Raw genomic sequence first — 133,973 nt, 5'->3', positions numbered from 1 at the left:
GTACAGGACTAGTAAACACCCTCGCCTTAGTAGAAAAATATTGAATATATTCCAACAGTCAAATTTTTTCTGACATGCAAATCATATGATCTTCTTCTGTCAGGGCAATAAATTACAGGATGTGCAACTCTTTCCAGCATAGACCTGCCATGGCTCCTCTCCTCTTACCTCCCCACCAATGTAAACATTGTTATCAGCTTCAGAACTAGATCTCCTCATTTTTCATCTGTTTCTATTCCGCTTGCTTACACAGTCCCTTAATCCACAAAGCAAACATGGAAGGCACGCTAGCTTCTTTGCGTGTAACAAATCAAACAATCTAAAGCCCAATTACTACTGCTTAAGTGGCTAACCTGACCCAGACTGCAGCATCTGCAGCTAATGTATAATCATCCCTGCCATAATGGGCGACTGAGGCTGCTGTTTACCCTCAGTGCTAACCACTCAAAATGCCCTTTGATCAGAGGGCTGTCTTGAGAGTCAACACTAGAGCTAGACACACAGGCTTCCATCTGCCTCACAAATCCCAATAAACATAACCAAACAACTAACATTTTCCCTTTCTGACTTCAGTCAAAACAGCTGTGGTTCAGTTGTGGTTTCCCTAACAAATAATCAACCTATTTTATTACACTCACATAAGTTGTCTGTGTGTGTGTTAGTTGTGCGGTGGTGTGGGTTTTTGAGCTGCAGCTTTTGTTAATGACCTTCGAAATCTTCTATCGATAATGGTCACACTGTCTTAACACTGCTTCAGATATAGTCATGCTCAATCTCTTATACACTGACCATGCTAATTTCAAGATGTTGTATTTGGGACCTCAGCCAAAACCACATCCCTCACATTCAGACTGATTGACTTTGAAACACATTTCTTGTAAGAATGTCCCAGAGTGCCCTGCATGTCAGGGATTTCTTCGTCGGAGGACGATATAACGAAATCATCGTCGGAAAAAGATGACCAATACGCAGCAGAGTTGATATAGTTCATTCGGAACATTTAATAAACTCAAAATGGATATACAAAATAACAAAAACAAACTCACGATAAACTGACAGTCCTGTTAGGCTTACTTACGCTAAACACGAAACAAATCACCCACAAAAGACAAACACAAACACACACACATATATGGGACTCTCAATCAAAGGCAAATAGACAACACCTGCCTTCAACTGAGAGTCCCAACCCCAATTTACCAAAACATAGAAACAGACACACTAGACTAAACATAGAATACATGAAAACCAAACAGTGCCCAAAAACCCCGGAATACTTAAATGAAATGCCCCTTCAACAAACACACCACCCCGAACCACATAAAACGAATACCCTCTGCCACGTCCTGACCAAACTACAATACTAATTAACCTTTATACTGGCCAGGACGTGACAGTACCCCCCCCTTAAAGGTGCTAACCCCGGAAGCACCTTAAAAACAAAAAAAAAAAACTAAAAAAACAACCCCAAACAACAAAACCAAAATTCCCCTCTACTAAAGGGAGGGAAGGGAGGGTGGCTGCCGTCAACGACGGCACTGTGCTACACCCCCCCTCCCCAACCCACCTATATCTGGAGGTGGCTCTGGTTCCGGCCGTTCCAGGCTGTCGGGCCACTCTGGCATCGCCGGGGGGCAGTCGGGCCAGTCTGGCAGTTCTGGACAGTCGGGCCACTCTGGCATCACCGGGGGACAGTCGGGCCAGTCTGGCAGTTCTGGACAGTCGGGCCACTCTGGCATCGCCGGGGGGCAGTCGGGCCAGTCTGGCAGTTCTGGACAGTCTGGGCAGTCTGGCAGTTCGGGACAGTCTGGGCAGTCCGGGACAGTCTGGGCAGTCTGGCCACTCCGGAAGTTCAGGGCAGTCTGGCCACTCCGGAAGTTCAGGGCAGTCTGGCCACTCCGGAAGTTCAGGGCAGTCTGGCCACTCCGGCGACTGTTGACTGGCGGGCAACTCCGACGACTGTTGACTGGCGGGCAACTCCGACGACTGTTGACTGGCGGGCAACTCCGACGACTGTTGACTGGCGGGCAGCTCTGATGACGACTGTTGACTGGCGGGCAGCTCTGTTGACGACTGTTGACTGGCGGGCAGCTCTGTTGACGACTGTTGACTGGCGGGCAGCTCTGTTGACGACTGTTGACTGGCGGGCAGCTCTGTTGACTGTTGACTGGTGAGGCTGGATTTACGCACTTGAAGCCTGGTGCATGGTGCTGGTACTGGGCTTACCAGATTTTGAACACGCACCTCCAGGCTAGTGCGGGGAGCGGGAACAGGACGAGTCGGACTGGGTTGACGCACTTCCGGGTTCGCACGAGAGACAGGAGCTGGAAACCCAGGGCTATGGAGGCGCACAGTCGGTCTAGATCTTACCTCCTGCACAACCCGCCTTGGCTGGATGGAACTAGTAGCCCTGTACGAGCGGGGTGCTGGTACAGGGCAGACTGGGCTGTGCAGGGGCCTGATGGTAGCCGTGCGTAGAGCGGGAGTTGGGTAGCCTGGTCCTCGGAGGTGTACCGGCGACCAGATGCGCTGCGCAGGCATCCTCCTACCAGGCTGGATGCCCGCTCTAGCACGGCACCTGCGAGGGGCTGGAATAGCGCGCACCGGACTGTGCGTGCGTATGGGTGAAACAGTGCGCTCCTCAGCGAAACATGGCGCTCTCCACCCCATACGCTCCTCCATATAACCACGGGTAGCTGGCTTCCGGCTCTTCCTATGCCTAGCCAAACTACCCGTGTGCCCCCCCAAAAAAAATTCTTGGGGGTGCCTCTCGTGCTTCAACGCCAGTCTTGATCCTCGGAAACGTTCCCGGTCCTTACCAGCCATACTCCATGGGCCTTCTCCGGCCATAACCTGCTCCCATGTCCATCTCTCCACATAGTCCGTATCCTGAGCGTGCTGCTCCTCTCTCCGCTGCTTGGTCTTGGTTTGGTGGGTGATTCTGTCAGGGATTTCTTCGTCGGAGGACGATATAACGAAATCATCGTCGGAAAAAGATGACCAATACGCAGCAGAGTTGATATAGTTCATTCTGAACATTTAATAAACTGAAAATGGATATACAAAATAACAAAAACAAACTCACGATAAACTGACAGTCCTGTTAGGCTTACTTACGCTAAACACGAAACAATCACCCACAAAAGACAAACACAAACACACCCACATATATGGGACTCTCAATCAAAGGCAAATAGACAACACCTGCCTTCAACTGAGAGTCCCAACCCCAATTAACCAAAACATAGAAACAGACACACTAGACTAAACATAGAATACATGAAAACCAAACAGTGCCCAAAAACCCCGGAATACTTAAATGAAATGCCCCTTCAACAAACACACCACCCCGAACCACATAAAACGAATACCCTCTGCCACGTCCTGACCAAACTACAATACTAATTAACCTTTATACTGGCCAGGACGTGACACTGCAACGCCAAACATGACAACACTCATGGACAGCAGCAGGACACGTGGTGTGGAGAAGGCCTTTCTCAATATCATTCACACTGCGTCTTTATCTGCCCTCGTCATCGTCCTATGATGAAGTGCAGGAGATGGAGATAGGGATAGAGTTGGAGAATAAGGAGGATGTGAGGTATGGTTTCAGTTATGAATGTTATATGGGTGTTATTTCATACATTCACATTATACGTAAGCATCTGACCATCTGCAGTGTTATTATGGGTGGTTCCTCAGATAATATATTTCCCGTCATAGCTGTGCTTTTGCCCTCCTTACAGAAATAACAGCCCTGAAATAGATCTCATTAGTGATGTCGCTGAGTGGGTGGGAAGACAAAAAAGCTTTTGATAGAAACATGCAGGGAACACCACATGAACAAGTTTGCCCATAGGCCCTCAGCAGGAATTCATGAGAATGTGTCATATCTCCCATGGTATCTTGTGTAGAAATACGATAACCACTGATCAAATTACAGCAGAGGAACACATATGGTGAGACGTTTCGCAGTACATGTTAACTTAGTGAGGCCAAACTAAACATTTGTCATCCATTTACATTCTAATCATCATCTGTTTACCACAGGCCTAGAGTAAAAAACAACAGCCTACAAGACACCACAGACATCATCAGAATGCTGACCACCTCAAAAGAGTTAACTACGCAGAACACTATTAACAACAATAGTCTACAACTGGATCATACTGAAACCGTCCAAATTCAGGGGGCCCCTACATTAAACCCCAGTCTACAGGGCCCGTCAGAGGACATCATCAGGCCACAGGTCCCTACAGAAGACATCAGCTGTATGGATCCCACTGACAACTCAGGAGAAGATAATATATTGCAGAACAGCTGGCGTTGTGGTCCCAAAGCAGAGGGCACTTGGACAAGACATGGAACAGGAACAGGAATGCATCCCTCTCCAAATAATGCCTGCAGCTGTTCATAAAGAGAGGGGCCCTACGTCTGTTAGGCAGCATGTGGTCAGACTCCCCAAAATATAAACCACCAAGACCTTTTGTATGGTGCATCTCTGGACCCCTGGAGATTAAGAGTGTATCTGTTCTGCAGAGCCACTTTGGCAGATACACAACAAATCAGACATGATAACAACATTCACATCAAATCCCTTGTCAATCCATATCTTATGTTGGAATATCTTACCTGCCAGTGAGACCAAACAGATTCATTCCAACCATAAGAATTAGTCAGCTGAAAGGTTAGACCTTACATACAGAGGGAGCTGTGATTGCATAAAAACACAATCTCACATAACCTGACCAACGGGAATGCCAGAGGCAAAAAAGATATTATGATCTTACTTCCAGTTCAAGAAAAGGCAAATATTTGTGTTGGTCTCTTTTTTGAGTGGAAGAGGGTGTAGGTTTCCTGATGATAAAGCATGTAAACATACAGTGGATTCGGAAAGAATTCAGGCCCAATTACTTTTTCCAGATTTTTTTCCATTACAGTCTTATTCTAAAATTGATCAAAATAAAAAACAATCCCTCATCAATCTACTCACAATACCACATAATGACAAAGTTAAACTTATAAACATGTTTTACATAAGTATTCAGACCATCTGCTATGAGACTAGAAAATGAACTCTGGTGCATCCTGTTGCTATTGATCATCCTTGAGATGTTTCTACAACTTGATTGGAGTCCACTGGTGGTAAATTCAATTTATTGGACATGATTTGGAAAGGCACACACCTGTCTATATAAGGTCCCACAGTTGACAGTGCATGTCAGAGCAAAAGCCAAGCCATGAGGTCGAAGGAATTGTCCATAGAGTTCTGAGACAGGATTGTGTCAAGGCACAGATCTGGGAAAGGGTACCAAAACATTTCTGCAGCATTGAAGGTCCCCAAGAACACAGTGGCCTCCATCATTCTTAAATGGAAGAAGTTTGGAACCACCAAGACTCTTCCCAGAGCTTGCCCCCCGGCCAAACTGAAAAATCGGGTGAGAAGGGCTTTGGTCAGGGAGGTGATCAAGAACCAGATGGTCACTCTGACAGAGTTCCAGAGTTTCTCTGTGGAGATGGGAGAACATTCCAGAAGGACAATCATCTCTGCAGCACTCCACCAATCAGGCCTTTATGGTAAAGTGGCCAGACAGAAGCCACTCCTCGGTAAAAGGCACATGACAGCCCACTTGGAGTTTGCCAATAGGCACCTAAAGGACTCTCCGACCATGAGAAACAAGATTCTCTGGTCTGATGAAACAAAGATTGAACTCTTTGACCTGAATTCCACGCGTCACATCTGTAGGAAACCTGCCACTATCCCTACGGTGAAGCATGGGGGTGGCAGCATCATGCTGTGGGGATGTTTTTCAGTAGCAGGGACTGGGTGACTAGTCAGGATCGAGAGAAAGATGAACGGAGCAAAGTATAGAGAGACCCTTGATGAAAACCTGTTCCAGAGCACTCAGGACCTCAGATTGGGGCAAAGGTTCACCTTCCATCAGGACAATGATCCTAAGCACACAGGCAAGACAACGCTGGAGTGGCTTTAGGACAAGTCTCTGAATGTCCTTGAGTGGCCCAGCCAGAACCCGGACTTGAACCTGATCGAACATCTCTGGAGGGACCTGAAAATAGCTGTGCAGCGACGCTCCCCATCCAACCTGATAGAGCTTGAGAGGATCTGCAGAGAAGAATGGGAGAAACTCCCCAAATACAGGTGTGCCAAGCTTGTAGCGTCATACCCAAGACGACTTATGTAAATGTGATATTTCAGTTCTTTTTTTTTTTTACACTTATAAAAATTTCAAAAAAATAATGTTTGCTTTGTCATTACGGGGTATTGTGTGTATATTGATTGGGGGGGGGGGGGACTATTTAATACATTTTAAAATAAGGCTGTAATGTAACAAAATGTGGAAAAAGGGGTCTGAAAACTTTTCGAATGCACTGTACATATATATTACACACTTAGCTCTGGGCTAACAGAGACCTGGCTCATGTTATCATATGAGATATCATGAAAGTATGCAAATAGATCACAAACAAAAGGGCATTGTGTCATGACTGGGTTCTTAAATTGTCCAGATCCCTTTAGACATAATATAAATTACATTAAAATAATGGTATAGCGAATACAGAACTGAAACAAGAGACGTAGGAAAATACAAATGTATTCCATGGAAAACAGCAAATGGATGGGAATTACATAATATTGTGTTCAATCTCACTGTTTCTGTGTGCCATGGCCAGCAGCTGAGACTTTTCCCATCACTGTATCAGCAGAGCAGTGGAAAATTCGGGCAAATCAAATTCCTTAAGCTACTGATTTAGTAATCCCTATTCCCAGAGGCCCTTATTTCAGCTTTCCTTATCCAAATGTCACACTGGCACAAATAACATTACTTACTACCTTACTTTGGTTGATACCTTACAGTAGAGTAGGCCCTATCGCCTAGTTACATCAAACTATGTGTGGATACATTTTGCCCCCTTGTGGTGGACTATGTACATGCAACCTAGAGTAAATCTTGGTGGGAAAAAAAACAAAATGTGGGATGCATGCCAGAAAAGCCACTACACAGCACAACACTAAACAATACATTAATTGCACTATAACGGTGACAAACGGTTCCCACAAACTGTTAGGGCCTACATAAAGCTGTCCCAACACCTTTCCCCTGCTACACCTGGCTATCAGCGGAGCCTTGTCTGGCAGCGAAACAGTTCATTGAGCTTCATTTTAAAAAACATAGCTGATATGGTTGACTTGTAGACTTGCTTATGTACAGCGACAGAATTCAGAACATTGGCCATTCTTACAATGTGCTCCCTGTACACCAAGTCAGAACTGTAGGATAAATAAAGGGGGCATATAAGCAGACAATGAAAGCTCTTAAGCAGGTTATAGGCTAAATGTGCACCACCAAGTTAGAACAGTAGACGGAACTAAGAGGTGAAAATAGACCAAATTACTATGGTGAGGGACGTTGAATGCCGTTTGGATCTTTGCGTGTCAAAAAAGATACATGTCAAAAAACACTATTTGACGCGTTAAATAGCTTTTGATTTGACACGTCAAATAACACAATTCTATTATAAAATGTTGTGTGTGCTGAATTTGCACGTGTAAGCCAAGCACCAGTCTTGCCAACTTAGGGACTTTGTCGCTATATTTAGCGAGTATTCAGACCCCTCTAGCGACACATTTTCAAAAAAGCAACTAGCGACAAATCTAGCAACTTTTTCTGGTGTTATTGGAGACTTTTGGAGACTCTGACGTGAAAGCACGTATCGTTCTTACTCTTCTCAATGAGCAGTGGGTGCTGCCCTGGGCCCTACCCCCGTCCCAAAGCACTCACAGGCGGCCCAGTCCTCGCGCAGCAGTCCCTCCCAGCTGCAGTCAGAGCAGGAGATGTTCACCCCTCCCCGTCCAGACTGCAAATGGCTGGACGGGCTGCGCACTGGCTGATCCCGCCCTGGCTTACATTCAGGGCAGGATGTAAATGTAAAAAAAAACAAAAAATATATATACAAAAAATAAAAGACTAAGTAACTCCACCAGAGTGTCTCTTTTGGGTCACTTTTGCCGGTCCCAAGCCTGGATAAAGGAGGAGGGTTGGAATTGTGACATAAAAAAAAAAAAATCAACAGAAGAAAGTTCATTTGTAGTTCAATACATATTTAGGGTGTTTTTTACTCACTTTTTGTCTCTCCCACGACGTTATTCCTCTCTCCTACAGCGTCCATCACAATTACATGCACATGGCCAATTATGCAAATTAGGTTATGACGTCATTTATCGACTTCTAGCAACTTTTAGGACAGCCAATAGCTACTTTCCTTACTGAGGAGTTGGCAACACTGCCAAGCACCACCACTGTCAAAGCTGTACAAAAAAAGTCTGCAAACAAGCACACACCGGCCACAAATGATGTGTTTACAATACCGCATTGGTGAAAATAGACCAAATTATTAGGGTGAGGCACATGGACATTTTTGGACTCACCTTGTGCTGTGCTCACTTAAACAGGAAGGTGGCGCGGCGGTCCTTTGTGGGCAAATTGTTTCATCAAAGTCTGGCATTCTCTGGATTTATGGTGGGAACTTAGAAAAAAACCACACAGGCACTCCACTGAATAGCAGGCTAGTGGTTTCTTTGCAATGCTTGCAGTTAGCCACTGATTCCTTCCAAACCACTCATTGTTGAATTTGCGATTTCCAACTTGTTGTGTAATGTTAATATCCAATAGCCGATGAGCACTGATACATTGATTGTATCTATAATTTCTCTTCATATGACAAGGATTAAAAAGGATTTGCCAGTAGATTGTCAGCTTGATTCATGATGATGACTGCTAGCTAAGATTTTGAAAGTAAGATGTTGACACGATCAGTCCAATCAAAGCTACTGTACATATAACATGATTTGACGTAATTGTATCTGTGGCCAATGACCTTGAGCCTTCTTGGAAGGGCTCTTCTAATGTAACTCTATGGCAGGACTCAAAGTGCTTAAGTGTTCGATGTCTACTCTTACTAAGGACTTACACTTGGCCTGTGAAGTAGTGTCCCCATGAGTAACAGAACACTGAGCCAATCACGGCACAATGCTCCTATTTTCTGCTGGCTTGTTTGCAAACTGATATGTGACTCATATTAATGCCAAAATAACATGCAAAATGTCAAAGTGGAATTATGTTTTCCACATTTTTCCTAATTAATGAAAAGCTGAAATGTCTTGTGTTAATAATAATCCAACCCCTTTGTTATGGCAAGCCTAAATAAGTTCAGGAGGGGAAAATAGCCTAAATAGTCACATAATAGGTTGCATGGACTAACTCTGTTTGCCATAATCGTGTTTAACATGATTTTGGAATGAATACCTAATCTCTGTACCCCACACACACAATTATCTGTAAGGTCCCTCTGTCGAGCAGTGAATTTTAAACACAGATTCCACCACAAAGTCAAGGGAGGTTTTCCAATGCATCACAAAGAAGGGCACCTATTGGAAGATGGGTAAAACATTAAATAAAGCAGACGTTGAATATCCCTTTAATTATGGTGAAGTTATTAAGTACACTTTGGATGGTGTATCAATAGACCCATTCACTACAAAGATACAGGTGTCTTTCCTTACTCAGTTGCCGGAGAGGAAGGGATTTCACCATGAGGACAATGGTGAGTTTAAAGGCTGTGATTGGAGAAAACTATGGATGGATCAACAACATTGTAGTTACTACACAATACTAATCTAATTGACAGAGTGAAAAGACAGAAGCTTGTACAGAATAAAAATATTCCAAAACATGAATTCTGTTTGCAACATGGCACTAAAGTAATACTGTAAAATGTGTCAAAGCAATTAACTTTTTGTCCCGAATAAAAAGTGTTATGTTTGGTGCAAATCCAATACAACACTTCACTGAGTACCACCCTGCATATTTTCAAGCATAGTGGTGGCTGTATCATGTTATGGGTATGCTTGTAATTGTTAAGGACTGGGGTGTTTTTCAGAATTAAATAGAAACTAAATGGAGCTAAGCACAGGCAAAATCCTAGAAGAAAACCTGGTTCAGTCTGCTTTCCACCAGACACTGGGAGATAAATTCACATTTTAGCAGGACAGTGGTAGGCCTGGCCGTGTGGTGCCAGAACAACAACCTATCCCTCAACGTGATCAAGACAAAGAAGATGATTGTGGACTACAGGAAAAAGAGGACCGAGCACACCCCATTCTCATCGACAGGGCTGCAGTGGAGCAGGTTTAGAGCTTCAAGTTCCTTGGTGTCCACATCACCAACAAACTAACATGGTCCAAGCACAACAAAACCTATTACCCCTCAGGAGACTGAAAAGATTTGGCATGGGTCCTCAGATCCTCAAAAGGTTCTACAGCTGCACCATCGAGAGCATCCTGACTGGTTGCATCACTGCCTGGTATGGCAACTGCTCGGGCTCCGACCGCAAGGCCATATCTACAATGGAGTTGCTTACCAAGAAGACAGTGAATGTTCCTGAGTGGCTGAGTTACAGTTGACTTACATCTGCTTCAAAATATATGGCAAGACCTGAAAATGCTTGTCTAGCAATGATCAACAACCAATTTGCCAAAGCTTGAAGAATTTTTCAAAGAATAATGGGCAAATGTTGCACATGTAACAGTGTAGGGTCTGTCCCTCTCTTTGCACCAACCTGGGCTCGAACCAGGGACCCTTGCACACATCAACAACTGACACCCACGAAGCATCGTTACCCATCGCGCCACAAAAGCTGCGGCCCTTGCAATGCAAGGGGAAACCCTACTTCAAGTCTCAGAGCGAGTGACGTCACTGATTGAAACGCTATTAGCGCGCACCACCGCTAACTAACTAGCCATTTCACATCGGTTACACTCACCCCCCCTTTGACCTCCTCCTTTTCCCGCAGCAACCAATGATCCGGGTCAACAGCATCAATGTAACAGTGTAGGTTCCGTCCCTCTCTTCGCCCCAACCTGGGCTCGAACCAGGGACCCTTGCACACATCAACAACTGACACCCACGAAGTATCGTTACCCATCGCGCCACAAAAGCCGCGGCCCTTGCAACGCAAGGGGAAACCCTACTTCAAGTCTCAGAGCGAGTGACGTCACTAATTGAAACGCTATTAGTGCGCACCACCGCTAACTAACTAGCCATTTCACATTACATTTACATTTAAGTCATTTAGCAGACGCTCTTATCCAGAGCGACTTACAAAATGGTGCATTCACCTTATGATATCCAGTGGAACAACCACTTTACAATAGTGCATCTAAATCTTTTAAGGGGGGTTAGAAGGATTACTTTATCCTATCCTAGGTATTCCTTAAAGAGGTGGGGTTTCAGGTGTCTCCGGAAGGTGGTGATTGACTCCGCTGTCCTGGCGTCGTGAGGGAGCTTGTTCCACCATTGGGGTGCCAGAGCAGCGAACAGTTTTGACTGGGCTGAGCGGGAACTGTGCTTCCTCAGAGGTAGGGGGGCCAGCAGGCCAGTGGTGGATGAACGCAGTGCCCTTGTTTGGGTGTAGGGCCTGATCAGAGCCTGAAGGTATGGAGGTGCCGTTCCCTTCACAGCTCCGTAGGCCGTAGCGGATGCGAGCTTCAACTGGAAGCCAGTGGAGAGAGCGGAGGAGCGGGGTGACGTGAGAGAACTTGGGAAGGTTGAACACCAGACGGGCTGCGGCGTTCTGGATGAGTTGTAGGGGTTTAATGGCACAGGCAGGGAGCCCAGCCAACAGCGAGTTGCAGTAATCCAGACGGGAGATGACAAGTGCCTGGATTAGGACCTGCGCCGCTTCCTGTGTGAGGCAGGGTCGTACTCTGTGAATGTTGTAGAGCATGAACCTACAGGATCGGGTCACCGCCTTGATGTTAGTGGAGAACGACAGGGTGTTGTCCAGGATCACGCCAAGGTTCTTAGCACTCTGGGAGGAGGACACAAGGGAGTTGTCAACCGTGATGGCGAGATCATGGAAGGGGCAGTCCTTCCCCGGGAGGAAGAGCAGCTCCGTCTTGCCGAGGTTCAGCTTGAGCTGGTGATCCGTCATCCACACTGATATGTCTGACAGACATGCAGAGATGCGATTCGCCGCCTGGTTATCAGAAGGGGGAAAGGAGAAGATTAATTGTGTGTCGTCTGCATAGCAATGATAGGAGAGACCATGTGAGGATATGACAGAGCCAAGTGACTTGGTGTATAGCGAGAATAGGAGAGGGCCTAGAACAGAGCCCTGGGGGACACCAGTGGTGAGAGCGCATGGTGCGGAGACAGATTCTCGCCACGCCACCTGGTAGGAGCGACCTGTCAGGTAGGATGCAATCCAAGCGTGGGCCGCGCCGGAGATGCCCAACTCGGAGAGGGTGGAGAGGAGGATCTGATGGTTCACAGTATCAAAGGCAGCAGATAGGTCTAGAAGGATGAGAGCAGAGGAGAGAGAGTTAGCTTTAGCAGTGCGGAGAGCCTCCGTGACACAGAGAAGAGCAGTCTCAGTTGAATGCCCAGTCTTGAAACCTGACTGATTAGGATCAAGAAGGTCATTCTGAGAGAGATAGCAGGAGAGCTGGCCAAGGACGGCACGTTCAAGAGTTTTGGAGAGAAAAGAAAGAAGGGATACTGGTCTGTAGTTGTTGACATCGGAGGGATCGAGTGTAGGTTTTTTTCAGAAGGGGTGCAACTCTCGCTCTCTTGAAGACGGAAGGGACGTAGCCAGCGGTCAAGGATGAGTTGATGAGCGAGGTGAGGAAGGGGAGAAGGTCTCCGGAAATGGTCTGGAGAAGAGAGGAGGGATAGGGTCAAGTGGGCAGGTTGTTGGGCGGCCGGCCGTCACAAGACGCAAGATTTCATCTGGAGAGAGAGGGGAGAAAGAGGTCAAAGCACAGGGTAGGGCAGTGTGAGCAGGACCAGCGGTGTCGTTTGACTTAGCAAACGAGGATCGGATATCGTCAACCTTCTTTTCAAAATGGTTGACGAAGTCATCCGCAGAGAGGGAGGAGGGGGGGAGGGGGAGGAGGATTCAGGAGGGAGGAGAAGGTAGCAAAGAGCTTCCTAGGGTTAGAGGCAGATGCTTGGAATTTAGAGTGGTAGAAAGTGGCTTTAGCAGCAGAGACAGAAGAGGAGAATGTAGAGAGGAGTGAGTGAAAGGATGCCAGGTCCGCAGGGAGGCGAGTTTTCCTCCATTTCCGCTCGGCTGCCCGGAGCCTTGTTCTGTGAGCTCGTAGTGAGTCGTCGAGCCACGGAGCAGGAGGGGAGGACCGAGCCGGCCTGGAGGATAGGGGACAGAGAAAATCAAAGGATGCAGAAAGGGAGGAGAGGAGGGTTGAGGAGGCAGAATCAGGAGATAGGTTGGAGAAGGTTTGAGCAGAGGGAAGAGATGATAGGATGGAAGAGGAGAGAGTAGCGGGAGAGAGAGAGCGAAGGTTGGGACGGCGCAATACCATCCGAGTAGGGGCAGAGTGAGAAGTGTTGGATGAGAGCAAGAGGGAAAAGGATACAAGGTAGTGGTCGGAGATTTGGAGGGGAGTTGCAATGAGATTAGTGGAAGAACAGCATCTAGTAAAGATGAGGTCAAGCGTATTGCCTGCCTTGTGAGTAGGGGGGGAAGGTGAGAGGGTGAGGTCAAAAGAGGAGAGGAGTGGAAAGAAGGAGGCAGAGAGGAATGAGTCAAAGGTAGACGTGGGGAGGTTAAAGTCACCCAGAACTGTGAGAGGTGAGCCATCCTCAGGAAAGGAACTTATCAAGGCGTCAAGCTCATTGATGAACTCTCCAAGGGAACCTGGAGGGCGATAAATGATAAGGATGTTAAGCTTGAAAGGGCTGGTAACTGTGACAGCATGGAATTCAAATGAGGAGATAGACAGATGGGTCAGGGGAGAAAGCGAGAATGTCCACTTGGGAGAGATGAGGATTCCAGTGCCACCACCCCGCTGGCTCGATGCTCTAGGGGTATGCGAGAACACGTGGGCAGACGAAGAGAGAGCAGTAGGAGTAGCAGTGTTATCTGTGGTAATCCATGTTTCCGTCAGCGCCAGGAAGTCTAGGGACTGGAGGGTAGCATAGGCTGAGATGAACTCAGCCTTGTTGGCTGCAGACCGGCAGTTCCAGAGGCTGCCGGAGACCTGGAACTCCACGTGGGTCGTGCGCGCTGGGACCACCAGGTTAGAGTGGCAACGGCCACGCGGTGTGAAGCGTTTGTATGGCCTGTGCAGAGAGGAGAGAACATCGGTTACACACAATCCAGGTGTGGAAAGCTCTTAGAGACTTACCCAGCAAGACTCACAGCTGTAATCGCTGCCAAAGGTGATTCTAACATGTATTGACTAAGGGGGTTGAATACTTATATAATCAAGATATATTCGTGTTTGTTTTTCATACATTGTGTACAAATGTTAGAATATTTCTTCCACTTCGACATTACAGAGTATTTTGTGTAAGTGGTTGTCCAAACATGACAATTAAATCCATTTTAATCGCACTTTGCAACAGAACAAAATGTGGATAAAGTCAAGGGATGTGAATACTTTCTGAAGGCACTGTATGTGTGTGGAGCTGTGCTATGTCCCTCATAACCAATGTTTCAGGTAGCCTAGTGGTTAGAGCGTTGGGCCAGTAACTGAAAGATTGCTGGATCAAATCTCTGAGCTGACAAGGTAAACATCTGTAGTTCTGCCCTGAGCAAGGCAGTTAACCCACTGTTCCCCGGGCACTGTGGATGTTGATTAAGGCAGCCCCCTGCACCTCTCTGGTTGGGTTAAATGCAGAAGACACATTTCAGTTGAAGGCATTCAGTTGTACAACTGACTAGATATCCCCCTTTCCCCATAGTCTATGACCTACACTCTAAGTAACCTGAGGTCACTCTCCTGCTGGGACTGCGCTAGACTGTAATCACAATCCACTGTAAATATTGGCCAAATAATCATCCTACCTGACTTCCAAAGGACTATGTAGCAGGTGATCTGCAGGACTTTTTTCCACATTCAAAATAAACAATTATGGGTTGGAAAGATCTAAGGGCAAGTCTGTTTGTAACAGCACTTTCACACTCTCCCCTTCACAACCAGAAAACCAACCATTCCACTACTTGAGTATCCCCAGCATCATTCAGGCTGAGATAACGTTCCAGTTCGTTGGCATGCAAGCTGCATCTGCTAAGTGCCTGCACCCAACTGTTGTTGAAATAGAAACTGATCACCACACTGCCCTGAATATCCTGCCAGTCATACAGGAAGGATACTGCCCTTGTCAATGCAGCTTGCCCAGAATGACCAGTTAGCTGTGCGACCTGTTCAGGCCCCAGAACTACAACCACTACTGGCTACTGGTCAGGCCCCAGAACTACAACCACTACTGGCTACTGGTCAGGCCCCAGAACTACAACCACTACTGGCTACTGATCAGGCCCCAGAACTACAACCACTACTGGCTACTGATCAGGCCCCAGAACTACAACCACTACTGGCTACTGATCAGGCCCCAGAACTACAACCACTACTGTCTACTGGTCAGGCCCCAGAACTACAACCACTACTGGCTACTGATCAGGCCCCAGAACTACAACCACTACTGGCTACTGATCAGGCCCCAGAACTACAACCCCTACTGGTTACTGGTCAGGCCCCACAACTACAACCCCTACTGGCTACTGGTCAGGCCCCAGAACTACAACCCCTACTGGCTACTGGTCAGGCCCCACAACTACAACCCCTACTGGCTACTGGTCAGGCCCCACAACTACAACCCCTACTGGCTACTGGTCAGGCCCCACAACTACAACCCCTACTGGCTACTGGTCAGGCCCCACAACTACAACCATTACTGGCTACTGGTCAGGCCCCACAACTACAACCATTACTGGCTACTGGTCAGGCCCCAGAACTACAACCACTACTGTCTACTGATCAGGCCCCACAACTACAACCATTACTGGCTACTGATCAGGCCCCAGAACTACAACCCCTACTGGCTACTGGTCAGGCCCCACAACTACAACCCCTACTGGCTACTGGTCAGGCCCCAGAACTACAACCCCTACTGGCTACTGGTCAGGCCCCACAACTACAACCATTACTGGCTACTGGTCAGGCCCCAGAACTACAACCCCTACTGGCTACTGGTCAGGCCCCACAACTACAACCATTACTGGCTACTGGTCAGGCCCCAGAACTACAACCACTACTGTCTACTGGTCAGGCCCCACAACTACAACCATTACTGGCTACTGATCAGGCCCTAGAACTACAACCCCTACTGGCTACTGGTCAGGCCCCACAACTACAACCCCTACTGGCTACTGGTCAGGCCCCACAACTACAACCCCTACTGGCTACTGATCAGGCCCCAGAACTACAACCACTACTGGCTACTGGTCAGGCCCCACAACTACAACCATTACTGGCTACTAGTCAGGCCCCAGAACTACAACCCCTACTGGCTACTGGTCAGGCCCCAGAACTACAACCACTACTGGCTACTGGTCAGGCCCCACAACTACAACCATTACTGGCTACTGATCAGGCCCTAGAACTACAACCCCTACTGGCTACTGGTCAGGCCCCACAACTACAACCCCTACTGGCTACTGGTCAGGCCCCACAACTACAACCCCTACTGGCTACTGGTCAGGCCCCACAACTACAACCCCTACTGGCTACTGGTCAGGCCCCACAACTACAACCCCTACTGGCTACTGGTCAGGCCCCACAACTACAACCATTACTGGCTACTAGTCAGGCCCCACAACTACAACCCCTACTGGCTACTGGTCAGGCCCCACAACTACAACCCCTACTGGCTACTGGTCAGGCCCCACAACTACAACCCCTACTGGCTACTGGTCAGGCCCCACAACTACAACCCCTACTGGCTACTGGTCAGGCCCCACAACTACAACCCCTACTGGCTACTGGTCAGGCCCCAGAACTACAACCCCTACTGGCTACTGGTCAGGCCCCACAACTACAACCCCTACTGGCTACTGGTCAGGCCCCAGAACTACAACCCCTACTGGCTACTGGTCAGGCCCCACAACTACAACCCCTACTGGCTACTGGTCAGGCCCCACAACTACAACCATTACTGGCTACTAGTCAGGCCCCAGAACTACAACCCCTACTGTGATTAACCGTTAAGCACAGTTGGATTAAGTGATGGTCAAATGTATTTAAACAAATGAGAAGAGAATCATATATGATTCTCTTCTCATTTGTTTAAATCTATTTGACCATCACTTAATCCAACTGTGCTTAACGGTTAATCACTTAACTGTTTGGTAAACCTATAGATTTTAAACTGGTTTGTCTACTATATATGGATTTTGAGAACTATAGAAATAATATGTTTGTAAAGTATAAACATCTAAATGACATGTATGATATATAACCATACATAATGACTACTTGTTATTGCTAATTGATTTAACATAGTGGTAACCACAATTGGTCCCCATATAAAAGGGTGTGTGTGAACATGGAGCAGGATAGACAGCAATGGGGAGGAAGAAATCAAAGAGCTCGTGGACAAGGGCCCCGTCAAAGAGGTGGGCATAGGCCCCGTCAAAGAGGTCAAAGAGGTGGGCATGGGCCCCGTCAAAGAGGTCAAAGATGTGGGCATGGGCCCCGTCAAAAAAGTGGACATCAGAGAGAGACAGGCAGACGGCAGGGAACTGTTGTCTAATGAAGTCCAGGCCATCGTCGTTGACCAATTTACAATGGCAGAGGCTGCCAGATTAGTTCACCCCAATCTGAAAAGATCACTGTCAATTCGATCATGAGAACATTTCACCAAGAAAACTGGTAAGTCTGCAGGATATGCACTTTGCTTTACCATTACATTTATAGTAAATGACACATTGTAATGCATCTAAATTCACAAAACATGTTAGTATTGTTACAGTATGATCTATTGACAGTATACTCTGTTCTACCCTCAGAATTGACAGAAGACCCCATGGTGGTTCCCGTGGCTGTGTGCTGACCGACCAGCAGGAGTGGGCAGTGGTGGAAATGGTGAGGGCCAGGAATGATGTACCACTGTCTGAAATAAAGCAGGACATTGAAGAGAAGGATGACACCTTTGCCAATGTGGCATCCATCAGTCTACCAACAATCACCTGCCTTTTGAAGAGGCAGCAGATATCTATGAAACACATTTACCTAGTGACTTTTGAGAGAAACAACGACCGGGTGAAGCATATTCGGGCTGACTATGTTCAGGTACAGCACTATATGCTTTAATACTGTTACTATTTGATGCACAAGCTCCTTCACAATATCATATTGGAACTATACTGTAAAAATAACTAACCAGGTGGAACTATACTGTAAAAAATAACTATCCAGAGGGTGGTGCTTGATGCTGCTGTGAACCATCACAAGTATATCTTCGTTGATGAAGCGGCCTTCAATCTGGCCAAAACTCGACGCTGTGGGCAGAGCCTCATCGGCCAACGGGTGACCCTCTAAGTGCCTGGGCAACGTGGGGAAACATCTCCATGTGCGCAGCTATCTCTGAAGATGGAGCGATAGGACGTCGGCCATTACTTGGATCCTACAACGCTGCACACCTCATTGTGTTTCTCAATGAAATTGAGCAGGCCTGTCAAGGTGAAGGGGTCACCTATGTCATTGTGTGGGACAATGTCAGGTTTCAGGCCCATACCTGGTTCGTGATCCTATACCTGCCCCCATCCTCTCCTTTCCTCAACACTATTGAGAATTGTTTATCAGCATGGAGGTGGAAGGTGTACGATCGCCATCCCCACGAGCGTGCCACCCTCCTTCTGGCCATGGATGATGCATGCGACGACATCAATGCAGACCAATGTCAAGCTTGAATTTGCCATGCCAAAACATTTTTCCCACGGTGCATGAACAATGAGGACATTCACTGTGATGTGGATGAGAATTTATGGCCAAATGCATTTAATTTCTTACATTTGATTACAGACAGTACACCTAAGTTGCAATTATATCTGAATTTTTTTTTTTTGCATGAATGATTGTAGAGGATGTCTTCATTGATCATACCTTTGATTACATATTGGAAAGATATGGAAATTGTAGTTTTTCTGTCAATTTTGTTGGGTAATGTAAGTGCATTGCCTGTGAAAACTGTAATCTACTGTACTGTAGCATATTACTTTCAGCACTTCTAAGGGCGATTTTAAACACATATCTTGCATTGTTTGCTATTGAATTAACTGGTAGTTAAAACAACTAAATTGCAAAGATTTGTGTTTTGGTGAATAAATCAATGTTCTCATTACATTTCACAATACTTACATTCATCATAAATATTCATAGTTTATATTTCCGCCTATAGTATCTCTGCATTTAGGGGTCTATATTTCCAATATGCACTAAGATATCTTGTTTATTTTGTGTAGTGCAGACAACTGACTACTTCAAATCAGAGCTTGCAATGAACTTACATGGCACATCCTCTCGCCAGCTATTATTCTGCACTTTTTGAGTTTATGGGGTCTCACAATATCTATCAATTTAACCACTTTTGTAATAACATGAGAAATATTTTACATTTCATAAATGGAAGACATTAAAGATTTAAAAAAACATTGTTTTACCTCAGGTAAGGGCATCTTAGAAGTGTGAGGGCCTTGCCACTAGCCTAATATTCCCGTGTTAACCAGTCTCCCATTACAAACCAGTGCAATGAGGGTCAAGTACTGGTATGTCCCAAGTGAATTTGGCAATGTGCTTAATAAGAGATTTAAAATGTGCGGATCTGCAAACAAATGTTTTCTCCTGAACAGTTCCGTGTTCCCAGATGTTACATGAAATTTTATGGCCAACTGTAATATCTGCTGTGTGGTCTTCATTGGACGACCGACAGGACACATTGCTCAACAGACTTACCAAAGTCAAAATGGAAAACAGTGCACTATACAAAAGACAGGTGTGGGATGCATGTTGTCCTTGCAAATGTCTGACGTTTCCCCAACAAACTGCCAAGTTTCCTGGCCCCCCCCCAAAAAAAATGTCTCCCTACTTCCAACAAGAGTATAGAGATATTGCACATACGATAGATGTATAAGACAGGAAGTATGGTACCATGCTTGTTCATATAACCCTAGGATTCCGTTCATCATCACTTCGTACCTCAAGTACACAAACCAACTGTAACTGAAGACCCCCCCACCCATTTTATAATTGGAATGTGATACAGAAATAGGCAATAGTGTGCTTTAGGACAATGCGGACACCTCCGAGTGGTCGGGTAGGCTGTTTGGAGTGTTTATCCGACTGGATATTTAATTTTTAATGTCCCCCCACTTCTAAAACCAAAGTTGCGCCCCTGTAAATGAGTACATGCCACAGGTCTTTACAGTCCTCTTACGAAATACAACATTCTTCAAATCAGTATTTTAGCAAAGGCATTGCTGCTGTCCCAATTCCAACTCAGAGGATCCTCGAGTTGGAATTGGATCCTCGTCAGCATACATAACATCCATTATCAGTGCATATTAACATTGCAACGCGGATATAAGATGTCTCACCAAATAATTACTCTAAATGTTTGCAATCAATATTCCACCTGCTCACTGAGGCAGATATATTACCACACTAATGATTCACAATTTTGAGTGCCATCCCTTTACAGAAGACAACATACTTCTTTTTAGTCAATTTATTTGTACAAGAGAAACAGCCTTAAGCCTTGACAGCAAATTTGCGAATGGAATACAGGCGGTCCTTCCTCTGCATCTTCTTGGTTCTGAGAGATTCCTCATGCTTGTTAAGTCTCCTGCGGATGGCACGGGTCTTCCTGGGTCTCAGATCCAGGGGCTTGTACTTCTTACCCTGAAATGACATTCACAATCAAAGTAAAATAAACAGTACATGGGCATTCAAACTAATACTACAAATAAAAAAAAATCAGAACTGTTGCTGCTATTGCATTTTGTTCAATTATGGTCTTCAGCACTTAGATGGGCTGAATAGTCAGGGTTGGCACTCATCCTAGTTCTCAAATATTGAGGTTACATGGGTCACTTTACAAACTAATCTGCAGAATGTTTAACATGTGGTCAAGGTTGACAAGACACCATAACCCGCACCATCCGCAGCAGATCACCTTTTGGGTATTGATGAACAGTGGCGAGTCAACATGTAGAATCATTGGGAAATTAACAGAATACGACAGCCGATGTTCTGTGGTCAGACGCCTGCCCATTGCTTTTGACTGTTCATCAGCAGGTTCTGTTTTGCTTAATGGATTTCTTAAATACGTGTGTCTGGATGGCATTGCTCTTACCTTGTAGAACTTCCTCAGGTTCTCCTTCTGCGTCTGGTTGATGACAGTCAGAACGCGGGCGATGGACTTGCGGACGACACAGCTAGAGGAAACAGAAGCAAAAAGAAGGGTTAATTAAAATGCAAGGATAAGAAGCCTCAACTTAAAGGGCGTTTGAGATTTGAGCAAAAAGAGAAGCACATTTTATTGCCCTACTATACCTAAAAACCTTGACTAATAAATACAAATTGAATACCAATTATTGGAATACTGTCAAACAAAACACTGCAAAATCGTGGAGATTTTAATTTCAAGCTTGAATATTGAATCCAATTACTGTGTGCGGTGGTACTTTAGTTGCTCGAAATTTGAGACAATATCCAATCGCCTGACATGCACAAAACCATGGTAGTATGCATGTACTTCAGTCTTGTGCACGTGTCTTCGGTCATGAGCAAACATCTCGATTGTCACACAGATCCGTGTCTGAATTCTGTTCAATAATACTTTGCTGGGGATATTTAACCTCACATTTTGACCACTTGAATGACCAAAACCACAGACAATCGGCAGAGTAAGTTCAAATATAATTATATTCAACATTCATGACACACGGGATGTGTCGTGCTTTTTATCTCCAATGTAAATGTGCGTGGCGTTGCCTACACAATTGAAGGCATGCCATCTTCGGTGACTAAAATCTCTGCATACCAATTCAATAATATACCCATCGCCTTACTCTGATTACAACTGAGAAACCACTCAATTCTCCACCATGATGTAGCCATAGATTGTGTGACAGTGATAACTACAGCCCACTCAGAACCCAGGCTAAACTCTAACTACGACTTCTGCAGTCCAAATAATACTCACATCTTGGAGAGCTTGGAGGCAGCTCCACCAGTAACCTTGGCTACGCGGAGTTGGGACAGCTCTACCTTCAGGTCATCTAGCTGCTTGAGCAGCTCCTCCTTCTTCTTGCCCCGCAGATCTCTAGCCTTGATCTTGCCCTGTGAAGATTGACAAACGGGGACACATCTAAATATATTAAGTTATCTTTGAAAATGTAACGTTACTTAACTAGCGAACTACCCATTTTGTCCACAAAACGTCAACGTGGGCTGAAAATGAATATAACTATTCTGAGTGGCAACATACAACGTTAACTGCATCGAAAGCATTGTTCTGAAGTGTTTGAAAGTTAACCGACGTAACTAGTTAGTTGGCGAACAACCATTTCATTTGCAAGTAGTATGCCTAGACACGTTTGATAGTTAGCCGACGTAGCTAACTAGACATCCATGCATTTGCTAGTAGCGGTAGCTTTTATCTTGCTCGCGTTTGGTTATTATGGTGGCAAGTGACAGATGAAGGACCTCTATCGAGCATTCACAAACAACTGGCAAGACAAGATATTTATGCTCATGGATGTTATCAACTGTGGTCGTTTTATGTGGACTAGACAGCGCAATTTTACTGAATTGAACGACAGACGCGAGCCTCTCACCATGTTCCTCGTTGCTGCCACAGGAAAAGAAAGACCGATAACGTGTTAGCTCAGAAGCTATCTTCCGGTCCGAGGCGTTCCGTTTGTTGCGTATCGGTGAAAATGCCCACAGCGCCACTCAGTGGATTCAGTTGGGAATTATTGTTGCTTACTTTGTTCTGCTGCATCTCTGCTTAGAATCACGTGGAGTGCCCAAAAAACATGTCCCCAAGAAAAAGAAATGAAAACAAACTTTTATGCTTAAGATTTATTTATTAACAAGAAATGAAGACAAAACAAAATAACTTGTAGTGGTAGCACTTGTTAAAATGAGAATTAATAGCATCTGTTGTGATTTATTAGATTGTTTGTTAAAAAACAGAGTTGAACACAGCAGAATCAAACAGAAGTGAAGAAAAAAAAGTGCATAAGGTTTTTTTATGGTGACCTTGCAGTAGAGTCATAGCCACCTGTGCTGTGATATTATTGTAGTTCTATGGAAATATACTAAATTTGTGGTACCAGATACTATTCAATAACAGGTCACTTAACGCAGTGTGGTGTTTTGACATTGAATGTAGACCGTGTCCATTTTATGACAAAAGTTTAAAGAAGGGGAGGACCTTGTTCACACAATAGATCATTGTCTCCTTCCTCTTCGACCTCCCAGCCCCAGAGTTGACTGACCGCACAAACCCAATGAATGTGACATCAAATGCTACAGTACTGTAACATAACCAGACACATGGATATTTCTCACATGATATGGGAGTAGAATTCAGAGTGCAGACTGGTGTGTTGCTGCCTCACACCTTAGCCATTAATATGGTTCACATTCTATTCAGAATGTAAGGAGACAGGTTTTCCCTCTCTGCAGAGATCCAATGCATTCTGCTATAAGGCATGCATACTTGTATTAAAGGGTCTTTCCTCCAGTACATTGTTAATGCCCTCACATTGTAAGCACACACAAATGGTCACTTAGTTCTGACAGGATGCCAATGAACAGTGAGACAGAGCATCAAGCCAAGACTGGCTACATAGACAGGTAAAACATGGTGTAAAATACTGCAAGAAGTCAAACAAAATTATTTACACCCAGTGATTTATAAAGTTCTCAATGCATATGTACAATTATCATATATAAATAGACATGGAATGTACTGTCATTTACACAAACACAAGGCAGGTAAAGGTAGAGCACATCCTTCGATAATTCTGATTTAGATAGCTTTCAATAATTATTTAACATATTTAAAAAGTACTCTTCTGTCTACATGACATAGATTTTCTCCATTGATATCAAAGACATTGATGTATGACTCTCACCTCCCCTTCAGAGACATCACAAGTTCTGATTTTAACATGGATTTTTCCTACATAAGCCATCTGAAGTTATATTTTTAATGGAAAGAACCAAATTAAAGACTGTTGTGAAGGGTCCATCAGAAATCTTGGGGCGTTCCATTGAAGAGGGGTTGATTGGGGTGGTAGCATTTTCAAGATTCTTATCATGCACTCACAATTCAACAATATCCCTTTCCCAACCATAGAGAAGGGATCATCAACTGGATCCAGCCGCAGGCAGTATTTTTTGGATGGTCAGGGGGCTGGAACATAATTACAAATATTTGTAGACTGCAAATTGACCGCAAGAATCCCAAACAGAAATAATATTAGACTAAAACAATAATTTCAGGAGGATATTTGTGAAGAGATGTCCAAAATTAAAATAACTTGGAGCTGATTTTCTGGTGTTTTTACAGTCTTATGTCCAACAATATAAAAAAATATAAAAAAAATAAGTGTTTTTGCTCAGAAAACATTGGGGGCCAAATAAAACCACAAGCGGGCCAAATTCGGACCATGGGCCGCTAGTTGGGGAACCCTGCCATAGGTAGTCATCGGCAGTAAATACCGTTTTCTATGTCTAAATTAAAGAAAAAAAACATTGGAGCAGAGACATAAATAATCTTCTCTGTCAAAAAGAGTTGTGACAATCTGGTAGGCCTGACCCATCCCACCTGGAGAATAAGACATACACCATATATACACAAAAGTATGTGGACACCCCTACAAATGAGTGGATTCGGCTATTTCAGCCACACCCGTTGCTGACACACAAACTCACAGAATAGGACCACTGAGTGCTGAAGCGCATGGCGTGTAAAAATCGCCTGTCCTTGGTTGCATCACTCACTACCAAGTTCCAAACTGCTTCTGGAATCAACATCAGCACAATAACTGTTCGTTGGAAGCGTCATGAAATTGGTTCCCATGACCGAGCAGCTGCACACAAGCCTAAGATCACTATGCGCAATGCCAAGCTTTGGCTGGAGTGGTGTAAAGCTCGCCGCCATTGGACTCTGGACTAGTAGAAACGCGTTCTCTGGAGTGATGAATCACGCTACACCATCTGGCAGTCCGACGGACAAATCTGGGTTTGGTGGATGTCAGGAGTACGCTACCTGCCCGAATGGATAGTGGCAACTGTAAGTTTGGTGAAGGAGGAATAATGGTCTGGGGCTGTTTTTCATGGTTCGGGTTAGGCCCCTTAGTTCCAGTGAAGAGAAATCTTAATGCTACAGCATACAATTACATTCTAGACGATTCTGTGCTTCCAACTTTGTGGCAACAATTTGGAAAAGGCCCTTTCCTGTTTCAGCATGACAATGCCCACGATGAGGTCCATACAGAACTGGTTTGTTGAGATCGGTGTGGAAGAACATGACTGGCCTGCACAGAGCCATGACCTCAACCCCATCAAAAACCTTTGGTATGAATTGGAACGCCGACTGCGAGCCATGCCTAATCGCCCAACATCAGTGCCCCACCTCACTAATGCTCTTTTAGCTGAATGTAAGCAAGTCCCCGGCGTCAATGTTCCAACATCTAGTGGAAAGCCTTCCCAGAAGAGTAGAGGCTGTTATAGCAGCAAAGGGGAGGACCAACTCCATATTAATGCCCATGAATTTGGAATGAGATGTTCGACAAGCAGATGTCCACATACCTATTGGTAATGTAGTGTACTTGTACTGTGTCCATGACAGAGCTAGATCTAATGTTAACCTCATTCCAAGGGGAGGGAGGAGGGTTTCTCTTAAGGTTAACATTTATCAATTGGGTCAACACCATGTCTGCTTTAACCATTTTACTTGTAAATAGAAATCAGACCATATTAACAAGACTTTGCCCCTCTTAGTCACTGTAGAGCCATTCTCTTTTCTCTTGAAGATGAAGAAAAAAACATTTTCTCAGGAAAGATTGAGGAGCTACAGTACATAGGAATCTGTGTCATGTCAGAAACCATTTTAAAGCTTGGGTTGTGTCCTCTTTACAATGTTCATTTGGTTGCCACAGTGGTGGGAGAAGTCATGCAAACACATGATAAAAGTTATGTGTGTCTGTCCCCTCTTCCTCTCTCGGGCCCCTCAGCTCCAGTGAGCAGGTGCCCCTGAAACTGATGGCCGGACAATACCTTTCGGAGAAGGCTTGGATCCAAACCAGGACATCTGAAAAACACAGCGATAGTTACAATTATATCAAATGAAATATCATTGGACTATTAAAACTAGTATTACAACTGGTGAAGGGTCTATAGGTAGCAAAACATGGGTTTGAATGTTATAGTATCCTCTATAAGAATAACAATTTCCCTCCAGATGCAGCTGAAGTCATTCTAAAAGAAACAACAGATAGCTCGCACATTTAAGAAATGACAACATTTGAGGACAAAATAGGGTCATGGCCTATTTCATGTGATACACACTGGCTGTGGTTCAGGCCATAACATCCATTCATTTGACATGAGTTTCAGGGAAACGAGGTGTGAAAGGAGAAAGCCACCTTGTACTCCAGAGTCTGCTTCAACATGTCCTCTTCCTCACCAGTGAAGTTCAGCAACACAGACACCGCTCTGATCAGCTGATAGGCCTAAGATACAGAGAGAGGGACACACAGAGAGAGAGATTTAGACGTCAGCCATGACCATAGACATCAGATACACTCACCAGACATTTTTATTAGGTACACCCATCAAGCACAGTCACTTGTCAGTTGAATCTGGCGCACCTGGCACCGACGATCATACCATGCTCGAAGTCGCTTAAGTCACTAATTTTGCCCATTCTAACATTCAATCGAACAGTAACTGAATGCCTCGACGCCGGTCTGCCTGCTTTATATAGCAAGCCACAGCAACGTGACTCACTGTCTGTAGGAACGATCCATTTTCGTGAATGGGGTGGTGTACCTAATAAACTGTCCGGTGACTGTATACCAAACATTAGGAGCACCATCCTAATATTGAGTTGCACCCCATTTTGCCCTCAGAAGAGCCGAAATTCATCAGGGCATGGACTCCACAAGGTGTTGAAAGTGTTCCACAGGGATGCTGGCCCATGTTGACTCCAATGCTTCCCACAGTTGTCTCAAATTGGCTGGATGTCCTCTGGGTGGTGGACCATTTTTGAGACACATGGGAAACTGTTGAGTGTGAAAAACCCAGCAGCATTGCAGTTCTTGACACAAACAACTATACCCTGTTCAAAGGCATAAATATTTTGTCTAGCCCATTCACCCTCTGAATGGCACACTTACACAAGCCATGTCTAAATTTATATTTTATTTAACTAGGCAAGTCAGTTAAGAACAAATTCTTATTTAAAATGACGACATACCCCGGCCAAACCCGGACGATGCTGGGCTAATTGTGCGCCGCTCTATGGGACACCCAATCACAGCCGGATGTGATACAGCCTGGATTCGACCCAGGGACTGTAGTGATGCCTCTTGCACCGAGATGCAGTGCCTTAGCCCGTAGCGCCACTCAAGCATTAAAAATACTTATTTAACCTGTCTCCTCCCCTTCATCTACACAGATTGAAGTGGATTTAACAAGTGACATCAATAAGGGATCATAGCTTTCACCTGGTCAGTCTCATGGAAAAAGCAGGTGTTCTTAATGTTTTGTACACTCAGTGTATATGGCCTAGCTGTGTATATGGCCTAGCTGTGTATATGGCCTAGCTGTGTATATGGCCTAGCTGTGTATATGGCCTAGCTGTGTATATGGCCTAGCTGTGTATATGGCCTAGCTGTGTATATGGCCTAGCTGTGTATATGGCCTAGCTGTGTATATGGCCTAGCTGTGTATATGGCCTAGCTGTGTATATGGCCTAGCTGTGTATAAGGCCTAGCTGTGTATAACAGGGACCAGGTGGACTGCTCTCACCTCAGCCTCTCTGGATGACATGAATTTTAGCACCACGTGTTTGAGGTACTCAAAGTTGATCTCTCGTGAGTCATTGAGATCAGATGTGTTGGTGACAGTGGTGTTTGGGCCCGGGGCTGGTCCTGGAGTGGGCTCTGTAAAGTTTCTGTCTGGCCTCTCTTGCCTCTCTCCTCTCCCTTCTTGGGCCCTCTCTTTCCCATCGGACTCTGTTTCAGGTTTCAGCTTCTGCACCAGAAACACAGACACAAACCATCACAAACAGAACAATATTTTAATGAACTGAATCTTTTATTTTTTTATTTAAATATGATACCCATACTAAGTTATCTAAATGTCTCACCAGCTCCTTCTGCAAGGTCCTCTTTAGCTCTGCTAGCCTCTGCTGCAGCTGCTTAATGGTCTGTAAAGCAACAGTCATCCAATCAATAACAGCACAAAAAACACACAGGAATAATGAAATGGTCCTGCTCCAGCTATTTCAGACAAGCATTAATTACCTGACCATGCCTGTGTGGTGATCATGGTTTCTGGTTCGTCCAGTACTGACCTTGTTCTTGTCACTGAGCTGCTGCTCCAGGTCTCGGTTGGCCTTCTGCATGTGGTCCAGGTCATCCACCGTCACAGTCCCATTCTGGTCCAGTTCACACAGCTCTGGAGTCTGCTGCAACGTCAGAGTCTCCACCTCTACCTCCAGCTCCGATACCTGGGAGGGACACACACAGAGGCAGTCAGACAACGCAGGCAAAGTCAATCAACAACAGACATGCAGACCTAACTTGATATGTAATGACAGACTTATGTACAGTATGTGAGTTAAAAGCTTAATGACTGTGCTCCCTGTGTGTGTTCTGACCCGTAACTGGCAGGAGTCCAACTGCTCGTTCTGGGTTAGGAGCTCCTGCCTCAAGCTGACCAGCTGGGTGTCCTTCTCCTCCTGCCTCTCCTGGGCTGCCACCTGCAGCCCCTCCGCCTCCTCTTGCAGCTGGGACAGGGAGCTCTGGGCGCTCTGCAGCTCTGCAACACAAACAGCGTGGAAGGGAACATCAGATAAACACTACAACTTCTGAATTCACATAGCATGGGAGATGGAGGAAAAGGGCACCTGTGGACAGAGAAAGTGTTTACCATTGCGAAGTGTTTGGAGTTCCTCTTCTTTCAGCTTCAGCTGCTCAGTGACGTGGGCCAGTTCCTGCGATGTTGTTTGAAGTGACGCCATCATCTCTCCTACCTGGAAAAGGAGACAGTAACATTATCATCTATTTACGAGCACATAATCAACACAAGCTGAATTCATGGCTTTGTAACAGATAACGCCCATTCTGCCTGAGTATGATTAAGGCAAATGCATCTGCTATTGTTTTAAACCTCGTTCCAACACAGTGTAAAGAATCTTGTTTGTTATTTCAAAGAGTACAGTAAAAATGTATGATGTGAGAGTAAGTATGTATCATGCATCACCAGACCTGTAGTTGGAGCTCCTCCTTCTGTCTCCTGGTGTCCTCCAGAGCCATGGCTATCTCCACACTCACTGTCTGCCTGCTGCTCAGCTCTGACTGGGGACACATATAGGGACATCATTACCCCGTTTGTACAGGCAGCAGGACCATTTTTGGGGAGTTGTAATGTAGGAATGCAGTTCTCATAGAAATGGTGTGGCACAGTACGCAAAACATCTGGAGTGACTGAAGAACGCAATTTAATGAAAAAAATATATTGTTCATCAGGAAATCTGTGACTTCCTGTTTTCAACTGACTGCCTAATATAAAGCAGGAAGTGTGTCTTACCCTGGCCTGCTCCAGCTCCTCTGCCTGCCTCTTCAGAGCCACGTCAGCTTTATCCCTCCCCCTCAGCAGGGACACTCTCTCTTGCTCCAACTCACTCTGGGAAATACAACACAGATGGGTGAGGGAGCGAAAGAAACAGAGCGAGAGATTGGTGAGGGAGAGAGAAGCAGAGACAAAGGGATGTTTGAGAAAGAAAAGCATAAATTAGAATGCATAGGAACACAGTCCAATATCGATAGATAGATATCTGATGGCCTTGTATGACAGTCCAGTTTCATGCCAGCCATGTAGCAGAGATAAATTACATGGCAACCGATAATGGACAATCCACAGAGACCAATGGATAAGCTGATCAAAATCTGCATAGAAATGATCAAATACCAAAGATACAGTTGACCTTAATATTCAGGTTACAAAACTACGCAGCACATTACACTAACAGTTTTGTGAATTAAAATGTACAGAGCAAGTGAGAGCTGAGAACTGTAACTCACAATCCTGGCTTGGGCAGAGGTGTGTTCGGTGTCTCTCTCTGTCTGCAGTGCAGTGAGCTGCTCCTCCAGCCGAGCTGCCCTCTCCTGGCCCTGTTGCCGCTCTGCAGACACCTGCTGCTGCAGACTGTGCCTCTCCACACTCCACTCTGCCTGCTGGGGGAGGGACCACATGGGAAAGGGCCGTCTTAGCATCACACACTCACATTAACTGTCTCTGCCATATGAGAGATGAAAGTCTACTCAGCCTATAGAAAATAAATTCAATTAAACAGCATTTGCTCCAGCCTCATGTTCAACTTAATCCATGAACAGTGGCGGTAGAGCATCTTTCACCGTAATGTGACATTTATTTACCAGTTTGTCTAGATGTGCTTGTTTGTCAGAGATCTGCTGCTCAGTGTTCTTGAGCCTCTCATTGCTCTCCTGCACCTGCTGTTCCAGACCTGCTATCTGAGAGAGACATGGGGCTGTGTGAGAGACTGAAGGTAGAGCGAGAGCACAGGTCTTAAATGCTTACATTGTTCTCTCCCACCAGTGTGCCTGTTCTCTTACCTGTGCGTCCGTTCTCTCTCTGTAGTTCTTGGAAGAGTCGTCTTTGTGTCGTAGCAGGGTCTGTAGTTCAGTCACATTGTTGTTGAGTCTGGATATCTGGGGGAGTTGAGATACAATATGCTTAACAGACAAGTTCATACAGTTTTCCATGTATTACTGTTAACTAATGGAGCATCTAAGCCAGTGGCATGTGATGAAGTATATCATGCTGATGAAGAGGTAGAGAGAGGACTGTTTACCTGAGTCTCCAAAGAGCTAACCGTGTCTGCATGGTTGGTGCGTGCCTCCAGCAGCTCAACTCTCGTGTCCTCCAGCCTCTGCTCCAGAGTGGACTTCTATACATCAGGAAAAAGGAGCTAAGAAATGAATCACTATTCTCTGTGGTATTGTCTTTAAACGAATTCCACTGGAGTCCCTCTGTCTTTAGGATTAGCTGACTGTTTAAGTTACCTCTTTGAGCAGCTCTTGGAGGAGCTCGTCTTCACTCAAGTTACCATGCAGACGTCTCTCCAGAGAGGAGATCTTCTCCTGCAGGTCCAGCAGCACACGCTCCTTGTCCTCATCAGTCACTGCAGCCTGGGGACCACAGCAAGGATAGAGAGGATTGGGTCAATACACAGCATACTGTACCTCCCTCCACAGGAAGGGGTGAGGAGAAAGAATAGGGGGTAGATATAGGTAGTTACATGGTGGTCTGGTCTTACTTTATGTTGCTGCAGCTTCAGGGCATTGTTCTCCATTTGTAATGTATGGAGAGACTTCTCTACAGCTGCTGAGGCACTCTGCGACTAAGAACATACACAATTAGATCACTAAATCTGAAATGTTTTACAAAATATGATCACATTTAGTTTACTGTATTCATATGCTGTCATTACAGATCTGTACCATTTCAATACAGTGAAAGGATTTTGGTAAAGGATTTATCTCTGGGTTAGAGGGCTCACCTTCTGGAAGTCCTCAGATACCTGTTGGATGACCTTCTGCAGGTTCTGGCCTCTGCCCTCCAGCTCACTAATCTTCTTCTCAGCCTCCTCCCTGACCTCCAGCAGCTCCTCTCTAAAGGAGACCACAGACACCCTGTACGGTTAGACAACCACCAAAACCACAGACAACCCAGAAGAAAACAGGCAGACTTCATCAAGAGAATTGGCATACTAACTCTCCCTTATAGAAAAGAGGTGAGGGGAGCAAGCTCTACAATGAGTAAGGTCATTACTTTCAGTCATCAAGACCAGCATCTCTGCAACTAATGAATTCATGGCATTATCAAGGCAATCTCTGTGTCCTGTCCTTACCTCTCCATCTCCAGCTCCATGTTGAGCCTGCAACTTTCCTGATGCTCCTCTCCCAGAGCCCGCAGCTGCTCCTGGGCTTCGGCCATAGACTTCTTGGCCATCTGCAGCTCGGCCTCCTTCTGCTGGAGCGCTCGCTCCCGCTGGACCAGCTGCTCCTCCTTCCTCAGTAACTACCATAACATAACAGAATCAACCACAGAAAGGACTTCACTATAACAAATGTTGAAATACAATTATTATCTAGGGTAATAGGAAAACTTGTGATGGATCATTACTGACACAGCTACAGCTTGAATCAGAATAGACAGATAAAGCACAAACTGACAAGTTTACGTTTGACTTTCCTCATACATGCAATGTGGTGGGTTAGAGTTAGACAATGGGACCTTGTTGTCCGTAGTGTGTACCATGTGTTTGACTTTGGCGAGCTCCTGCTGCTGGAAGCCCTCCAGCTCGTCCAGGTCATCCCTCTTCTGGAACAGAGTAAGGCTCTGCTCCATCATATCATCTAGCCTCACAGACAGAGACGCTTTCTCCTGAGGAACAGACAGGATGACCCCAGTTAGATCTCTCATCTACACATGCCAAGACTGACTGGCTGAATGAGAACCTAGAATTTTTGTTAGATGTTAGAATGCAGTTAAGATGTTAGCGTACCTGCTCCAGCGTAGATATCCTTTCCATCCATTCCTACAGACAAAGACAGGAATTAATCTAAGTATAAACACACACAAATGAATGCCTTGTGGTGCAAAGGATATGATGCTCACCTGATCCTTCTTGTCCAGGGCCAAAGCCATGCCTTCGGCCATTTTGGCTCTATTGGCCTGGTGAGTCTCATTCTGGTCCTGCAGTTTCCTCATGGAGGCTGGATAGTGAAAGAAAGACAGACAGACAGACAAGAAAGAGGATGAACACAACAGGCTAGCCAAAGATGGCTCGGTTCAAACAGCTGGTTGTGGAATTGTCAGTGGTTAGTAGCTGCTAGCTGTGAAAGGGTGGTACAATTGACCATAGAATGTGTCCAGTATGCCAAACTAAGTGTTCCCCAGAAGCAAAGGCAAGCTGTGCATCTAAGCATGGCCAACACAGACATCCCACATGGACTTACACGGAGTATACAAAACATTAAGAACACGTGCTCTTTTCATGACAGACTGACCAGGTGAATCCAGGTGAAAGCTATGACCCCTTACTGATGTCACTTGTTAAATCCACTTCAAAATCAGTAAAGATGAAGGGGAGAAGACAGGTTAAAGACAGATTTTTAAGGCTTGAGATAATTGGAGACATGGATTGTGTATGCTTGTCATTCAGAGGGTGGATGCACAAGACAAAAGATTTAAGTGCCTTTGAACGGGATATGGTAGTAGGTGCCAGGCGCACCGGTTTGTGTCAGGAACTGTAACACTGCTGAGTGCCACAAACATTTATAAACAATTCTATATGAACAAGCATGTAAGTCCTTGGTTTCATCAATTTATTTGTTTATATGGAAATCTATAGAAGTGACAGCATGATTCTCAACCCCTCCGCGAGCGACTGATGGTGCTTCGGGTGACCATTACCCCAGCCAGCAGACAAACAAATGAGACAGAAAGGAAGCAAAACGGGAGGAGAATAAAGGTACGTACAATCCTGATGTTTTTCTAATGCAATTTCAAGCTTGTCCTTGGTCTTCTGCATAAGTCGGAGCTGCTCAGCGTAGTCTATTGGCAGGAGGTGGGGTGATGGGATACCAACATCACAGAAACACACAAGTAAACACACACCCAGGAAAGGGGGATAGGTGGATGAGGGTAAAGGGACGGGGAGGAGGAATAACATAAATAAAGAGAGGCATACAAAAGGAAAGAAAACAATGATTTTCTTGAGAAATCCATCCTGGTTAAGATGCTGCATGAGGACGTGCAACTTTTAACCTCTTCTAAGGGGTCACACACACACCACATCTAAGGGAGGAGTAGCTATCACACTAATCTGGGAGAGAAGACACACAGAACCCCCAAAGGTAGACTAAAAGCCATGGCATTTGCTCTTAACGTTCACCGAATGGGAACGTGGTAAAGAATAAAGAAACATTGTAAGAGTTACCCCCATCATACCTTATGAGGGTCAGTGTTGAGAACAAAAACCTTGGAGGTCTGAAACCAGACATCACCCGTTGGTTATGTGACCTTTGACCTGAGTGAACTGCTCTGGGTAGAAGTTGCCTCTAAGTACATTAGACACAGACCGAGAATCAGCTTATCCACCACCAAACCTAACCTTAACTATTGAATGGGGAAATGCAAAACTAATCTTAGATCAGTGTGTAGGCCACCTCATCCTTCTCTGATTAAACTGGCTCAATACAGACATGTCTTACCTGATAGTTTGGCCTCCAGCTTGCGAATCTGATCATTCCTTCTGAGGATCTGGGAGGAGAGGTCGTCCCTGGAGCTACTACCATCAGAGGCCTAGAGGTCAACACAAACACACAGAACAGAGGGATCCTCATCAGAACAGCAACTCAGCAGGTCACAATGGAGCTTCCATAGTAATGGGTCAGCAGGTACTAGAAACATCTACGTTGTGGGTGTTGTAGAGTCTATGAAATATCACACTGACAAGATCTACACTGACTATACCAAACATTAGGAACACATCCCTAATATTGAGGTGCCCCACCCTCCCTTTCGCCCTCAAAACAGACTCATTTCGTCGGGGCATGGACTCTACAAGGTGTCGAAAGTGTTCGACGGGGATGCTGGCCCTTGTTGAATCCAATGCGTCGCACAGTTGGCTGGATGTCCTTTGGGTGGTGGACTATTCTTGATCCACACGGGAAACTATTGAGCATGAAAAACCCAGCAGCATTGCAGTTTGACACAAACTGGTGTGCCTGGAACCTAAACTCAGCAAAAAAAGAAACGTCCCTTTTTCAAGGCCTGTCTTTCAAAGATAATTCATAAAAATCCAAATAACTTCACAGATCTTCATTGTAAAGGGGTTAAACACTGTTTCCCATGCTTGTTCAATTAACCATAAACAATTAACAAACATGCACCTGTGGAATGGTCGTTAAGACACTAACCGCTTACAGACGGTAGGCAATTAAGGTCACAGTTATGAAAACTTAGGACACTAAAGAAGCCTTTCTACTGACTCTGAAAAACACCCAAAGAAAGATGCCCAGGGTCCCTGCTCATCTGCGTAAACGTGTCTTAGGCATGCTGCAAGGAGGCATGAGGACTGCAGATGTGGCCAGGGCAATAAATTGCTATGTCCGTTCTGTGAGACGCCTAAGACAGCGCTACAGGGAGACAGGACGGACAGCTAATCGTCCTTGCAGTGGTAGACCACGTGTAACAACACCTGCACAGGATCGGTACATCCGAACATCACACCTGCGGGACAGGTACAGGATGGCAACAACAACTGCCCGAGTTACACCAGGAACGCACAATCCCTCCATCAGTGCTCAGACTGTCCGCAATAGGCTGAGAGAGGCTGGACTGAGGGCTTGTAGGCCTGTTGTAAGGCAGGTCCTCACCAGACATCACCGGCAACAACGTCGCCTATGGGCACAAACCCACCGTCGCTAGACCAGACAGGACTGACAAAAGTGCTATTCACTGACAAGTCGCAGTTTTGGCTCACCAGGGGTGATGGTCGGATTCGCGTTTATCATCAAAGGAATGAGCGTTACACCGAGGCCTGTACTCTGGAGCGGGATCGATTTGGAGGTGGAGGGTCCATCATGGCCTGGGGTGGTGTGTCACAGCATCATCGGACTGAGCTTGTTGTCATTGCAGGCAATCTCAACGCTTGTGTTACAGGGAAGACATCCTCCTCCCTCATGTGGTACCCTTCCTGCAGGCTCATCCTGACATGACCCTCCAGCATGACAATGCCACCAGCCGTACTGCTCATTCTGTGCATGATTTCCTGCAATACAGGAATGTCAGTGTTCTGCCATGGCCAGCGAATAGCCCGGATCTAAATCCCATTGAGAACGTCTGGGACCTGTTGGATTGGAGGGTGAGGGCTAGGGCCATTCCCCCCAGAAACGTCCGGGAACTTGCAGGTGCCTTGGTGGAAGAGTGGGGTAACATCTCACAGCAAGAACTGGCAAATCTGGTGCAGTCCATGAGGAGGAGATGCACTGCAGTACTTAATGCAGCTGGTGGCCACACCAGATACTGACCTTTACTTTTGATTTTGACCCCCCCTTTGTTCAGGGACACATTATTCAATTTCTGTTAGTCACATGTCTGTGGAACTTGTTCAGTTTATGTCTCAGTTGTTGAATCTTGTTATGTTCATACACATATTTACACATGTTCTGTTTGCTGAAAATAAACGCAGTTGACAGTGAGAGGACGTTTCTTTTTTGCTGAGTTTACTACCATACCCCATTCAAAGGCACTTACATTTTTTGTCTTGCCCATTCACCCTCTGAATAGCACACATACACAATCCATGTCTCATTTGTCTCAAGGCTTAAAAATCATTCTTTAACATGTCTCCTCCCCTTCATCTACACTGATTGAAGTGGATTTAACAAGTGACATCAATAAGGGATAATAGCTTTCACCTGGTCAGTCTATGACATGGGAAGAGCAGGTGTTCTTAATGTTTAGTATACTCAGTGCATATACAATATGTTGTACTTTATTGTCCAATGGGAAATTTGACATGGACAATTAAAGAGTGCTGCTGCTTCCATATAAATACATCAAATCAATTGACACAACATACATAGAATAACACCCCATCATTCACCCCCTTCTGACCCACACAAAAGTTGTGACTAGGTGACAAAAGGCTGTGACTAGGTGACATGATGTAAGGCCTACAGGCCAGGCTCCAGTCCATTATTGCTATAACAACAACATTTCACATCATCGGTACCTAACTCATGGCTATGAGTGTGTTTACTTTAGCTTGATGTCATCCTGATTTTACTTTACTACAGATTTGACAAGGGATAATCTACCAGGTGATTTGACCTTCTTGCAAGTCAATGACTTAAATACACATCAGCCTCAGAAGACTGGATCTGGGTAATCCTGTAAGATGAGCCACTTTATTCATAATTGTAGCCGTGGGGAAGTGTAAAATTACCACTGAACTGATTAACACTTATGATGCATTTCCAATAACATCGACAACAAATATTTTCCAGTGCCTAATACATGATATTCTGAATATAAATGATATGTTTAACAGTGCAATGTGGTATAACACCATCACAATGATTACTGATTAGCCTAATGAAAATGTAACCTGAATTGTCTCAACATATAGTATGGTAAGCTACCTCCTCCAAAAGAGAAAATAAACATTGTGTGTGTGTGTTATATGTTTCATGTGTGGTCAAGTGAACAGAGCATTGCAGAGCTGACACCCGAGCATGGCTTCAGGTTACACAGGTTCGCGACTACAATTTTAGAATTCATGTCATCATTTACAAAAGAGCGGTCGTATCGTACTAGTATATTTACACTAAACTGTGGCATCCACTGGCTTCTGGATGCCAATCTCCAGACACACCCAACCATATAACAATAAGCTAGCTGACTCACAGACCCAACTCATAATCCAAAAGGCAATGTCATCTAAATATAGGCAGGGCTACTCGTTAATAAAGGACAATTACACCAAACTTAAAAATGCAGCAAATTACTTTACTGCTCTTTCCCTGGCTCTGCATACTGTAAGTCTTGTACATTAGGCCTACAATTGTGCTGAAATTCATAAAGCCATTATTAGATATTGATCTCATAAAATTCAGGGCTATTTACATCACGGTACAGGGGATATCTGATATGCTCCATGTATATGGTAGTGACTTACAGCATCATGACAGTCCCAGGGGCTCCATTACATAGGAGAGAGCCACTGAAATGCTCTTACCAGGCCACAGAGAGAAACACTAATGGAGGGCCTGGGCCATTACTGTCTGGGAGGAGCCTCAGAATATCTCTAAACAATAGCCTATGTTGAATTGAAAGAGTGTACAGGATAAAAATTATCATTGTTTGCGTTTCATAAGTGCAAAGTTTAAGCCTATTAAAATTAGAGGCCAAAAGTAATAATTTAAAAGAAACCTCCCTTCTCTTCCATGATGGCTCCTTTATAGAATAGCTGTGGAAAACTTCTTAAGCGAAAAGAATCGTGTGTGATTGTGTTTCGTGTCATGTGACCAACTACTCTTGGTGGGTTCAAAAGATGACTGGCATGGACAGAGGCCCTCCCTCAGTGAGGTAACAAAACTGGTACTTACAAAATCATCCCCCGAGTCTGCCCCCACTGACGTAATGGACTCTTTGCTGTAGGAGCGAGGCATGCGGACTCCGGTCCGGGGGGCTGTGGCTGCCTCCTCAGCAATCTTCTTTTTCAGTTTGGCAAACATCTCCACCTTGCCTTAGTGTTTCTTTACCCAAGTGTACTGCCTGCTACTCTCCCCAAAAGCTCCACAATGCAAGTCCTCTGTCACACAGGCTGTGGTCCTTCAAGGTCCCTTGTTTTGGTCACAGAACAGCTGTATTCCAGTGTAGCCTCCTCTCACAGGCAAGGGAACTGTCATTGTCATTCCTCTTTCAATCTGTAACATACAACAGAGAGAGTGTCACAGTAATCAGCATGAAGACTATTACTATTAGAGATGTGGAATGAGGATATAATGAGTGATGCATGTTTCATGGTAGTTGGAAAAACTTGCAGTTGCAGATAGTCCTTTTGTGCCTCCCTTATGATTTGTCATAACACCAGATCAGTTGACACACGTGACAGCATGTTTAACGAGTAAGTTTGCTAAGAGAGACATCTAAAAGAGGCTAATGATATTTTAGCTGGATGATAAGATGAGAGACGATGTAGCTAGCTATAGTAGCTAGCTACTCACAGTGTTGGCAATGGCTGCTCGCATCAAGTTAGCTACGGTTAGCAGTTTGCCAACTAGATAGCTAACGTTAGCTGAATAGTTCATTATCATTCTGTAAATATTTCAACATTTCGAGATTTAAGAAATCCGTCAGTTCCAGTTCAGTTAACTGTTCACGACTTGATCCCGAAAAGACAGATGGTTTCAACAATGAAGATGGCTAGCTAGTATAGCTGACGCTGTTATGGTTACTGTTATACTCTAGCTAACAGTAGCTAGCTAATCAATGGAATCTCTTACCGTATGAACTTCGAGAAAGTAAAACAATCCAAGTGAAGTCCATTGTGTTAAACGTATCCTCTGCAACGAATATAAACTCTACCGTTTCCCAATGTAATAACTCTACAAATATACTGCTTTACGACAAATGTCTTTCTATGTCTGGACTGTATTTTACTAGGCTAGCTCGCTAACATCAATACGTAAACTGCTACTACACTCACTGTGCTGACGTTTCATATGGGTCCATGTTCATTTGACATATCCGGTGGGGGGGGGTGGGGGTGGTCGTGGTGGTGGTGGTGGTGGTGTTGTTCTTCTTCTTCTTCGTTTGTGGGATTTTTCGGTGGTTGTTATCCAACTTTATGGAGCATTCCCGCCACCTACTGTACTGGAATGTGGGCCAGAGACAGGGAGAAAGTAAATCCTAACTGCCAGCCCCCTTTCTCTTATTTAGACTGCATCTAAAAGCGAGGTGTGAAAAATATTCACTCTACTTCATGTCAGTCAACTAAAACAGGGCGATGGACACTGGGGTGATTACACCTGTGTGTGCATAAAATGGCACAGACAGATATGGCAGCTCTGCTCCTAAGCAACTTTGCAGGTTTTTTGTTGTGTGTGTGTTATTTATTACATTATTACCCCAGAATGTTTTTTGTGTTATTACATTCAGCCGGAACTTTTGGGGGGATATCAGAGCGGCAGTAACTCACCAGCATTTCGATCAGGAATATGACTTTCCCGAATAATATCCTTTGTTCGTACCCCCCAGGGCAATTGAACTTATTCCAGTGGCTGGTCCAAAACCGCCAGTGGAGAAGAGGTTTTCAGAGTGGACTTATAGTACGGTAGAACTACCATCACACTGACTGTTGTACTCGCTCTGGTCAACTTTTCGAAATGCCTACAAGGCCCTCCCCCGCCCTCCATTTGGCAAATCTGATCACAAATCCATTTTGCTCCTCCCTTCCTATAGGTATAAACTCAAACAAGAAGTATCCGTGCTAAGCTCTATTCAATGCTGGTCTGACCAATCGGAATCCATGCTTTAAGATTGTTTTGATCACGCTGACTGGGATATGTTCCCGGGGAATAACATTGACGAATAACATTGACGAATACACAGATACGGTGACTGAGTTCATCCAGAAGTGTATAGGAGATGTTGTACCCATTGTGACTATTAAAACCTACCCAAACCAGAAACCGTGGATAGATGGCAGCATTCGCGCAAAACTGAAAACGCGAACCACCGCATTTACCAATGACAAGGTGACTGGGAATATGGCCAAATGCAAACAGTGTAGTTATTCCCTTCGTAAGGAAATCAAACAGGCAAAACGTCAGTAGAGAGACAAAGTTGAGTCACAATTCAACGGCTCAGACACGAGATGTATGTGGCAGGGTCTACAGACAATCAAGGACAGCAAAGGGAAAACCAGCCACATCGCGGACACCAACGTCTTGCTCCCGGACAATCTAAACGCCTTTTTCGCCCGCTTTGAGGATAACACATTGCCACCGACGCGGCCCGCTACAAAGGACTGTGGCCTCTCCTTCTCCGTGGCCGACGTGAGTAAGACATTTAAAAGGGTTAACCCTGGCAAGGCTGCCGGCCCAGACGGCATCCCTAGCCGCATCCTCAGAGCATGCCCAGACCAGCTGGCTGGAGTGTTTATGGACATATTCAATCTCTCCCTATCCTAGTCTGCTGTCCCCACTTGCTTCAAGATGTCCACCATTGTTCCTGTATCCAAGAAAGCAAAGGTAACTGAACTGAATGACTGTCGCCCAGTAGTACTCACTTCTGTCATCATGAACTGCTTTAAGAGGCTCTACCTTACCTGACACCCTAGACCCTCTTCAATCTGCTTACCACCCCAATAGATCCACAGACGATGCAATTGCCATCACACTGCACACTGCTCTGTCCCATCTTGAAAAGAGGAATCAATATGTAAGAATGCTGTTCATTGACTATAGCTCAGCATTCAACACCATAGTACCCTCCAAATTCATCATTAAGCTCGGGGGCCCTGGGTGTGAACCCTGCCATGTGCAACTGGGTCCTGGACTTCCTGACGGGCCTCCCACCAGGTGGTGAAGGTAGGAAACAACACCTCCACTTCGCTGATCCTCAACACAGGAGCCCCACAAGGGTGCGTGTTCAGCCCCTCCTGTACTCCCTATTCACCCATGACTGAGTGGCCACACACGCCTCCAACTCAATCATCAAGTTCGCAGACGACACAACAGTAGTAGGCCTGATTACCAACAATGACGAGACAGCCTACAGGGAGGAGGTGAGGGAGAGTGGTTCCAGGAAAATAACCTCTCACTCAACATCAACAAAACAAAGGAGCTGATTGTGGACTTCAGGAAACAGCAGAGGGAGCACGCCCCTATCCACATCGACGGACTGCAGAGGAAAAGGTAGAAAGCTTCATGTTCCTCGGCGTACACATCACTGACGATCTGAAATGGTCCACCAACACAGACAGTGTGGTGAAGAAGGTGCAACAGCGCCTCTTCAAACTCAGGAGGCTGAATAAATTTGGCTTGGCCCCTAAAACTCTCACAAACTTTTACAGATGCACAATTGAGAGCATCCTGTTGGGCTGTATCACCATATGGTACGGCAACTTCACCGCCCGCAACCGCAGGTCTCTCCAGAGGGTGGTGCGCTCTGCCCAATGCATCACCAGGGACAAACTACCTGCCCTCCAGGACACCTACAGCACTGTCACAGGAAGGCCAAAAAGATCATCAAGTACAACAACCCCCCGAGCCATGGCCTGTTCACACCGCTATCATCCAGAAGGCGAGGTCAGTACAGGTGCATCAAAGCTGGGACCGAGAGACTGAAAAACAGCTTCTATCTAAAGGCCATCGGACTGTTAAATAGCCATCACTATCCGGCCTCCACCCAGTATCCTGCACTGAACTTAGTCACTGTCACTAGCCGGCTACCACCCGGTTACGCAATCATGCACCTTAGAGGCTGCTGCCCTATATCCATAGACTTGGAATCACTGGCCACTTTAATAACGGAACACTAGTCGCTTTAATAATGTTTAAATAATGTTTACATGCTGCTTACTCATCTCATATGTATATACTGTATTCTATTCTACTGTATTTTAGTCTATGCCACTCCGACATTTCTGGACCTAATATTTATATATTTCTTAATTCCATTTGTGTGTGTTGTTGTGAATTTTTTTAGATACTACTGCACTGTTTGATACTACTGCTCTGTTGGAGCTTGGAACACAAGCATTTCGCTACACCTGCAATAACATCATTCTGTATCACAGACAGTTCACACAAATAACCACAGCTAGGCTTACTGCTAAATCAGGTTATCTACAGACATATGAACTGTTGTGGGAATTCTTACACAGGGACACTCAAAGTCAATCTTAAATGAATCATTGTTTTTTATCAGCTCACTGGAGAGGTTCCAGCAAACTTGATGCACCATAGTGAACGTCTGTCAGGAGCTCTAACGGGGCAGTCCTATTAGTTCCTTTATATACTGACAAGTCATAGTTGCATGATTTGGCTTATTCATAACTAATTAATCATTAACGTTTACTTCATTCATGTGACTGACCAATACTGGTTCATGCATGTGACAGACTAATACCTCACGAGGCTTCTTCTCTCTAAGCTGAGACCTTGAAACTGAGATGTCCCTTTCTCTAAACAGGGGTCTGGGCGTACTGCCAAATTGCAGACACTAATTGTAAGGATTCGTTCAATCAGTCACTTGCATGAACACAGAAATTGGTTTATAGAAAAGCACAAACACAGAACATAAAAATTGGTAAATAGAAAAGCACCAACATACAATTTTCCATCAAAGAACCTATCTATATGTTTTAGATCAGTGATGTTCATTATAATAATTTCTCACCTCAATTATCAGGCTTATAGCTTTATTATAAGACTACATAAGATAACTAAGTCAAGTGCATGAGTAAATTCTCATTTAAACATATTTCTAATTTGAGTGCTTTATACTGTGATATATATATATATATCTACACGATACATGAAATTCAATAAATATACATTACAAAAATAAAATCAAACATCTGACAAATAACATCTTCTACAGTTTATTCCTAATAGGCTGCAAATAGACCGAAGTCAAACTGAAATGGTGACCTCTCTCTGTAAAGTGGCTAAAATAAGTGTTCCTGTTTCACTTCACGTGTTCTTATTGTAATCTACCATGATTCATTAAATCTAACATGTGTTTGATAAAAACATGAAATATTGACACTGCTATCGCCTAAAACGTTTGAAACAGAGTAGTGGCATTACTTAATAGAGTACTTCTGTGTGAACACACGTGTTGGCACACAGAGCTACAGCAGACACAAAAACACACAGTACTGTATATAAGTTACATACAATAGCCTACAGTAAAATACAGTGGAGGCTGCTGATGGGAGAACGGCTCATAAGAATGGCTGGAATGGAGCCAATGGAATGGTATCAACCACATGTGGTTTCCATGTGGTTGATACCATTCCATTGGCTCCATTCCAGCCATTCTTATGAGCCGTCCTCCCCTCAGCAGCCTCCACTGGTAAAATATGAATGACATAATCAGTGGTGTCACTTCAACGGGAGTTGTTGTTGCTCCACTGTATGTGATGCATTACAAATGTGGTGCTTGATAACAGTGCGGCCAAAGATGATGATAGTTAGTGCAGTGTTTACAGGAAATATGGTGTCGTTGTTCTGGGTGGAATTACTCTCTCTGAGTCGGGCACCGCCCGGAACAGCTTGGGCTCCCTTGTATTGGCGTCTTTGAAGACCATGATGGAGGCAATGTTGCCGCAGCGATAGCAGTAGTTAGGAGCTGACCAGACTGTGACCAGCTTCTCATCAAACATGAACTTGTAACCTTCATGGACTAGTTGATGTGCCCGACAGATCAACGTCAAGTTGTTGATGTGAACAAACTGCACATCGAAGGATATATAAACAAAAAAAGAGAGTGAGATGAATGTGAAAAATAAACATGACTTACCCATTTCATATATATTGCTGTGTGAAATTGACAATGTATGTACAGCAGTGTGCATCTCTAATCAGTGGTGAACAAGACTAATCTTACCTCATTGGTGACCTTTGCACCAAACAGCCACCCAGCTCCCCTAGGGCTGATGGCCCAGGTGTCGACGTCCTCCGGGTCTGACCAGACAAGGTCACAGAATGCTCCCTTGTGGGGGATCTCCTGGTTACGCTCAATGGTTCTGATCTGGTCCAGGGTCTTTATGTCTGGGGAGAGGCCCCCATGAACACACAGAATCTGCTCATCCATCAGCTGGCACAAGAAAACAACCAAAGTACAGCATTAGAATAACTGTGATGATAGAAAATATCTTAAGACTCATGTGTAATCATTTCCATGTTGGCTTGATATGCTAAACTTGTGACATGGGGGATTTGACTGCAGGAAATCAGAACTACAAAGCAATAGAGTTGTACTCACCGCTGCAACTGTTAACATATCAAACACTTTGGTACAGTAGCGCCAGGCATTGGCATTTCCATATTTGGTTTGGCATTCATCTGAAAAGAATAATAGACCGGGGACATCCCATTTACAACCAGTCCACCTGGAGTCAATGGTTTGGATTGAACGATAACTACTAATGTAGCCTATTATTGCAACATTTGGTTGGGCTGGATATGGTGAAGTAATGAAAATCTCACCATAAAAGCCATATACTTGGGTTATTTGTCTGCTTTCGTGGTTTCCTCTTAAAAGCGTGATGCGGTCAGGCCATTTGGCTTTTAACACCAACAGGTATGTGAATGTCTCCAAGCTGTAATATCCCCGGTCAACAAAGTCACCCTGTAGAGACACAGACACCAAATCATGATGGTGTGATTCTTGATGGACGTTGTAAACAACATGAAAAAACAATAACAGTCAAATCAATGAAGATAAATGGGAGTGGACAAGGGGAGAATAGTTGAGTTTTAGCCAACCATGAAAATATAGTTTGTGTCTGGGACCTGTCCTCCAGTTCTGAAGAGTTCACACAGATCATAAAACTGAAAGAAGAAGAAGCAACCAAGTTAACTTCATAACTACTGGAAAGAAATGTATAATCCATCAGCTTCAAACACAAATATCTAGCAATGTTGCTGTAAAGCTGTGATGGTCAATAAAGTAGCCTACCTGTCCATGTATATCTCCACACACAGTCACAGGGGTGGACACAGGCTGGACATTGGATTCCTCCAGCAATAGGTCACATACATAATCACATAACCTCTGAGGAAAAACCCACACTTGGTAAGAATAAGAAGCATAATGTAACAGTTTCAGAGACTTCAATGTGATGTGTCATGCAATCGTTTAATGAATGAATGGCATAGTAGAGAAATTCACCAGTGACAACTAAGCTACTGTAAATGACACTCTCTCATACCAATCATTTCGTCAAGCATGATGATAGCATCCGTTGAATTATAATTCTAGGCTATGGCATCACAGTCTGTGATTTCAGGTCAGGATGCTTCGATATGATTAGAAGTGATACTGATTTTGCTGTTGCTTATGTCTGATAAGTAGGCTTCTATGCGTGCTGCTCATCAGGCTTATTTCTAGAGATGATTGTCATTGCGAAGGCATTGATTCTCACCTTGAGGTCGTTTTCAGGTAAATATTTACACTGCTTGGCAATCTCCGCGTATTTATCCAGGTCCAGTGGCGCCATTGTATCAGCTGTTCGCTAATGTTTCTACTACTGTGCATGTTCGGTTCCGTCAGGCAGATTTACTGAACAGTTTGCGTTGTGCTGCCATCTGCTGTGTAGGATACGCACATACATACTATAGGCCTTAGAATTTGGTTTTATATCCTCCGGACCCGGACAGTGCATATTGTGAGCTCTTTAAGTCTTGTCAAATCATAGTCAAATGAGTAATTATTGGATGTAACAGTTCTGTAGCTCTTGGCTTCATAACTAGCCTCTGGTATCATGTTGTGCAGCTCATGTCACTCCTGATCAATGTAAATACTGCTGACGACAGGTGTTAAGGACTGTAGCCGCACAGCGGCGCTCGCACACTATAGAAACAATGGGTGATTAGGCTACTGAGCGCACATATCCTGCCTAGGCCTAATTAATATCACAATCATATTTGTTTCATTTAACCCTCATAATAGCCTACTACCAACATATTTTACATGAATGTATTACCAATTGGGGTCATGTTGACCCCAATAAGAAATGATTGGGAAAAGCAACTATATAAACTTAACTATTATCAAAACATCATTAGAAATGTAAATAATGTTATCTGAAAAAGTATATATTCAAAACAGACTATTATTTAAGAAAAATTTAAGCAATTTGCATATTCTGTCAAATGAACATATAAATGTTTCCCTTATATAATGTGCAGCGTTTTTCCAAAGTACAATCCAGATTAGTACTAAAACGCTGATTTGCCATCATTTGATTGTAGTATCATTTAGTTCTTCAAATTTATAAGTAAATATTAATTTTGTCATATTTATGTGGCAAAAATGACTTCCATTTAAAGGCGAAGTACACCAAAATGTGACATATACTTAATTTTATTGACAAAAAGTGATTCATCCATTTATTCTGAGAGCCAATGACAAAAAAATATGTCTGCGCTTTCATCATTTACTTACACCACAGCCAGCATTAGCGTCACTGGAAGTGAAACAATGTGGTAGGGCCTATGGCAGGATGCTTCTAAAAGCATGCACAAATCCTCGAAGTCAGTTCAAACATTTTACTTTTTTTTATTTTATTTTTTTACATTTTAGTCATTTAGCAGACGCTCTTATCCAGAGCGACTTACAGTATTGAATGCATACATTTCATACATTTTTTTTTTTCCTCTGTACTGGCCCCCCGTGGGAATCGAACCTACAACCCTGGCATTGCAAACACCATGCTCTACCAACTGAGCCACAGGGGGACATGGTATAGCAACCAAAATATCACAAGTTGCACATATAGAATGTTGGACAATATTGTATGAGCCAGCACTGCTAATACACACCAATACAGCACTATGTACACATTCAGAGGGTAGCTGGTTTCTGTATTACAGTTCTACCTAGTATTCATACCACAGACAGACTTCTATGAGCTGTTTTGACTGTAACTAAGCATATATCTACGGTAATTTTAGATTTTGTACACATTCATACATAGTTATAACCATAGGCAAGTACATTAGGTTCTCTATATCTGCAGGTGATCTGTCTATAAGGCCAAGATCACTGCAACAGGTCCCCCTCCACCCTCTGAGGATATGTATAACTTAATAGTATGTCTCCAGAGAAACCAGAAGGCACAAAAAGGTTGTTTTTGGTTTTGTACACAGCCATACGATGTTGTATAGAAAAGTACAATCGTAGGCAAGTACATGGAGACCTATATCTCTACAGATTATCTGTCTATCTGGTCAAAATAACTGATACAGGTCCCCCTCCACCCTCTGGTGGTATGGATAACTTGTTATTTTGTCTCCAGTGAAACCTAAATTCAAATAAAGGTAATATCTATCAAACTAGTTTTGGGCTGGGGTCAAAATTACCCCAGAGGATTATATTTTTTTTAAAGTACAGAAACATTAAATAATGATTTAGATCAAGTTGGTTGACAAAGTCATTAAAAATCAGAAGAATAAAAAAAAAAGCATTTGGGTTATGATTTAAAAAAAGATCCCCTATGGGGACCCTAGTCGGTAGAATGGGGCTTAAATGTACCTTTTTTTGGCCTACACTCACTTTTTAAACATGTTGTTGCTTATATGTGGAAATCGTTAAAGAGGGGCATATGTTATTTATTGAGTAGCCTGGCCTAGGCCGAATGTCCCAGAATCGAATTGATGTAGGCTCGCAGCCTAGGAACATAAAGTAATGTAATCTTACAATGTAATATTATTATTTGTTTAAATGTATCCAATGATGTGATCTTTGGACTAATAAGGAAAAGTAAAACAGACTTCTCAATGCACTCAACGTGTACTCGCTCAGATGAGGCTACGCATTGAACCAATCAAATGCCTTTACGAAAGGAAAACAAACGCACCTTAACATACCACGTGACCTCCCATCAATGTCCTCATTGGCTGAAGAGTGTAACAATTTAGAGCGTTTCATTGCGCTGTGCTCGGCTGAACGGAAAGTGAAGCCAAGAAACTGCGGGTAGTTCGGTTCACAATCACTGAGAACGTCAATGGTGGAGTACGCGAGCTAGTCCATTCAGGGAAAGGTCTGAGACAGACCCTTACTAGGTAGGGCTTTACATGGAGAGCTGAAATTTAATATGAGGTTAACGACCTTAATGATGTACATATCCCCGGCTTTGCTATTTATTTTGTATATTGGATGTTCTGATGCTGCACCTCGCGTCAACTCCTACGATGCTTCGCCTATCTCCAGGAAGCCTCGCTCAGCCTCCGAGAGCTTGGAACCGCTCTACACAACCTTGCCTAATCGTTTACCTGAGGGCAGGTTTGTGCTCGGCCAACTAACTGGGCTCACGCCGTCCCCTACTATTGGTTTCACCGGAGTGGCCAGCAAAACGATACGGGTCTCCACGACTCCTGTCTCGCCAACTGCAACCACCGTTCAGCCACCAACAACTGACCCTACAACCCCAAGGCCAAGCACAGAAATGCTTTTCAACACTAGAAAAAAAAATACGTTTTTGAGCTCCAGAACATCAAATTCAAGCAAAATATCTACTGATGGGCAAGCATCAGTTTTTCCTCCAGAAAAAACCAACATGGTCTCCATGGTTTCTCAGCGGACGACTAATGATGCATGGTCTTCAGATAACATCGATGCATCGATTCCCTCCTCCGAGAATGGTCAAGGTGAGTAGCCTGTGTTTGCTCTTGGGTGTGATAATAAAATATATAATGTTCTAAGGAGCATGCAATTGTCATTTTATCTTGTGTATTGTACAGAATATCCTTAGACTGCCACACCTGGTTACACGTAATTATAAATAGACTGATATATGAACGGATTGAGTCTCTGGACTTTAATTAATCACCTCACACATTCACCTAGGTTTGCAGAAATTGCCCTTTTGATGCAGAAACTTAATTCATATGTGGCCAAACGCACAGTCAAAACAATGTCGGTATTATGGCTTTTGACGCAGAGCACAGGCGGGCTAAGAAACTGACAGCTTGTAGAAACAATAGATCACGGACCTCAAACCATGGACGGCAGTCTCCTTGTAAAATGATCAAATAACCGAATGATCCATATTAATTACAACATACCGGTTCAATATTTACCAATTGCGCAATATGAATAGGCTATAGGCTACGTTTTGCGCTCACAGAGATGGGGCCCTTATTCTGAGGTAGGCTGTGTGACAAGTGTGTCAGATATTATAGTGATTGGGACGGCATTTAAGCCATGTTTTTAGTTATGCATTCCCAGACTTCTCCATGTCCGCATAAAACCATGAGATTGTATTTTTCATACAAGCAGACAATAACACATGTCCGTTTGATCCCTTTGTGTCTATTCAACATCCTTAGACCACGGAAGAGGGATAGGGGAATGTGCTACTCCGCATCCAATCAAAACGACCAGACCAAGACATGAATGAGCCAGCACTGCTATATGCTCAGCGGCTTGTCTCTCACCTCCGCTGCTCCGCTATTCGTATGCATCGCAGATGATAAAACGTCCCGACAGAGCCTCTGTGGAGGTTGGGGTGGGCAACACTTGTGAAACAGCTATTTGTCTGTCACTGTTTAAAATGGCCTCCCAGGTGAGTATCAGGGGACCATGAAATTATGCGCAGCCACCAGTCCGATTTGGGGGTAGTTAGCTAGTCAGCGATACTACAACCTTGTCGAGGCTCCGTTGTTCTCGGGTAAAGGTCACTCTGATAACAACATCATCATCCTGGGTTAATGCCTCACCTCACTGACACAAATTATCTGCCTGATGGAACACATTTCTGGTGTGTCACTGTGTTAGTGTGTTGACATATAATGTCTTTCTTTTTACCCCTCCCAATCATTCAATGCAAATCATGGTGATAAAATATCACTTCTATGCTTCTGCATGTTCTGGAGTTTAAAGCACAGTAGCCTACAGTTGGAGAGGTGGTACCACCCTCCCGTGTTTTTTGTTAGTAGCATAAACACTGTCATAGGAGGGTGTGTAACTTCAGACAGAGGTCATTTTACAGCAGCAGGTTGTTCACTTGAACCATGCCGCCACATTGCTTCACTTTGCTGGAACTAATTACTATGAGGAAGATGGACATTTCCTCATCTCCTTTTTTCACTGTGCTTACATTTCCCCTCAAACCAATTTTCTGCTGCTTTGAAATTTAACACAGACATCAGTCATGTGCACATTTCCTCTGCACACACAATGCATGGGTTTTTGATCCTCCATTCTTATACTATGTGGTTTGTACCTGTACTTATTATTGCATCATTTGGTTCCAAGGTTAACTTCTCTTCCTCTGTGCTTTGTGCCCAGATAGGAAGTGACGAGTAACTTGATGTGATGGATCCTACAGTAGCTCAGTGCTATTTATTTGTGTGTAACATGGTTATAAGTGTGTGTGTGTGTGTGTGTGTGTGTGTGTGTGAGAGATTGTGAGATCTTGGGCCGTGCAGCTCCCTGAGTCTGGGGGGTGATCTTGGCTGACAGTTGTGCAGGGAAGATGACTTCAGTGATCAAATGGAAAGCTGACAGTGCTCTCCATGCTTGCATAACCGTGCCCTTTTCCTGTTACATAAAGCAGGAACAGTGGCCAGAGATGGAGAGGGCTAATCTGAGGAGGAGGCGACTGTTTCAGAAAATGACATTAAGTCCTCTCGAATGGCCAAGCCGATGTCTGAGAAGATGGCACAACAATAGAGTACAGTGTTCTGAAAGTTGAAAGGTGTTTACAGATGTTCAGCGGTAAACTGTGATTGAACCGCGAGAAAATCCGCCTACCGTGTGTAGAGACCAGCGGTCCCGGTTTTTGTCAGCTCGAATTATGTCATTAAAACATTGTTTGATTGGTTGTCAAGATGAACTCTGCTCATTGGTCAACCATGCGCGGCGGCCGCTCAAGACTTCAGCTAATTTCATCTTTTGGTGCTTCGAGCCAGTGGCACCACCAACCGTGCCGCTTGTAAAACAGTATCCTGTTGGATCATAGGACACACTTTATTTCAAACCCATCGTTCTCAGTTTCAATCTCATACATGGACCTTGCAAGGACAAGCAACCTAGTCAACACACTATCAATGTCCAACTGTTCATTTTCTCTAGTCATGTGTATAATATGACACATTCAACAATTAACATAATTGCACAGTCCTCTGTTTTGTTCTCAGCTTTCAATGTACAGTATTGTATAATGGTTTACAGTGTCAGATTGCAGCAGCCCTGCCTGCTTCACACATCATTCCTGTAAATTAGGCTGTGTGAGTTAACAGCAACCTGTCTCCTCTCCTGTAAGAACAGCCCACATGTGCTCAACACAACACCAATGGCAGCCTGGTATTTCCTCTGCATGTCATGACTGTTGTAATCTCATACACCAACAGCAGCAGTCTGTATCCTACCTCCTCATTCTCTGCATCCTCCTCCTTACCCTCCGTCTCTCTCTTAGAAACAGACGGGAGAGAAACATTCAGACTCCATGCTCATCATGCCTGAGCTCAAATAAATAATACATGCCCACTCAGCAGAGTCTACACGGTCATGCAGATGTCTGGCAGATGTCTGGCACCTCTCATTGTGTGTGTGTATTTACAGAATATCCTAGTGGTGGTGTATTATAACAGTCTCCCCCTCTTTCTTGCTGTCTGTCCCTGCAGAGTCTCTGTGTAACTGCAGCAGTGAGGGGGCTCTAGACGTGGATGACTGTGACAAGAAGACAGGTCAGTGTGTCTGCATGTCAGGGTACACTGGGCTGCTGTGTGAGGACTGTGAGGAAGGACACTTCACCAATGGCACCACTGGCTGCTTACCCTGTGGCTGTGACTCCTACGGAGCTGTCAACCACCTCTGTGACAGGTAAGAGCTTTCGCGTCCCATGGGCACTAATGGCACTGAGAATGAAACACTAGACACCTATTTTTATTTTATTTAACTAGGCAAGTCAGTTAAGAACAAATTCTTATTTACTATGACGGCCTGGCAAAAGGCCTCCTGCGGGGACGGGGGTCTGGGATTAAAAATAAATACATGATAAATATTGGACAAAACACACATCACAAGAGACAACACTACATAGAGACCTAAGACAACATAGCAAGGCAGCAACACAACATGACAACAACATGGTAGCAGCACAAAATATGGTACAAACATTTATTTGGCACAGACAACAGCACAAAGGGCAAGAAGGTAGAGACAACAATACATCATACATAGCAGCCACAAATGTCAATAGGAGTGTCCATGATTGAGTATTTGAATGAAGAGATTGAGATAAAACTGTCCAGTTTGAGTGTTGGTTGCAGCTCGTTCCATTCGCTACCTGCAGCCAACTGAAAAGAGGAGCGACCCAGGGATGTGTGCTTTGGTGACCTTTAACAGAATGTGACTGTCAGAACGGATGTTGTATGTGGAGGATGAGGGCTGCAGTAGATATCTCAGACGGGGGAGTGAGGCCTAAAGAGTTTTATAAATAGGCATCAACCAGTGGGTCTTGCGACAGGTATACTGCTCAAAAAAATAAAGGGAACACTTAAACAACACAATGTAACCTCAAGTCAATCACACTTCTGTGAAATCAAACTGTCCACTTAGGAAGCAACACTGATTGACAATACATTTCACATGCTGTGGTGCAAATGGAATAGACAACAGGTGGAAATTATAGGCAATTAGCAAGACACCCCCAATAAAGGAGTGGTTCTGCAGGTGGTGACCATAGACCACTTCTCAGTTCCTATCCTTCCTGGCTGATGTTTTGGTAACTTTTAAATGCTGGCGGTGCTTTCACTCTAGTGGTAGCATGAGACTGAGTCTACAACCCACACAAGTGGCTCAGGTAGTGCAGCTCATCCAGGATGGCACATCAATGCGAGCTGTGGCAAGAAGGTTTGCTGTGTCTGTCAGCGTAGTGTCCAGAGCATGGAGGCGCTACCAGGAGACGGGCCAGTACATCAGGAGACGTGGAGGAGGCCGTAGGAGGGCAACAACCCAGCAGCAGGACCGCTACCTCTGCCTTTGTGCAAGGAGGAGCAGGAGGAGCACTGCCAGAGCCCTGCAAAATGACCTCCAGCAGGCCACAAATGTGCATGTGTCTGCTCAAACGGTCAGAAACAGACTCCATGAGGGTGGTATGAGGGCCCGACATCCACAGGTGGGGGTTGTGCTTACAGCCCAACACCGTGCAGGACGTTTGGCATTTGCCAGAGAACACCAAGATTGGCAAATTCGCCACTGGCGCCCTGTGCTCTTCACAGATGAAAGCAGGTTCACACTGAGCACATGTGACAGACGTGACAGTCTGGAGACGCCGTGGAGAACGTTCTGCTGCCTGCAACATCATCCAGCATGACTGGTTTGGCGGTGGGTCAGTCATGGTGTGGGGTGGCATTTCTTTGGGGGGCCGCACAGCCCTCCATGTGACTGCCATTAGGTACCGAGATGAGATCCTCAGACCCCTTGTGAGACCATATGCTGGTGCGGTTGGCCCTGGGTTCCTCCTAATGCAAGACAATGCTAGACCTCATGTGGCTGGAGTATGTCAGCAGTTCCTGCAAGAGGAAGGCATTGATGCTATGGACTGGCCCGCCCGTTCCCCAGACCTGAATCCAATTGAGCACATCTGGGACATCATGTCTCGCTCCATCACCAACGCCACGTTGCACCACAGACTGTCCAGGAGTTGGCGGATGCTTTAGTCCAGGTCTGGGAGGAGATCCCTCAGGAGACCATCTGCCACCTCATCAGGAGCATTCCCAGGCATTGTAGGGAGGTCATACAGGCACGTGGAGGCCACACACACTACTGAGCTTCATTTTGACTTGTTTTAAGGACATTACATCAAAGTTGGATCAGCCTGTAGTGTGGTTTTCCACTTTAATTTGAGTGTGACTCCAAATCCAGACCTCCATAGGTTGATAAATTGGATTTCCATTGATTTATTTTTGTGTGATTTTTGTTGTCAGCACATTCAACTATGTAAAGAAAAAAGTATTTAATAAGATTATTTCATTCATTCAGATCTAGGATGTGTTATTTTAGTGTTCCCTTTATTTTTTTGAGCAGTGTATATAGAGATGACCACTTTACAGAGGAGTATAGAGTGCAGTGATGTGCACTATAAGGAGCATTGGTGGCAAATCTGATGGTCGAATGGTAAAGAACATCTATCCGCTCGAGAGCACCCTTACCTGCCGATCTATAAATTATGTCTCCGTAATCTAGCATGGGTAGGATGGTCATCTGAATCAGGGTTAGTTTCGCAGCTGGGGTGAAAGACGAGCGATTACGATAGAAGAAACCAAGTCTAGATGTAACTTTAGCCTGCAGCTTTGATATGTGCTGAGAGAAGGACAGTGCACCGTCTCGCCATACTCCCAAGTACTTGTATGAGGTGACTACCTCAAGCTCTAAACTCGCAGAGGTAGTAATCACACCTTTGGGAAGATGGGCATTCTTCTTACCAAACCACATGACCTTTTGTTTTGGAGGTGTTCAGAACAAAGTTAAGGGTAGAGAAAGCTTGTTGGACACTAATATCTTTGTTGTAGAGCATTTAACACAAAATCCGGGAAGGGGCCAGCTGAGTATAAGACTATCATCTGCATATATATGGATGAGAGAGCTTCCTACTGCCTGAGCTATGTTGTTGATGTAAATTAAGAAGAGTGTGGAGCCTAGGACCGAGCCTTGGGGTACTCACTTGGTGACAGGCAGTGGCTGAGACAGCAGATTTTCTGACTTTATACACTGCACTCTTTGAGAGAGGTAGTTAGCGAACCAGGCCAACGACCCCTCAGAGACACCAATACTCCATAGCCGGCCCACAAGAATGGAATGGTCTACCGTATCAAAAAATCAGCACAATATTGCTTAGAACCAAGGGCAATGGTGACATCATTGAGGACCTTTAAGGTTGCAGTGACACATCCGTAATCTTAGCGGAAACCAGATTGCATAACAGAGAGAATACTATAGACATCAAGAAAGCCAGTTAGTTGATTATTGACAAGTTTTTCCATCACTTTTGATAAACAGGGCAAAATAGAAATTGGCCTATAACAGTTAGGATCAGCTTCATCTCCCCCTTTAAATATTGGATGAACTGTGGCTGGCTTCCAAGCAATGGGAACCTCCCCAGAGAGGAGAGACATGGGCTTAGCGATGATGGGGGCAGCAACCTTAAAGAAGAAAGGGTCTAAACCATTTTTTGGGGTCAAGTTTAAGGAGCTCCTTTAGCACCATGGACTCAGTGACTGCCTGCAGGGGGAAAAGAGGGAGACGCATCGGGGATAGTCACATTAGAAGGGGTGGGAGATGAGGAAATGTTGGACGGGCAAGGAGGCATGGCTGAGTCAAATAGGAATCCTGACTTAATGAAGTGGTGATTTAAAGAGCTCAGCCATGTGCTTCTTGTCAGTAACAACCACATCATCAACATTAAGGAACATGGGCAGCTGTGAGGAGGGTTTATTCTCCAGGTCTTTAACTGTTTTCCAGAACTTCTTGGGGTTAGACCCACAGAGAGAGAACTGCTCCTTAAAGGAACTAACTTTGGCCTTGTGGATAGCCTGAGTGCACTTACTTGCCTGAACGATAGCCAGTCGTCCTGAGTATGCATGTGCCGAGCCTTTCGCCAAATGGAATTCTTGAGGTGAAGAAACTCAAGATCACGGTCGAACCAGGGGCTGAACCTGTTTTTAATTCTCATGTTCTTTATGGGGGCGTGTTTGTTAACAATACCACTGAAAATATCAAAAAAGAAGGTCCAAGTGTCTTCGACAGAGGGGATCAAGCTGATTCTATACCATTTTACAGAGGCGACTTCATAAAGGAAGGCTTGCTCATTCAAGTTTTTTTATCAAGCGTCTATGATAAATCAGGACCGGTTGAGCACCCATTACGAACACAGGCTGTAAAACAGTGATCACTAAGGTCATTACAGAAAACACCAGACTGATACCTATCAGGATTATTTGTGAGGATAACATCGAGGAGAGTAGCCTTTTCCGGGTGTTTTGGAGTCATACCTTGTGGGATTGGTAATAATCTGAGGAAGATTTAGGGAGTCCCATTGCTTTAGGACTTGGTCATGTGGTTTAAGCGCGTCCCAGCAGGACAAATTCAGACTTAGTGTAAGAGGCCAGGAGAGAGCTTAGGGCAGGTAGGGTACAGGCCGGTGCTGATGGAGGACGAAAGCACCAAGCAACAGTCAACAAAGAGCTATTTGAAAGGATATTTCTAGCTACCAAGCCAGAATTAATTTACATTTGAGTCCATATATACTGCATCTTTGGCAAAAACTCAGGGAGATGTAGTTTAGAAGTCAAACCTGTTTGAATAACTGATTTAGCAGACGCTGTTGTGCATAAAGATACTGCTCTGAAATTTACATTTAACTTGTCACACAGGAAGTTGTAAAGTTAGAGCTGCTCCAAATAGCTAGTGTTCATGATATACCGGATCCATCTTGTGGAGTCATTATCCTCCTGGTCTTGTTCAGCAGCCTGGCCGGCCAGGCCACCATTCCCCTGGTCTTTGTAGGGAGAGACAGTGGGGCTGCCGTACCTCGGTTGGTTCTCATATCTTGAGCAAAACAACACACTGCCCCAGAGGCAGCCTTTGTTTGTGGGAAAGAGTGACTTGGAGAGAACCAGTGTGTGTAGCTTAGGAACACGGTAAAAATAGCTGTCGTATTTTTAATTTTAAACCGTTGAAAGGAATGCGTCTGGTCAGAAAGCTGAGTAAACATCCTTGAAATCCTTGTGATGTTTCTAATGCCTAGTGGCAGTGATTCAGCTGTCAGAATATACAGCAGGTTGTTTCTAATGCCTAGTGGCAGTGATTCAGAAAATACAGCAGGTTGGGCCTCCCGAGTGGCGCAGTGGTCTAAGGTGTCACTACAGACCCGGGTATAATCCCAGGCTGTGTCACAATTGGCTGTGACCGGGAGTCCCATATGGTGGCTCACAATTGGCCTAGCGTAATCCGGGTTAAGGGAGGGTTTGGCAGGGGGGCTTTACTTGGCTCATTGTGCTCTAGCGACTCCTTGTGGCGGGCCCGGGTGTCTGCAGACTGACTTCGTTCGTCAGTTGAACGGTGTTTCCTCCGACACATTGGTGCAGCTGGCTTCCAGGTTAAGCGAGCGGGTGTTAAGTACGGTTTGGCATGGCATGTTTTGGAGGACGAATGACTCGACGCCTCTCCCGAGCCCATTGGGGAGTTGCAGCGTTGAGACAAGATTGTAATTGGATATCATGAAATTGGGGAGAAAGAGGGTAAAATACAAAATACAGTTGAAGTCAAAGTTTACATACACCTTAGCCAAATACATTTAAACTTAGTTTAACAATTCCTGACATTTAATCTGAGTAAAAATTCCCTGTCTTAGGTCAGTTAGGATCACCACTTTAGTTTAAAAATGTGAAATGTCAGAAAATTAGTAGAGAGAATGATTGATTTATTTCAGCTTTTATTTATTTCATTACATTCCCAGTGGGTCAGAAGTTTACATACACTCAATTAGTATTTGGTAGCATTGCCTTTAAATTGTTTAACTTGGGTCAAATGTTTCAGGTAGCCTTCCACAAGCTTCCCACAATAAGTTGGGTGAATTTTGGCCCATTCCTCCTGACAGACCTGGTGTAACTGAGTCAGGATTGTCGGCCTCATTGCTCCCACACGCTTTTTCAGTTCTGCCCACAAATTTTCTATAGGATTGAGGTCAGGGCTTTGTGATGGCCACTCCAATACCTTGACTTTGTTGTCCTTAAGCCATTTTGCCACAACTTTGGAAGTATGCTTGGGGTCACTGTTCATTTGGAAGACCAATTTGCGACCAAGCTTTAACTTCCTGACTGATGTCTTGAGATATTGCTTCAATATATCCACATACATTTCCTTCCTCATGATGCCATCTATTTTGTGAAGTGCACCAGTCCCTCCTGCAGCAAAGCACCCCCACAACATGATGCTGCCACCCGTGCTTCATAGTTGGGATGGTGTTCTTCGGCTTGCAAGCATCCCCCTTTTTCCTCCAAACATAACGATGGTCATTATGGCCAAACAGTTCTATTCTTGTTTCATCAGACCAGAGGACATTTCTCCAAAAAGTACGATCTTTGTCCCCATGTGCAGTTGCAAACCTTAGTCTGGCTTTTTTTAATGGAGGTTTTGGAACAGTGGCTTCTTCCTTGTTCAGCGGCCTGTCAGGTTATGTCGATATAGGACTTGTTTAATGTGGATATAGATACTTTTGTACCTGTTTCCTCCAGCATCTTCACAAGGTCCTTTGCTGTTGTTCTGGGATTGATTTGCACTTTTTCGCACCAAAGTATGTTCATCTCTAGGAGACATAATGCGTCTCCTTCCTGAGAGGTATGACGGCTGCGTGGTCCCATGGTGTTTATACTTGCGTACTATTGTTTGTACAGGTGAACGTGGTACCTTCAGGCGTTTGGAAATTGCTCCCAAGGATGAACCAGACTTTGTGGAGGTCTTGGCTGATTTCTTTCGATTTTTCCCATGATGTCAAGCAAAGAGGCACTGAGTTTGAAGGTAGGCCTTGAAATACATCCACAGGTACATCTCCAATTGACTCAAATTATGTCAATTAGCCTATCAGAAGCTTCTAAAGCCATGACATCATTTTCTGGAATTTTCCAAGCTGTTTAAAGGGACAGTCAACTTAGTGTATGTAAACTTCTGACCCACCGCAATTGTGATACAGTGAACAATAAGTGAAATAATCTGTCTGTAAACAATTGTTGGAAAAATGACTTGTGTCATGCACAAAGTAGATATCCTAACAGACTTGCCAAAACTATAGTTTGTTAACAAGAAGTTTGGAGTGGTTGAAAAACAAGTTAATGACTCCAACCTAAGTGTATGTAAACTTCCGACTTCGACTGTATATATTTTTTTTAATATACAGCAGGTCGACAACCTATAGCTTTTATTTTATTGTGCCAAAGTAAGTCTATGACAAACATTCATTTTACATTTTAGTCATTTAGCAGACACTCTTATCCAGAGCGACTTACAGTAGTGAATGCATACATTTCATTTCATGCATTTTTTTTTGTACTGGCCCCCGTGGGAATCGAACCCACAACCCTGGCGTTGGTCACACCATGCTCTACCAACTGAGCCACAGGGAAGGCAACATGTATGTTGCTGTTTTATACATGAATGTAAGGATACACAGTACATAGGACTCACGTTGTAGGATTACAAAGGGAGGGTATATTAGTAGAAACTTTCAAAGTTTACCTGTAAACTACCAGACTTTTGGTAACTTTCAAGTTTTTATTTTATCAGATGACCTCTAGTGGCCTTTTTGATTACCTCAAATTATCACAGGTGTCTGATTTTCTCTGGCCCTCTGTGTGGCCTTATCACATGTAAAATATATAAAATACTAAAATATGATTTGAAAATAATAAATAGAATGACAAAGCTGTGAAACATTATCCTAAGTAAAAACCAACTTAGTGAGTACCAAATGAGGGTTTCAGCATGAAATATCCTTAACATTTTCTTATGTACTTTTTAATTTATTTTACTATGTTTTGGCACAAAACTGGTGGCAGTTGTGAACACAGTCAATAGTTGGAAGAGTTGCAGACTTCATTGAAGATAATTCCATTGTTGATTAGATGCTTTTTTCAATAAGGCTATTTTCTCTTGAACCATATGGTCTATCCGCTAGAAACAATATAGACACAGATATAAAAAAAGAAATACTATGAATAACTTAAGTTATTCAAGTATAAAATACCAAAGTTACCATAGTTATTACCATGGTCTGTTAATTACCAAAATTACAGAAGATTCCAGTAAATTTGGTAAATTACCGGTAGCTTTGCAACCCTATATAGGATAAAAATGTCCACCTTTTGCCTCATTCTCTCATTTACCACAAAAAATGAATCAATAGAGCAGGGATCACCAACTAGATTCAGCCTCTGGACAATTTTTTCCTTGAGCAGATGGTCAGGGGGCTGGAACATAATTACAAATAATTTGTAGACTGCAGATTGACCACAAGAAGCCCAAACATATTGACTAAAACAATCATTTCAAACCATCTCTCTAATATGCATGGGAATACTTTGGAAAATAATACTTTGGAACAGATTTCCATAATTACAAATCACTTAGAGCTGATTTGCTGGTGTTTTTACTGTCTTATGTCCAACAATAAAAAATAAAAACGTTATTTAAAAAATAGTGCCGTAAAAATAAATCACTGCGGGCAGCCAGTTGGGGAACCCTGCAGTATAGATAGATCAAGTGAGAAGTGGGTGAAAGGGCAACTAGGCCAGGGGGTTATTCTGAGGGCAGGGACATATGGGGCTAGTCCTGCCCGCACACAATAATACTACCACACATAATATGATCCTGCTCAGACAGTCTGAGCCAACAGTGCTAACCCAGCTAATGTAGCAGTGGTCTAACCTAGGCCAGGCCAGCTCTCTCCCAGCTGGTAAGCACTGTGATTTACACAGATTAGCTGGCTCCCAGACCCCCCAGCCTCACGCTTTAGGGGATTTCTCTCATATACTGATGGACCGTCCAGCCTTTCTGTATTACAGTTCTAGTCCTACTCATATTTAACTTTGGCATTCTATCACATTTGCTATTGGAACTTTGTCAGTGTGTCTGTGTGTTGTTCTCACTTAGGTCTATTTAATTGCATGGCCAGGAACAGAGGGCTTGGATTACATTTATAACCTATTGGTTCCAGATCACAGCATACTGACCTGATCCAGCCTGGAACCTGGGGGAGGACCAGGATGTAATAGGCTTGCAGACGTCTGGATCAGAGCTGCCTGCCTGGGATTCCTTCACATTTCCTCAAGGACATATGAGCTGATCGGATCTAGGATGAGCATATTTCTGATCTGTAAAGTGTCTCTAGTAGTGCCACAGTTCTCTTCATAAAGACCAAAACGGGGTCAATCAAATGAAAAGATTTGGCATGGGTCCTCAGATCCTTAAAAGGTTCTACAGCTGCACCATCGAGAGCATCCTGACTGGTTGCATCACTGCCTGGTATGGCAACTGCTCGGCCTCCGACCGCATGGCACTACAGAGGGTAGTGTGAACGGCCCAGTACATCACTGGGGCCTAGCTTCCTGCCATTCAGGACCTCTATACCAGGTGGTGTCAGAGGAAGGCCCTAAAAATGGTCAAAGACTCCAGCCACCCTAGTCATAGACTGTTCTCTCTGCTACCACACGGCAAGCGGTCGGTACCGGAGTGCCAAGTCTAGGTCCAAGAGGCTTCTAAACAGCTTCTACCCCCAAGCCATAAGACTCCTGAACATCTAATCAAATGGCTACCCAGACTATTTGTATTGCCTCTCCACATCACTGCCACTCTCTGTCATCTATTCATAGTCACTTTAAATAACTCTACCTACATGTACATACTACCTCAACTAACTGGTGCCCCCGCACATTGACTCTGTACCGGCACCCCCCTGTATATATAATTTTTTACTGCTGCTCTTTAATTACTTGTTACTTTTCTCTTATTCTTATCCATATTTTTTGAAACTGCACTGTTCGTTAGAGGCGCGTGAGTAAGCATTTCACTGTAAGGTCTACACCTGTTGTATTCGGTGCATGTGACTAATAAAATTTGATTTGAAAGTAGTTGAGGATGAGGTACTCTATGTGGATATAGCACGGTATGAGATGTACTGTTTCAGTTGTTGCATAGGAAGGATGAGCTCCTCTTGGTAGCGCCACTATATTGCAATAAGAATCTGCTTGGCTCCCAGACCATGTTGGTAGGAAGTTGCTACTTTTTAATTCACTCGTCTGTAAGAAGCTATATTTTACTGTGTCCCCGCTGTGCTCTTTACCAAAATAAATCCACAGGGGACCAACAACAACAAACGGGGAATATATCCTTGGCCACAGGGCTCATCAGTCAAAACAAAAGCTACTGAGCTGTGAGCTCGTGTTTTCAGGCATGATGATTAGTGATAATGACTTGACCTGTACCCATTAGGCTGACAATATGCTCATTAGCACATACAGTATGTGCACATATACAGACAGCCGAATGCAGGAGGTGAAACATGCATGAACCTGGCCAGTCTTTTCTTTAGCACCTTTCTAAATCATGATGTGCGTTAGCAACTGGTCAATTCCATGCTAACGGAATTATGCTGAAATCTATACCAAACAAAAACCATTGAAATCAAATACTGAGTCTCACCGTAATTGCATTACCATGGAATTGCCCAACCTTAACATGTGAACGTGATTTGATGCCAATCCTCAGCCAAACAGGATGGGTTTTGTACCAGTTCGTACTCCTGACTAGCTCTTGTACTCTGATTCATCTTGGGCCTCAATCGGTGGCGATTTGAGCATGTACATCTTGGTGGGGCAAACTCCCCAAGCAAAGCCACTACACAAGACTAAACAATACATTAATTGCACTATAATGGTGACAAATGGTGCACACAAACTGTTAGGGCCTACATAAAGCTGTCCCAAAAGCAGAGCTTTCTTTTCAGCACCATGGAATGAATCCTTACCACTTCTGCACATGGCTTTCAGCGGAGCCTTGTCTGGCAGCGAAACAGTTTACTGCCTTTCAAAAAAACATAGCTGATATGGCTGTCACACCCTGATCTGTTTCACCTGTCGTTGTGCTTGTCTCCACCCCACCTCCAGGTGCCGCTCATCTTCCCCATTATCACCTGGGTTCTCTGTTTGTCTGTTGCCAGCTCGTCTTGTTTGTCAAGTCAACCAACGTTTTTGTCTCAGCTCCTGTTTTCCCCAGTCTCCCTTTTTCTCGCCCTCCTGGTTTTGACCCTTGCCTGTCCTGACTCTGAGCCTGCCTGCCATCCTGTGCCTTTGCCCCTACTCTGGATTACTAACCTCTGCCTGACCTGACCCTGGGCCTGCCTGCCGTGCTGTACCTTGGTCCCACTACTATGGATTATTGACCCCTGCCTGCCTTGACCTGTCATTTGCCTGCCCCTACTGTTGCAATACACATTGTTACTTCAACACAGTCTGCACTTGGGTCTTACCTGATAGTACGACTGACCCAGCAGACTTGGACCAGCTCCGCAACGCCATCTCCTCCCAAGGAGCCACCATTGGTAGGCACGAGGAGTTGCTTCGCGGTCTGATGGAAGAGTTCCATGCCATGGCCGAATGTCACAACCTAGCATTGGATGAATTGCGGGAGAAATTCCATGGGTTGCCTACTAGGCAGCCTACCACGACGGTAACCTTCCAGCCCCTCAGTAACCCGGCGGGTAGCCGTTCCCCTCGGACCGCTCGAGGATAGCGTACATCATCATGCCGATGTCCGGGAGGGCACTCACCTGGGCCACGGCGGTGTGGGAGAAACAATCCACCATCTGCCTCACTCTGGAGGAATTTGTGGCGGAGGTGAAAAAAGTTTGAGGTTCCGGTGTCCGGGGGAGAGGCTGCCCGGAAGTTACTCCAGCTTCGGCAGGACCCCCTCAGTGTGGCAGACTATGCAGTCGATTTCCACACGCTAGCAGCAGAGAACCCGGAAGCGCCGTTCGACACCTTCCTGCACGGATTATCGGAGGAAGTAAAGGACGAGCTTCCAGCCCAGGAACTACCAACGGATCTCACTCACTCATCGCTTTAACCATCCGGATTGATGGTCGCTATGGGAATGTAGGAAGGAGAAGAGGTCTGATAGCGGTCCCAATTGCTCACTCAAGGATCCCACCTTGCATCTGATGAACTCCGGAAGTCCCCAGTGTCTATGTCCCCGAGAGGATCTGAGCTACCCCGAGTTTTTCCAAGAGCCTCCGAAGACAGCCGATTTGCCTCTTCCCGAGCCGATGCAGCTCGGCAGGGCTAGGCTGTCTCTAGCCGAACGCGGACGCAGACTTAACACCCAGAGTTGTCTGTATTGCAGTACTGCCAGTCATTATGTGTCTACCTGTCCCTTCAAGAGACCTAGCTCATTGGTAGGAATGAGTGCTCTGGTGGGTCTTAAGGATAATTTTGCTTCTCCCCTTACTCGCCCCCTTCTCCATACCACCCTGCTGTGGGGGCGACCAGTCCAAGTCTCTCCAAATACTCATCGACTCGTGGGCCGCTAAGAGTCTTATGGATGTTATCCTGGCGTCCGAGCTGGGCATCCCCACTCAAACCCTCTCCATTCCCATAGATGTTAGAGTGCTGGACGGGCACTCTATAGGCCGGGTCACCCACTATACCACCCCCATCAACCTACGAGTGTCAGGGAACCACAGCTAGACGATCCAATTCCTGCTAATTGAGTCTCTGCAGGTCCCGTGGTAGTGGGATTCTCTTGGCTTCAGCGACACAATCCCTCAATTGACTTGTCTACTGGTGCCATCGTGGGCTGGAGCCCGTTCTGCCACACTCATTGCCTGAAGTCAGCTCTGCCTGCCCGGGACGTCTTCCTGGGGGCTTTGAAATTTTCCCGGACCTCTCCGCCATTCCCGCGGAGTACCAGGACATCTGGGAGGGGTTCAGTAAGACCCGGGCCACTTCGCTTCCGCAGCACCGACCGGTATCCAACAAGGTCAAGCCAGATGCGCCGGCACCTTTCCTGTGTCTAGAATTAAAACCATGTCTCACAGCCCTGTGTCTCCTGTTTCCACGTGATAGACTTGCTTAACCTCACTAGGGTAGGGGGCAGCATTCGGAATTTTGGATGAAAAGCGTGCCCACAGTAAACTGCCTGCTACTCAGGCCCAGAAGCTAGGATATGCATATAATTGGTAGATTTGGATAGAAAACACAAGTTTCAAACTGTTAAAATAATGTTGAGTATAACAGAACTGATATGGCAAAAAAAAATCTGTCCAAGTGCTATTATTTTGAAATGTCTGTTTTTCCATTGAAAGCCTATCCACCATACAAAGACTTATGACCCAGTTCACGATCCCTATGGCTTCCACTACATGTGGCCAGTCTTTAGGCATTGTTTCAGGCGTTTACTCTGAAAAATGAGGGAGAAACACCACTTTCAATGAGAGGACAGTGGAAATTTCCAGACATGAGTCCTGCGCATGACCGGGAGCGCACCTTTGTTGTTTTGCCTTTTCTATTGATGAAGCTATTGTCCGGTTGAAATATGATCGATTACTTATGCCGAAATCAACCTGAGGATTGATTATAAACATCGTTTGACATGTTTCTACAAACTTTTATGGTACTTTTTTGATTTTTCGTCTGCCTGCTGTGACTATGCTTTGTTCCAATGGATTACTGAACAAAACACACCAACGTATAAAGAGGGACTTTATCGAACAAAACAAACATTTGTGTAACATGGAGTCTTGGGAGTGCAACCATATGAACATCATCAAAGGTAAGTGATCAATTTTATCGTTATTTCTGACTTTTGTTACTCCTCTACTTGGCTGGTTACTGTTTGTAATGATTTGTCTGCTGGGCGCTGTTCTCAGATAATCGCATGGTTTGCTTTCGCCGTAAAGTCTTTTGAAATCTGACACGGCGGCTGGATTAACAACAAGATAAGCTTTATTTTGATGTATTGCACTTGGGATTTTATGAAAGTTAAATATTTATAGTAATTTAATTTGAATTTGGCGCTCTGCAATTTCACTGGATGTTGGCCAGGTGGGACTGTAGCGTCCCACACCCCCTAGAGAGGTTAAAGAAATGTGGTTTCTACTTACAATTGAGATGTACAAACTAGGCTATCCCTAATTAGGGATAGGGATAGCCTAATTAGGGATAGCCTAGTAACCCCTAGAGAGTTTAAGAAATGAGGTTTCTACTGACAATTGAGATGTACAAATTAGGCTATCCCTAATTTTGATTAAGGCATTAATGACCGAGCTAGGACAGACGTAGTCAATATAATTAGTTGTTCAGCACTTTTGAAATGTACAGCGACAGAATTCAGAACATGGGCCGTTCTTACAGTATTCTCCCTGTTCACCAAGTCAGAACCGTAGAATAAATAAAGGGGGAATATAAGCACACAAAGAAAGCTCTTACAATACTCAATGATGACATTTCTCTAAAACAGGCTACAGGCTACATGTGTACCACCAAGTCAGAACAGTAGGCTAAGTTATGAGGGGGAAAGGGACCAAATTATTTGGGTGAGGCACAGCTTACTACACAACATACACTTAGTATTACTTTCTTAGCTACAGCTACGTATCTCCCTGGCATATTACATAATTTATGTAGCAGCATAACACATTTTTTGACTCGCCTTGTTGTGCTTTGCTCACTGGAACAGGAAGATGACGCGGCAGTCCTTGTGGGCAAATTCTGGCAAAAAAGTCTGTCATTCTCTGGATTTATGGTGCTTTCAAGACAACTGGGAACTCCAAAAAAAAAAAAAGGTTAACATGACGTTAGTGATCTTTCAGGTTTCAGGAAACACCCAAGTGCAAAATGTGTGAAGTAACAATGTTTATTGTAACAACAGGGGCAGGCAAATGACAGGTCAAGGCAGGCAGGGGTCGATAATCCAGAGTAGTGGGGCCAAGGTACAGGACGGCAGTCTCAGGGTCAGGTCAGGCAGAGGTTGGTAATCCAGAGTAGGGGCACAGGACGGCAGGCAGGCTCAGTCGGGATAGGCCAGGGTCAAAACCAGGAGGACGAGAAAAAGAGTGGGTAAAAGCAGGAGCTGAGACAAAACGCTGGTTGACTTGAACAAAGAAGACGAACTGACCCAGACAGACAGAAAACACAGGTATAAATACCCAGGGGATAAGTGGGGAAGATGAGCGACACCTGGAGGTGAGGTGGAGACAAGCACAAGGACAGCTGAAACAGATCAGGCCATGACAGAACTTCAGGTCGGAGCTCTAGAAAGAGGCTCGAGTTGGATGACCGTTCAAAACGTATTTTCCCAGTCGGAGCTAGTTTTTTTTCCTGAGTTACGAGTTGTCTTGAACTCACTGAAGTCTGAGATTTCCCAGTTCTGAGTTTCCAGTTGTTTTGAACATGACATACAGTTGGAAGTCAGAAGTTTACATACACCTTAGCCAAATACATTTTAAACTCAGTCTCACAATTCCTGACATTTAATCCTAGTAGAAATTCCCTGTCTTAGGTCAGTTAGGATCACCACTTTATTTTAAGAATGTGAAATATCAGAATAATAGTAGAGAGAATGATTTATTTCAGCTTTTATTTCTTTCATCAGATTACCAGTGGGTCAGAAGTTTACATATACTCAATTAGTATTTGGTAGCATTGCCTTTAAATTGTTTAACTTGGGTCAAATGTTTTGGCTAGCCTTCCACAAGCTTCCCACAATAAGTTGGGTGAATTTTGAACCATTTCTCCTGACAGAGCTGGTGTAACTAAGTCAGGTTTGTAGGCCTCCTTGCTCGCACACGCTTTTTCAGTTCTGCCCACAAATGTTCTATAGGATTGAGGTCAGGGCTTTGTGATGGCCACTCCAATACCTTGACTCTGCCATTTTGCCACAACTTTGGAAGTATGCTTGGGGTCATTGTTCATTTGGAAGACGCATTTGCGACCAAGCTTTAACTACCTGACTGTCTTGAGCTGTTCCATCTATTTTGTGAAGTGCACACGTCCCTCCAGCAGCAAAGCACCCCCACAACATGATGCTGCCACCCCCGTCCTTCACAGTTGGGATGGTGTTCTTCGGCTTCCCCCTTTTTCCTCCAAACATAACGATGGTCATTTTGGCCAAACAGTTCTATTTGTGTTTCATCAGACCAGAGGACATTTCTCCAAAAAGTATGATCTTTGTCCCCATGTGCAGTTGCATACCGTAGACTGGCTTTTTTTATGGCGGTTCTGGAACAGTGGCTTTTTCCTTGCTGAGCAGTCTTTCAGGTTATGTCGATATAGGACTCGTTTTACTGTGGATATAGATACTTTTGTACCTGTTTCCTCCAGCATCTTCACAAGGTCCTTTGCTGTTGTTCTGGGATTGATTTGCACTTTTTGCACCAAAGTACGTTCATCTCTAGGAGACAGAACGCGTCTCCTTCCTGAGCGGTATGACGGCTGCGTGGTCCCATGGTGTTTATACTTGCGTACTATTGTTTGTACAGATGAACGTGGTACCTTCAGGCGTTTGGAAATTGCTCCCAAGGATGAACCAGACTTGTGGAGGTCTACAACTTCTTTTCTGAGGTCTTGGCTGATTTCTTTTGATTTTCACATGATGTCAAGTAAAGAGGCACCGAGTTTGAAGGTAGGCCTTGAAATACATCCACAGGTACACCTCCAATTGACTCAATTGATGTCAATTAGCCTATTAGAAGCTTCTATAGTCATGACATCATTTTCTGGAATTTTCCAAGCTGTTTAAAGGCAGTCAACTAGGTATGTAAACTTCTGACCCACTGGATTGTGATACAGTTAATTCTAAGTGAAATAATCTGTCTGTAAACAATTGTTGGAAAAATGACTTGTGTCATGCACAAAGTAGATATCCTAACCGACTTGCCAAAACTATAGTTTGTTAACAAGAAATTTGTGGAGTGGTTGAAAAACGAGTTTTAATGACTCCAACCTAAGTGTATATAAACTTCTGACTTCAACTGTAAGTCATGCTCGATTGACTGCATGGCCAATGTATTCAACCTTTTCTGGCTCATGGTGTTAAAAGTTTATCCTTTTAACCTTGGAAAAGAGACCCTTAAACCCAGACTTGGATCACACACCCACTCCACTGAATAGCAGGCTAGTGATTGCTTTGCAATGCTTGCAGTTAGCCACTGATTCCTTCCAAATCACTCATTGTTGAATTTGCGATTTCCAACTTGTTGTGTAATGTTTATATCCAATGGCCAATGACTACCGATACGTTTTATCTATAGTTTATCTTCATATGACAAGGATCGAAACGATTTTCCAGTCGATTGTCGATGTGATTCAAATCAAATTGTATTTGTCACATGCGCCGAATACAACCTGTGTAGACCTTATTGTGAAATGCTTACTTACAAGCCCTTAACCTGTTGGGGCTCGGGGGCAGTATTGAGACATTTTGAAAAAAATATGTGCCCATTTTTAACTGCCTCCTACACCAACTCAGAAGCTAGGATATGCATATTATTAACACATTCGGATAGAAAACACTCTGAATTTTCTAAAACAGTTTGAATGGTGTCTGTAAGTATAACAAAACTCATATTGCAGGCAAAAACCTGTGAAAAATAGATCCAAAAAAATGTGAATTTTGTGACTGTACTATTTAGTGTCATTGTTTTATAGATGCCATAGTGAGAAAGGATTCATTTCGCAACACCTACGGCTTCCACTAGATGTCAACGATCTTTATAAAGTTGTTTGAAGCGTCTATGATAAACAGAGAGCAAATTAGAATGCAAGGAAGTTGACATGTCATCACTTCATTTTTTTGCGCCTGCGCATAAATCTGAGAAGCGTGAGTTTGTCATCATTGTTTATCTAGACATAGGATAGGTTGTGTGAAAATATTACTGATGTTTAACGTTAAAAATGGACCAAAAGATTAATGCTAAACAACATTTGACATGTTTGAACAAACGTAAATAGATTATTTACTAGGTTTTTTTAGCTTTTCGGCGTGATTTTACACCCCCCCCACCACGTTTTGTGGGAGCATAATGAACGCTAAGTACTTGGTGTTATTTGGACATAAATTATGAACTTTGTCAAAAGAAACCACATTTGTTCCGGACCTGGGATGCCTTCCGGACCTGGGATGCCTGCCTTCTGATGGAGATAATCAAAGGTAAGGGGATATTTACAATGTTATTATCGATATTAGATGATGCTAACTGTATAGCATAGCTTATTGTTCTTAGCATAGCACCCCGTTTATTGCAAAATGTGATTTCCCAGTAAAGTTATTTTGAGATCTGGCCATTCGGTAGCAATTACGAGATGATAATATATTATTCTTTGAATGACAATATTATAATTTACCAATGTTTTCGAATAGTAATTTTGTTATGTTCACGGAAGCATTTCAGAGAAGAAAAAATCTGAATTTCACGCTACTGTAAAATGCTGTTTTTGGATATAAATATGAACTTGATGGAACAAAAAATGCATGTATTGTATAACATAATGTCCTAGGAGTGTCATCTGATGGAGATTGACAAAGGTTAGTGCATAATTCTAGCTGGTTTCTGCTTTTGGTGACGCCTGACCTTGAATTGAAAATGGATGTTTGTACTTTTGTGGCTATGTACTGTCCTAACATAATCTAACTTTATGCTTTTGCCGTAAAGCCTCTTTGAAAATCGAACAATGTGGTTAGATTAAGGAGATGTTTATCTTTTAAATTGTGTAAAATAGTTGATTGTTTGAGAAATTGAAATTATTAGATTTTTGATGTTTTGAATTTCCAGCCTTGTTAGCAATCCCGACTCGGGGTTCATTGCTAACCTGTAGCCCCGACAATGCAGTTCGAGAAAGAGTTAAGAAAATATTTACAAAATAAACTAAAATAAAAAATGTGCAATAAAATAACGATACTATATACAGGGAGTACCGGTACCGAGTCAATGTGCGGAGGTACAGGTTAGTCAAGGTAATTTGTACATGTAGGTAGGGGTAAAGTGACTATGCATAGATAATGAACAGTGAGTAGCAGCAGTGTAAAAACAAAGGGGTTGGTGTCAATGTAAATAGTCCGGCTGGCCATTTGATTAATTGTTCAGCAGTTTTATGGCTTGGGGGATGAAGCTGTTAACCTCTAGAGGATAAAATCCCGTTAACGGGATTGGTTGGACAACAACCAATGAGATAGCACGGTGCGAAATTTAAAAAGAAAATCGAAAAATAAAAATTCAAGTATTATACGGCATTTTAAAGATACTCTACTCGTTAATACAATCACATTGTCCGATTACAAAAAAGCTTTACGGTGAAATCAAAACTGATTATTTTAGCATAGCACATTAGCAACAAAAAAACAAAAACATTTTCCAAGCACGGATAGCTGTCACAAAACCAGATATACAGCTAAAATTAAGCACTAACCTTTGACAATCTTCATCAGATGACACTCCTAGGACATCATGTTAGACAATACATGCATTTTTTGTTCGATCAAACCCAATTTTTACATTGGCGCGTGACGTTCAGAAAATGTTTTCTCCCCTTAACCTCTACGCAAGCGTCCCACCCGTGGTGCACTCCATCAACAGCAGGTGCATTTCAAGAGCGGCAAATTTGAATCCAAATAAATGTCAAAATTCAAATTTTTCAAACATACAACTATTTTACACCCTTTGAAAGATAAACATCTCCTTAATCTAACCACGTTTTACGATTTCAAAAAGGTTTTACGGCGAAAGCATAAATTTAGAGTATGTTAGGACAGTACATTTACAAGAGTTGTGTGTAATGTTTTGTCAATTCAAAGACAGGGTCACCAAAACCATAAAACCAGCTAAAATGATGCACTAACCTTTTACAATCTCCATCAGATGACACTCCTAGGACATTATGTTAGACAATGCATGCATTTTTAGTTCTATCAAGTTCATATTTATATCCAAAAACAGCGTTTTACTATGGCATTGATGTTGAGGAAATGGTTTCCCTCCAATAACCGGCAGTCAAGTCAGCACCACAAATTAAATAATTAAAATTAGAAAACATTGGTAAAATATTATATTGTCATTTAAAGAATTATAGATTTACATCTCTTGAACGCAATCAACTTGCCAGATTTAAAAATAACCTTACTGGGAAATCACACTTTGCAATAATCTGAGCACTGCGCCCAGAAAAATACGCGTTGCGATACAGACTAGCCGTCATGTTGGGGAGATCTAAAATCGAAAATACTATGTAAATAATCCATTACCTTTGATTCTCTTCATCAGATGTCACTTCCAGGTATCACAGGTCCATAACGAATGTAGTTTTGTTCAAAAAAGCTCATCATTTATATGTCCAAAAATCTCCGTCTTGTTAGCACATGATCTAAGCCAGCCGGACTTCTCGTCATGAACGAGGGGAAAAAATATATTTACGTTCGTTCAAACATGTCAAACGTTGTATAGCATAAATCATTAGGGCCTTTTTTAACCAGAACATGAATAATATTCAAGGTGGACGAATGCATTCTCTTTTATAACGTATTGGAACGAGGGTACCCAACATGAACTCGCGCGCCAGGTGTCTAATGGGCCATCATCGTTCCATGGCTCTTGGTCGGTCAGATCTCCCTCCAGAAGACTCAAAACACTTTATAAAGGCTGGTGACATCTAGTGGAAGCAATAGGAAGTGCCAAAATATTCCTCAGCCCCTGTGTTTTTCAATGGCATAGGTTTAAAGGTAATACAACACATCAGGTATCCACTTCCTGTCAGAAGAATGTCTCAGGGTTTTGACCTGCCAATTGAGTTCTGTTATACTCACAGACACCATTCAAACAGTTTTAGAAACTTTAGAGTGTTTTCTATCCATATATAATAAGTATATGCATATTCTAGTTACTGGGTAGGATTAGTAACCAGATTAAATCGGGTAAATTTTTTTATCCAGCCGTGCAAATACTGCCCCCTAGCCCTAACAGGTTAACTTCCGGTGAATAGGCACATAAATTTTGTCAACGTTTATGAGTTCTGTAAATGTATAACAATTATTTAAAGAATTAGAGATCATCTACACCTTTATGCAACCACTTTGTCAGATTTCAAAATAACTTTACGGAAAAAGCACATTGTTCAATATTCTGAGTATAGAACTTAGCCTTCAATGCTAAGCTATACAGTTAGCCTACAACCACAGCGTCGACAAATCTCTAAAAATATGTTCGAAATATTTTCTTACCTTTGCTGATCTTCGGCGGAATGCACTCGGAAGGGCACCCACTTCCACAAGAAATGTTCATTTGTTCTGCAAAGTCCATCATTTATGTCCAAATACGTCCATTTTGTTGACCCATCCAGAACAGAAGACGAAATGGTCAAAAGTTAATTTACCGTTTGTAGAAACACGTCAAACGATGTTTACAATCAATCCTTTAGGGTATTTAACGTAAAATTGCGATAATTTTACAACCGGGCAATAGGTATTCATCCCAGAAGAAAAATAAAAAACGACGAAGTCACGTGCATGCGCGTCATAAGACACCTGTCCTCAGACTGGCCAGTGATTGACTGAGCCACAATTTTCTGCCCAGAAACCAGTTCCTAAAGATTGTTGACAGCCAATGGAAGAGTTTCTCCCACTTCCTGATTCAATTTTTCTCAGTTTTTTTGCCTGCCATATGAGTTCTGTTATACTCACAGACACCATTCAAACAGTTTTAGAAACTTCAGAGTGTTTCCTATCAAAATATACTAATCATATGCATATTCTATTTTCTGGGCCAGAGTAGTAACCTGTTTAAATTGGGTACGTTTTTCATCCGGCCGTGAAAATACTGCCCCCTAGCCCCAACAGGTTAAGGAGCCTTTTGGCGCTCCGGTACTGCTTGTCGTGCGGTTGGAGAGAAAACAGTCTTTGACAAGTGACTGGAGTCTTTGACCATTTTTTGGGCCTTCCTCTGACACCGCCTATTATATAGGTCCTGGATAGCAGGAAGCTTGGCCCCAGTGATGTACTGGTCCATATGCACTACCCTCTGTAGCGCCTTGTGGTCAGATGTCATGCAATTGCCATACCAGGCGGTGATGCAACCAGTCAGGATGCTCTCAATGGTGCAGCTGTAGAACGTTTTGAGGACCTGGGGACCCATGTCAAATCTTTTCAGTCTCCTGAGAGGGAAAAGATGTTGTTGTGCCCTCTTCACGACTGTCTTGGTGTGTTTGGACCATAATAGTTTGTTGGTGATTTGGACACCAAGGAACTTGAAACTCTCCACCCGCTCCACTACAGCCTTGTCAATGTTAATTACAGCCCCGTTGATGTTAATGGGGGCCTGTTCGGCCCTCCTTTTCCTGTAGTCCACGATCAGCTCCTTTGTCTTGCTCACATTGAGGGAGAGGTTGTTTTCCTGACACCAGACTGCTAGGTCTCTGACCTCCTCCCTATAGGCTGTCTCATCGTTGTCTGTGATCAGGCTTACCACTGTTGTGTCGTCAGCAAACTTAATGATGGTGTTAGAGTAGTGCTTGGCCATGCAGTCGTGGGTGAACAGGGAGTACAGGAGGGGACTAAGCACGCACCCCTGAGGGGTCCCAGTGTTGAGGATCAGCATGACAGATGTGTTGTTGCCTACCCTTAACACCTGGGGGCGGCCCGTCAGGAAGTCCAGGATCCAGTTGCAGAGAGAGGTTTTTAGTCCCAGGGTCCTTAGCTTAGTGATGAGCTTTGTGGGCACTATGGTGTTGAACGCTGAGCTATAGTCAATGGAGAGCATTCTCACAGGTGTTCCTTTTGTCCAGGTGGTTAACTTCTTTCGGATTAGTGGGACGCTAGCTGTGAAATTGCACAGCACCAAATTCAAATTAAATTACTATAAATATTACACTTTCATGAAATCACAACTGCAATACATCAAAATAAAGCTTAACTTGTTGTTAATCCAGCCGCCATGTCAGATTTCAAAAAGGCTTTACGGCGAAAGCAAACCATGAGATTATCTGAGAACAGCGCCCAGCACACAAATGCATAACAAATCATTTTCAACCAGGGAGTTGCGACACGAAAGTCAGAAATAGCTATATAATATATGCCTTACCTTTGAAGATCTTCTGTTGGCACTCCAAAAGGTCCCAGTTACATTACAAATGGTCCTTTTTGTTCGATAAAGTCCTTCTTTATATCCATAAAAACTCAGTTTAGCTGGTGCGCTTCAGTCAATAATCCACTCGGTTTCCCTCCTTCAAAATGCATACAAAATGAATCCCAAACGTTACCAATAAACTTATCCAAACAAGTCAATCAACATTTATAATCAAACAATAGGTACCCTAATACGCAAATAAACTATAAAATTTAAGACGGAGAATCGTTATTGTCTTTACCGGAGAAAAATACCAAAGAACACGCTCTCATTCACGCGCTTGGAAACACTACAGCCAAAATGGGAGCCACCTAGAAAAATTACAATGTCTGGCTCATTTTTCCAAAAACCAGCCTGAAACGCTTTCTAAAGACTGTTGACATCTAGTGGAAGCCCTAGGAACTGCAATCGGGCACGATTTCGCCCTATTATAACAGTGGTAGGATGATTTGTGTTTTGGTGTTGGATGGTTTGTCTTCGGGGTTTCGCCTGCCATTTGAGTTCTGTTATACTCAGACATTATTTTAACAGTTTTAGAAACTTTAGAGTTTTCTATCCATATCTACCAATTATATGCATATCCTAGCTTCTGGGCCTGAGTAGCAGGCAGTTTACTTTGGGCACGCTTTTCATCCGGATGTCAAAATACCGTTTTCTATCCCAAAGAAGTTAAGGGCAGTGTGGAGTGCGATTGCGTCATCTGTGGATTTTTTGGGGGCGGTATGCGAATTGGAGTGGGTCTAGGGTTTCCGGGATGATGGTGTTAATGTGAGTCAAAGCACTTCATGGCTACCGACGTTTAGGCATGTTACCTTCGCTTTCTTGGGCACAGGGACTATTGTGGTCTGCTTGAAACGTGGTATTACTAAGGTTGCAAAGGGTCGAAAACTTTAGGTAAACCTTTTTACGGGATACACATAAGGCAATTCTTGGTCTTGTGGCATATTTTGGTTAAACTATCCACAATTCAATGGAATTGGAACCCTCTGCATGCACAGTCCATTCTTCCATCACATGTGCAGTGCACTCTTCCATCACATGTCCAGCTGATTCTCAAGATCTTGCACACTAATGAGATGCTATTGAGCCCACACTACTACACTGTCTGAGCCAAGGACTACATGCTTTCTGGTAAGTTTTGATTACAATACTGGGTGGGGTGAATATATTTTACATGACGTACATGCTGTTTTGTTAACTAGTAAATAGTAGCCTACAGCAAAGTGTGTTTAAATCATTTCTAACTTGTTAACAATTTCTGCTAGTTAGTTTTTGTTACCATGTGGGTTTTAGCTTGCTTGAGCCTGCTAACTGAGTGTTAATTCACCTGTTTCTATACATGTTTCATTTTAAAACATTTATCTTACAAAGGAGTTGTTTAATCTAACTACTTACCTATTTATCTGTACATGGAATTGTATTTGTTTTTTTAACATTTTTTTTCTAATCTTTACAGGAAAATGCCACGGGCACTATCTGATGTGTGGAAACATTTCACTGCAGCTAATGTAGAAGGAAAAGCTGTGTACATTTGCAAAAACTGTGCCAAATCATATGTGAAGAATGCAACAAAGAGGCAGAATCATCTGGCCAAGTACATAAAGTTCCCTCAGTGCTCACAAGCAACCTCTGACAAAGGTCCCTCTACTTCTATTCGAGGTGAAAATTATGAATCAGACACCTTATCGATAGCAACAGCTCATGGTCCTCCTGGAATCAGAATCAGAAGTTGTTTTGACTGGAGGAACGTAGTCAGAGAAATGTTGTTGAATGTCTTGCTCGAGCTGTGTATGCAACTGGTTCACCTCTGATGCTCACAGGCAATGTGTATTGGAAGATATTTCTGAATGTTCTTCGCCCAGCATACACCCCTCCAACCAGACATGCTTTATCTACTCATTTGCTGGATGCAGAGTTCAACAGAGTACAAGTGAAGGTCAAGCAAATCATAGAGAAAGCAGACTGTATTGCGATCATCTCTGATGGGTGGTCAAATGTTTGTGGGCAAGGAATAATTAACTACATCTCCACACCTCAACCAGTATTCTACAAGAGCACAGACACAAGGGACAGCAGACACACCGGTCTCTACATTGCAGATGAGCTGAAGGCAGTCATCAATGACCTTGGACCACAGAGGGTATTTGCACAGGTGACAGACAATGCTGCGAACATGAAGGCTGCTGGGTTAAAGTGAAGGAGTCCTTCCCTCACATCACACCCATTGGCTGTGCTGCTCATGCATTGAATCTGCTCCTCAAGGACATCATGGCACTGAAAACAATGGATACACTCTACAAGAGAGCCAAGGAAATGGTTAGGTATGTGAAGGGTCATCAAGTTACAGCAGCAATCTACCTCACCAAGGAAAGTGAAAAGAATAAGAGCACCACATTGAAGCTGCCCAGCAACACCCGTTGGGGTTGAGTTGTCATCATGTTTGACAGTCTCCTGGAGGGGAAGGAGTCTCTCGAAGAAATGGCCATATCACAGTCTGCCGATATGAACAGCCCCATCAAGAGGATCCTCCTGGATGATGTATTTTGGGAGAGAGTGGTAAGCAGCCTGAAACCTATAGCAGTAGCTATTGCATGGATTGAGGGAGACAATGCCATCCTGTCTGATGTTCAGACTCTGCTTGCAGATGTAAGAGAAGAAATCCGTACTGCCCTCCCCACTTCACTGTTGCTCCAAGCAGATGAAACTGCAGTTCTGAAATACATCAAAAAGCATGAAGACTTCTGCCTGAAGCCCATCCACGCCGCAGCGTACATGTTGGACCCCAAGTATGCTGGCAAGAGTATCCTGTCTGGTGCAGAGATCAACAAGGCCTATGGTGTCATCACTACCGTGTCTCGCCACCTTGGCCTGGATGAGGGCAAGGTTCTTGGCAGTCTGGCAAAGTACACTTCCAAGCAAGGGCTTTGGGATGGAGATGCAATATGGCAGTCGTGCCAACATATCTCATCAGCCCCTGGTGGAAGGGACTTTGTGGATCTGAGGCTCTTTCCCCTGTTGCCTCCATCATCCTCCAAATCCTACCAACATCAGCCGCCTCAGAGCGCAACTGGTCCTTGTTTGGGAGCACACACACCAAAGCACACAACAGGCTGACCAATACAAGGGTTGAAAAATTGGTGGCCATCCGGGCAAATTTGAGGCTTTTTGAGCCTGACAACGAGCCATCCTCAACAAGGTTGGAAAATGACAGTGAAGATGAGGCCTCAGAGTCTGATGTTCAAGAGTTGGACATTGAGGAAGTCCTGAGAGAAAGACAACCAAAGCTTTAGTTTCTAGACTATCATTTTACAGATGTATGTTGAAAACGTTTTTGGGAGATGCGATGGATCATTGGGGAATCATTCAATATTCCCTTTTGTTGTTCAGTGAAATCATCCCATGTGAAGAGTCAACTCATTTAATTAAAGTTCAATTCGTAACTAAATAGTTTTTTTGATTTCTATTGCAAGGTTTAATCATTTGCAATTATGTCTACTTATGATAAGGTAAAATGTTTGTTTCTGTCTCCATATGATATGGTAAATATAACCAATGCAAAAACATCTACTTTTAAATGTATTAATATTGCATGTATTTCAGTTCATTCCCATTAATTCCCACTGAAAGTTTCCACCTCTGAATATTCCCCAAGATGTGCAACCCCAGGTATTACAGACTCGGTCAGGGAGAGGTTGAAAATGTCAGTGAAGACACTTGCCAGTTGGTCCGTGCATGCTTTGAGTACACGTCGTGGTAATCCGCCTGGCCCCGCGGCCTTGTGAATGTTGACCTGTTTAAAGCTCTTGCTCACATCGGCTACGGAGAGACGTGATCACCCCGTCGTCTGGAAAAGCTGGTGCTCTCATGCATGCGAGCATAAAAGGCATTTAGCTCATCTGGTAGGCTCACGTCACTGGGTAGCTCGGGCCTGGGTTTCCCTTTAGTAGTCCGTAATAGTTTGCAAGCCCTTTAGTAGGATTAAATCTTAGTCCTGTATTGACGCTTTGCCTGTTTAATGGTTCGTCTGAGGGCATAGCGGGATTTCCTATAAGAGTCCGGATTAGTGTCCCACTCCTTGAAAGTGGCAGCTCTAGCCTTTAACTCGGTGTGGATGTTGCCTGTTTTCCATGGCTTCTGGTTGGGATATGCACGGTCACTGTGGGGATGATGTCGTCGATGCACTTATTGATGAAGCCGGTGACAGGTGGTATACTCCTCAATGTCATTGGATGAATCCCGGAACTTATTCCAGTCTGTGCTAACAAAACAGTCCTGTAGCGTAGCATCCGCATCATCTGACCACTTCTGTATTGAGCGAGTCACTGGTACTTCCTGCTTTAGTTTTTGCTTATAAACAGCAATCAGGAGGATAGCATTATGGTCAGATTTGCCAAATGGAGGACGAGGGAGAGCTTTGTATGCGTCTCTGTGTGTGGAGGAAAGGTGGTCCAGAGTTGTTTTTCCTCTGGTTGCACATGTGACATGCTGGGAGAAATGACATAAAACGGATTTAAGTTTGCCTGCATTAAAGTCCCCACTTGGAGCACTGCTTCTGGATGAGCATTTTCTTGTTTGATTATGACCATACACAGCTCATTGAGTGCAGTCTTAGTGCCAGCATACAGCTTATCATGAGGTACTCTACCTCAGGTGAGCATAACCTCGAGACTTATTTAATATTAGACATCGTGCACCAGCTGTTATTGACAAATAGACACACACCCCCACCCCTCATCTTACCAGACGTAGCTGTTCTGTCCTGCCGATGCACGGAAAACCCAGCCAGCTTTATATTATCCATGTCGTTGTTCAGCCATGCCTCGGTGAAACATAAGATATTACAGTTTTCAATGTCCCGTTGGTCGGATAGTCTCGAAAGTAGAATCATCCAGTTTATTTTCCAGTGATTGCACGTTGGCCAATAGAACGGATGCTAGAGGCGAGTTACCCACTCATCGACAAATTCTCTTAAGGCACCCCGATCACCGCCCCCTGTATTTCCATATTTTCTTCACGCGAATGACAGAGATTTGGGCCTGGTCTCGGAGAAGCAGTACATCCTTCGCGTCGGAATCATTAAAGAAACAATCTTCATCCAGTTCGAGGTGAGTAATCGCTGTTCTGATATCCAGAAGCTATTTTCGATCATAAGAGACGGTAGCAGCAACATTATGTACAAAATAAGTTATAACAATGCGAAAAAACGAACAAAATAGCACAATTGGTTAGGAGTCTGTAAAACGTCAGCCATTCCCTCCAGCGCCATTATCTTCTTGATCATTCATGATGATGACTGCTTGTCTAGCATGCTAGCTAACATTTTGAAAGTATGTGGTTGACATGATCAGCCCAATCAAAGCTACGGTAGATATGACGTGATTTGACATAATTTTATCTGTGGCCAATGACCTAGTGCTTTCTTGTATGGGCACTTCCAAGGTAACTCTATGGCAACACCCAAGGGGCTTGAATTTTCGAGCTCTCCCCATAGATTTTGCGGTGACGTAGTGTCCCTATGAATGACAGAACACTGAGTCAATCACGGCGCAACTAGGGAACATTACCAACCCCTACGTTCCGTATTTTCCGCTGGCTGCCCCACCACCACAGAAAGCACTAAGCTAGGCTGAAACACCTGCATTTTGGAGCTGCCTTACTCAAGAAAGCAAAAAAGAGACCATGTTTGAATGCAGATATTTTTTTTACATTGTTTGCAAACTGATATGTGACATGTATTAATGCCAAAATGTCTTGCTAAACAGGTGGGGCTATCACGGATCAGGCTAAGACCCAGAAGCAGATACAGGAGGCGGATAGTACAAGTCTCAGAGTTTATTATAGTACAAGAGGCAGGCAAAGAGTCGTAATCCAAATCAGAGTCAGGCAGGTACAGAACGGCAGGCAAGATCAGGGCAGGCAGAAAGGTCAAAACTGGGAAGACTAGGAAAAACTAGAGCACAGGAACATGCTGGTAGGACTTGACCGGGACGAACTAGCAATAGACAAGCAAAAAACGCAGGTATAAATACACAGGGGAAAATGGGAGACAACCGAGTGGCGCAACGGTCTAAGGCACTGCATCTCAATAGGCCGTCATTGTAAATAAGAATTTGTTCTTAACTGACTCGCCTAGTTAAAAACTTTTTTTTTTTTTCTAAACACCTGGTGGTGGGTGGAGACAAGCACAAGACAGGTGAAACAGATCAGGGTGTGACAGGGGCTCTAAACAGCTGGTCCACCTGCCCTAAATTAATACTAAATAATAAGGAGTGTAGCATTGGAAACAGTGCCGACTGCACTTTCTTTCTCCGTTTGTATAGGCTGGGGGCTTGATGAACAGGTAAACTGTACAAGGACAGTAGGATGTCTGATAAATGTGTTTTTATTACCATTTTCATTATTTTATTTCACCTAGTCCTGCATGTTTTCACTGTACCCTGCAATCACACCTGCAACCCTGTACATGTGACTATTAAGCACTCCGAATCTGAATCTAAAAATGAGACTAATCTCAAGCCTGTGGAAAACTAGCTGTTGCTAAGAGACAGTAGTATTGCGCCCCAGAAGATATTATAGGGGGCTTCATAATGCTGTATCTTAGCAACTTAGTTAATGATTGTATTCTGATATGAAATGGTGCAGCTCTGTAATCGCACTACCATTATTTAGCTCCACAGTTAAGTCAATATACTACCAAAAACAATAATGTTCTACCTCAGATTAATTCCTTTTGCCATAAATATCAATAGTTTATTTGGGTGAATTCTTAGGGGCACTGTTTTCAAAGTTGCACATTTATTTTTCACCCTCGTCCTCTATGGAATGGGAACAGTCTAATTAAATATTGATTTGGGTGCAGCTGTTTCCGTCTATTCCTTTAGTCTCACGCTCTCATACAGTGGATTAAGCAAATTACAATAACAATTTGTTTGCATATTTCTTGTCAGGAAGGAATTGAGAGATTGTGAGCCATTTTGAAAGAATGCAAAAACACGCCTTGGTGTAAATGTGTTTCAGGTGCTTGAATTTCTTTATTTTGGGATATTCCGTTGAAAAAGCTCTCTGTTTTCAAGGATCACAAAGCAAATATCTCCCTTTTCCTGTAGGTTTGATTGAACAAGTTAGAATTACTGGGGCAATCAATGGAAACCTGGGGAGGTCACTCTCAATATCCTCCCTTCCCTGTGATGGGGTCATGTCATCATGAACCAGCTTAGCAGAGCACAGTGGGGGGAGCCGAGGTGGTTGGCACCAAAGTGATGCATCAGTTCACGCAGTGACGACCTGAAATAAACTGTTATTCTTTCCACCAGAGTGACAAGCTAGTCTCTTGATCTAGTTCGCTCTGGAGTGCAGGTTGTAGGTAGGTGCATGGTATCCAAACCTGACAGGACTCATCTGGTATATGCTAGACCGGCCCAGCTGTGTGCTTTCTTTGACAGGGAGGAAGAAAGGAGAGAGTGCTGTGTAGTAAGAAGCCTAGTGACAGGGCATTGCAGACGACCCCACACTCACATTAGCAAGTGGCAGGCCGCATCACAGGCTGTATTAGTGTAAGGGACTCAGTGGGGAGGCTTTGTTGCTCTAATGGCTAGAGTGCAGTGCAGTGGCCATGACTGCCAGCACATTCTGTCTGGCTTTACTCTGAGCTCAGTTACATAACTGGCCCAGTGTGTGATCCTGAGCCAGGGGCTCTGCGGAATGGATCACAACTCTTGACCCTTGTTGTTGAACATTCTCTCTCTGAAGATCTGACAGAATCTAAAACCTGCTTGGTATAAAACGGTGTGTGTTTGTCCTGACTTACGACCCTGCTCCCACCCTGCATGGTCATATACACCCAGTGGCTAAAGAGTATGCAGTCAGTGCTGCTGCATCACAGATATGTGCTCAGTCTATTGTGATTCCCCAGGCATACACGAGCAACATATTGGAGGCATCGCCACAGCAGCAGCAGAACGGGGTTAAGCTAAGCCTGGTTGCAGTGTAATACTGACCTAGTTAGTATGCGGCTGTAACGCGGAACTTAGCGGCTGGGCTACCCTACCACAGCACAGCCTGCAGCCCAGTGAAACCACTCCAAAAACAATAATAAGCCCCCCCCCCCCCCCCTTCCCCTTTCCCCCTAGCCACACTGTCTCACTGGAGAAAACACAGCCTGGTCTATGGGACCATGAGCTGTAACCTGGGCCTGGAGTAAAACTGCTCATTGACAAACTAGGTAGGTGGTCATTGTGAGTGTGACTAGCTGTTCAGCCATACCCTGGTCGTAGGAGGCATTTCCATAGAGGCCCCAGCCTTGCTCCCAAGGTCTGTTTTGCCCTAAATGTCTGTTTGAATGGATCCTGTGGTTTTTATTTCCTCGAGTCATAACTACTCACAGAATGCCTTTCCCAGCTACATATAAAATATTTGCCATATCATCATCTATATATTAGATTCAATTTGAAAGAGTTTCATTGTGATCAATAGATGACATCACAGATGGTGGCTTCTAGGGTGTGTAATCGCAGGTTGGTTTGGGGGTGATATCAGTCAGGGAGAATTGGGCCACCAAGGATGAGATCAGTGCTGTAGTATAACACTGATTACGTCCTGTCAAACATATAAAACTCAGAGATCTTTTCACCATCTGCTCTCTTTGGCGAGAAAAGAAAAGCCTCTTACATCAGAGAGACTGAATCACTGACAGTGACGCTGGGAACCTGCCTCCATATTTCCTATGTGATTTCTACCAAATAAGAGGGCTGTCAGGAATCGAAGCAGCGCCCCAACATGTTATATTTTATAGCGAAGGCTGCAGCAGAAGTCAACTCCTTTGTCTGTGAATCTTACGTCCGCCCGTGTGTGCACAATTGGCTGGGGAACAACGTGTGTGTGCGCTGGTGGCTCCATGGCACTGTGGGGAAACTCGTTTAAACCTGTCTGAAGGCTCTCATATATTGGTTCACTTATGTCCTAAAATAAATGTGTTCATATGTGCAGAATATTGTATATACATTTGTTCATATGAGCAGAATATTGTGTAAAATGAATAGATAAAAATGCGCTGCAATCGTTGCCTTCCTTTTAGACAGAATAAATAAAACAAGGTTGGGCGAATAACTTGACAAATGTAATCTATAGATCTAATAATACATTCATTAATCAATAAAAAAATCCTCATCAAAAAAATCTATTTCAACCTTGTAATAATTCATTTTCTTTGAATTTGCTTGATATCTAATTATCAATATTAAATAAGAGTAATAAAATAATACTTTTCAGAACATTGAGGTTTTTAGGATAGGCTAATTATTAGAGATTCTGCACTGCTGTTTGGGGCTCCCGAGTGGCGCACCGGTCTAAGGCACTCCATCTCAGTGCAAGAGGTGTCACTACAGTCCCTGGTTCGAATCCAGGCTGTTTCACATCCAAACGTGATTGGGAGTGCCATAGGGTGGCGCAAAATTGGCCCAGTGTCGTCTGGGGGTAGGCCATCATTGTAAATAAGATTTTGTTTTTAACTGACTTGCCTGGTTAAATAAATAAACTTGTTTTTGTTTGTCAGCAGCACACTAAAGCTTGGAAGAGTATTCTATATGAAAAGGAGTGGGAATTATGAATGACCTGCACTGCACATAGGAAAGTGTCCAGACTAGATGGTGCAATTAACAGCAGCACCACTATTTGAGGCTACACCATGAAAATTGTTTTTATGGGCACACAAACCCAAAATGATGTATGCAATTACAAAATGTAAATCTTCTAACCAAAAGAGTCACCCAACTTGTGTGGTTCTTCAATAGGCTTTGTGTAGGCTAATATACATATTTGTTGGGTGCGCATTTTGTATCCAGCTGTTTAGTTAGGGTTAGTGATATTGTCGACCATCATCAGCTGATCCTGGAAATTATTTTCTGAATGACAGTCAAGTGACAGCTGTTGTGATAGGCCTATAGAACGGTGAGGAATCAGCCCAGAACTACACGGGAGGATCTTGTCAATGATCTCAAGGCAGCTGGGACCATAGTCACGAAGAAAACAATTGGTAACACACTGAGCCGTGAAGGACTGAAATCCTGCAGCGCCCGCAATGTACCCCTGCTCAAAAAAGCACATATAAATGCCCGTCTGAAGTTTGCCAATGAACATCTGAATGATTCAGAGGACAACTGGGTGAAAGTGTTGTGGTCAGATGAGACCAAAATGGAGCTCTTTGGCATCAACTCAACTCGCCGTGTTTAGAGGAGGAGGAATGCTGCCTATGACCCCAAGAACACCATCCCCACCGTCAAACATGGAGGTGGAAACATTATGCTTTGGGGGTGTTTTTCTGCTAAGGGGACAGGACAACTTCACCGCATCAAAGGGACAATGGACGGGGCCATGTACCGTCAAATCTTGGGTGAGAACCTCAGCCAGGGCATTGAAAATGGGTTGTGGATGGGTATTCCAGCATGACAATGACCCAAAATACACGGCCAAGGCAACAAAGGAGTGGCTCAAGAAAAAGCACATTAAGGTCCTGGAGTGGCCTAGCCAGTCTCCAGACCTTAATCCCATAGAAAATCTGTGGCGGGAGCTGAAGGTTCGAGTTGCCAAACGTCAGCCTCGAAACCTTAATGACTTGGAGAAGATCTGCAAAGAGGAGTGGGACAAAATCACTCCTGAGATGTGTGCAAACCTGGTGGCCAACTACAAGAAACGTCTCTGTGATTGCCAACAAGGGTTTTGCCACTAAGTACTAAGTCATGTTTTGCAGAGGGGTCTAATACTTATTTCCCTCATTAAAATGCAATATAACATTTTTGACATGCGTTTTTCTGGATTTTTTGTTGTTGTTATTCTGTCTCTCACTGTTCAAATAAACCTACCATTACAATTATAGACTGATCATTTCTTTGTCAGTGGGCAAACATACAAAATCAGCAGGGGATCAAATACTTTTTTCCCCTCACTGTATATGCAAGTAAAGTCATACCGTATTTTTAAAAAAAAATCACGTCAGCTGTGATGGAAAAAGGACGTTTCGATACAATTTTATAAATGCCGACAGATTATTTTTCATTTGACATGGTGGGATCTAAAATGTATTATGCAAGAAATGGCAACGACACGTCTTTATGAAATATTGATATTGAAAAACATAAAGTATATTTATCGAGTCACGCGATGATATGTTGCGTGGTCCTCCCACTACGACTCAGGAAACCATGCCATCGATTAGGTTACAGATTAAATAAATGATAAACTTCACAGGGCATTGAAAGTGCACACTGATGAGCTTGATGCTCAGTTCCAATAAATATTTAGGGTCTTATTCTGGTGACATGTTGATCAATGCTTGACTGCTGTTTGACAAATTCAAATATTCTCGCTCTTATCCATAATAATCTCATAATGTAGACTAGCCTATCCACACAGCCTACCCGCACTGTATCTGAGAGCTGTTGGCTAGAGCACACGTACTTTAAAACACACAGTCCCCAAATCCAGAATAAATTGAAGAAAGCGTACAGTATAATATAGAGCCATTATTGCATGGAACTCCCTTCCATCTCATATTGCTCAAATTAACAGCAAACCTGGTTTAAAAAAATAGATAAAGCAACACCTCACAGCACAATGCCTCTCCCCTATTTCACCTAGATAGTTTGTGTATGTACTGATATGTAGACTGTGTGTGCTGTTTTTAAATGTTTATAGTTCTGTCCTTGAGCTCTTCTTGTCTATTAATGTTCTGTGTTATGTCATGTTTTATGTTCTGTGTGGACCCCAGGAAAAGTAGCTGCGGCTTTTGCAGCAATTAATGGGGATCCTCATAAAATACCTAAAATACCAAATGCCAAGACCAGAGTCTTTTTGGTTTTTGTGACAACTATTGGTAGAGTTGAAAATGCAATGGAAACACATTGTCTCCACCAAGATGTTACCCATCTTCCCCATTATCCCCTGTGTATTTATACCTGTGTTTTCTGTATGTATGTTGCCAGTTTGTCTTGTTTGTTCAAGCCTACCAGCGTTTTGTGTCTCAGATCCGGCTTTTTCCAGTTTCTGTTTTTCTCGTCCTCCTGGTTTTTGACTCTTGCCTGTCCTGACCCTGTACCCGCCCGCCTGACCACTCTACCTGTCCCTGTCCCTGAGCCTGCCTGCCATCCTGTACCTTGGCCACTACTCTGGATTATCGACCCCTGCCTGCCTTAACCTGTCGTTTGCCTGCCCCTGTTGTTGCAATAAACATTGTTACTTCACACATTTTGCACTTGGGTCTTACCTTGGTACCTGATACACATTGAACTTTAGATTTTTGTATTCGGTACATTAAAACTTACGCGAAAACGTACATTTTGTGTGCACTGTCATCATACACTGATTTTTATCTGCAACAAGTCTGTTTGGTGGAAACACCACTGGTGGTAAAATGTGCATATTTTCTTTATGCAGATTTTAGATTTTTGCATTAAACTGCCGCCAAGTGGATGACAACCTAGCTTGTGATGAGAACCTGGCAGAAGGAGACTCTGCTAGGCTGAGTATAATCATACCTGGCCTGTAGGCTGTGTAATCCAGGCAGCTACTGTCTCCAGCCTTGGACCAGATGTCCCTGGAGTGCTCCAGTTTGTGGTCCAGACTCTACCGTGCTGCTCTGCCCCCAGAACATGCCAAACATGTTAGTAGAATTATATATGAAAGGCCTAGACAGCTTAGAACTGTGGAGGATGAGGGGCTAGGCTATCCCATGTTATTGAATCTGACTGGAGTAGCTGTGTTCTGTTCACCACAGACAGAGTGAAGGATCTGGTTAACCAGGGCAGGGATTGTGATGGGAGTTATGGGTAGCAGATGGATTGATGGAAGAAACCACTCAGGGGGAACTTGTAGGATGTCATGCGTGAAACCACAGAATGTCATGGCTAGTACAATCCTGCCATCAGAAGAGTCTCTAACCGAATAGAGCAGTTCCACCATTACAGCAGTACAGTTTAGCTGTTACAGAACCTAAAGGCTGGATAATCAAATAGAAAAGAGTCAAAGTATTTGACCGTGTGCTGGCTGTGTGCTCCTGTTCTTTCAGCTCAGGAATGTGTGTGTGTAAGACGGGAGTGTACGGGCCCAAGTGTGACGAGTGCCACCCAGGCTTCTTCCGTTTCAGCAGCACGGGGTGCCAACCCTGCCAGTGCAATAACCTTACTAACTACTGCCACCCACAATCTGGTGAGTAATCCACTACACCACACCTTTGATCTACAAACCACAACAATCACACTTTCTTGTTTCTGCTACACATGAATCCTGTTCGTTTCCGTCCCCGTCTCCACAGCTGTGTATTGTTGTGTGAGTATACACTAAAAGATATTGAGAGGCTTGAAGGGGTTGAAGTTGGATGGAATTGTAGAAATCATCTGTTTTCTATTGTGATACATAGCCAGATGGCGCAGTAGTCTTTCCTGGGATCAATGGAGGAATGCCGTATATTTACTTCCTTAGCTCAGGTCTGATATCAACTAGAATGACCCTCTCAGTCAGCCAGGAAGCGTTGCATAAGAACCCTGAGGACATGTTAAAAAACAAACAGACTCTCTGTCTCTTCCAGATTAACATGGCAGTAACCTGTTCCATTTCAATCAGAAAACTGGAAAATCAAGATGATTGTTCCTACCTCTGTAGGGTCATTGTTTTTAGACAGAGAACACCACTATCACTCCTATCGAGAAGAACAGAGAAAACAACAGTGTTTAGTGTATTCCTTCATTTTAGAGAACGTCTGCAATGTCCCGCTATACAGATTAATTTCTATTCCACAAAAAAACACTCCACAACTCCATTACTATGTAATTACCAATGAAATATCCCATTTGAATGTAAGCATATAAACAGTATATTAATACAATAGTGTTAGAGTAATTACAGCGTTATTAAACAGGTATAGAGTAACAGAAGAAGTTTACCATCCAGCCCAGGCAGAGTAAAGACCCAAGAACAGGTAACTCAACAACCTGAGGCTCAAATTCAAATCAACAGGATAGCAGTATTTGCTGCTCTAACATGTACAAACAAAACCACCATATGGTTTAGGTGTGGTTAACAAATGGCATGTACCATATTTCTGACAGTTTTCAAAACATGTATTGGCATAACCTTTAACCATAATATTCTCTCCTTTTCCACACAGGCGTCTGTCTGAACTGCCAGGGCAACACTCAAGGACCCAACTGTGAGGAATGCATGCCCAGATTCTACCGCAGCTCTGGTGCTGCCACCACCGATGCCTGTGTCGCCTGCCCCTGCTCCAACACCACCTCCACTGGCACCTGTCACACCGGTGAGTAGCCACTACCCCCTGCCTCAGTAGTGCCCTTCTTAGTTAGGTCGCCTTATTAGAACCCTTGCCAGTCTGGTTGCTACTACTATTTTTTATTTATTTAACCTTTATTTAACTAGGCATGTCAGTTAAGAACAAATTCTTATTTACAATGACAGCCTACCGAAAGGCCTCCTGCGTTGATAGGGTCTGGGAATAAAAAATGAATAAAAAAATATATAAATATAGGACAAAACACACATCACGACAAGAGAGACACCAAAACACTACATGAAGAGAGACCTAAGACAAGAACATAGCAAGGCAGCAACACATGACAACACAGCATGTTAGCAACACAACTTTGTAGCAACAAAACATGGTAGCAGCACAAAACATGGTACAAACATTATTGGGTATAGTCAACAGCACAAAGGGCAAGACGGTAGAGACAATACCTCACGCGAAGGAGCCACAACAGTCAGTAAGAGTGTCCATGATTGAGTCTTTGAATGAAGAGATGGAGATAAAACTATCCAATTTGAGTGTTTTTTGCAGCTCGTTCCAGTCGCTAGGTGCAGTGAACCTTTAACAGAATGTGACTGGCAGAACGGGTGTTGTATGTGGAGGATGAGGGCTGCAGTAGATATCTCAGACAGGAGGGAGTGAGGCCTAAAGAGTTTTATAAATAGGCATCAACCAGTGGGTCTTGCGACAGGTATATAGAGATGACCAGTTTACAGAGGAGTATAGAGTGCAGTAATGTGTCCTATATGGAGCATTGGTGTCAAATCTGAGGACCCAATGGTAAAGAACATCTATCCGCTCGAGAGCACCCTTACCTGCCGATCTATAAATTATGTCTCCGTAATCTAGCATGGGTAGGATGGTCATCTGAATCAGGGTTAGTTTGGCAGCTGGGGTGAAAGAGGAGCGATTACAATAGAGGACACCAAGTCTAGATGTAACTTTAGCCTGCAGCTTTGATATGTGCTGAGAGAAGGACAGTGCACCGTCTCGCCATACTCCCAAGTACTTGTATGAGGTGACCACCTCAAGCTCTAAACCCTGAGGTAGTAATCACACCTGTGGGGAGAGGGGCATTCTTCTTACCAAACCACATGACCTTTGTTTTGGAGGTGTTCAGAACAAGGTTAAGGGCAGAGAAAGCTTGTTGGACACTAAGATATCTTTGTTGTAGAGCGTTTAACACAAAATCCGGGGAGGGGCCAGCTGAGTATAAGACTATCATCTGCATATAAATGGATGAGAGCGCTTCCTACTGCCTGAGCTATGTTGTTGATGTACATTGAGAAGAGCGTGGGGCCTAGGATCGAGCCTTGGGTACTCCCTTGGTGACAGACAGTGGCTGAGACAGCAGATGTTCTGACTTTATACACTGCACCCTTTGAGGTAGTTAGCAAACCAGGTCAAAGACCCCTCAGAGGCACAACAAGAATGGAATGGTCTACCGTATCAAAAGCTTTGGCCATGTCAATAAAAATAGCAGCACAACATTGCTTAGAATCAAAGACAATGGTGACATCATTTAGGACCTTTAAGGTTGCAGTGACACATCCATAACCTGAGCGGAAACCAGATTGCATACCAGAGAGAATACTATAGACATCAAGAAAGCCATTTAGTTGTTTATTGATAAGTTTTTCCAACACTTTTGATAAACAGGGCAAAATAGAAATAGGCCTATAACAATTAGGATCAGCTTGATCTCCCCCTTTAATTATAACAATTAGGATCAGCTTGATCTCCCCTTTAAATAAAGGATGCACCATGGCTGCCTTCCTGGAGACAGGTTAAAAAGGTCAGAGACAGGCTTGGCGATGATAGGGGCAGCAACCTTAAAAAAAGAATGCCGCTCGCTCATCCGTAAACTTACATGTACATATTCTCATTCACCCCTTTAGATTTGTGTGTGTTAAGTAGTTGTTGGGGAATTGTTAGATTACTTGTTAAATATTAATGCACTGTTGGAACTAGAAGCACAAGCATTTTGCTACACTCGCATTAACACCTGCTAACCATGTGTAGGGGATAAATAACATTAGATTTGAATTGAGTAAGGGTATAAACCGTCTGACCCAGATGGTTTTTTGGGGTCAAGTTTAAGGAGCTCCTTTAGCACCTCATACTCAGTGACCGCCTGTAGGGAGAAACTTTGCAGCAGGACAGGGGAAAAAGAGGGAGGTGCATCGGAGCTAGTCGCATTAGAAGGGGTGGGAGATGAGGAAAGGTGGCATGGCTGAGTCAAATAGGAATCCTGACTTAATGAAGTGGTGATTAAAGAGCTCAGCCATGTGCTTCTTGTCAGTAACAACCACATCATCAACATTAAGGAACATGGGCATCTGTGAGGAGGAGGCTTTATTCTCCAGGTCTTTAACCGTTTTCCAGAATTTCTTGGGGTTAGACCCACAGAGATAGAACTGCTCCTTAAAGTAACTAACTTTGGCCTTCCGGATAGCCTGAGTGCACTTATTTGTCATTTACCTGAACGAGAGCCAGTCATCCTGAGTATGCGTGTGCCGAGCCTTTCGCCAAATGGAATTCTTGAGGTGGAGTAACGCTGCCAGATCACAGTCGAACCAGGGGCTGAACCTGTTTTTAATTGTCATTTTCTTTATGGGGGCATGTTTGTTAACAATACCACTGAAAATATCAAAAAAGAAGGTCCAAGCATCTTCGACAGAGCTGATTCTATACCAATTTACAGAGGCCTGGTCATGAAGGAAGGCTTGCTCATAAAAGTTTTTTAGCAAGCGTCTATGACAAGTCAGGTCATTACAGAAAACACCAGACTGATACCTATCAGGATTATTTGTGAGGATAACATCAAGGAGAGTAGCATTTTCTGGGTGTTTGGAGTCATACCTTGTGGGATTGGTAATAATCTGAGGAAGATTTAGGGAGTCTCATTGCTTTAGGACTTGGTCATGTGGTTTAAGCATGTCCCAGTTTAGGTCACGTAGCAGGACAAATTCAGACTTCGTGTAAGGGGCCAGGAGAGAGCTCAGGGCAGGTACGGTTCAGGCCGGTGCTGATGGAGGACGATAACACCCATCAACAGTCAACAAAGAGCTATTTGAAAGTTTAATGCTTAAAACCAGCAAATCAAATTGTTTCGGGACAGAGAGAGCACTGGAGGTGTTCCTTGGTAAAGATTGCCACTCCACCAACTTTGGAAAATCTGTCTTGCCGAAAAAGGTTATAACCAGAAAGGTTAACATCAGTGTTCAAAACACTCTCTTAACCACGTCTCAGTAATGACCAACATATCTGGATTGGAGCTGTGAACCCACACTTTCAATGTATACATTTTAGGTAATAAGCTTCTATTGTTAACATGCAGGAAACCCAGGCTTTTACGAGAGCAGAAATAAGTGAAGCAGATATCAGAGCACAAGTCAGAATTGGGGCTAGCAACAGTAGATGGGCCAGGCTGTACATGCACATTTCCAGATATCATCTACAGTAGTACAATCAGGGCACGGCAGAGGACAGTGAGAGCTCTGCAGTGTTGATGTATGACATTTGAATGTGCATTAGATGGCAACAAGATAATATTGTACAGCAATTTCATCAGGTAACATGAATACAAAGCCAGCAAGAGGTGGTTAGAATAGGATGGGAGGCCAAGAGTCCGTGTAACCAATAGAGAGTCAGAGTCCCGAGTGTGGGAACAAACATAGTCTGTCCTACGGTTGGGTTAACAAGCAGGTTTATAGTCAACAAAGCACGCAGGAGTCATGAGGCAAGTAGCATAAAGCACAATAAAAAACATTATGACTTGGGGCTAGCCATTGTAAGTTCAGAGTCACTCGCCCCAACAGTGCGTGTGTGCTGGAGGCGAGCGAAAGCTTGGGAGAGAGGGAAAGAGGGAGAGAGGGGGAGTGTGGCGGGGTTACCTGTACCAGACGGGGAGACAGGCCATGGCAGAGTGATCAGATTGCCAAGTGGAATCCAAGCAGCAGTGCAGCAGGCAACAGGAGTAGGTGTCACACCCACTTGGGAGAAGCTTTCTTCGTGTGGCAGATTCCTTGTAGAAAATCCCAACTAGTTAGCTAACATAGATAGCAAGTCTCTGTCCACCATATTTTTTCCACGTGGAAAAGGAGGTCGTTAGCTAGCTATATCTATTCCGTTTCAGTTTCGGCGAATGGTCCTTTACGACTTCCAAAAAAAGTTGTCCTGTTGTGGCTGTTATGTTTTGGAGATTGCAAGGAAGATATCTTTACAGTTCCAGGTTGGATGGTGTTTTCTTGTGGTTCTTTTACTAGGCTGGTGTATCTGTCATTATGTCTTGGTGTGCCCTGCCTGGCAGAGAGAGTGTGACCACAGAAGGTAGTGGCCCAGGAGTGCTCTTAATGTTCCAACAGCAAAACACCATCAACAGTCACTGCCAGGGATGAAGGCTCTGGTCCCCATTACCAGGGGTGCAACTTTGGTTTTAGAAGTGGGGGGGCATCTCTAAACAGCTTACCCAACTGCTAGGAGGCATCCGCAAAATCCTAAAGCACACCGTTGCCTCATTTTTATATCACATTCCAATGATAAAACTGGGGGGAGACAAAAATGCAATTTCAGAATGTGGGGCCCCTGTCCCCAGTGAAAGTTGCACCCCTGCCAATTATTATAGCCCATCCGCAAGGATACTTCTAATCTTTCACAGATAATTGCAATTTACTTGTGATGGTTTGTCAAAGAATCAATATCTGGACCCTCTGGTTGATGATGTTTAATCCCACCTATCTGTCTTATCCCTGCTGGTCAAGTTATGCTTCATCACCCAGCATGGGTCTGCTCACATCAGCTTCATCACAAAAGTCTAGGTCACAGTGTATGTCTGTGCTCATGTAGACACGGATTTGATATTAAGCATGTTTTAACCAGGCAAGCCAGCAATAGTTTGTACCCATACTACAATGATACCTCAGCAGCTGAGGCTTGGCGACACAGACATACATAGAGTCCCTGTCTGTCTGTCTTTCTCTCTCACCTCCTCCCTACCTCTGATCTGACCAATCAGCCGCAGCCATGTGACTGCTGACAGCCTCCCATTGGGTCCCAGCAGCCTGGCAACAGCCATGTGGAGAGGGTTCTGAAGCCTGTCAGGTTGTTTGCCCAGCCAGGGCTGAGTGCTGAGGGGGGCTGAGCTGAGCAGCTACATCACTGCACTGCGAGGGGAAGGGACACACACACACAACATGATCCTCCTATTACTGCCTTGTCAATGGAGTGTGGTGCCCACCCCCCTCTGTTCTGTTGCTGCCTGACTAGCTTGCTGTGAATTGGCCCAGCTGTGCCCATGATGTTCAGTGTGCTCTATGTTCAGCTCAAACTCTGCCTTTTGTGTGTGGGTGGGTGCGTGTGTGTGTGTGTGTGAGGGGGAGAGGGAGAACTGGAGTGAAAATGATGTTCAGGCCTGTAAGTGACTGAGCTGGCTGTATTGCAGTAGACAGGGAGGATGGTAAAGGTATTGGGTAAACATCCAGGTCAGGTTGTACAGTATCATCATGTGAAGGTTTGCCCCCCCAGCCGTCACCGTGCCGACTGGGTCATGTTCTCTCCTGGTGATATAACACATCAGCTCACTCTGACTGAAGCGTTTCCACTGCCAACAGGGTTAAAACAGACCAATCAGAAACTGCCTATAGATAAGAGTTGTTATCACTCTTACACTTTATTGGTCTAACTCTTTTCTAGAATTTTTATTGTGGCTTTAAAAGTGTGTCTGTTGTGGGCACAAATATTGTTCCCGTAAGTCTGAAAGAGTTATATGATTTAGAGATGAATGATCTTGAGCAGACTAAAGCCTGCAGCACAAATTTGAGGTACCATTAAATGTGTGGCTATTTTCTTGATTAACTTGTTTAGTAGGAGGGGATCAACACTTACACTAATGACATGCAGCAAGCCTAATTACTGTGCTCAATAATATTTGGTGTCAGAGCTCTTAGCCCTTAATGGATGTGACAACATCAACAGGGGATATATCACGGTTAGTGAAGCCATTAGGAGAGAAGGAAGGCACTGTATAGTAGCATCATATTACTAAGGTCCAGAGGCTGGAGGAGAAAGCTGACTCCTGATAATGAGGAGTGATGATGATGCTCTGATACAAGGGATCAGTCTTTAAAAACAGTTCAACTGAATTTGATTCCGGGCTGTGGAGATGTGTGTTTGTAAGTCGCTTTTGATAAAAGTGTCTGCTAAATGGCATGTTATTATTATATTTTCGTTGAATATTTTTGCTGAGTCTTTTGGGGAAGTTAAAAAATGTCTCATTCTTCAACAGAAAATCTTATTATAACCCAGGTGTAGCCCATATGTAGCCTGTATGTAGCCCGTAGACTACTAGACACTGCCAAAGGGCTTACCCTCTGTGTTGTACAGTATTAGAAATCAATCTCTTTGGCATTCTGGTGCCATCTAGTGGTGGTGCATCAGCCAAGTCTATTTTATGATTTATGACTGACATGTATTAGTGTGTGTTTTTGTTTCCCTAGACTCTGATGGGTTCCCAGTGTGTGACCAGTGCCTGTCTGAGTACAGCGGTCAGCAGTGTGACCGGTGCAAGGCTGGCTTCTACAGTGCCAATGGTGTGTGTGTCCCCTGCGACTGCAGTGGGAACGCAGACCCTACGGGGCCGGCCCAGCTCTGCCACCCTGACACTGGCCACTGCCTGAGCTGCACCGTCAACACCACGGGGCCTCAATGCCAGCTCTGTGCCCCCGGCTTCACAGGGGACGCCCTTGCCCACAACTGCACCCGCCCAGGTAAGCGTCATCCAATAATTTGGTGCAGAGGAGTATTAGTAGTTGTGAAGTTATTGAATGAGCCATGAGTAGCTCAATTCATTCCCCTTCACATTGTGAATAATTTGTTTTCCAGCAGCACGGATCGTTCTTACCCCAGAGCCTGCTACAACAACAGAGACCCCTAAAGCCACCACTACAACTTCTGCTCCAACCCCCAGCAGCAAGGGCCTGACTGCCACAGTGCCCACCAGTGCTCCCCCTTCCACCACTAACTCCAGCATCCTACTGAGCATAGCCACCACCCAGGCCCTGCTCACCAGCCTGGGCAGCCCCACAGTCAATACCACGGCTGCTCTCACAGAGGTCTCCTGGACCCAGTTCAACATCATCGTCCTGGCTGTCATCATCCTAGTAGTGGTGCTGCTGCTGGGCTTCGTGGGAGGAGTGTACACCTACAGAGAGTACCAGAACCGCAAGCTCAACGCTCCTTTCTGGACCATTGAGCTGAAGGAGGACAACATCAGCTTCAGCAGTTACCATGACAGCATTCCCAACGCTGACGTGTCTGGCCTGCTGGAAGACGAGGCCAACGAGGTGGCGCCCAACGGCCAGCTGGCTCTCACCAACCAGGGCAACTGCTACAAGGCCTAGCCCACAGGGCAGACAGACAGCACACTGCGGACAGACTGGACACACACAGAGAGGCTTCCGGCCTGGCTGCCTGCTTCACAGGACAGAGACATGAAGTGGATAAAGACTTTCAAAGCTGCTGGACACCAAACCCAAAGCTCAATGCGTAACTCGACTCCTTCTACCCAGCTCCTCTCTCCTTCTGTGCAGCAGAAGGACATCAACAGACTGACAGATGTTTGCAAAGAAAAAAGGAATGGTATGTTTCTGTTTGTCCTTACGTTTGGGCTCCATTTCAGATTTGAGTGATTCACGTAAAAGAAGAAGTCGATGAAGGGTCCAAAGAAGAGTAGACTTTTTCAATTCAGTTGTGCCTGCAGAGGGCACAATTGCAGATGTGGATGGTTGTGGTAATGGGGAGTTTGCCCATGCAAGAGTAGAGGACCATGGGAGAATCTCAATTGCAAACTCCTCGTGTTCTCTCTCCTCGCCTCCTCCTCCAAACCGATTGGATGAGAGCGAAAGTCAGAGGACCCTCCCCTCTGTAGGAAGTGAGGAGAGAGGACACGAGGAGTGTGCAACTGAGATTTTTCCCATGTCTCTGTTGTATGGCACACTGTTCTTATGCAGCTCAATGGACATCAGACTACACTAGGAACGCTAGCATTTCAGAACCTTTTAAAACTAACTAACAGTTTAACTTATAACTTGAACAGAGATCTATGATTGTTATTCCATTTATTTTTTATTCATTTCTTATTTATTTCTTCTTTTTGGGATAAATGTTGCACATGTAAGATGTGCTTTTCATGGTGTTTTAACTTGTGTGCTATATTGGATGCAAATTGAAAAGGGCAAAATGTTTTCGTATGTCTTTTTTTGTGAGTGATATTAGGAAATGGAAAGGCTGCTGGCTTAATGACATCCTCTTTTGTTTTCAGTTGTATCCTGTATAAAGAACTTCCAGGTCCTTACCTTGAGTATTAACGAGGGGTGTTTAGATGATAAAACAAACATACATTGTATCCTCTCTCTACTCACTACTGTTCACTGCAGGGCAGTAGGTCCTATTGTTCGTTATGATTATCACTTTGACCTATTTACTGATGGTGTGCTAATCTGCTGGTTTGAGAAATGCCTACCTCAATGGAAGTTGCTGAACAAATTCTTGCAAACAAAAAGTAGTACTAGTCCATTTAGGCTGGTTCATTTAAGTAATCCACTTCTAGGACACAATGATGCCAGCCACAATTTCTTATGTAAGTCTTAACAGTACAAAATAGAAAGAGATCTTGGTGATGTGTTGCTGGCAGCATCACCGTTAATCCCGCTCAAGTGTTTTTAATAAACTACAATTGATATCCTGGATTTGTTTCTGGTAAAAGTATCATGAGTGGGTTAAGCTAGTAAGGGAACTCACTCCTCAGGGAATGCCTCTTTCCCCAGTGTGATCGCTGTAAATAAGAGTAGGACATTGTACAGATGAATGTGAATAGGATCATTATTATTGTACAGGTAGAGTGTAGTTTACGCTCAGAACAGTCAGTACCCTTACACTGAAAGACTCAAATATGGGCTCTGCACAGTCCACACAGGAAATGAACTATCAATAGACCTACCCTCTGTGTTGTGTTGCAGGATATGCTACATGCCATCATCCCTAACTACTGTTTTCAATTAAATAATGAATGGAAAAAACTGTAAATAGTACAAACTGAAAATATCACACAATGCTAAATAAAATTGGGTTTATTGGTTAGTCTGTAACTGTGTTTAACTACCTGGAGTTTTCTTTTGTTATATTGTTTTTACAGTGGCAGCATTTCTGTGAATTGAAGGCTTAACGACACATCAACTAAATAAAGATACCAATCGTTTGAGTCACTCACCAGTGCTAATGAAATGTAGCGTAATTTCAACAGGGAAGACTGGGCTGATTTGTTTTAATTTGTTTGTTGTTTCATATTGCAAAATAGTCTTGAGTGGCAACAAAACTGCCCAATAGCTGATTTCTATACACCCACTTCTGTTGATCCTCCCACTTCTGTTGACAAGCCCACTTTCAGACACACTCCATGTATGCAGTTACCTATGACTCTCTCATTGGCAGAATTGTCTCCCACACTGCTCCAGGCGGTCACTTCAGTTACTTGTCAATCGTTTGAACTGATGCGAAGCAAGGTGCCAGGACACTAAAACAATTGCGGGGTACAGTCGGCTATCAACATTTTAGACGTTTTCTTATTATTTTCACTTAAATCTAGACATTTGCATAATAACTTCAGAAATGCCAGCTGCTGATTACGACCAGGCCCCTCTACCGGACCTATTGCCCCTCTACTACCGCCGACTTTTCCCTTTCTCTCAATATTACCGGTGGCTGAAATATGGAAGAGTGACAAAGAACTACTCACATTGAAGGATGACATCTACGTACGATATCAGTCATTCAGCACTCTGAACGAGAAGGTGATGCAGAAGATAAATATGTACAAGATTGACGTTGGAGCGGTCTATAGTCACAGGCCTAATCAGTATAACACAGTCAAGTCTGGATCCTTCCAGGCTCTGGAAAAGGAGCTGGTGTTTGATGTTGATATGACAGACTATGACAATATCAGAAGCTGTTGCAGTGCTGCAGACATCTGCCCAAAGTGCTGGACTCTGATGACTATTGTCATCCGTATCCTGGACAGAGCCCTTGGAGATGTCTTTGGTTTCCGGCACTGCCTGTGAGTGTACTCGGGCAGGAGAGGGGTGATTTCTGTAGTGTTGCGCTCCGCTCCGCTGTGTCTGAGTACCTGAGTCTGGTCAAGGATGAAGACAAGACGGTGAGGAAAGTAGTGCTGTCAGACGCAATTCATCCATTCATCAAAGAATCCCTGACGGTGGTGGAGCACCACTTTCCACAGTACCTTCTAGTGGGACAGGACATACCAGGCAACAAAGAGGTTGCAGACAAAGTGCTGGCTCTCGTGCCCAAAGATGTCAGAAAGGAGCTTCTGCAGTGCTTCCAGACTGAGAAAAACCCTGAGAAGCGCTGGGGAAGACTTAAGACTCTGGTCCAAAACAAACGTACAACTACCAAGGACCACTACTGTGAGAAGGAGGTCATGCTGCAGTACTTTTACCCTCGGCTCGATGTGAACATCAATAAAGGAGTAAACCATTTAGCATCCATCCCCAAAACCAGGGGGATTTCTGGTCCTATTGACCTGAGAAAACTGGATCGCTTTGACCCCTTTGATGTGCCCACCATCAGTCTGATCTGTGAGGAGTTGGATCGACTCAAGACAGCGGAGGAGGAGGACACCAAGGAGAATGAGAATGAGAGAGAAGCAGGAGAGCGATGGAAGATAAGAGACTACAAACGAACAAGCTTGGCAAAGTATGTGAAGCTATTTGATCAATTCCTGTAAGGGATGGCTCTCTCAAGGAAAGGGGGCATCTTAAAAAGAGTGATCTTCAAAAGGACTTCTAACCCTGAGCAGTGTCCAACGGAACACTGTCTGTTGCTGGGGTTGGTACCTACAATGGTTGGCTAATCTTAACAAGCCCATCATATCAGTTGTTCATAATCTGACAGTTAAAGATGGAGAACACACATTACAGATACACTGTAAACAAATGGTCTCAGTTTCAGAATTGTCATGCAAATATTTTAGTCTTTATCAATGATTGAAAATCACAGTTGTGCAAAACTTTGTACTACAAAAAACAAAACAAAAAAGTGGCAGGACATGTAGGAAATTTTTGCTTTGATCACATCAGAAGCTCTATTTTCATGTGGGCTGTTATTCTTTCATCTGTGTTGCCGCTCTCGCGCCACAGTCTGCATGTCATGTCAAATTAAATGTACATTAGTCTCACGTGGAATTCTCGTCTCGTCACATTTTCGTTGACTAAAATGAAAAGTAATTTGTAATAGTTATCGTTTTTTTAATGATAGTCCCCTCCTCCCTTGGCCAGAGGCCAAGGCCTACGACTCACAATGGGACTGCCTTTCGCAACGTGGTTGTGTTTTGGCGCGCGATGTGGATGTATGGCAGATCCCTCTGAGCCCATGTCTGTTGAGCTGTTCTTGCAACCACATCTACACTCTGTGCCCTGTGTTGGAGGTGAAAAGCAAGCAGAGAGCAACTGGCAAACGTCAAGGCCGGTGTGGTGATACTAATGATTTCTCGGAACTGATTGCTTGATTGGCTTCTATGGTTGTGGCTAGATGGAGTACAGCTACGGACAGAAATTACTTTTAGCAGGTTAGGAGAATTAGTGTAGCAGGTTAGGAAAGGGGTTAGGTTGGGCTGAGCTAAAATGCTACAGTTGGCCCTGACGCAACAACTAAATGGAGCTGTACTACATCCAGCCACAACTGTAGAAACCATCAGTTCATGGAGAAAACATCAGTAAGGTTAGCGGCACTAGGTTGACGGAATATTTGGAGGTGTGGTCTACACACATTTCTTTTTGCACAACCGTGAGTGAATGTCATGTCAGTTGATGTGTTCTGTTGTGTTATGACGATAGAGCATGTCCACAACCAGTTATGGTCAAAGAGCTGTAACTCGAATCCATTGTTGCTACAATATCTTGCTTGGTAAGAGTAAGGCTAGGTTCCCATTAGCTCTCGAGAACCCAAGAGGGGTACAGTGGCTTCAGAAAGTATTCAGACCCCTTGACTTTTTCCACATTCTGTTACATTATAGCCTTATTCTAAAATGGATTAAATAAAGCATTTTCCTCATCAATCTACACACAATACCCCATAGTGAAACATGTTTTTAGGAATTTTAGCACATTTATAAAAAAACTGAAATACCTTATTTACATAAGTATTCAGACCCTTTGCTATGAGACTCGAAGCTGAGCTCAGGTGCATCCTGTTGCTATCGATCATCCTTGAGATGTTTCTACAACTTGACTGGAGTCCACCTGTGGTAAATTCAATTGATTGGACATGATCTGGAAATGCACACACCTGTCTATATAAGGTCCCACTGTTGACAGTGCATGTCAGAGCAAAAACCAAGCCATGAGGTTGTAGGAATTGTCCATAGAGCTCCAAGACAGGATTGTGTCAAGGCACAAATCTGGGGAACAGTACCAAGACATTTCTGCAGAATTGAAGGTTCCCAAGAACACAGTGGCCTCCGTCATTCTTAAATGGAAAAAGTTTGGAACTACCAAGACTTCCTAGAGCTGGCCTCCTGGCCAAACTGAGCAATCGGGAAGAAGGGCCTTGGTCAGGGAGGTGACCATGAAACCGAAGGTCAGAGATCCCCTGTGGAGATGGGAGAACCTTCCAGAAAGACAACCATCTCTGCAGCACTTCACCAATCAGGCCTTCATGGTAGAGTGGCCAGACGAATGCCACTCCTCAGTAAAAGGCACATGACAGCCCACTTGGATGTTGCCAAAAGGCACCTAAAGGACTCTGGTCTGATGAAACCAAGATTGAACTCTTTGGCCTGAATGCCAAGGGCCTCGTCTTTACGAAACCTTGCACCATCCCTACGCTGAAGCATGGTGGTGGCAGAATCATGCTGTGTGGATGTTTTTCAGCGGCAGGGATTGGGAGATTAGTCCGGATCGAGGAAAAGATTAACTGAGCAAAGTACAGAGAGATCCTTGATGAAAACCTGCTCCAGAGCGCTCAGGACCTCAGACTGGGGTGAAGGTTCACCTTCCAACAGGACAATAACCCTAAGCACACAGCCAAGACAACGCAGGAGTGGCTTAGGGTCAAGTCTCTGATTGTCCTTGAGTGGCCCAGCCAGAGCCCGGACCTGAAAATAGCTGTGCAGTTACGCTCCCCATCCGACAGAGCTTGAGAGGATCTGCAGAGAAAAATAGGAGAAACTCCCAAATACAGGTGTGCCAAGCTTGTAGCGTCATACCCAAGAAGACTTGAGGCTGTAATCGCTGCCGAAGGTGCTTCAACAAAGTACTGAGTAAAGGGTCTGAATACGTATGTAAATGTGATATTTCAGTTTTATTTTCTAAATTTGCAAAAAATTCTAAATACCTGTTTTTGATTTGTCATAATGGGGTATTGTGTGTAGATTGATGAGGAAACAAATACAATTGTATCAATTTTAGAATAAGGCTGTAATGTAACAAAATGTGGAAAAAGTCAAGGGGTCTGAATATTTTCCGAATGCACTGTATATGAAGTATATACAGTGGAGAGAACAAGTATTTGATACACTGCCGATTTTGCAGGTTTTCCTACTTACAAAGCATGCAGAGGTCTGTAATTTTATCATAGGTACACTTCAACTGTGAGAGACAAAAATCCAGAAAATCACATTGTTTGATTTTTAAGTAATTAATATGCATTTTATTGCATGACATAAGTATTTGATCACCTACCAACCAGTAAGAATTCCGGCTCTCACAGACCTGTGAGTTTTTCTTTAAGAAGCCCTCCTGTTCTCTACTCATTACCTGTATTAACTGCACCTGTTTGAACTCGTTACCTGTATAAAAGACACCTGTCTACACACTCAATCAAACAGACTCCAACTTCTCCACAATGGCCAAGACCAGAGAGCTGTGTAAGGACATCAGGGATAAAATTGTAGACCTGCACAAGGCTGGGATGGGCTACAGGACAATAGGCAAGCAGCTTGGTGAGAAGGCATCAACTGTTGGCGCAATTATTAGAAAATGGAAGAAGTTCAAGAGGAAGAAGAAGGATGAGTACAACCCCAAGAACACCATCCCAACTGTGAAGCATGGAGGTGAAAACATCATTATTTGGGGATGCTTTTCTGCAAAGGGGACAGGACGACTGCACCGTATTGAGGGGAGGATGGATGGGGCCATGTATCGCGAGATCTTGGCCAACAACCTCCTTCCCTCAGTAAGAGCATTGAAGATGGGTCGTGGCTGGGTCTTCCAGCATGACAACGACCCGAAACACACAGCCAGGGCAACTAAGGAGTGGCTTCGTAAGAAGCATCTCAAGGTCCTGGAGTGGCCTAGCCAGTCTCCAGACCTGAACCCAATAGAAAATCTTTGGAGGGAGCTGAAAGTCCGTATTGCCCAGCGACAGCCCCGAAACCTGAAGGCTCTGGAGAAGGTCTGTATGAAGGAGTGGGCCAAAATCCCTGCTGCAGTGTGTGCAAACCTGGTCAAGAACTACAGGAAATGTATGATCTCTGTAATTGCAAACAAAGGTTTCTGTACCAAATATTAAGTTCTGCTTTTCTGATGTATCAAATACTTATGTCATGCAATAAAATGCAAATTAATTACTTAATCACATTGTATGATTTTTTTCTGGATTTGTTTTAGATTCCGTCTCACAGTTGAAGTGTACCTATGATAAAAAATGACAGACCTCTACATGCTTTGTAAGTAGGAAAACCTGCAAAATCAGCAGTGTATCAAATACTTGTTCTCCCCACTGTATAGTTTTTTTTTTTACTGTGGAGGTGTGATAAGTCACCTTGTCCTAAAGCGATTTACACGGTTATCATGCCAGGATAAGCCTACACAAAACACAGTCCTTATTTTAAGTGTTTCTAAAATCCCCTATGGGAAAAATGAATGGTGAAAAAACGTTTTGAACCATTTCCCTGTTTGACCGCTAGGTTTTATGGCTATTATGACTCATACTGTGGTACTCTATTCAGGAGCCCGCTCTCAATGAGTGTAGACAATCTGCTGCTGCCGCTCTGCTAATCGTCAGATGGGGCGAGGAGAGGATGTAGGGGGCCCACGTTGGTAACTTGGGGGCTCTGTCTTGATTGGGTAATTACTGGTCAATTGTGTGAGTCAGGGGCTGGACCCAAGTCCATAGGAGTCCAAGAGGCAAAACATTTATAATATAAATAAACATATATATACAGTTAAAGTCACTCCACAAATTTCTTGTTAACAAACTATAGTTTTGGCAAGTCGGTTAGGACATCTACTTTGTGCATGACACAAGTAATTTTTCCAACAATTGTTTACAGACAGATTATTTCACTTATAATTCACTGTATCACAATTCCAGTGGGTCAGAAGTTTACATACAATAAGTTGGCTGTGCCTTTAAACAGCTTGGAAAATTCCAGAAAATGATGTCACAAGTTACCTGTGGTATCTAGATATAATTTGCCTTCTACACCATCAAAAGGAAAATCAAACTCAACATCCCAATTAGGATCTGTCAAAAAATACTTCACTCAGTTATAGAACCCATTGCCCTCTATGGTTGTTAGATCTGGGGACCACTCGCCAACCAAGAATTCACAAAATGGGACAAACACCCAGTTGAGACTCCGCATGAAAAAATGTACTTTCTGTGCAACGCAAAACCGCAAACAATGCATGCAGAATTAGGACCAGACCCGTTAGTTATCAAAATCCAGAAAAGAGCTGTTAAATTCTACAACCACTTAAAAGGAAGTGATGCCTACACATTCCATCACAAAGCCCTCACCTACAGTGAGATGAGTCCCCTCAGCCAGCTGGTTCTGAGGCTCTGTTCACGAACACAAACAGAGCCCCAGGACAGATACACAATTAGACCAAACTAAATTATGAAAAAGCAAAAAGATAACTATTTGACACTGGAAAGAATCAGCCAAAAAACTGAGTGAATTGGAGAGTGCTATCTGTCCCTAAACAGAGAGTACACAGTGGCAGATGCCAAGCGTTGGCTGGAGTTCTGTAAAGCTCGCCGCCATTGGACTCTGGAGCAGTCGAATCGCATTTCACCATCTGGGAGTTTGACGAACGAATCTGTGTTTGGCAGATGCCAGGAAAATGCTACCTGCCCCAATGCATAGTGCCAAATGTAAAGTTTGGAACAATGGTCTGTGGCTTTCTTTGATGGTTCGGGCCAGGAACTTTAGTTCCAGTGAAGGGAAATCTTAATGCTACAGCCTACATTATAGATGATTCTGTGCTTCCAACTTTCTGGCAATAGTTTGGGAAAGGCCCTTTCCTGTTTCAGCATGACAATGCCCCCCATGCACAAAGCAAGGTCCATACGGAAATGGTTTGGCGAGATCGGTGTGGAAGAACTTGACTGGCCTGCACAGTGCCCGGACCTCAACTCCATCGAACACCTTTGGGATGAATTGGATCGCCGACTGCTTGCAAGGCCTAATCAACCAATATCAGCGTCCATTCTCACTAATGTTCTTGTGGTTGAATGGAAGCAAGTCCCCGCAGAAATGTTCTAACATCTAGTGGAAAGACTTCCCAGAAGAGTGGAGGCCGTTATAGCAGCAAAGGGGGGACCAACTCCATATTAATGCACAAGGTTTTGGAATGAGATATTGCCAACCTTTGTGAATGCAATGTTTACTATTCATTTCTCATAGTTTTTTTGTTGATATAGTTTTTTCTTCTGACATTTGTTTATTGTTTATTTTACTTTCTTTGGCAATTTAAACACATGTTTCCAACACCAATAAAGCCCCTTTGAATTGAAAGAGCGAGAGGTAGGGAGGTTTTTCCAGTACACTGTAGATGTATGTGTTCCAGAGTAGAGAGACACACAGTAACGTGCTACTGTAATTGAAAACTGGCAGCGTCTGCTGTGGCAGGTGAGAAAGTGCAAGTTACCTGAATGTCTTGTATTGTATTTATATTGTGTTGGCTTTTTATTTTTTTATTTAACCTTTATTTAACTACGCAAGTCAGAACAAATTCTTATTTAAAACGGCAAAAGGCCTCTTGAGTGGACGGGGGCTGGGATTAAAAAAAATATATATATATATATATATATATATATAGGACAAAACACACATCACGACAAGAGACACGACACAACACTACATAGAGACCTAAGACAACAACATAGCAAGGCAGCAACACATGAGAACACAGCATGGTAGCAACACAACATGACAACAACATGGTAGCAACACAACATGGTAGCAGAACAAAACATGGTACAAACATTATTGGGCACAGACAACAGCACAAAGGGCAAGATGGTAGAGACAACAATGCATCAGACAAAGCAGGCACAACTGTCAGTAAGAGTGTCCATGTTTGAGTCTTTGAATGAAGAGATTGAGATAAAACTGTCCAGTTTGAGTGTTTGTTGCAGCTCGTTCCAGTTGCTAGGTGCAGTGAACTGAAAAGAGGAGCGACCCAGGGATGTGTGTGCTTTGGAGACCTTCAACAGAATGTGACTGGCAGAACAGGTGTTGTATGTGGAGGATGAGGGGTGCAGTAGATATCTCAGATAGGGCGGAGTGAGGCCTTAGAGGGTTTTATGAATAAGCATCAACCAGTGGTTCTTGCGACGGGTATACAGAGATGACCACTTTACAGAGGAGTGATGTGTCCTATAAGGAGCATTGGCAGCAAATCTGATGGCAGAATGGTAAAGAACATCTAGCCGCTCGAGAGCACCCTTACCTGCCGATCTATAAAGTATGTCTCCGTAATCTAGCATGGGTAGGTTGGTCATCTGAATCAGGGTTAGTTTGGCAGCTGGGGTGAAAGAGGAGCGATTACGATAGAGGAAACCAAGTCTAGATGTAACTTTAGCCTGCAGCTTTGAAATGTGCTGAGAGAAGGATAGTGTACCGTCTAGCCATACTCCCAAGTACTTGTATGAGGTGACTACCACAAGCTCTAAACCCTCTGAGATAGTAATCACACCTGTGGGGAGAGGGGCATTCTTCTTACCAAACCACATGACCTTAGTTTTGGAGGTGTTCAGAACAAGGTTAAGGGCAGAGAAAGCTTGTTTGACACTAAGAAAGCCAGCTGAGGGGCCAGCTGAGTATAAGACTGTATCATCTGCATTTAAATGGATGAGAGCGCTTCCTACTGCCTGAGCTATGTTGTTGATGGGGCCTAGGATTGAGCCTTGGGGTACTCCCTTCGTGACAGGCAGTGGCTGAGACAACAGATTTTCTGACTTTATACACTGCACTCTTTGAGAGAGATAGTTAGCAAACCAGGCCAAAGACCCCTCAGAGACACCAATACTCTTTAGCCGGCCCACAAGAATGGAATGGTCTACCGTATGAAAAGCTTTGGCCAAGTATATAAATATCAGGACAACATTGCTTCCAATCAAGGGTAATGGTGACATCATTGAAGACCTTTAAGATTGCAGTGACACATCCATAACCTGAGCGGAAACCAGATTGCATACCAGAGAGAATACTATAGACATTCTTTTGAATTATTATTATTAATATTATTATTTTTGTATTTTATACAACATTCTTAGTAGATTTAATCTCTCAATGTTCATCTCAAAGTGCAATAGATTTCTCCATTTAGATGTTGAAATTCACTACTGATGGGAAGTTCGGCTCTTTTTACTGACTCTGATCTTTTCGACTCTTTTAGTGAAAATAACAAATATTTCCACTCATTTTGTTCATATGAGTCTTTAATGCTCAGATCACGCAAGAACCCATAACGGCGAACGATGAACTGAACTGTAGATAGTCATGATTCTACAAGCCTCGCATTCATGTTGTTCATTGCTAGGAATACAAATAAGATTATTTCTTGGTACATTTGAAATGATGTCTGATTGTGGTTGCATGCAGACTAGACTGTGAAGGACTCTTGGCGGACTGAATTTATATTTTTTTTGTATTTTTTTTCTGACAGCCATAGACAAATGTCATTTCCATCATGTCATTAAGCATCCATTTTAGTTAAAAATGAAATATCATACAATTAATTTAGCACATTTCTTATACATTTGTACATTAACTTGCGTTGAATATTATTTTCAGTGATTTTTAAGGTTTTCCTAATATTAATAATTCAACACAACGTCTGAATGTATAAACTTGCCTTTGTGACAGTTGAAAACATTTATTTATTATGAAAAATAAGATAGTTACACTGAACCTTTTTGTGAGATTATGACAACAACCATATGATTTCCCCATCTAAAACAAATCAATCAATGTAAATTATACATAATATACTAATTTACCTCAATGACAAGGTGGAAATGACAAGGTGTGGTGGAAATAACATATGTAAACAAATGATGTACAAAAACAATGTTTTATTGCAAACATTTTGAACAACAACCATTGTTAAACATTTAATTAAAATGACACAAAGTAAAATTCCAAAAGTAGCCGATGGGCAGAGCTCAAGGAAGTTGGCCAGTATTTTTGAGAGATGGGCCCAGATTGCAGAGAGTTCATCCGCATAGTAGAGCTCAGTGAGTGTAACAGTGTAGGTTCCGTCCCTCTCTTCGCCCCAACCTGGGCTCGAACCAGGGACCCTTGCACACATCAACAACTGACACCCCACGAAGCATCGTTACCCATCGCGCCACAAAAGCCGCGGCCCTTGCAACGCAAGGGGCAACCCTACTTCAAGTCTCAGAGCGAGTGACGTCACCGATTGAAACGCTATTAGCGCGCACCACCGCTAACTAACTAGCCATTTCACATCGGTTACACTCACCCCCCCTTTGACCTCCTCCTTTTCCGCAGCAACCAACGATCCGGGTCAACAGCATCAATGTAACAGTGTAGGTTCCGTCCCTCTCTTCGCCCCAACCTGGGCTCGAACCAGGGACCCTTGCACACATCAACAACTGACACCCCACGAAGCATCGTTACCCATCGCGCCACAGAAGCCACGGCCCTTGCAACGCAAGGGGCAACCCTACTTCAAGTCTCAGAGCGAGTGACGTCACCGATTGAAACGCTATTAGCGCGCACCACCGCTAACTAACTAGCCATTTCACATCGGTTACACTCACCCCCCCTTTGACCTCCTCCTTTTCCGCAGCAACCAACGATCCGGGTCAACAGCATCAATGTAACAGTGTAGGTTCCGTCCCTCTCTTCGCCCCAACCTGGGTTCGAACCAGGGACCCTTGCACGCATCAACAACTGACACCCCACGAAGCATCGTTACCCATCGCGCCACAAAAGCAGCGGCCCTTGCAACGCAAGGGGCAACCCTACTTCAAGTCTCAGAGCGAGTGACGTCACCGATTGAAACGCTATTAGCGCGCACCACCGCTAACTAACTAGCCATTTCACATCGGTTACATGAGCAAAGTGAAACTGTATCATTTGTGGTATATCCAACACAGGTGTGGAGGGTCACCTACTTGTGAGAATCACCAAAGTGAACTGCCGGATTTCACTGGTGTATTTACACAGGTAGGTCTTTGCAAAGTCAATATGCACAATGATCTCCTCTTTCCGCAGATTCTATTTTAATTCTCTCAGTTTCGAGTATTGGTGTCGAATGATGTATATGTGTTTCCCCAACTTCTCTGTCAATCCTTTGGAGAAGTCCTCCAGTAGAATCTGCAGTGTGCCACATACCTTTTCTTTTACTGTCAAATGTACAGTGAACTTCTCCATGTTTCCCTCTTTGTTTTTCTTCTTTCTCTCTCTCTCTTCAGCTTTGTTTTTCTTCTTTCTCTCTCTCTCTTTAGCTTTGTTTTTCCACTCAAACCACCATGTCTGCTCACCAGCATCAAAGTCAGATGTTTAAGCTCTTTTTCTTGGCAAAGGGAGCACTCTGTCTACATGCACTCTTTCTTCAGGTTCTCACAGCACAAAGACTCAATAAGGTTCTCAATGTTGCTGCAGCTGATCACTTTGTGATACTGTAGTTCGTCCGCCATGAACTGGAGGTTAGCGTGGGTTTTGCAGAGGCATGTGTCCCATATCTTGGACTGTTGACTTCCAACCTTTTTCCTTCCAGCCAGTATTCGACTTCTCATTCAGGTTGCAGACAGACGATGAGGAATGTTCTGGCTGCTATTCATCTGGTGACTAAAGGGGTGTGTTGCCTGATAAGTAGGTCTCCATTGCAACTGTTCTCTTTAAAGTCTGTCTTCTTTTCCGTTGGTTGCATTTCTATTGCCTTCTCTTGCTTCTTTGTTCTCGCTTTGTAAGCTCAGAGATAGATTTTATTTCTCCCTTCTCTTTTCTCTTCCAGTATCTCTCCCTGTCGTTTTGTAGATGTTCCTGGTATTTCTATGTGTGTGACCTCTGTGCTGTTTCATGTGACATCGTCTAATTAAATTCATTTAAAACATGATTAAATAAGCCTAAAATAACAGAAAGTACATTCTGTCATTACCACAACAGTTCAAGTTTGTGATGGAAATGACTGTGATCTAAATTACGCTTCTACAGTTTTTGGAGAAAAATTACAGACTACTTAGTATGCTATGGCTAGTATTACAGCTAGTATATAGTTAGCTAGCATACACTTAATACATAAAATATATATTTTTCATTTTATTATTCTACCACAAATTAAAGAAATTAAAGCCTGTTTGGAAATGACTGACAATAAAAATATTCTCGACAAAAGCAATATTTACCTAAATTTTTCCTCAACTTCTGGACATCACATCTGGAACAACTGTCTGTTGCAGCCATGTGCTTCAGAGTCGCAATAAGTTTCCATGTTAACTAAATTAACATTCTCTTGACAAAACTTTATTAATGAGGAATAGGTTCTCAGTGGTGGAAATGACACCACTAACAAAGGACAGGTATATCTTGTGTAAATAATAATATAAAGGGCATACTCACAATAAATATTGATATAGATTTTATTTAATAGACTCTTTCTCTAGTAGATAACATTATATAATTAAGCAATAAGGCCAGAGGGGGTGTGGTATATGGCCAATATACCATGGCTAAGGGCTGTTCTTAAGCACGACGCAACGCAGAGTTCCTGGACACAGCCCTTAGCCATAGTATATTAGACATATATCACAAACCCCCGAGGTGCTGGTTACCAATGTAATTAGAGCAGTAAAAATACGAGTTTTGTCATTCCCGTGGTATTGCTGTCAGCCAATCAGCATTCAGGGCTCAAACCACCCAGTTTATAATGTGTAATTATTCATGTTTTCTCCTAGAAGAACTCAAAAGTCTGGGTCAGGGACAGTGAAATTGAGGTATAAAATGCATCTGAAATGTTACAAAAATAATTAGTGTTAAAAAATCTGGGGTGATTGTAGTGTGAACTGAACACATAAAGTCCAGAAAATTGACCCTGAGGACATATAATTGCCCGTAGTTGCAGAATCACCCTAATACTGCTGTAGAATGAATTGCGGCCAGCGGGTCAAACAAACAACTAAAATGAATGAGTAACTCAGAAAAACAAAATGTTTGTCTTGGAATTCCCCCCAGGTGTCAGGTGACAGACAGCTTCATGAATAGATGGTATAATGTTTCGGTCTATTGAATGGTCTAGCCTAGGTTCCCATACATGATCAATGTTTAAACAGGAAGTTAATGTATCAATGGCCACTAACTACACTGAAACTCACAGATTGGGACAACACCTTCATATGAAACCCTGAATGTAGGTGGAACCGGCGTCATTAAGCCTGGGCTTCCAGGGCTTCAGCCCCTGATATTTTTCATCCAGCCCAGAACTTTTTTTTCCCAGTCTGGTATGAGTTTCCATAACCACACATCACTTGCACTATGCAGTATTTAAAAAATATATGTTTTACTGACATTTTTACTAGTATTATGATTTTTCTTCTTCTGCTAATTATGGCTAAACCCATGCCTACAATTTATGTTCTTAAAATCTGATTTTAAACCTAACCCTAACCTTAGCCCTAACCTTAACATTTTTGTAGACAATGTTGTCTGTGGAATCTGACTTTGGGGATGTGTTATCTAGCGGGAATCCAGTAGTAGGCACTGCAAGAAGCCCCTTGAGTGGCACGGTAGCTGCTGTGATTGGCCAAGATTTCACAATGTAGTGGACTGCTCACGTCCCTTGACCACTCCCCCACACATAAAGCACCAGTAAAATGTCAATAGGCATTTTGCATCACCCGGTGGCCCAGGTGAGCGGAGTTTACACATTGTAAACCATTCAATTGGTCTTTAAGTGAAATCTCCACCCACCTGGTGCACTGGGCAATCCAAAATGAACTCGCCCTATGTCATCATTCAGCAAAATGCCTATCACTCAGTCAGAGTCTGCAGTATAGCACTGAGCAAAGTGTGATAAATACATTTTTTGTCTTAATCTGTTGTTGTCTAGTACTGTATTTTTGCTAGCTAGAGCCATCTACTTTAAGTGCTGCCTGTCTTCCCAGTAGCCTACTGGTGTGTGAACTTCTGACTGCTCATAACATGCAGATGATTGTTGACACATCAACCAGGATTAAAGGGCAGGGCAATTTGAGACTGTTGTTGTTTTTGTAATCAGTGGCTGTATTGGAGGGGAGTGGTTTCTCCTGTCTTTTAGTACTTTAGTCTCCTCTGTTTTCGCAGCAGCAGTTGTGACAGTGGTGGTCTCGTTGCCGAAGCAAAGGCAGTTCTGCCGAGTTGTTCTGCAGGGTTATTGGAGGAAGGAAAGAGAGGAAGGCTCCACACCACTCTCTCACTTGTGTATCTTACCTAGTTATTTTCAAATGATCTAACTTTGCTCTTTGGTAGCTCTGGCAACTATGTGTATGTTTTCTATCCCAGTTTGCTCCTCTCCCTGTAGGTTTAACAGACGCTCCCCACCCCTTGGCAGCAACCCTTCTACGTTAGTGTACCCTGCGCACACAACCCATGTGGAATTCCTGGTCTCTGGCAGCGTTGGGAACTGCCGATCTACGGTGAAGAACGCTGAGTTCATCTCAGCCTATGCTGCCCTTCAGTCCCTTGACTTTTTGGCCCTGACAGAGACATGGATCACCCCAGAGAACAGGGCTACTCAAGCTTCTCTCACTTCATCTGACGATTGTATGTTTTCTCTAATGGTCTGAGAGCATCTATTCTCTGCGGTGGTGGCACAGGACTATTAATTTCTCCTAAGTGGAGAATTTCTAATTTCTCCCTCACACACCTGTCCATCTCCTCATTTCAACTCCATGCGGTCACTGTCAATGGTCCACTCAAGCTTAACATTGTAGTCATCTATCGCCCACCAGGTGCCCTTAGAGAGTTCCTCAATGAGCTTGACACCTTGACACCTTGATAAGCACAACACTCTCTTTCGCATCCTTACCTCTTTTGACCTAACCCTTTCCCAGTCCCCTCCCACTAACAAGGCAGGAAATACACTTGACTTCATCTTTACTAGAGGCTGATTGCCTACTAATCTTACTGCAACCCCCTCCAGGTCTCTGATCACTACTTTGTTTCCTGTTCTGTCTCCCTTTCCTCCAATCCTTCTCCCCCAGGTCTTTTGAGTCTACCTCTTCGACCCTACTCTCCTCATCCTATGACTCGTCTCCTTTCCTCCCGACCAGCTCGGCCCTCCCTTCCTCTTCCGTGACTGAGTGACTTATTGCGAGCTTACAGAACAGGGCTATGGGCAGCTGAGCGAAAATGAAGGAAAACAAAACTTCCAGAGGACATGTCATCCTTTCACTCCTTCCTCTCAACCTTCTCTTCCTCTGTATCTGCTGCTAAAGCCACTTTCTATCATTCTAAATTTCAAGCTTCTGCCTCTAACCCTTCCTCCTTCTCCACCCCTTCCCCCTCTTTTCTTCCTCTTTGCGGATGACTTTGCCAACTACTTTGAAAAGAAGGTGGACAACATCCACTCCTCACTCACGCAGCCTAGAGTCACTGTTCCCACTCACACAGAACTACCCTATGCCTTCTCCCCTCTCTCTCCAGATGAAATCCTGCAACTAGTGAGGACCGGCTGACCGATAACCTGCCCGCTCAACCCCATCCTCCGGTCTGGAGAGTTGCCTTCTCCCAGTTCTTACTCCCTCACCAACTCATACCTGACCACTGGCTGTGTCCACTCTGACTTTCAAATTGGCCCAAGTTTAACTCTTCCTCAAGAAATCAACACTCGACAACTCTGACGTTAAAAACTACAGACCGGTATCCCTTCTTTCTTTTCTTGCTGTCTCTGACCAACTCTCTCGCTATCTCTCTCAGAACGCTCTTCTTGACCCTAACCAGTCAGTCTTCAAGACGGGTCACTCAACCAAGACTGCTCTTTTCTGTGTCACGGAGGTTCTCCACCCTGCCAAAGCTGACACTCTCCTCTGTTCTTATCCTCCTAGCTCTATCAGTTGCCTTCGACACCGTGAACCATCAGATACTCCTCTCCACCTTCTTTAGGCTGGGCGTCTCAGGCTCTGCACACTCTTGGATTGCATCCTACCTGGCAGGCCGCTCCTACCAGGTGACATGGAGAGGATCTGTGTCTGCACCACATACTCTCATTACTGGTGTCCCCCAGGGCTCTGTTCTAGCCCCTCTTCTCTCTATACACCAAGTCACTCGACTCTGTCACATCCTCACCTGGTCTCTTCTATCATTGCTATGTGGATGACACTCAACTACTTTTCTCCTTCCCCCCTTCTGACACCCAGGTGGCGAAACGCATCTCTGTGTGACTGGCAGATATCTCAGCTTAGATGTCAACCCACCACCTCAAGCTCAACCTTGGCAAGACGAAGCTGCTCTTCCTCATGGGGAAGACCTGCCTGCTCCAAGACCTCTCTCATGGTTGACAACTCCACGGTGTCTCCCTCCCAGAGTGCAAAGATCCTTGGCGTGACCCTGGACAACAACATGTCATTCTATCCAAACATCAAAGCAGTGACTCATTCCTGCAGGGTTATGCTCTACAACATCCGTAGAGTACGACCCTACCTCACACAGAACGCTGCAGCCCGGTTGGTGTTCAACTTTCCCAAGTTCTCCCATGTCACCTCACTCCTCCGCACACTCCACTGGCTTCCAGTCGAAGCTCACAGCCACTACAAGACCATGGTATTTGCCTACGGAGCAGGAAGTGGAACTGCCCCTCCCTACATTCAGGCTTTGCTCAAACCCTACACCCCAACCCGAACACTCCGTTATGCCACCTCTGGTCTCTTGGCCCTCCCACCCCTGGGGCAGCTCCCACTCAGCCCAGTCCAAGCTCTACTCTGTCCTTGCACCCCAATAGTGAACCAGCTTCCCCCTGAAGCTAGAACAGCAGAGTCCCTGCACATCTTCCAAAAACACCTGAAACCCTACCTCTTAAAAGAGTTTCTTAATTAATCCAACAGCACCCCCTCCTTACCCCGACAAAATATGGACACCCCTTCAAATTAATGGATTTGCCTATTTCAGCCACACCCGTTGCTGGAAGCAATGTCAGCAGAAGAACTGCTCATCGGGAGCCTCATGAAATGGGTTTCCATGGCTGAGCAGCCACACACAAGCCTAAGATTATCATGTGCAATCCCAAGCGTTTGTTGGATTGGTGTAAAGCTTGCTGCCATTGGACTCTGGAGCAGTGGAAACGCGTTCTCTGGAGTGATGAATCACGCTTCTTCATATGACAGTCCGACGGACAAATCTAGGTTTGGCGGATGCTAGGAGAACGCTACCTGCCCGAATGCATAGTGCCAACTGTAATGTTTGGTGAAGGAGGAATAATGGTCTGGGGCTGTTTTTCATAATTCCAGCTAGGCCCCTTAGTTCCAGTGAAGGGAAATCTTAACGCTACAGCATACAATGACATTCTAGACAATTCTGTTGCTTTCAACTTTATGGCAACAGTTTGGGGAAGGCCCTTTTTCCTGTTTCAGCATAACAATTCCTCCATGCACAAAGCAAGGTCCATACAGAAATAGTTTGTTTAGATCGGTGTGAAAGAACTTGACAGGCCTGCACAGAGCCCTGACCTTAACCCTATCAAAAACCTTTGGGATGAATTGGAACGTTGACTGCAAGCCGGGGGGGCGCAACTACTTATTAATGGCCATGATTTTGGAATGAGATGTTCGACGAGCAGGTGTCCACATACTTTTGGTATTGTATTGTACTTACTTTTTCTATTGTTGCATTGTCGAAAGGTTAACCTGCAAGTAAGGGAAAGGGGAGACCTAGTCAGTTGCACAACTGAACGCACCGAAATGTGTCTTCCGCACTAAACCCATCCCCTCTGAATCAGAGGTGCCTGCCTTAATCGACATCATCGGTGCCCGGGGAGCAGTTGTTGTTGGAGGTTAACTGCCTTGGTCAAGGGCAGAACGGCTAGGGATTCAAACCAACGGCCTTTCGGTTACTGGTTTAATGTTCTTAACCAATAGGCTACCTGCTGCTCCGGTAAGCATTTTATGCACTGTGTACTTGTAACGCCCTGGCCATAGAGAGGGGTTTTTGTTCTTTATTTTGGTTAGGCCAGGGTGTTACATTGGGTGGGCGTTCTATGTGCATTTTTCTATGTTGTTTTTTTTTTCGTTGATTTTGGCCGTGTGGCTTCCAATCAGGCACAGCTGTAGAGTGTTGTTGCTGATTGGGAGTCACACATAAGTGCCTGTTTTTCCGTTGGAGTTTTGTGGGTAATTGTTTCTGTTGTGTGGTTTGCACCGACAGAACTGTTGGCGTTTGTTTGTGTCTTATGTTCAAGTTTTTTGTATTATTAAAATTCAATATGAACACTCACCACGCTGCATCTTGGTCCCCTCTTCCAGACGATCGTTACAGTACTTCATGTATATCATGTACACGGGACAAATAAACAAACTTGAACTTAGAAGGGAAGGGGGTGGGCATCCAGAAAGGGGGGGGAATATGGCCAGCTTTGTGGTTAAATTGTGAAGAATATTGAAAATACATAGGCCCTTAAATTGTGTCCTCAAATGTTATGTAATCTAAAAATCTCACATTAGCTGGTAGACTGACAAAATGAAATGAATCATAGAGGTCTTATAACTAATTCAATTCTACAGGTAATTTTTGGGGTGCTCATGTTTCTTTATATTCATGTAGCTTCTTATCTGCCATGTTTGGAGTTGTGTTGCTCTGTTACACAGACACTTGAATATATTTTTACAGTCGAGTTGCCCTGGTCATGTCAGTATACAGTACTGACTGTATACTGTTTTCTAAACTTCTCATTTAGAAAACAGCCTATGTGGCATCGATATGAGTCAAACCGTCAAAATTGACTACAAAGTGTAAATGGGATAATTTTGGTCATAAAGTCTGTCTTGTCCAAAATTGAGTTTTGTGAGACTTGTGTAAATGAAGGTTGGGTTTGTTACAATCCTGCCCACAGCTGGCAGCACAGAAGTAATCATCAATTCGGAGTGCAGCTGCACGCAACCCTATCTTAATGTCTGTGGTCAATTTGGGGTGACTTTGGGTATCCCTATGGGGCTAGTTATGGACCATTGGTAAATTACACAATGTACTTGGGACATGTTAAAATTCCAATAGCTCCAAATTTCAATGACTTAACCTCAAACCAACTATATATTGTAGAAATGCATATACAAATATTGAAAGCATTTAATGAGACAACTAAAAGATGTTCAACATGAAAATATTGTCCTATTTACATTATGTAATTTATTGACAGTCCCCAAATAGTCCGGTTGAAGCTAATTGGCTAAATAACTCTTCCCACCTGTGAACACACACGAGACACGACATCAAACCACACCCTGAAACCACCTCACGTTTGAATTCAGTCATGGCCGCTAGCATTTCTTAATGAACCAAATCCAAAACGTGGCCAAATCAGGAAATGCAGTCACCGTTTAAAACAAACTAATGACATGTTGTACCTCTACATTGATACCTTGCAGATTAACCAAGGAGGAGGACAGATGAGAACAGCAGGCCACTGGAGCACTTAGAACAGCAGTAGCCAGGGGAAATTGGTAGGGAAGAGGATGATTTAGGTGACCAAGACACAGGCCCAAAATAAGTTAAGCTACCCCAGTATCCCCTTGACCGTTTTGGATTGCAAAACTAAAAAGACACACCAGACAAGACACAGAGATAGCAACAGAAGAGTAGGATATGATGGAGAAAGACACACCAGACAAGACACAGAGATAACAACAGAAGAATAGGATATGATGGAGAAAGACACACCAGACAAGACACAGAGACAGTAACAGAAGAATAGGATATGATGGAGAAAGACACACCAGACAAGACACAGAGACAGTAACAGAAGAATAGGATATGATGGAGAGGGACACCAGAAGAACAGAACAGGCCATAAAAACAGAAGAGGATAGACAAAGGAGACAGTAACAACAAGAACCTGAGACAGGAAACAGATGAAAAGAGAGACAGCAACAGACAAGAGACAGAGAAAGTGACAGATGAGATGGAGAAAGAACAGAGTTTAGATGAGCACACAGTAGACAATATCACTACAAGCTGCTCTATAGATTATAATTAGTTTGATTTATTTGCAAAAAATGATAACAGGTGAAATGCAGACAGTGAAAAACTAAAACATGGTTTCCAAAAAATTTTCAGGTGAGGTGAAAAGGCCTGTAAAATTACCATTAAACAATTGTTTACTTTTACAGTTTTTACAACCAGGGCAGGGTAAGAGAGGAGGGTAGACAAGAGACAGCAATACAGAAGTGTCACGTCCTGACCAGTAAAGGGGTTATTTGTTATTGTAGTTTGGTCAGGACGTGGCAGGGGGTGTTTGTTTTATGTTGTTCGGGGTTTGTTGGGCTATGTACTTATGTAAGAGGGGTGTTTGTTTTATGTGTTCCAGGGTTTTTTGGTCTATGTTCTATGTTAGTGTAATTCTATGTTCAGTCTAGTCTATCTATTTCTATGTTTAGTTCATTGGATTGACCTTCAATTGGAGGCAGCTGTCTTTATCAAGCACAACCCGGGAGTTTTTCTCCTGCACTGCGTATGAGAGAATGGCTTAAGATACGGCTGCATTGGAAGAGCAAGTGTGCGGGCACAATGATTTGAAAGGCATAAGGATCTCTTTAATGGCTTATAGTCCCGACTCCAAAGTGACAATTTTAGCATGTGAACAATTTGATAGTACAAATGCGATGAAGTCTGTCAGTTCATATGTATTTTCCAAAGCCTGCAAGGATGTCAACTTTTTTATGCCTGTGTTTAGCTTTAAATGGAGGGATTACCCTATATTCATAACCCTGATGAATAAGCTGGACAGTCTTTACCAAAATTGTGAACAATTACGTCACTGGCCGCTTCTACCCTTAAGACATACACAGAGTCTACATGCAAGACGTTTGATCTATCCATGGAGTGAAAACTTACGGAGTCTTGACGCGGGAGAATTGGAAACAGACAGTGGTTGGGGTCAGTGACAACCCTATAACCATAGCATGCCTTTATCTGTAAGAAAGGAACAGTAAAAAAAAAAAAAAAAGTTTTTTAAAAGGTCGGTACTAAATATTAGGAATTAAATAAATGGTTTTAAAGCTACCCCTTAACGAACGGGAATCTGTCATTTCTATCTCGCCCGGGTCTGTCGCGGAGAAATGCAATGTTTTATTTTATACGAATAGTCTTTCCTACAACAACATGTCTTTCCTACATTACATGTGCCAGGTAATGGTGGCTGACCTGCAGTACAAACGTTGTTTATACATAAAAAACATTAATGCATGTTTCAATATTGCACAGTAAAAATATTTAAGTGATTACAAGCTGTATTTAAAAAGGTCTGTACTAAATATTATGAATTAAATAAATGGTTTTAAAGCTTTATCTCACCTTTAACGAAGGGACTCTGCATTATCGAGCTATCCGCATGCATGGCCCGGAGAAAAATGGATTCCGGAAAGACGTGTGCGTGCGCGGGGGGTGTGTGTGCATGTGCGGGAGTGTAGGTGTGTGTGTTTCAAAACAAAAAGGGGGTGGGGGGATGTGTCTCTGCATGGGTGGCTTTTGAAGCCAAAAGGCTAGGGCAGTTGTTTAGGATTGTGTGCGTCTCTTCAATTGGGCTTGGCACTTTCGATTTTATTACCACACAAGCCTTTCAAATACATATTTATCTCACCCCCAAGGATGTGGGGGCTAAAAAGTCAATAAAGCCCAGGCTGAATATAGCATGTCTAGACAACCTCCTACGGTTTTAAAACATATGTTATTTTCTAATCAGCGCCCCCAAGCTGTGCTATGAAGCATAAATACAATATCGGCAGACCGAATATGTCGAGACACCCGCCTGTGGTTTTTGGGTCTCTAGACATTCGGGGGTACTTTATATGACCCTTTTAGGCATACAGGATGTCGCCCGAAAAAACGGCACCCCCAGCTCTGTAAACTCATTACAGAATATTTCTCGTTAGAGACACAACCTCGGAGCGAGGCTAGGGAAACAGATACTAGCCAGTCTGTACGACAGACTAAAGCGCAACGTCAGGCCAACAGCCAGAAGAGTTATCCGCCCACAACAGCTAAAAGATAATCGATGAATCCGTCCTAATGGAGCTTTCTGAAGGTGAGTTAGTGAAAATAATATATTAGATTTGGAGAGGTATTTTCAGGGAATTGTATGGATATTAAAAATTTGATATCGATATTCTAAAACGGATGGACAACGATTTTTTAGGTAATATGTCAAATGCACGTATTCTTATATTTAAAAAATGTGTATATAGTATAAATACCTGTTAATATTAGTTTAACGTATGCAGGATCTCAGTCCTTTACACAGCTGCTCCGGGGAATAGATGATTTGTAACAGCCCTCGTTAGAGGGGGTTTCAGTGGAGCAAAACGTGTGCAGCCAGTCCCCATCACACTATTGTCGACGTAAGGCCAATAATAAAATCCATAAGAATATTTATACATTAAAAAAAAGTGTGAACCCTATATTAAAAGCTATTTTTGTGTTTACAGCTGACAGACCCCAAAGAAGGATCACGGATGCTTCATGTACTCTGAACGATGACATAGATGCTATTCTCCCGTTCTGTTCGAAAGGCTTTACCCTAACTCCCCCAGGAACCAAGCTCCATATTTCCGACCCAAACAAACAACGCACAACTTGTGTGCAAGTGCATTGTGCAGAATCACCCCGCCCGAAAAGTTAGTTCTTCAAGAAACGGCGCTACATGGACAAGGTATGAAGCCAATATATATGTTATTAGTAATACATCCTTTATTATAATTTATACATTTTTTTATGATTGAATATGTTAAAATATGTATGCGGAAGTGCGCACGATCTTGCCCGTGCGCACGCACAGTCTGGTGCGAGCGATCCCAGCCCCTCGCAAGTGCTGTGCTAGAGTGGGCATCCAGCCTGGGAAGAGGATGCCTGCGCAGCACATCTGGCCACCAGTGCGCCTCCTAGGCCCAGGCTACCCTACGCCTGCTCTACACACGGCAACCATCAGGCCTCTGCACAGCCCAGTTCGCCCTGTGTCAGCACTCCGCTTGTACAGGGCTACTATTACCATCCAGCCAGGACGGGTTGTGCAGGAGGTGCGCTCCAGGCCTCCAGTGCGTCAGCCCAGTCTAGTACGTCCTGTTCCCGCTCCTCGCACTAGCCTTGGGGTGCGTGTCCCTAGTCTGGCGCGTCCTAAGCCAGCTCCACGCATCAGGCCTTCAGTGCGCAGTCCCCGTCCAGAGCTTCCGACGACAGTGCCTCGTCCAGAGCTTCCGGCAACAGTGCCTCGTCCAGAGCTTCCGGCAACAGTGCCTCGTCCAGAGCTTCCGGCGACAGTGCCTCGTCCAGAGCTTCTGGCGATAGTGTCCTGTCCAGAGAGTCCGACGACAGTGCCCGGTCCAGAGTGTCCGACGACAGTGCCCCGTCCAGAGTGTCCGACGACAGTTCCCCTTCCAGAGTGTCCGGCGACAGTGCCCCGTCCAGAGCTTCCGGTGACAGTGCCCCGTAGAGAGATGGCCCACAGTTCGGAGCCAGCAGAGACGGCACACAGTCCGGAACCGAGAGAGACGGCCCACAGTCCGGAACCGAGGGAGACGGCCTACAGTCCGGAGCCGAGAGAGACGGCACACAGTCCGGAGCCGAGAGAGACGGCCCACAGTCCGGAGCCGAGAGAGACGGCCCACAGTTCGGAGCCGAGAGAGACGGCCTACAGTCCGGAATCGGCGCAGCGAGAGTTGCCCTACAGTCCGGAATCGGCGCAGCCATAGTCGCCCTACAGTCCGGAATCGGCGCAGCCAGAGTCGCCCTACAGTCCAGAATCGGCGCAGCCAGAGTCGCCCTACAGTCCGGAATCGCCGCTGCCAGAGTCACCCTACAGTCCGGAATTGGCGCAGCCAGAGTCGCCCTACAGTCCGGAATCGGCGCAGCCAGAGTCGCCCTTCAGCCCGAGGTCTCCAGCGACGCGCATCAGGCCGAGGTCTCCAGCAACGCACATTAGCCCGAGGTCTTCAGCGATGTGCTATAGCCCAGAGACTTCGGGAGTGGTAAAATGTAATAAGTACTTAGCGGGGGTGGACAGGTTAGGTTGGGGAGTAAGGCCGGAGCCTGAGCCACCTCCATCGCCGGGGGTTGGGGAGGGGGGTGTAGCACAAGAACCGTCGGTGACAATGGCCACCCTCCCTTCCCTCCCTTTAGTTTGGGATTATTATTTTTGGGGGGGTTTATTTTTGTGTTTTGTTTAAGGTGCATCCGGGGTCTGCACCTTTGGGGGGATACTGTCACGTCCTGATCAGTAAAGGGGTATTTTGTTATTGTAGTTTGGTCAGGACGTGGCAGGGGGTGTTTGTTTTATCTGGTTCGGGATTTGTTGGGCTATGTGTTTATGTAAAGGAGTGTTTGTTTAGAGTGTTCCGGGGTTTTGGTTAATGTTCTATGTTAGTTCATTTCTATGTTAGTTCTAGTCTTTCTATGTCTATGTTTAGTTAATGGGGTTGACCTTCAATTGGAAGCAGCTGCTCCTCGTTGCTTCTAATTGAAGGTCTTATTTGAGAGGGGTGTTTTTCTGTGGGATTTGTGGGTAGTTGTCTCCTGTTTAGTGTCTGAGCACCTGACAGGACTGTTTGTGTCATTCGTTTGTTTTGTATACGTGATTTGTTTGTTTTTCCTTCTTCACATTAAAAGAACATGAGTATACACGTTCCCGCTGCGTTTTGGTCTGATCATTACGACACCCGTTACACTAATATATTACATGTTTAACAATCTATTTTTTGTATATATTATTTTCTTTCAGACTCCTCCCCGGCGTATAACGGCACAGAAGACCATACACACCGAGAGCACGCGGAGGATTTCGGGCACGCCTGACATTCCCAATAAAACAACGAAACCGGATGATTTCACCATTTTAAATGACATTCCAGAGGTAGATGACTGGATATTCTGTGACGCTGCCAACCTTCTTGATTCCTCCAATTCTTATGTAGAAACACCCAAACCTGAAATAGACCAAGCTAGGTTTATCAATGCCTTTTCCAGGGCTCTAAAATCCAGAAATGTCTTGCTACACAAACGAATGGTGGATTTACTCGAGCGGCAATACAGTCAGGATCTATCCTTCTGGCATAGAACAATGCCCCGTTTGTTAAGCAACAAACCGTTTAAAAAACGCAAATACAGGCGCTAAAAAACCTATATGTAACATGGATCTTTCCAGAATACCCCAAGAACCCACATCAATAGTTACCCAAATGGACGAGCCAACAGACATAATTGAGACAGTTGAAAGCCTGTTGGCCCAAATACCACCCGATCTTCAAGATTTAATTGTACGGATGAATGAGGGTGGGGTAACGGACATAATTCCGATAGACGAAAAGCTATTATCCCAAATTCCCGCCGACCTAATTGAAATAATTAACAATATGAACGAGAGCATAAGATCTTCTACACCGGACCCCACACAGACCCCGCCATTAACGCCCATGTCCGAAGAGTCTGAAACGAAATACGATGTTTTTGAGGAATTGGAAAATTGTCTAATAAATCAGGAGGGAGATGGTCTTGATAGAAGTGTCAGGGTTGTGTACAGAAATAAATTCAGCAATACAGAGATTAGACAGTTATTCAATTTCACATGGTTGAATCAAAACCTTGATTATTCCTTTTTTCTTACGTGATGATTTTGGATACTCTAAACGAACTGTTAGACAGGGCAAGAGATTATGGCGAACCTCGTGATGTCTTAAAGTTGGAAATTTGTGGAGATAGCATGCAAAACACTGTATCTCTTATTTTACCCAATGGTGAAGCAGATCTTGAACAATTTATAGCCCTGCTGGAACGACTTGTTCAATCAAATTTATCCGTCATAGCTAGAGGTCGACCGATTAATCGGAATGGTCGATTAATTAGGGCCGATTTCAAGTTTTCATAACAATCGGTAATCGGTATTTTTGGCCACCGATTTGCCGATTAGTATTTATTTTTTATTTATTTTTTAATGTTTAAATTTTTTTTTAAAACCTTTATTTAACTACGCAAGTCAGTTAAAGAACACATTCTTATTTTCAATGACGGCCTAGGAACGGTGGGTTAACTGCCTTGTTCAGGGGCAGAACAACAGATTTTTACCTTGTCAGCTTGGGGATGCAACCTTACGTTAACTAGCCCAACGCTCTAACCACCTGCTTTACGTTGCCAAGGTAAGTTGCTAGCTAGTATTAAACTTATCTTATAAAAAAACGATCAATCAATCATAAACACTAGTTAACTACACATGGTTGATGATATTACTAGTTCATCTAGCCTGTCCTGCTTTGCATATAATCGATGTGGTGCGCATTCGCGAAAAAGGACTGTCTTTGCTCCGACGTGTACCTAACCATAAACATCAATGTCTTTCTTAAAATCAATACACAAGTATATATTTTTTAAACCTGCATATTTAGTTAATATTGCCTGCTAACATGAATTTCTTTTAACTATGGAAAATGTGTCACTTCTCTTGCAAACAGAGTCAGGGTATATGCAGCAGTTTGGGCCGCCTGGCTTGTTGCGAACTGTGAAGACTATTTCTTCCTAACAAAGACAGCAGACTTCGCCAAAGGGGATGATTTAACAAAAGCGCATTTGCGAAAAAAAGCACAATCGTTGCACGACTGTACCTAACCATAAACATCAATGCCTTTCTTAAAATCAATACACAGAAGTATATATTTTTAAACCTGCATATTTAGCTAAAAGAAATCCAGGTTAGCAGGCAATATTAACCAGGTGAAATTGTGTCAGTTCTCTTGCGTTCGTTGCACGCAGAATCAGGGTATACAGAATCTGGCTCGTTGCGAACTAATTTTCGTGAATTTTACGGAACTATGAAATAACATTGTAGGTTGTGCGATGTAACAGGAATATTTAGACTTGTGGATGCCACCCGTTAGATAAAATACGGAATGGTTCCGTATGTCACTGAAAGAATAATATTTTCGAGATGATAGATTCCGGATTTGACCATATTAATGACCTAAGGTTTATTATATTATAGTTAAGTCTATGATTTGATATTTGATAGAGCAGTCTGACTGAGCGGTGTTAGGCAGCAGCAGGCTCGTAATAGTCAAAGGTATATGGTTTAGAGAGAAATAGTCGACGCATCATAATTCCTGTAATAACTTGCGGCTGAACTTGAAAGGGGTTCCTTCGTTATTTTACCGTTCATGTCTTCCATAGAGAATGTCTTGATCTACTTCAAATAAGGTCTGTATTTTGTGCTTAAACCGCCTCGGCGTTTTGATACCCGTGTAAATCTCACTAGGTAACGTTTGTCAACATATTTTCATAAATCCACTCTTCAAAAAAAATGATCTTCGCTTATATTGATCAGAGTTATATCCTATAGATATCTACACAGTTATAAAATTGGCAAGGTGGTGTAAGCCTAAACCAAACACAGACCTTATTTTAAGTTAATCTAAAAATATCCAATGGAATAAATGAAGGAACCGCTTTTCAGATTTTGCTAGAAGGTGTCATGGGAATTATGACTCAGCACTTTGGTAGTCAATTCTTACCATGCCCATTATTAAAATAGGATTTCCTGCATATAGAAATTACAGTTTTTGTTTTCAGCATTCATCACAGGTAACTTAAACTCTATTTTTATTATTCAAACAGTTGAGAGTATTTGTCTCCTAAGCAGACTCTTCAGTATCGTTGTCACTTCAGAGCTGTGTGTGTGTGTATATATAAAAAAATCTGAATAATAATCGGCCGATTAATCGGCATCGGCTTTTTGGCCCTCCAATAATCGGTATCGGTATAGGCGTTGAAAAATCATAATCGGTCGACCTCTAGTCATAGCCGATAGAACTTTAGAGCTTGTAGTGCAAATAATATGTCAACCCCTGGGTGGTGGGGGGCAGAGAAGGAAACTAGATAGCCTAATGCAATCAGAAATCATAAACAATAAAAGGGCATGCCTCATAAACGATCACAATCCCAGTAATAAGCTATGCTTTGCAATAGGCCTAGCACATTTACTCAACCCTGGATGTACGGATCTAGAGGCCTTACAAAAGGCTAGAGAGCTTCAAAATGCTGTCGGTCTGGGCATACAGGATGCTGTGGCATTCTCTGACATAGTCAAATTTGAAAACTTTCTGAACATCAAGATTGTGGTTTTGTACCACAGTAGAGCTAATGCAGCTCTCTTGAAATTCCAAAACAACCCACAACCTCATCCTCAGATTCTGTACTTTTATGTGCAAAACGACCATTATTATGCTGTTACCAACATCTGCGCGTTTTTAGGCGCACCTTATGTGTGTCCAGCCTGTCATACCGGCTACACCCGAAAGGGGGGGCACTCGTGTCGTTATAACTGTTCCGTATGTCTGGATGAAAATTGTCCGATGCAGCCCTTAAACCTGACACCCTGTGAGGATTGTCACAGGACATGTCGTTCGGCCTACTGTTACGAAAAACACAAAATTGAAACATGGCACCCCAAGGCCTGTAAATCTGTAAGTGTGACAGGTTAAAGGAGATACTCATAGCCTGTTATACATTAAAAAGTATTAGTAAGTTCATCGTATGTGAGGATCTTAAAACATCTAAGGTTAAAAAGATCATGCATTCTGTATTCGTTGATAGAGATTGATAACATTCATAATTGTGTTAAAGTTAAAATCCATCAAGCGTACAAAAGGTAAGAATTGTAAAAGGAATGTGTAAACGTTATATTGATTACTTTATTTTCTGGTGCCTAATTGAAGGGGAAAAGTGTAAATCTGTGATCTACTAAATGCTCTTTAATCTATGAGCCTGAGATCGATTGCTCTGGTCTCCACCCAAGTTCGCGGGGAAATCGCGGTCTTTTCCTCATTACAGTAAAAGTTCTCATTGAGGAAACAATACCGTATCACTCTCGTGATTATTTCTCCCCTTTTTCAGGTATGTTATTGATGATAAAACAGAGTCATTTAAATGTAATAATTCGCTAACATGTCAAGAGTGTTTAAGGGGTGTCTTAGTAACATCTTGAGGAAGTTAGAGTTAAGTTTGCAGAGTAATATGAGCCCTGCTCGGTTGCAGCTAAGGCTAGCTTTGTACTGAGAGTAGCTGCCATTTTATGTCGATCGTGAATGAACATGTGCGTTGCTAATAAGATATTTTGCGGTGTTATTTGTGTAAGGGTTTTTTGAACACTTTATTGACTGTTGATAAATTGAGTTATGGTTTACTGAGGTAAAGCTTTGTGCTTGACGGTTATATTGAAATTAGTGTATGTTTCAGTGAATTACAGAGTATACTGTTGTGACTTGAATAAGCCTTGTACCCTACAACACTAGCTCTTTCCTGTAGATCTGTTGTTTTGTAAAATGTGTTACTTTTGTAAAATGTGTTACTTTGGTAAAATGATTACAGTAAAAGTTCTCATTGAGGAAACAATACCGTATCACTCTCGTGATTATTTCTCCCCTTTTTCAGGGGCGTAACATAAGCAGTTGTGACATTAACAAGAAATGTCCAAAATGTCAACGCAATTACAACCTTAAAATAGACAGCCCTAAACCTCATGTGTGTGGAATCATACATTGCCCAATCTGTAAAGGGCCTTTGAAAAGCAGAGACTCGGAAGTGGTTCAAGAAGTGCCACACGAGTGTTATATTCAACCCTTGGCTGAAGATGAACATTCAGAGAAATACGTTTTTTATGATTTTGAGACTAATAAACAATCAGGGAGGGGTTCATTTGCCTGTTTTTGTATCTACCATGACTTTCAAGGGGGATAAGTGGTCAGCAGAGGGACCCAATTGTGCACTCCTCTTTCTAAAACACTTCAGAAAACCCCAGTACAGAAACTTCACGTTTATAGCGCACAATTCTAGAGCATATGATTCATACCTTCTTTTGAACCCTCTGATATAGCAAGGCGTTGCACCCAGTGTCATAGCTCAAGGTAGTAAAATATTGTGTTTTGTAGACCCCGCTTTCAACCAGAGATACATTGACAGTTTAAGCTTCTTATCCATGAGATTGGCTCAAATGCCTGAGGGCTTGGGTTTTGAGAACTCTGTGAAAGGGTTTTTCCCCGATTTTTTTACATCTGAGGAGAATCTACATTATATTGGATCTTATCCGAGACCTGAAATGTACGGTTGTGATCAAATGTCTCCCAAAGAGCAAGAGAGATTCATGACATGGTACGAGACAGTATGTCACAGCACTTTTGATTTCCACAAAGAGATGGAGTCATACTGTGACAATGACGTAGTTATACTTCGTGAGGGGTGCCTCAGATTCAGAGCAGAGGTCATCAAAGATGCAGGCATTGACCCCTAGAGTTGTACAACTATTGCATCGGCATGCATGAAAACCTGTCGTACACACTTTCTACCTACAACATCTATAGCTATCCCCTCGCCTGACAACTACCGACGCCAATTCAAGTCATACTCTAGTGGCTCCATTCAGTGGTTGGAGTACTTGACCCAGGATAAAAACATTTTTATTCAACATGCTTTGAATAGGGGTGAGAAGGTGTTTGGGGCTTATCATGTAGATGGATACACATAGATTGACGGTGTTGAGACCGTGTTTGAGTACAACGGTTGTTTCTTCCAAGGTTGTAAATCTTGCTTTGAATCCTCAACATTCCCCTCTCGGGGGTACCTAACCATAAGCTTCGTCAACAGATTCAAGCTTTAAAACAAAACCCTTCCACGAGCTACAGCACCCCTAAAGATGTCCCAACAACCCATCCCCCCTATGAAGGGGATGATGATGATGACTCATTTAACCCCATGAACGCCTCTGGACATTTTCCTAATCCCGATCTCTCGGGGTGGTTAGACTTTTGAATGACTTTTGAATGACTATGATTAAATTCAAGAAATGTTATTTGAAAAATTAAGCAATTTAACATTTGTGGCATTCTTGAAACATTTCACGTGAGCATACGCCTTGATTACACAGTCTTAAAGGACACATATTTGAACACTTTTGATATTTTCTAACAAAACAAGCTACAACTTTATCATTATTTCTTAAATCATCATTATAAAGAGACATAACATCTTCAAAAGAAACTCCTCGGGCTCTTTGACATAGGTAGAATACACAGTGTTGACCACTTGTAGTGGAAAGGTTATCTTGCACTTGTTTGATGCTGTAGTAGATCTTTGATCCGTTTTTGGTCAAAAATTCTTTAATAGATTTGGGGAAATGTGAAAAACCGGGGGGAAAGCCGTAGGAATCAAAAGAAGTTGAGATATTTCTTCCTCCTTCATCTTCTAGTGTCACAGCTATCCAATGTTCACCCGGCATGTGTTTAGGATGGGTAGTGACAATAAACATGGCCGGCCGCTCAGGCCATTTCTCAATAGGTAATTCATCACAAGCCCACACTCCATAAAATTGTTTTCCAATCAAGCGGGTCATGAGCCCTTCCAACTCTTGGGTATTCATGTCTTTGCTCAACGATCCTTAATAATAATCCACTAAGACCTGTCTTCGGGCATTCACTTCCAAGATTGAATCAGAGCATGCATAAACAATCATGCTAACTGTACAGGCTAAAGGTGTACGGAAACGCATTTCCAGCCTGAGGTTACCTTGGGACACCACTCAGATTTCCCGAGGTGTCATCATCAGGGGATAAATTGAAAGCATACAATGTGTAACCCTCTGCAAAATAATTTCTTTCAATAGGTAAAGAGAGATCTTTTAGATGCCTCCCGGTAGCCAGGAATAGATTGTAAAATTCTCGCACAGATATGTTGTTACTAAATTGCGGTTGGAAAGCCTTAGCAGGGACCTGACGTCCGTCCTGACAGAGAGCTACATACTCTGCATTGAAGTGTTGAAAATTAAATGGGTTTTTATGTAAGCTGCCCGTACTAGAGGCGTGATCAACCAAACCTATAACCACGTAGCGGTGTAAAGGGCCTAGAAAAAGGTTTTCTGGACTACAGATTCAACTGCCCACAGGTATGCTAAAGGTTTTCATGGTAATTCTTTGGAGAGGGTAAAGGGCATTTCCTTTCATCAAAGCCTGTGTGTGACCCAGACGAACTGCCGGAGATACAGACACTTTTTTAATAAAAAGCGTTGCCCCCAACACTTTTAAACTAAAGTCACCGTCTTGGGCAGACATCAGACAAAACTCATCCTTGGCCCTGGTTAATTTTAGTCTTTAATCAACCGAATTTATGAGTAAACGTTCTTGAAAGAAAATGTCAAAGTGTATAGGCCCTAGCAGATGAAACTCTCGAGATTCGGCACAGTAGTGAGCGCGTGCCTCCAATCCTTTGTTTGCACTGGTGGAAGGGTCTATCGATTCCATAGAGACTCCTGCAATATCCTTGCTAAACAGCCCGGCGGTGAATTGTGTCTTGAGAGTGTCTTCGGAGTAGTTGAGTAAACACTCCATGATGGCCCCATAGGGGTATGTGGCACTGCTTTGACTGATTAGGCGTTCACCCAAAGTCACATCCACTTGGGAGAAGGGGTAATTAATGAGACTCACTTTGGCATCATCTGCAATATTAGTACCATCTATTTTGGTCACTTTTAGACATAAATGCACCAAGGTGTTGTTGAGGTCTGTAACGGCTGTCTGAAGTAGTAGACCAAGGTGCAGCGTGGAATTTGTTCATCTTTTATTTTAGCTGAAAAAAGGTACTTCACAAAGAAACACAGACGACAGCCAAACAGTCCTGTCAGGTATAGACCTAGCACACTAAACAGAAAACATCTACCCACAAAACCCAAAGGAAAAACATGCTGCCTAAGTATGACTCCCAATCAGCAACAACGATGTACAGCTGTTCCTGATTGGGAGCCATACCCGGCCGAAACAAAGCAATCCCCAACATAGAAATACAGACATAGAATGCCCACCCAAATCACACCCTGACCAAACCTAAATAGAGACATAAAAAGGCTCTCTCAGGTCAGGGCGTGACAGTACCCCCCCCGAAAGGTGTGGACTCCGGCCGCAAAACCTGAACCTATAGGGGAGGGTCTGGGTGGGCATTTCTCCGCGGTGGAGGCTCTGGAGCGGGACGCAGACCCCGCTCCACCACTGGCTCACCCCACTTCACTGGCTCCCCTAGAGCGTGATCTCCTGCCGCCGACCATGGCCTGGGGACCCTCGCAGCGGGCCCCGGACTGGTGGGCGACTCTGGATGCTCCGGACAGGCGGGCGGCTCTGGCGGCTCCGGACAGGCGGGCGGCTCTGGCGGCTCCGGACAGGCGGGCGGCTCTGGCGGCTCCGGACAGGCGGGCGGCTCTGGGGGCTCCGGACAGGCGGGCGGCTCTGGCGGCTCCGGACTGGCGGGCAGCTCTGGCGGGCGGCTCTGGCGGCTCCGGACTGGCTCTGGGCGCAGGCACAGGATTCACCAGGCTGGGGAGACATGCAGGAGGCCTGGCTCTGGGCGCAGGCACAGGACTCACCAGGCTGGGAGGACATGCAGGAGGCCTGGCTCTGGGCGCGGGCGCAGGACTCACCAGGCTGGGAAGACATGCAGGAGGCCTGGCTCTGGGCGCAGGCACAGGACTCACCAGGCTGGGAGGACATGCAGGAGGCCTGGCTCTGGGCGCGGGCGCAGGACTCACCAGGCTGGGAAGACATGCAGGAGGCCTGGCTCTGGGCGCAGGCACAGGACTCACCAGGCTGGGGAGACATGCAGGAGGCCTGGCTCTGGGCGCAGGCACAGGACTCACCAGGCTGGGAAGACATGCAGGAGGCCTGGTTCTGGGCGCAGGCACAGGACTCCCCCGGCTGGGGAGACATGCAGGAGGCCTGGCTCTGGGCGTAGGCACAGGACTCACCAGGCTGGGAAGACATGCAGGAGGCCTGGCTCTGGGCGCAGGCACAGGATTCCCCCGGCTGGGGAGACATGCAGGAGACCTGGCTCTGGGCGTAGGCACAGGACTCACCAGGCTGGGGAGACATGCAGGAGGCCTGGCTCTGGGCGCAGGCACAGGACTCACCAGGCTGGGAAGACATGCAGGAGGCCTGGTTCTGGGCTCGATGACCACTCTAGCATGGCACTTGCGGGGGGCTGGGATGTAGCGCACCGGGCTATGAGCGCGCACTGGAGACACCGTGCGCTCTACCGCATAACACGGTGCCTGACCAGTACCACGCCGGTAAGCACGGGGAGTTGGCTCAGGTCTAACGCCTGACTCTGCCAATCTCCCCGTGTGCCCCCCCCCAAAATCATTTTGGGGGCTGCCTCTTCACCCCCACCTGCTTCCCCGGCAGGTTGTTGCAATGGTCAAATAGCTGTTCCCAAGTCCAGTCTATTCTTCCCTCCAATTCCTCCAGCGACCAGGATGCCATCACCTCCCGAGTACGCTGCTTCCCCTACTCCTGGTGCTGCTCCCCTCCATGCTGCTTGGTCCGTTTTTGGTGGGTAGATCTGTAACGGCTGTCTGAAGTAGTAGACCAAGGTGCTGCGTGGAATTTGTTCATCTTTTATTTTAGATGAAAAAAGGTACTTCACAAAGAAACACAGACGACAGCCAAACAGTCCTGTCAGGTATCAAAGCTATACCTAGCACACTAAACAGAAAACATCTACCCACAAAACCCAAAGGAAAAACATGCTGCCTAAGTATGACTCCCAATCAGCAACAATGATGTACAGCTGTTCCTGATTGGGAGCCATACCCGGCCGAAACAAAGCAATCCCCAACATAGAAATACAGACATAGAATGCCCACCCAAATCACACCCTGACCAAACCTAAATAGAGACATAAAAAGGCTCTCTCGGGTCAGGGCGTGACATGGTCCAGATAGTTGTCACAATGGCCTGGTATGAAAAATTCTATAGGACCGTTGTCGGTAATGGTAGAGAGTGGGGCTATCTCCACATAACTGGACCTATCTATTGAATGTTGGGTTAAGGGGGCCGTGAAAAGATCGAGCTCTGTCTTTATAGCTTCAGAGGACATGCGGTGTAAAAGAGCCATGTTTCTTGGTTCTTTTAGAAAATACTTCAGAGTATTCTTTTTGTCGTTTTTGGTGCAGACCTCCTCACTTTGCCACGTCTTTGACTTACTGAGTTTCTTTTAACGGTTAACCTCTGCT

At 44.1% G+C, this 133,973-nt stretch overlaps 4 protein-coding genes and 1 pseudogene across 8 annotated transcripts; 2 read left to right on the top strand and 3 right to left on the bottom strand.

Moving 5' to 3' along the window:
• Window positions 1-20,600: 20,600 nt before the first annotated feature.
• Window positions 20,601-22,733, bottom strand: LOC100194561 (ribosomal protein L35). The gene is made up of 4 exons (NM_001139647.1): window positions 22,726-22,733; window positions 22,092-22,228; window positions 21,240-21,321; window positions 20,601-20,785 (listed from the first exon to the last, which is right to left on the bottom strand). The coding sequence occupies exons 1-4, from the start codon at window positions 22,726-22,728 to the stop codon at window positions 20,636-20,638; spliced, it is 372 nt and encodes a 123-aa protein (NP_001133119.1). The 5' UTR covers window positions 22,729-22,733; the 3' UTR covers window positions 20,601-20,635.
• A 3,107-nt stretch (window positions 22,734-25,840) lies between these two features.
• LOC106585445 (golgin subfamily A member 1) lies at window positions 25,841-39,487 on the bottom strand. Of its 4 annotated transcripts, none has more exons than XM_014171651.2 (24): window positions 39,238-39,487; window positions 38,338-38,658; window positions 34,435-34,525; window positions 33,701-33,775; window positions 32,837-32,934; window positions 32,724-32,756; window positions 32,474-32,602; window positions 32,067-32,236; window positions 31,716-31,827; window positions 31,473-31,556; window positions 31,219-31,344; window positions 31,008-31,103; window positions 30,769-30,864; window positions 30,571-30,666; window positions 30,217-30,369; window positions 29,723-29,818; window positions 29,401-29,490; window positions 29,063-29,165; window positions 28,791-28,951; window positions 28,485-28,640; window positions 28,278-28,337; window positions 27,938-28,162; window positions 26,551-26,637; window positions 25,841-26,216 (listed from the first exon to the last, which is right to left on the bottom strand). In XM_014171651.2, exons 2-24 carry the CDS (start codon window positions 38,464-38,466, stop codon window positions 26,136-26,138), a joined length of 2,547 nt encoding a protein of 848 aa, XP_014027126.2. In that variant the 5' UTR covers window positions 38,467-38,658; window positions 39,238-39,487; the 3' UTR covers window positions 25,841-26,135. The 4 variants fall into 4 exon arrangements, with proteins under 4 accessions (XP_014027126.2, XP_014027127.2, XP_014027128.2 ...); XM_014171652.2 differs by having other exon boundaries at window positions 30,217-30,366; XM_014171653.2 differs by having other exon boundaries at window positions 31,473-31,550.
• Window positions 39,488-42,641: 3,154 nt separating this feature from the next.
• LOC106585446 (serine/threonine-protein phosphatase 6 catalytic subunit) lies at window positions 42,642-46,240 on the bottom strand. The gene is made up of 7 exons (XM_014171655.2): window positions 45,894-46,240; window positions 45,428-45,523; window positions 45,235-45,300; window positions 44,956-45,097; window positions 44,732-44,811; window positions 44,354-44,563; window positions 42,642-44,198 (listed from the first exon to the last, which is right to left on the bottom strand). Exons 1-7 carry the CDS (start codon window positions 45,966-45,968, stop codon window positions 43,950-43,952), a joined length of 918 nt encoding a protein of 305 aa, XP_014027130.1. The 5' UTR covers window positions 45,969-46,240; the 3' UTR covers window positions 42,642-43,949.
• Window positions 46,241-48,401: 2,161 nt separating this feature from the next.
• On the top strand, window positions 48,402-98,591 carry LOC106585447 (multiple epidermal growth factor-like domains protein 9). 2 transcript variants are annotated; one of them, XM_014171657.2, is made up of 6 exons: window positions 48,402-49,119; window positions 52,099-52,297; window positions 88,192-88,331; window positions 89,290-89,439; window positions 95,943-96,212; window positions 96,331-98,591. In XM_014171657.2, the coding sequence occupies exons 1-6, from the start codon at window positions 48,567-48,569 to the stop codon at window positions 96,843-96,845; spliced, it is 1,827 nt and encodes a 608-aa protein (XP_014027132.2). In that variant the 5' UTR covers window positions 48,402-48,566; the 3' UTR covers window positions 96,846-98,591. The 2 variants fall into 2 exon arrangements, with proteins under 2 accessions (XP_014027132.2, XP_014027131.2); XM_014171656.2 differs by having other exon boundaries at window positions 48,404-49,119; window positions 96,328-98,591.
• A 520-nt stretch (window positions 98,592-99,111) lies between these two features.
• Window positions 99,112-100,716, top strand: LOC106585330 (DNA primase small subunit-like; annotated as a pseudogene).
• The last annotated feature ends 33,257 nt before the right edge of the window (window positions 100,717-133,973 follow it).

This window comes from Salmo salar, chromosome ssa24, assembly GCF_905237065.1.
Source record: "Salmo salar chromosome ssa24, Ssal_v3.1, whole genome shotgun sequence".
Taxonomy (NCBI): Eukaryota; Metazoa; Chordata; class Actinopteri; order Salmoniformes; family Salmonidae; genus Salmo; species Salmo salar.
This window is presented reverse-complemented; position numbering and strand designations above follow the sequence as displayed.

Excerpts from the sequence above, each read along its gene's own strand:
- LOC100194561 (NM_001139647.1), bottom strand. Across the intron at positions 21,322-22,091 it reads GCCTCCAAGCTCTCCAAGAT|CTGTGTCGTCCGCAAGTCCA; the intron begins GTGAGTATTATT and ends TGTTTCCTCTAG. Across the intron at positions 20,786-21,239 it reads ACCTGAGGAAGTTCTACAAG|GGTAAGAAGTACAAGCCCCT; the intron begins GTAAGAGCAATG and ends ATGTCATTTCAG.
- LOC106585445 (XM_014171651.2), bottom strand. The coding sequence starts at position 38,466 with ATGTTTGCCAAACTGAAAAAGAAGATTGCTGAGGAGGCAGCCACAGCC. Across the intron at positions 32,935-33,700 it reads ATTAGAAAAACATCAGGATT|CCTCCATGAGGAAACTGCAG; the intron begins GTACGTACCTTT and ends TTCACTATCCAG. Across the intron at positions 32,757-32,836 it reads CCCTGGACAAGAAGGATCAG|GAATGGATGGAAAGGATATC; the intron begins GTGAGCATCATA and ends CTTTGTCTGTAG.
- LOC106585446 (XM_014171655.2), bottom strand. The coding sequence starts at position 45,968 with ATGGCGCCACTGGACCTGGATAAATACGCGGAGATTGCCAAGCAGTGT. Across the intron at positions 45,524-45,893 it reads TACCTGAAAACGACCTCAAG|AGGTTATGTGATTATGTATG; the intron begins GTGAGAATCAAT and ends GTTTTTCCTCAG. Across the intron at positions 44,812-44,955 it reads CCAAGTATATGGCTTTTATG|ATGAATGCCAAACCAAATAT; the intron begins GTGAGATTTTCA and ends TATTCTTTTCAG.
- LOC106585447 (XM_014171656.2), top strand. The coding sequence starts at position 48,567 with ATGAGGTTAACGACCTTAATGATGTACATATCCCCGGCTTTGCTATTT. Across the intron at positions 88,332-89,289 it reads CTACTGCCACCCACAATCTG|GCGTCTGTCTGAACTGCCAG; the intron begins GTGAGTAATCCA and ends TTTTCCACACAG. Across the intron at positions 96,213-96,327 it reads CCACAACTGCACCCGCCCAG|CAGCACGGATCGTTCTTACC; the intron begins GTAAGCGTCATC and ends TTTGTTTTCCAG.